Source organism: Vitis vinifera, chromosome 18 (genome assembly GCF_030704535.1).
Source record: "Vitis vinifera cultivar Pinot Noir 40024 chromosome 18, ASM3070453v1".
Classification (NCBI taxonomy): domain Eukaryota; kingdom Viridiplantae; phylum Streptophyta; class Magnoliopsida; order Vitales; family Vitaceae; genus Vitis; species Vitis vinifera.
This window is the reverse complement of record NC_081822.1, coordinates 24,267,090-24,389,777: the sequence shown is the minus strand read 5'-3', so window position 1 is coordinate 24,389,777 and position 122,688 is coordinate 24,267,090. Positions and strand designations below refer to the sequence as shown.

The window sequence follows — 122,688 nt, the reverse complement described above, 5'->3', positions numbered from 1 at the left end:
TCTTTGGAAAAGGTGGATAATTTAGGTAAAGTTTTTGTTAGCCCCTTAACTTGGACAACATGAGGTCAATGACCTCATGGGTAGGGACCTTGCTCCTATGAGGGCTCTAAAAGAATGAGGTAAGGTGGAAGTAGAGGTTTAATGCATCATATGAGCGGGCTTAGTAGTGATTGGCGGTACAGCACATGTGTTGGTAGGCAACAAGTTACGGTATGCACTAGTCTGCGACATAGTAAGGTGTTGCACTCAACATAGTGGGTTGCTGCATGGGACATAGCCACTGCTGCACGCGATACAATAGTTTGTCGCATGTGATACAGCAGGCTACCGCTTGTGCCACAGCAGCAATGCAGCGTGTGTGGCACAATCCAACTCGGCCAAAATTTAAATGTTAAATTTTAACATGTTGGTATTTTTCCTTTGAAGGGAGTCTCCAAGTAGAATTGTGATTTTTCTTTTTATTTTTGTGAATTAATGAAAAATCATTATTCCTTCTTAAGATGTCTCCTCTAAGCAGTTTAGAAATGACTTAAAATGCTCTTGCGGAGGGGAGGATTAGGGGACATGATGCGAAGTCTCAAACATGGGCAAGGCACTCGAGTAAGCCTTGCCTACACATGGGCTTAACAACATATGGTGACATGCAACTCTTGGCTACATTGACACGAAGGATTGGTGCAATCATCCCTCCTTGATGGTAGCACAAGGGCGCAATGTCTTGTGCGTGCAGATGATAGGCCAAGGGCATAATGTCATGGCTCACTAAGATAGGACTTAGACATGACATCCTTGTGCGTGCAGTTATTTTGTGCCCAAACTATTGCATGGTTGGTGTCACACCCTCGAAAATCACCCTAAATTTTTCACCTGGTGCGCGGTGCTAAGGACCCCTCCTTAGCCAACCTTCCTTCCCAGTCTTCACAACACTCACACACACAAGCAACAGCAAACCAAAAGAGGAACAAGGACACACGAGATTACAGGAATTCCTTCCCAACTTGTATTAGTTCTCAACCTACAAGATACAAAATTGCTCCTTGAGCCAGAGGATGATGCTTACAACCCAAGCATTCAGAGATCCTCTTTCTCTCCTTTCTCTCTCTATCTCTCTCAAGGCTGCAGGAGTCCTATTTAAAAGACTGGCTCTGCAGTTTTTCCCCAGGTGGTGGTGCAACTGCTCAGAACCGCTCTGAACTGCTGGTGTAACTGCCCACCACCCAGATGGTGGCCTGCTGAGAAACCACCCACTTGCATCAGCATCAGTTTTGCCTTAGCCCCCTGTCAGTCTATGCAGCTCCTTGACTTGCTCACTAGCTGTCCAAGCTGTATCAGTGTGTCTCCCTCACACTGATGAGTGAGCCTAAGCTATGTCGAGGTGCCCATGGTCTGGGCCTGTTGCTTTCCCTTCCTGTGTCAGGTTCCGCTTCAACGAGCCATGGCATTGCGCCCATGGCTGTTCCCTCTTGGTGCACAGGGCATTGCGCCCCTGTGCTATGCATAGGCATTCGGGTGCTAGTCGGCTGTTTGTCTGATGCCCCATCTGGCCATGGCATTGCGCCCATGGTCTTCTTGTCTGGTTTGCTTGCACGAGGTTTAGGCGCCCTCGTGCTGGCGCGGGGAGGGGCTAGGCCGCATCATGCCCCGTGTTGCTGCAGCCACGGGTTGCATGCCACACATGTCATGGAGCCCATGTGTGCATGCTCAATTGCCATGCCAGGATGCCTTCTTGGTGCGGTCAAGGCTCGCCCTTGGTGCTCATCTCCCTTGAGACACCCACCCCCCCCCCCTTAAAGAGCAATACGGGTCGTTTTCAAAGTTTCTGGAGGAGACATCAATATGTCTGAGGAGACATAATGAAATATTTAAATAAATACAAATTAATTTAAATTCCCAAAATATCCCTCTGCACCACTCCTTAGCCCAAGTGCCTTCAAGGTGCGTCTAGTGCCTGTCTGGCTTGTCCTTGGTGCGCGCCTGGCCCGTCCGTGGTGCGCGCGCGGTACTCGTCTGGCTCGCCCATGGTGCGCGCGTGGTGCACGTCTGGCTCGCCCGCGGTGCGCGTCTGGCTCGTCCGCGGTGCGCGCGCGGTGCACGTCTGGCTCGTCCGCGGTGCGCGTCTGGCTCGTCCGCGATGCGCGCCTGGCTCATTTGTGATTCTCACACTAAGCATCAAGGATTCGAACCACCAACCCTCTAGGCTTCCCTTGCTTTCAACCCAGGCTCTCATGGGTGCAAGGCCTACCCATGAGACCTATTTTTCCCGGTCTAGTTCAAGTGGCTAAGGGGCTGACAGTTGGCCTGTAGGGTATTTTCTGCCTTTTAGGTCTCCTTTATGTCTTTAGTAGATTGCTTGGTATTGTTGGAGACAATCACAAGTCTACATCATATGTCTTTGATTTATTTTTCCATCTACTTACCTCTTAATTTTTATTCTCTAATTGAGCTTCCTTGTGAATATATTTGTTTTATATTTAGATTAGGAGCAGTTAAACTCCTATTTACTAACTGTTTTTTAAAATAGTTCTGAAATTTAATTTTTAAGAACAATTTTTAAAAATTATTTTCTAATATTTTATAGAATAAAAGTTTGTTTAGAAACCTAAAATGTTTTTAACCTGTTTTTTTTTAAATGTGTTTTAAAAATAATTTTTATGTTTATAACTTTATTTTTAATCATTATATATGCTTATATAATTATTTTTAAAATAGCTCTTAAAAAACAATTGAAAACAACTAAAAAGATGTTCTCCGAAAATACCTTATTTTCTATTTTTGAGGATAGAAAACATAAAACAAAACAGATTCTAGTTGTCAAACATGCTTTCCAATTTTTTTGGTTCTAGAAAACAAAAAACTATTCTCAAAAAAAGTTACCAAACATCCTCTGGATCTTTTAAAAGTTTTATTCTTTAACCAAGCTTTTATACATAAATTTTTCCTATATCTTTTATCCAAGAGTAGGCAAGTCTTATTCCAATATATATCATATCAGTCTATCAATTTTAATTTTGGATAATAGAACACACTTAACAATTCAATGTTCAGAAGAAAGAGACAAGTATCTATATTTGTAGTCATAAGAAGGAACATTAAGGACCACTCAATTTTTTGTGTGACAAATAAAACAATAGAACAGGAAAAGCAACTTGATATTCTTTATCAAAAACAAGGTCAAGCTACTCAATTTTCTAGCAAAGTGGCGTATGATAAATGACTTCAAAAGGAAATAAATGATCTTGGACGAGTTCATTCTCCAAATATGTTTCAAGTAACTATTCCCAATGATATGTTCTAAGAATCTAGAATCTCAATTTCATCTGTAATGATTGTTCTGGTGTATATTACACAAATGCAACACTTTGATTTTCTCAATTTTATAAATGCTCAAGGTAATGGCAAGGATGCAAAAATTGAGATATTTTGCTGAAATATCGATTGGGGGATGGGGGTGTGCGACAGAATATCTACAATGATATCTCCAAGGGAGGGGTATATAATGTTGGTGTTGTATTAACGGGTGATGGTTTGATGATATAAGTGGGAAGCTCTATAAAAGCAGCATGAAGAATTTGCTCTGATACCTATGAGTGAGACTTGTTTGGGTAGTGTTATAAATGTTGTTCTTTTTAAAAAAATAAAAAAACTTGAATATGTATATTATTTATCATTTTATCATCTTTTAGAGTTTTTTTTCAACATTTCTATGAATTTTGATTAATTTTCAGATCACCGATATTGTGTTAAAACATCCATCAATATTTTTCGATATATCCTAATATATCCATAAAATCAAATTATTGATATATCCATCAAAACCGATATTTTTATCCTTGGGCAATGGTTCTTGTTGATTTTCTATAAAAAAAATTAAAAAAATCATTATGTTATTTAAATGTAATCTTGTGTTGTCCAAGTGATTAATGCCTAGATGCAATACCCTTTTTTTTTCTTTTTCTTTTTTAAGGGGGTGTTAAGGATCTAAGACATTTAGGTCCTCCATCCCAATTACACTCTCCTTTAAGAATGTAGAGATTTTATATTTAAATGAGAGTTGAAATAAGAGCCATTTGTGTGGTTGATGCTTTCTTCTTATGTTCAAATGTAATCTCATCAATTGGGGAAGTACTTTCAAATCAAATTGCACCTTTTACATGATGGCTATGTTTGGTTCCTAGAAAATTTGAGAGAAAATGTCCAAGAAAGAAAATAAAGAGAAAAAGTGGAAAAAAAAAAAAAAAAAAGATTCAAATCAATAAATTATTTTTATATATTTCTTTAAACTCATTTAACTTAGTTTTCCCTATTATATAAAGATTACATAATTTTAAAATGTATAAATCTCTAACTAATTTTAATCATATTTAATTTTCTTTAAAAAATTTATGGTGAAACTAAACATGAGAAAACTATTTTCCTTAACATTTTTTTTTTCTTTTCTTAGTACTTTCCAAGAATCAAACATAACCGATAAATTCATTTTTTTCTCATCAAGTTAGAATTTAAAATAATTATAATTAAACATATTCCATACAAGAGAAGTGGGATAAAAACTTCGTGTGGTAATAAAAAGATATTATTTTTTTTAAAATGGGTAATTTTGATAAATGCTCAATAGCTCATCTAGTGGAGTCTTAATCCTAACTATTTATTGTTAACACGTATATCCATTTCTATTGTATAGATTTATTTAATCTTTCTTGGTGAACATGTCATTTCCAATCACCTACATTAATTTCTTTAATAAGTAGAGTTATTGATTGAACCAAAATGGTTAAAAAGTAGGTGTCATTTTGCAAGTTGGTGTGGGGCTTGAAACAACACAATTTCACTAAACACTTTGTTGCATTCTAGCTATTTCATATTGTCAAATGTTGTTGAGGCCAACTAGCATTCTCTTCCTTAAGCCTGTCCTTACTCCTTTAGAATTTGCATTTATGTCTAGTGAGTTCACATGAAGATGTTTAGTGATTGGAATTCTTCGATTTATTTCTCTGTACTTGCTTCTCAATTTTTATTCTTAATCGAGTTTCCATGTGCACAAATTTCTTATCTCTTTTGTCTATTAGTAGTTAGGTTTTTTTTTTCTTCTAAACATGTCATATTACTTTATTGATTTTACTTTTGGACAATGATTATCCTATTTTTGTATGTTTGAGGAGAAAAAATTTAGGAGAAACTTCATCAGCTCAATGTTGAGATGAAAAATAAAAACATTTATATTAGTAGTTATAAAAAGAAATTATAATTTTTATAATCATTCATATCTCAGTTTTGTGATGGTTCTAATGGCATGGCATAGAAAGACAAGCTACAAGATGAGTAAAGGTATGATTTTGTAACTTTGTGGCTTATGAAAAAATTGATACTATAATTTTGTTTTACAATGATTTGATGCAAAGTATGCCAATATGGTCAAAGTGTGTGTGTGTGTGTGTGTGTGTGTTTGTGTGTTTAGTTCCTTAAGGGGAAAAGAAAGTGAATTCTTTGATGAAATTCATAAGCTAAACACAAAAGTTGTAAAGTAAAAAAACCTTAATCCTGCAATTTCTAATTAAAGTGATTCTTTATTTATTTGTGTTATGTTTTTTATTTGCATAACAAGGTTGTTTAGTACCAATTATTAGGATAAAACCCTTAAAGCATGACATAATATAACAAATAAGATCTCAATTTCCATTGTTTTATTTATGTTTGTATTAATATTTATATAAGCATTAATACCTACATTACTTGCATTGTACATGATTTAGGTGTATTAGAAGTTGCACGAAAGATCCAAGTTATGAGTTTATTGTAAGTTAATGAGTTGTTCACAGTTGATTCATTGACTTAGACAATCTATCTAAAGTTGTAATGTACTACTTCCTAATTAACAAGATGATTGGTCTTGGTCATCAAGATGAATTTCTCATGATAAGTGCATTAGTTTGTATGGTTACACATCATATAAGATCTAGGGTAAATTATGACATTGACTATCGGGTGGCTATGCTTTCACCAAGCCACTATGTTATATGAACACTCAACCTTGAAAAAATATTGAATTATTATTGAGGTCTTTAGTGGTTTTGATCTATAAGTGAGATCCTAAGGAGGTTATATATTCCTTGTGAATTAGGTCATTATTAACTTAGGTAGGTGTTAATAGGTATTCTCAATATAGACTCCATGATATCTTATGAGATTGAGATGTCCTCTTGGGTTATCCTAAGGATTTGTGATTATGAAATATGCGATGTTGTAGTAATTCCTTAAGTGAGATTTGATATGTCCTTAGTAGACTAGAATATGTCGATCGATCACAAAATTAGAGGATTTTAAGACTCAATGAGGTAAAGGTAATTTTAAGAGGTTGATAATTTCTACCTTATTAGATTATGAACATCAATTCATAAGAAGTTTAAGTATAATGATTAGTAAGTAATAGACTCGAAGAATTGATTAAATTCAATTTAATTGATGTCCATCTCAATGTAATATCATATGATACTATAGTGCAATTGACTTTCTTTAGTGGAGTATTAAATCATAAGGGAGCTAATATTTTCCCATAGGTCCTCATGGTATCTACTTGAACTCGTATTCTCTATTGGCACAAAGTTTTGATGATTTATTGAGAATTAATCATTTATGTGCATAAATGAATTTTGGTAAAAACGCGGGGTTGTACTAGAATTTATGATTAATTATTATGCTTTTCTGGATTGGATTAATTAATTAAGTGGAACTTATTAGAGCTAATTAATTAATTAGAACCTGATGAGCTAGGTTAAATGACTCAAATCCAAGTTAGGTCAAAGCCACTTAAGTGCATAAAAGAGTCTATATGAACCCCTTTGGTTTTTAGGGTTAAGACTTTGAACCTTTTAGACTAGTAGTCTTCCAAAATTCTAGTCTCTCTCTCCTTCTCCTCTCAAGGTGTGTATCTATTATACTTGAATGTCATGGAACTAAGAAGGAGACATCTAGTGGAAGATCACAACGTTATTAAGATCCCTATATAAACTAGATTAGGATCTAGAAACATCTAGATCCAAATAAACAATTTTTAGCACCGAAATCTAAGTTATCTTGTTTTTAATATATTTAGATCTAATAGACACAAGATTTAGAGTGCATAAACCCTTGTGATTTGGTATTTCGACATGAACATCCCTAAGTAAACCTCAATGATGATTCACTTAGATAGGGGTTTTCATTCAAAATCATAAGTGACTGTGTTGCATGACTGTTGATATGTTTGTTACCAAGGTTTTAGTGTATATGATATAAGTAGTAAAGGGAATTACACAGTGAAAAATCTTGTAAGGAAAATGGATGGATGAGGTGTAGACCCCCTTTTAGGTCATTCCTACCTTGCAGCTCAATTTTACCATGTGGAAGAGCCTTGGTCAGCCACGTGTCAACACCTGAGAAGCCATGAGAGAATCATAATAGTGGTTTGGGAAGCCAATCAAAAGGGGACACGTTGCATGGGAATCTGGAAGCCGTTAATGGAGGAGCGTCTCTGGCAGCTGGAAAAGGGAGTGCTTTTCAGAGTCCGTGAGAGATATTTTGAAAAGGAGGCAGGCTGCAGAGAAGAGAGAGGTTTTTTTGGGTGGCGATTTTCGGCAGGTCGAGAAAAAGGCAGGAGAGCAAAGGGTTTTAGAGGGGAAAGAGGGGGATTCCGGTGGTTTTTTTTTCTGGGAGATAGCTGGCAGAGAAGGGCTACAGGAGGAGTTTTGACAGAGAGGTTGAGTTGGGGGAAAGCAAGCTACACGGAGAGTTTTCTAAGAGAAAGCTTGCAAGCTGAGGAGGAGAAGGTTGCGTTGTGGAGCCATTAGTAGCATCACTTTGAATCTGGTGTGTTTTCATCTCTTAAAATCTCACTTCATTCTCTGCTAATCTGAGGAATATCTATTTGTGATTTGCTGTGGACGTTCAAGGGCCACAGGTTTGCTTCGTTTAAATGTGATTATCTGCTCCTATATGTTATGTTTTATTCTCTTCTCATGCTCTCAATCTTTTTTTTTCATTGCAATGGGGGTATTACTCTTTACCTAGATTTGAGTATGATGTTTACCAGCTCATGTTGAGGACCCCCTGTTTGTTCCACCATTTTTGAGCTCGTTCGTCTTTCATGGAACGCAGCTTTATATAAACGATTCCGGGATCTTTTGATTTTTGTTTTTTTTTTTAAAACGATTTTGTCCCCCATACCATCTTTGCTCCCTAGAACTAGTCGTGGAGAGTTTCGATTCTCGTATTACTACCTGAGGCTGGTAGTAATGGTGGATTTATGAAAATGGTGTTCCTCCGGAAAAGATGGTTAGTGGAAGTGACTATGATGGGGAAGGTGACAGCTGTGAGAATGTTAAGGATTGAGCAGTTAAATCCAAGAATGAAATTGAGGCTCTCCTTCCAGTTTCTTATTTAGACTTAATTTTTCAACTCCATCATCAGACCCTGTCAGTGAGAGGCATTTCTTCGCTGGTGGATGACTTGTTCCACCATATCCGCAGATGGCGCAGGTTGCTGGTTTTATCCCGCCTTCAAATGGAATCAGGGTAAGTGAAATAATGCCTTGTCAGTAGCAACGAAGCATAGTCTTTCTTTATGGTTTCCTATAGTGAGCTATTCTTTGGTCGCGACTGTGAGAATAATGAAAGGCACTGAGATGAGATGTTGGCAGTAACCATGTTGACAGTAAGGAATTGGCTGCAAATCTCTAGAAAATAAAAAAAACCGGGAAAAGATAACCCATTTAGTCATGCATGGTCCCACACCACCTTACCCACGTTCCTATTTTCCAAGCCCACTACCCACATCCCACTCACCCGTCCTTCATGCCCCATGCATGCATCCATCCAACCCACCTCAAGCTCACCATCACTCTTGTCATCAAGCACCCATTTTCCATGCCCAGATGTCAACCCAATGACGCTGAACCCAAAGCTTTTTTGTGTATCACCATCAACCTGACCCATATTGCTCATCAAGCACTCCCCATTTTCCACGTGGCATTGGCCATTGTTCAACATGATGTTATTGCCTATTGAGGGACTTCCAAGAAACCTTTAATTGATTGTGCTCTGGACGAAGGCACTAATCTGGACCCAAACATCATCCTTGCTGAATGCTCCTCGCGTTTCGATGGGTCTGTAAAGTCTGAGTGAAGAGGGAGTATGAAGAGTTCAAGATTCAGATAAATGCACTGGTTTCTATGACCCAGAAGCTTCCTGAGGAAAGTTGCATGGAATAGCTGATTCAGCCGAGGGATGTGGTGATGTTGGCTGAAATTCAAATTGTCTACGTCATTGACTGTCTTGGTTTCGACACGTCTGATGAGCTAGCTGTGTATATATGATGGCCATGCGCACATGTATGATGCTGAGGGAAAGTTAGGCTATCATGCAAGGATCACTGAGGTGTCGAAATGATTTAGTGGACCGAACCTCCATTTTCTATGAAGCCAGACGCACTGGGCAGCAAGCCAAATGAATATTCGGGCTATTCTCATTGATTTGGGCCTGGAACCATAGGCAAAATCAAGCGATAAGTCCGGGCCATCAGCAACCCAGGTGTAAAACAAAATCGTGAAGTTTGGAAGGCCATCAAAATTTTCTTTGCGCAATTAGGAAACTCTCGAGTGGGGAAAAGTATTGGGGTGCTGCCCATGGCTTGGTGGGGATTATGCATTTTCTAATGTACATGGAATTGAAAATTGATGAGATTGAGGATGCTAAGGATACTCTACGATACATGATTAAGAATCGGTTTCCAAGTGGAAACTACCCTGCAAGTGAAGAAGATAGAAACCGGGATGTTCTTGTGCACTGGTGTCATGGGGCTCCTGGAGTTGCCCTCACACTTGCCAAAGCAGCTGAGGTTTTCGGAGATGATGAATTTCTGGAAGCAGCTATTAATGCAGCAGAGGTAGTTTAGAATCGTGGGCTGCTCCAGCGAGTTGGGGTTTGCCATGGCATTAGTGGGAATGCTCATGTGTTTCTCTCACTGTACCGACTGTAGAGGACTTGGCTCAGAACACTTGGCAGCATTTGAAAAACAAGCCCAAGTCTTATTGATGCTGCCATGGGAAGGATTGCACAAGGAACGGAGATATTAACAGAGAGCCTGGTGATTATGGTGGGTACAATGGCAGTGACAGTGAACTTGAGGCCACGTGTTATCGCCCACTTTTTCTTCCCGTGATTTTCAATATAATCTTCCTTAATATCATTTTTATTAATAATTCCTCCAATTGTTTTTTAATAATGTCAAATTTCCAAATTCTTCATCTTTGTTTTGTTTTCTTAATTGATTTCTCACATTCATGGTTCTCAAAATAACTTTTTCTTAAATTCTCATTTTCTTAAATAATTTTCCCAATTTCCAAATCCTTTAAATAATTTTAGCTTTTTCAAAATTCTCCTCCTTAGGATTTTAGGTACCAAAATCATCTTTTCAATAAAATTTGGCCGTCATTTTCATTCCGGCAAGCCACCTTCAAATTTTCTTCTTCATAAGCAAAAATCAAATTCTGTAATTCCGAATAATGGAATTTATGGAATTAATTCATGCAAAAATAAAAGGGCTTTGGTGGGGGCCCAACATCAAATAAATTTTCTTTAAAATGAAATTGAGTGAAATGACACATGTGCTATTGATGATTTTGTATTCAGTTTAGTGACATGTATGCTATATATTGTGATCATTTGTTTTGTACTAATCTCATTTTCATGATAGCGCGTTGCTGTTTGCCGCCCAAGTGCGCATCTATTCATATTTCGCCTATTCTTTATACATGCTTTACTTCTCATATTGTGCATGATCGATTTGAGTATTCATCGTTTTCCTCATTGATTGTCACGTCAGCTTCATTCTATTAGTAGAGACCCGACTTTAGGGACTTAGATGGGTGCTACGGTCTTTACCGTACCTTCTCGATAAGTAACCTGACCCCCGAACCCAATCCGGTTTTTCACAGACCGCCTTTTCCAAAATAAGGAGTCACACTTAGGTTTTTTCTTTCTTATTTTGTTTACCCTTTAAAAATAAAACAAAAATAAGTGGCGACTCCAAGTCATTTTCTTAATCAATAAAAATCAATTTTTCAAATAAAATAAAAATCGAGCTCGCCATTCGAGTGGGAAACGCATTGAGCTAGATCGAAAATGCGGGGTCCACATGAGGTTATCTTCTCAAGTTAGTTCTTGGATATTTCTTCATTTCATGTTATTTTTCTAGTGAATCTTTTTAGTCAAATAATTTATTACTCCTAATATGAACTCTTTATTTGTTTATTATGTTGGATGTAGTTGATATTAGGATTGCTTAAGGCTTTAATCAAGACTGATTGAGTTTTTTAGTGTTATGAGTCAGCAAACAAGTCTCGAAACACCTCTTTCACTTTCCAAGGGTTTTTTTAACATAGAAAGCTCCACAACTCCAAGGAGATTGACTATTTTTAATGAGATTTTTATCTAATAAATCTTTTATTTCTTCTTTACAATACTCAAACAATTGAGCATTCATTTGAATTGGTCTTGCCTTAGTGAGAATTTGACTTTCATCAAATCCATCAACATAGGTCAAGGAGACTTTATGTTGATTTCTATTCCAAAAAGCATTGGGAATAGAAAAACATAAATTTGTTTCAATTTGATTTTTAATTTTCTCAATTCTTGTTTGAATATCCTTTTGTAAAAGATTTTCTTCTATTCTTTTGTAACGTATTTCTTTACTTATAAATTTAATATGTTGTTTCTCCTTTTTAATTAGATTTACTTCATTATTTTCAAGAATATTTCATTCTTTCATTTTTAAGAAAGTAATATCTTGGCCTTTTTTGAGTCATTTTTCATCTATTCTAAAAGGATAGAGTAGAGCAAGGAAGGGTGTTCCTAAGATTATCTCTTTATTCATGTCTTTGACAAGTAAAAGACAAGTCTTGAAACAAATATTTACATTTGAAAATTTGTAATCTATTTGTAAAGGTTGAGTGTTTGCACTAACCACACCTTGAAAAGTTTTTTCAAAGTATATAGTAAGGATTAATCCTTCCTATACACAATTTATATCAGCACCAGAATCAACTAATGCCACAAATTCTTTTGAAAAATTAGGTTCAATAAAAAGTTTTACTTTGATGTGACATTTTTGAGTTATCATTCTTGTTATAGTATTTACAAACAATTGAGAAGATTTTCCTTCTTCTAATTGTTTATATTCTGAATTTTCCGAAGTTTGAATTTTCCCCTAACACTAAGGCTTTTAGTCTTGTTTCTAAGTCTTGATTTTGAATTAACATATTATTGATTTGAAATTTTATTTGGCTTATCTCATTTTGAAGATCTTGAATTCCAATAGGCTTAGGTTGCTTAGAAAACTGATCTAACACTATTTTTAAGCTATCTTGGTTTGTATTTTCTAGGCTTCTTTCATTACTTTGTTGTTGGATTTTTAAATACTTTTTGAAGATTTTGGTCAGGAATTTTCTCAATTAGTTCTATTAGAAAATTTTGATCACTAGTTATTACATTAACTTGTTTAACATGACACAGACAGTTTTCTATACAATCACAAGATGACTGTGAAGATTCATTTGACTCATTGGAAGAGCTTTCTTCAATTAGAAGAAGTTGGTCGTCACTTGAGGATTCTCTTGAGGTTTGACTAGACAAGTCTGACTGTGATTAAGTTAATCATTTGTTTTTTTAGTCGTTTTCCTATGTCTAAATCTACAATTATTTCTTTGATTTTTCAATTTGGAGCTATATGCCCTTTTTTGCCACATTTGAAACATTTTATATCTTCTTTATTTACCTTCATTTTTGAGAGAAAATTTTGATATTTTTTATTTGAATGTTTCTTGTGTTTAGGTTTCTTATAAAATGATTCTTCTTTGAAAAATTTGAATATTTTTTATTTGATCTTTTCTTCTTAGATCTATAGAATTTTTCCTATTTGGCTGAAGAAGGGAGATGATACTGGGGACAAAATAATCTTAACTCTTTCTTTGATGTTCTAAGATCCTTTTTAAGGGTAGCATTAACTTTGATCAAGGAACAAAGATTTAATGCTTCTTGATTGACAAAATTTGCTAGTTGACCATAAGTCAAGGAATCATAAGGGATAATACCATTGTACATCGCTTTGATCCTCATTTGAACTCTTTGACTAAAAGATTTTGGTAACCCATTAAGGAATCTTTCTTTCCAATAGGGTTTATTGACATCAGTTCTTGAGTGGACTTTAGCAAAGTATACCTTTTTATACCATCTATAGTCACTCAATTTTCTACACCTGATATTTTGAAGGATTTCTGAGGTATGGGCTTGGAAAACAATTGGATCTCCAAGGAAATGTTTGGTTATAGTGAAAATTAAGGTGTGAATCAAATTTTGCTTTCCACTTTCATCTAAGCTGGTTTGAATAAAGATTTTTTCTTCTTCAATGAGAGCATTGTCCCACCATCCTTTGAGTTGGCATGTGAATCCTACTATTAGGTGTACATAGATCCTACGGTCAGAGTTTCCTCTAGATTTATAGGCTGTAGAGGTCATGATCATTTCTTGAAGAATATTCAAGACTTGATGATCACTTACTCCATCTATGTTCCATTCATAGATGTCATCTTCGTCATACTTTGATTGGACTATTTGGCTTCTTTCTTCATATTGAAGATCAAGAGGAGTTGGTCTAGGATAATAATTCCTAGTTTTGGTTTGTTGTTTGAAATTATGAGCAATCCTATTTATTTGAGGGTCATGTTCCTCAAATATAGTTTGTTTTTGATCTACATTCTCTGGAGTAATTTCTATTATAACATTAACAAACTTTGTATTTAAGGTTTCAAATTTTAAAAGAAAATTAGTATTAAAAGGATTTCAAAGTTAGGATTCTTTAAAGAACAATCTCTATGGTGAACAGTTGTTAATATCCACTTTTCATCAAGTTAGATTAAAAATATAAATTATTATCTAAGCTAATATTAGATATATATTTTTAAGTCTAGATCTAATTTTTCTCCAAATTAGGTAATTTATTCTAAATGATAAATTTGAGCCATATATTCAACTTATATTAAATTATCTTCCGATGATTCATTTAATGCAACTATTCAATTTCATTAAATCTAACTTTAAAAAAATTAATAAATCTACCTAGTTTACATTATAATAGTCATTCAAGACTATTTAAAGAGAAAAATTCTCAAAATTTAATCTATCAATAAATCAATTAGATCCAAATATCCTGCCAAATCAAGCTTCATTTCCCTAAATCATTGTAGATCTCACCTTTAAATCCTCATTTCTTGAAGAAAAATGAGATTTAGTCACTTGCGTTTGGAGATTTGATCTCATAAGATATGTTTGATTGGTGAGAAAATGAAGAAAATGGAAATCCCTATTAAAAAAGAAAGAAAATTATGAAATATGTGAGAAATTCTTCAAAAATAAAAAATTCCCAAAAGTATTTTTCCTAAGATTTCAATCCCTATTTATAGATCAAACATTTGACATCATCTCATTGGACTTTCGAATATTCCAATTTAACCTCAGCTCCCTCGTAGCTTTCACTCCTTTGCTCATTTCACATATATTTGTGAAAATCAACATCTGGTGCTAAATGCAATCTTCATAATCCTACCATCCTATGCCTCTGTTTCAATATGTATAATCATGCCAAATTTTGCATGATGATGCGAAATCGCTAAATGTTGATTTTTAAGCTCTTTTCAAAACTCCTTCATACTCTTTCCTTTCATAATCAAGTTAATAACCTCTTTCCAATCCCAAATGTAACTCTAAACCAATTTATACTAATAGAAACATGAATCAAATGCATTAAAACATCTCGCTCCATGATATCAATTTGATTTATTCATCATGGTCTCTCAATTTTTTCATGCAAAATCACCAATTGCAACGCATATTTGAATCTATTAGCTTTTCTGGGTTTTTTCAGTATATTATTTACATGGAGAGAATATAAAATAAATAAGAACATTATAGTCCTATTTTTGTCTATACAAATATCTCGGCAAAGATCATGCCATACTTGTATGACATGATTCTGTATTTATGTCTACAGTTGTATCCTTCCTAAGTTGGTTTCTAACAGCTCACGCCAACACTCCCCCTCAAGTTGATGCATACAAATCTCTGATGCACAACTAGTTGAGTGAGTTGTGGAATTCTTTGCTTGATACCGCCTTTGTGAGTATGTCTGCTAATTGGTCTTCGGACTTCACAAATGAAAATCGAATTATTTTTGCTTTTAGGTTTTCCTTGATAAAATGTCGATCCACTTCCACATGTTTTGTACGGTCATGTTGGACTAGGTCTTGAGATATTGCAATAGCAACTTTGTTGTCACAAAAAAGATCCATTTCTAAGGTAAAGGCAAAACCTAGTTCAGTAAGTAATCTCTTGATCAAGAGTAGTTCACACACCCCTTTTGCTAGTCTACAAAATTTTGTTTCAACGCTAGAAAATGCTACCACCTTTTGCTTCTTACTTCTCTATGTAACAAGATTCGCACCGACAAACATAAAATAACCTGAAGTAGATCTTCTGTCTAAGATATTTCCAGCCCAGTCTGCATCTGTACTGCCATTAATTCTTAAATGACCATTCTTTGAAAACAAAAGTCCTTTCCCAGGTGAGAACTTTAAGTATCTTAGTATCCTGATTACCGCATCCATGTGGTCTTCACTAGGGTTATGCATGAATTGGCTAACTATGCTTACAACATATGCAATGTTTGGACGAGTATGTGAGAGGTATATGAGTTTGCCAACTAACCTTTGGTATCTCCCTTTATCCGTTGGTGCTTGATCTGAGTATTCTTCGAGTCTATGGTTTTGGACAATTGGAGTATCCACCGATTTGCACACCAACATTCCTACCTCAGTTAATATATCCAACACATACTTCCTTTAGGAAAGAAATATTCCTTGTTTAGACCTGACAACTTCAATTCCTAGAAAATACTTGAGTCCTCCCAAGTTCTTCATCTCAAATTCGGTGGCTAACTCCTTCTGTAGTTTGGTTATTTATTCTTCAACATTCCCTGTGATAATCATGTCATCCACATAGACTATCAACACAATTACCTTTCCCACTTTATGCTTTATAAATAGTGTATGGTCTAAGTTGCTTTGCTTGAATCCGTATTTCCTCATTGCTAGACTAAACTGCCCAAACCACGCTCGAGGTGATTGTTTCAATCCATATAGTGCTCGTTGTAGTTTGCACACAACCTTGGTTTCAGTAGATGTCGTGTATCTCGAAGAAAGTTCCACGTACACTTCTTCTTTAAGATCTCCATGTAGAAAGACATTTTTTACATCAAATTGATGTAATGGCCAGTCAAGGTTGGTTGCAAGAGATAACAATACCCTTACAGTGCTCAATTTTGCAACTGGTGAAAAAGTTTCTTGGTAATCTACCTCGTATGTTTGTGTATAGCCTTTTGCCACCAGTCTTACTTTGTATCTTTCGACCGTACCATCTGCCTTGTGTTTGATAGAAAATACCCATTTGCATCCTACTGCTTTCTTCCCTTCAGGTAAAGGAACTATGGTTCATGTGTTGTTTTTTAGTAGTGCCTCAATTTCCTCTTTTATTGCTTAAGTCCATTTCGGGTCAGACAAGGCTTCTTGAACTCCAACTGGAATTTGACTTGAGGAAAGTACATGGACAAATGCTCTGAGGGGCTCGGATAATCTCTTAGGAGACACATAGTTGGCAATTGGATACTTTGATTTTCACTTTTCAATATCAGAAGAATATTTAGTTGGTGGCTTGCCATGATTTTCCTTGAAAGGCAATGTATATCCAGTAGAAGTATTCAAGTCACTTCTATTGGAAGACGTGTCAAGAATGCTTACCTCAAAGATATTCTCAAGAGATGGGTCTGCATGTACTAAGGAAAGAGGGGAACTTGGTTCAGTTAATGAAGGCGTATAATTTTCTGAAGTTGTATTATGCTCTGTGGGTCCATCTAGTCTTGTGGGATCAATCGAAATCAGGCTTGGTGCTTCATCCACCACAATTTCACTATTTGGCCAGTCAAAGTGCAACCATTTCTGCTCTTCATCTTGTGTCTCCCCTTGAAGAGAAGAAGTGGGGGCTGGGAAAAAAGGTTCAGACTCTAGGAATGTGACATCTATAGTTACATAAGTGCGTCGGATAAAGAGATCATAGCACCGATAACTCTTCTGGTGCACAACGTAACCTAGGAAGAGATAACGGCGAGCACACGGATCCAGTTTGGTTCTTTGATTTTTGTGAAGATGTACATAAGCTACACACCCAAATACTCTAGGAGGAAGCATTAAGGTTGTAGGTAAAGAGATGTGTGATGCCAGAACTTGGAGCGGAGTCTTAAAATTTAAGACTTTAGAGGGTAGTCTATTGAGCAGATGGACGACAGTGGACACCGTATCAAACTAGTATTGGGGTAGCACATGCATTCCATGTAGTAAAGCTCATGCAGTTTCAAGAATATGGCAATGCTTCCACTCAGTTATGTCATTTTGTTGAGGAGTCTGAGGACACGATGTCTCATGAACAAGTCCATGGTGTTCGAAATAAGTATGGAAGCGCTAGTTAACATATTCACCACCATTATCAAAGCAAAGAACTCGGAGCTTGGAAGAAAACTGAGTTTGGATCATCACATGGAATGAATGAAACACATGTAATACTTCATCTTTATGTTTCATCAAGTAAAGCCAGGTCATACAGGTACAGTCGTCAACAAAGATGACAAACCAACGAACACCATAACCAATCGAGATAGGGGAAGGACCCCACACATCAAAGTGAACTAAAGCAAATGGAAGAGTGTTTTTATTCATACTTAGTGCATAGGAAGTGCGATGGCTTTTGGCTATAATACAGACATTACATTTAAGGTCAGACAACCCCATATTAGAAAAAAGATCAGGTCGTAGATGCTTCAGATAACCAAAATTTGGATGCCCCAAACGTCGATGCCAAAGCCAAATTTGTCGTTCTCTCACATCACTTTGTATTTAGTGAATATGACCTGTGCTAACATCTTCCATGTAGTATAGACCCCCCCCCCCCCCCCTTTTAGTACCATGCCCAATTATCTCCTTGGTGAGAATATCCTGAAGAATACAAAATGTAGGATACACTAGGACAACACAATTTAGTTCTATTGTAACTTGACTAACAAATAGTAATTTATGTGAAAGCAATGGAACAAGTAACGTATTCAATAACTGGAGTGAAGGAGACAGATACACAGATCCAACCCTTGTGATAAGAGAGTCAACCCCATTAGCATTGGCAACACTGGTGTGTTGTGGTGGAGATGTCGTAGTAAAGTCGGTAGCTGCAAAAGTCATGTGGTTTGTGGCTCCGGAGTCAAGAAGCTATGCACCACGATCAACATCATAGAAGGAGGTAACTAAATGAAAACCACAGTTACCTATAGAGACGGATCCTGCATCTTGAGAAGACTCAACCTGAGGAATCAAGGAAATGTGAGGTTTGGCTGACATTATAGCCACTTTACCCTTGTTCGCATAAGCACCAACTGAGTCCTTCTTTTTCTTTGCCTGCAACTCATACCACCAATCAGGATAACCATTTTTTTTTTAAACAATTCTCACTTGTGTGGCACTGGTTGCCACAATGGGGGCATTTCATTCCATCAGGAACAGTTTGTGACTTAAAGGCTGTAGTGGATTTCCCATGGCTAGAGACTGCAATAGAGTTTGTGTTGGTTGAACTCAGTTTCAGCCCTTTGGTAATCAGAACCACGCCTGAGGTATTGTCAGGATCGCTAGTGCTCATGACTGCTTGCTGGAGAGCCTCTATGTGAACATGAGCATAAGCTTGATCAATTGAGGGAAATGGGCTCATCTGAAGCACATCGCTACGGATGTTGTCAAGGCGATCATTAAGACCATCAAGGAAGGTGTAAACATGATCTTCTTAGAGTAGGTTGTTGTAATGGCAGATGTCAATGGCGCATTCCATCGGATTTAGACGACAAAAATCAATTTCCCACCATATTCCTTGTAGTTCGGTGTAGAACTTCTCAAGGGATCCACTACCTTATCGTAGACGAGTCACACGTCGCCGGAGTTCATAGACTTGAGAAGTATTGCTGCCATCGAAATAAGTCCTAGCAATGGCATCTCAGACCAATTTTGTTGTGGGAAATCAGATGAAATTGCCAATGAGTGTTGGATCCATAGAGTTGATCAACCATCCTTTGACAATGACATTATCAATACGCCATTTTCGAAATGATGGATATGTTTGTGGCGGTGGTGGACAATTGTCGTTGATATAACCCAATTTTTCTTTGTCGGAGATGTACATCTCGACAACCTGAGACCAAAGGGCATAGTTGGAACCATTTAACTTGATACCAATTGGAGCAGTTGAGTTTTCGATGGTTGAAGTCGAGACTTGGACTTTGGATAAGACTTCAGTCATTTAGCTGGTAAGAGTGGTGATGATGGAGTCAGTATGTGATGAAGGATCACTAGAGTTGGTGATAATGTCGGTGTTGGTCATAGCTGAAGGGCACAGATCAAACAGACAAAATTAGAGTTTTTTCGGTGAAGGGAGCCAAGGATTGGATTCCTCGCTTTGACACCATATCAGCTTTTCTAGGTTTTTTTTCAGTATATTATTTACATGGAGAGAATACAAAATAAATAAGAAAATTACAGTCCTATTTTTGTCTGTACAAATATCTCGACAAAGATCATGCCATACTTGTATGGCATGATTCTATATTTATGTCTACACCTGTATCCTTCCTAAGTTGGTTTCTAACAGCTCACGCCAATAGAATCATTGTGACATTTTTGTTGGGAGAAAGTTCAACACAATATCACAATTAAAACCAACCGCGTATGCACTAGAATTTTTTAACATGGAAAACCTCTTCAATGTGAGGAGTAAAATCCAAGGGATTAGAGTCCACTAAAAAAGGCTTCACTATCAACCAAAATAAGAGTACACAATCAACCTCAATGTTAATTAGGGACCATCAACAACAACAATCACCAAGAAAAAAATTATTGTTTTCACAAACATAAACACCAAATAATAAAGAAAGTGAAAGAAAGATCACAAATTCGGTGTTCTATTTGGGTATACTAATCTATTAGGAAAACTCCAATCGACGATCCAATCGTTCAGATTTTAGTACCATGAGTGTTGAACCTCTTGTTAAAATTTCACTTTAATCAAAACCAAGGATCAAAGAGATATCATATAAATATATGATCAAATAATAATGTGAGGGTTCGGGTTTTGGACGAGTTGCCCTCATCTTTAACACATGTCAACCTCAATAATTTTGAATAGATATTTTTTTAATCTAAGATCATCCTACCATGTTGAACACTTCTATTCATTTGCAATCCTAAACACCAAACTTAGGTATAGGTTGGATTGCCCTAAGTTGCAGTCCTATTTGTAATATTATTAATTGGCTCACTTTTTCTTTTTCTTTTTTTTTAAAATTTTTTAATTTTATTTCAATGGCAAGTCAGTCATGGCAATTAATCCAAGCTGGCAGCCTTCATTTATATCACTTTGCTTTCATCTATTTATTCTTGGACCAACCCACAACCATAGCCTTATCATGATTGTGTTTAGAAGGGTAATCATGATTCATGATAAGAGAAACAAACATGAAATGTCTTTTAAGTCCTTGGGATCTAATGAATAAAATTTATCATGCATTATTTACACTATAAGGCATCCGAAAAAAAAACAAACGGTCGAAAATCACGATCGGTAAAAAATTAGCCAACATCACACATATTTTTCTCAATTGCCAATATTCTTCTTGTTTCTTTGAATTTTCGATTGAATCCTGATTTATTTATTTATTTTTTATTTTTTCATATCCACGCATCGAAATGTAAAATGACATATTTTTAAACTTTGAAAACTAATAAAAAATATTATTTTAATAAATTTAGGATATTATTACTTAAAATAAAAGATTTAGTTATATATATATATCCAATTTTAATACATGTATTATTAATTGTTTTATAATTTTTTTTTCAATATTTCTATGGGTTTTGATGAATATTCTACCTTTTATTTTATAATTGTCCTCCCGTTATTTTTTTATATTGATTGACATTTTCATGTATATTATTATTTTGAGTAAATAAATTTATGATATATATTTTTTTCAATAAATTAATTTTAATATAATTTTTACTTGTTTAATAATTTTTTGAATATTTGTGTGGTTTGCTATGAATACAAATAACTTTAAGTTTTTTTTATTCTTTAGATGTGATGAGTATTTGAAAGAATTAGTGAAATACACCTTTATTGTACCCCAATTGGTGCATTGGTATTTGCAAATAACCTTAAGTTTTTTTTTTCTTTTCAAATATGACGAGCAATTGAAATAATTAGTGAAGTACATATTTATTGTACCACAATTAGTGCATTGGTATTAATGTTTTTTATTGGTTGGTTTCATTATCACAAAGGTACTCCAAATTTGGCTTGATTCCATGACATAAAATCTATATTGAATAACCATTTAGTGGGGCCACTAGGACTTGGGTCACTTTCTTAGATGGGCATCAAGTATATGTATTTGTACCAATTAACCAATTTTTAAATGCCGTAGATCCGAACAGATTTCCCACTTTTTTCATGAATTTATGTTGAATCGAGTTTTGATGAATTTTCTTTCTATTTTTTATTTAAATTTTCATTTGATATTTTTTGATAATTGATCAATATTTTCATAAAATATAACCATCAATATTTTCATAATTTGATATTTGAGGAATTTTCAACCCAAAATTATTAGGTACAATGGTTAATTAGAAATTGGAATATAACTATAATTCAAAAAATAAAAAAAATCCTACAACGGAATCGGTCTCCTTTGTCGCTCCATCGAAGCTCCACGTGGCAGTCAAGGAAGTAGACAATTCAGAACACAAAGGTGCGAGCGATTACATCATATATCCCCTGCACCTCCTCTTCAACATCCGAGCATTGTCTCAAAACACACACAACATAATAGCCATCATCACTACTCGTCAGATCTGGAAAAAAAAAGGAAAAAAAAAAAAGGAAAAAGAAAAAGGAAAGAAAGAGGGAAAAAGGATGTCCAGCGACAGTGATGACGAAGAGGAGCTTCTACAGATGGCGCTGAAGGAGCAGGCGCAGAGGGATGTCAACTACAACAAGGCGGGGCGGGCATCGAAGCCGGTGGTCAATTATGTTCAGGCACCGCCGCACCCGTCAACGGCGGCCAAGCAGAGGAACCCTAACCCTAATCCTAATCAGAGGCCTCCGGCGACGCAGAAGGGTCGGAGGGGTGGAGTGGAGGATGAGGACGATTCGGAGGTGGAGATGCTGAGCATATCATCCGGGGACGAGGACTCGGTGAAGGATCGGGGGGTGGCGGCCCGGAGTCGGGGCGCCGGCGGGCGAGGGGAGAAGGAGGATGGGGACAAGGGGTGGGATGGTGGGGAACCCAATTGTTGGAAGACAGTTGATGAAGCCGAGGTACGTTTTGTTGAATTTTATGTGTGTTTTCCTTTTTTTTTTTTTTGTTTTTTTTGTGGGTTTGTTTGGATGGGAAAAAATGTGGGGAAAGCGAGAAAGTGTTTTGTTGTATGTTGAAAGCTGAGGAGAAAGAAACTGAAATTTGGAGTTCATGTTTCCATAGGGTGAAAATATTGGCTGCACTGAGGGAAATGGCTGAATTGGATGGGGAGACTTAATAGATATTTTTTGGGTGGGGATATTAGTGCAATTTTGGTTTTGGGGTGTTTTTTTTTTAAATGTAGGAAACTGAGGAGAGAGAAGGGAAATTTTAGAACGTGTACCTTTAGAAGGTGAAGAGATCCACTGAACTGAGACAAATGATTGAATTAGGGTTGGTTGAGTGCAGATTATAGTTTCTTGTGGTCAGTGAGCCTGAGCTATTTGGATGATGAAACTTGGCTTTATTTTCGGATTTTTTGTGGTTTTCTTTTGGGGGACAAGAAAATACATGAAATGGAGAAGTAGTAAAGGATTTGAATGCTTGGGACCTGAGAAAAGAAAAGGTGTTCTTATCTAGGCTTAATGTGATATAATGATATTTGGCTTTGTTAAGGTTTTCGTTCTTGGGTGGCCAAAACAGCATAACACTTGAGAAGTTACGATCTTCAATATTGAGAGTGACTTTGATTTCTAATGGTTTGAATTATATAATTTGAGTTATCTTTGTGTTGAGAACTTAAAAACTGACCTGAACTGAGGGGATGGTTAAATTATGGTCTTTGAGGGTGAAATGTATGGTTATCTATGGGGTATTGACTTAGACTTTTGTGGATTGTTTAGGTGGCAAGAAATTGTGGTGAAAGAAAGCAAATAAGGTTGCATGGAATCTGATTTTCAATTCCATTGTTTTGGTTGTGTTAGGTAGAATATTTGGCTCGAATCCATTGGTATTACATTAAAATTCTGTACACTGCAAATCTGTCAATACATGTTTACAGTAAAAACAAGATTTTCATATTCCCCAAGCTATAAGAATTCTAAACAAAATCCAGGTCAGAGAAACCAACTGCAGCATAGTGTTTTTGAATACACATAATGTGACTATTTGTATTATTTGTGATAAAGTTATGTTTTCCGAACTGAAACTGCATAATGTATACAATAAAATTTTTATTTGATGGCTTTTTAGTTTTTCTTCAGTGAGCAAATGGGGGACCTATTGTATTACTGTTTTCCTTTCTCATATATATATATATATTTTAAATTGAATGGATTTGGGATTGAGTAAGACTGTAAGAACATTGTTTTTCTGATTATCAGAAGATAATAAAATTATTAAATCTGATATAATAGTGTCATTTTTTATGTGCACTGAATCATTTAGTTCAAGTGGGATTTTGTTTTAATTAATTAATTTATTTTTTATTTCATGCTAGACAATATTTATTTGAACTTTTGGCAATTTGATTTCCTCCTATCTCCCAGTGAAGATAAATCCATACTTCACTGTCTCTGACAGGTGTGACTGGGTATTGTGAAAACAGTTTTCTTTTTGTATGTCATCCATCATTAGCGGTCTCTATTAGCAGATACTGTAACTAAAAAGTCGTGGCTGTTCACTGGATGAGTTTTTAAGGAATCATGAGTGTCAACCTTATAAAAACGGAACTATGCAAGTCTGAAGGCTGTTCTTCAACTTATAGAATGAGGCTAGATAATACCTGACTAAAACCAGGATAACAGAGAAGATTTAACATTAAAGTGAGGGAAAGTGAGAAGCAAGTAGCATTGTTGCAGGAAAAGGTGGCTACAAAAAATACATCATTGAATTGAATTATTTTAGAGGTTTGTTCTACCAAAATACCTCTGATGCATTAGTCTGACAACTTGATCTGAAATTTCTTCCTAGCCACAAGTTGTATTAACCTCTGTTCTTAGAAGTTGTCTTACTTCAATGCCTTTGCAAAATCTAAAGACTTCATAGTGCTTTTCTTTCTTTCTTTCTTCATTCCCCCCCCCCCCCCCCCCCCCCCCCCCGCCTTTTTTTTTTTTTTTTTTTATGTTTTTCCTTAATTTGACAAGCAAGAAAAAAAAAAAAACAGCGCTTATAAAAAAGAGTGTACCAGAGTACATAAATCAATTCAAGGTCACCAAAAGGCAAAAACAATACAAAAAGCAATAATCCTTCCCCTCCAAAGCACCAAACCAATCGACTAAATCTACCATAGACATTGTTGGTTCATTTTAAGCCCACCCTCACTAACTCTAAAAAGAAACATAATAAAGGAGAGTTCTAGCATTTGATTCGTTTGTTCCATGTCCTTAAAAGATCTATTATTTTGCTCCTTCCAAACAATCCAAAAAACATAAGGTGATAACTTTCGAGGCTTTCTCTTTTTCTTCCCCACAAAGGGTCCTCACCAACTTAGTAGAACCCCTTTAATTGAAGTTGACATCATCCACTCTAACCTTAACTAAGAGTTAAGGAGAAAAATATTGGTTTTGATGGATATATTGATAATTTGATTTTACGAATATATTGGGAAATGGTGGTGGATATTTTGATACAGGGATGAAAATTGATCAAATGTCATGGAAATATTGAAAAAAACTCTTAGAAATGATATAATAAGCGATAATAGACATTTTGAAATTGTTTTGTTGAAGAAATTGATATATATGATAAAATTTGTCATATTCGACAACAATATTGTTTGCGTCAATAAGAAAAATGAATTTTATAATTGTATATTCATATTAAGTTATATTAAATATTATTCGATAATAATATCAAAACATTTAATAATAATACGTCTAACTTGAAAACATATTTAATATTAAAATTATAATCCATTTACTTCAAATGTATTTAATGATATCAAATAAATGATGATATATGTATGATATCATGATTTGTATTTTTTTTATTCTTAACAACTAATTAAATGAAATTTAAAAATAAAATAATTATAATTAATTTATTTTATTATCTTGTTTTCCCATATATATATATATATATATATATACATATTAAAATTAATTTAATTAAAGTGAAATTCTAAAAAGAATAATATATATTTATATTTACATTCCTATCATTGGACCAAAGTGCCTAGTTGGTTAACTACTTAAGAACCTGGTAAGCAAACTAGGTTTGAATCCTATCATTTCACTTTTGTGCATTTGGTAGGCATTTTTGGGCATTTGATTGCATTTTGTAGGTGTTGACCCACGTTGATCGGTCAAAGTAGCAATAAAATCACCAAAAAATCCAGATAAATTAGGACAAAATTGATAAATCTTGAAACATTGCTGGTAATTCACAAAAAAAAAATAAAATCCGGGAATGGATATATCTTACCTTGATAATCGTGTTGGGCTCCATTGAAACACAATATTTCCATGAAATATTGCCAATATCAGCAATATTTTCGTCCGTGACCTTAACAAAGAGAAAACTAGCTGTAACAAAATTCTTGTTTTGGTGCAATGTTGCAAAAAGTGGTTTGTCTTTCTCATCTTTACACAAAAAGCAGTTATTCATCATAGTCCAACCTCTCCTTTTTGGCTGATCTATAATAAGGATCCTACTCCAACTTGCCTTCTATGCAAAGAACCCCACTTTTATTGGCACCCAAGGGTTCCAAATAACATCTTTCAAAAAGGGATTATATTTCCTCGATATTAAAAAGAAGTATAAAGATTCTCATAAAAAAAAAAAAGAAGTACAAAGATTTTACTGAAAACATTTTGCTCTTCGTTTCTAACCAGAACACCTTATCCTTATCATTCCTGCTTACAGCCTTTTTTTTTTATTTCCATTTTTTTTATCAGATCTGCTTACTGCTTTCCTTCGCACCCTTGAAGGAAATTCCTCCATTTTGTGTGCTCCTAGCCATGTAGTTGTCTTACAAAAGAGGGGCTTTAACATCCCCTTTCTTGTGACTGTTCTCACACATCTGCTATTGAAGATTCCTTTGCAGTAGCTCAACCAAAAATTGAAGGAAAAGAATCACTTAAAATTGATTCAGCACACCACCTATACTTCCAAGACTTTACCCTCCTTCCATATTTCACTGTGAAACTATATTTGCTTTTAACAACATCCCATCCTGTTTTATTGCCTTCCATAAGCCCACTTCATAACTATCCCGTACATTACATGAACTCCATCCTCCTTCTCCCTTAAATTTCCCTAGTATAATCCTTTTCTGTAGAGCTTCTCTTTCTTTTATGAACCTACAATTCCATTTGCCAAGCATGGACCTGTTGGGCACAATCAGAATTCTTGATACCAAGACCCCCTACTTTTCTCTCCTGTGTAGACAATTAAACAGTTTACGGGATGGCCTTTGTTCTTTGATGATCCCCCCACAAGAAATCTCTTTATATCTTCTTGAGCCTTGAGCTCACTCTTCTTGGAATAATGAATAAGGTTAGGCGGTAAATTGATATATAGTACTTTTGATTGGAGTGAGTCTCCCTCCTTCAAAAAGATATTGTTTTCTCTACGTCACAAGTCTTTTTTGGAATTTCTCTTTCATCGGATACCACATTGAAGTTGATTTAAAAGAGGCACCTAAAGGGAGTCCCAAATATGTGGTGGGGAGCTTCCCCACTCTACAGCCCAACACAAAAACTAGATCTTCCACAATCAATATCCCTCCTATTGATTAGCTTGTTTTTTTTTAAATTAATTTTTAGCTTAGGTACTGCCTTAAACCACATTAGAGTCTAGCCTAGATATGTTAGTTGCTCTTGGCTAGCATCATAAAAGATGAGAGTGTCGTTTGCAAACAAGATGAGATACCTACTCATCTGGGGCTTTCAAATCTTGAGATCCTTTTTCAAGGCTTTCAACTTAATCAAAATGTGACTAAAAGAGACTCTGATGTTATAACCATCCACCATCTCTTTGTAGGCTCCATAAAACTCTCCCCTTTCAACCGCATATTTTCAAATCTAAAAAAGGTTTTGCCTCTCCTCATTTTACCTCAATTCAACGAAATGGACATATAATTTGATATAGGCTTTGGCAATACACTTTGTAACAAACCGTCGAAATGATCTTCCTAACCTTCCTATACTACCTTGATGCATATTGATTATTCAATCCCTATACCATGTAATTGGACCACCAAAGTGTGTTCTCTCAATCTTTTAGCTCCTCGGTGATCTTTGGAAAATGCCTCATTGATGCCAAAAGCCTATTGGAGTTCCTCTTTCCCTTGAGAACCTTACCAAATTAAAGTCACTACTCACACAACAAAGATCATCCTAAAGTCCTCTTATGTCCCCTAATTTTGCCCACATATCCTTCCTTTCCCTCCCATGAATAAGACTATATATTCTTGTGAACATCTAGTCAAAATTATTCTCATAGCATTTGATCAACATGAAATAGAGAAACTATTCGCATCCATTTGAATTAAATCCAACACCTTGTTATCCCAAAGCATAATTGTGCCCCTTACCACCCTTTTTTGCTTCCATTGTTCTCCACTCTAAGAATCTTCCCACCTCTAGGCTCCTCACCAACTAGGTTGACATTTGATGGATCTTAGTTTCTTGTAAGAACATAATGACAACCATCTAAAGATCTAGCCAAAGACTTGATTACCTTGCACTTTTCCTGGTCATTTGCTTCTCTTACATTCCATGATAAAATTCTTGGTTTCATTGCCCTATTGATACTAACTCCCAAGCTCCACCACCATTTCCCTTCTCTTATCTTGCTCTCCCATTATAATTGATTGAACATTCCAACTGTTGTAGCTCCCTCTTAGTCTTTGTTGTTGCTATTTGTCTCCTCTTTTTCATTGACATCCTATTTCCTTTTCTAGCTCCATCCTTCTAAGAAGACATAGGTTCTCTATCTCGAACCCCTCAATTGGTAGCACTAAAGATTTGTTGAATTGTGTTAATTTACTAATTGGTTAATTGTATAGAGAGTTCCATCCTCTTGACCCTACGCCCATTGCATTGGAAAACCTTTTGACAATCCCCCTTCTATAGCTTCCTCATCTCTAGGTTCCTTTGTCTCCATACCTCTAGCCTCTTAGGGTATTTTTTAGAATCTCAACCACCATACTTCCATCTCACAAGACTATTTTCAACCTTTTCCCCTTTTCCTCACCAACTACCTTATCACCATAATTAAACACATTAACTTCCTCCTTTTTCTTCTTCCTTCCCATCTGCCCCACCTTCCCATTGGTGTGTGTGGACCCTTCCTCACTCTCCCTACCATCCAACCCCCTTTAACATCTCTTGGAGTAACATGGATTACCCATGGTGGGGTCTCCCATGACAATTGGATCGCAAAGCATGAATTGCCCACTTCTATTTGAATCGATACTAAGACTTTTCCTTCCAATTGTTTCTACTAGGACTTGTACCCACTACAAGTTATAGTGATGCAACTCATAAGTTGTGACTTAGTGTGCAAACCTAAGATGGAAGAGGGTTTGGGAAGATTTCTTTAAGGAATAGAGCACTCTTAGGGAAATGGATTTGGAGGTTTTCTTAGGAAAATTATGCTCTTTGGCATCATGGGCAAAAATGTTGCAATTTTTTGCCGATAAATCGTGTATTAGATGGTCTCGATAGAAATATGGGGCAGATATGTTGATGGAGTGATGTTTTTGATTTTTTCGCCATTTATCGGTGATATATTGATCTTTTAATGACATTTCGGCATTATCACTGCCACGTCAACCCCCTTTTCCCATTTAATGATAAATCAATTGGGCAGCAAGATGTGGATCATGGCTTAACCGCTCTGAGAAACATCTAGGCTATGCAATCCCAACCCTAATTATGGCTTGTGATATCAGCTTAAGCTTTACCTCATTAAATATAACATTTGTTTCCTTTTTTTTTTGATGGGTAGATAGCAATATATTAAAACAAGACACTCCAAAAATCACCCCAAAGTACATAGGAAATATAACATTTGTTTCCTTTGAGAATCCAATGTGGGATTGCTTCTTAAAGAGATAAGAAAACACAAAAAACTCCAAGATCAAGGTTTGAACTTGGGTCCTTGGCGCAAAACAAATGGGCCCTTACCAACCGAACCAAATGTGCTTTGTTATAAAAATCGCACATGTAATTTATGTATATAAATAATATCTTTTATATAGATATATATTATAAATTAAAAAGTTAATTAAAATAAATTTTTTATAAATAAATTAATTTTAATTATAGTATTAGTATTTTATATAGTAAACTACTATATGCTCTAAATATCTAAATCTTTCCAGAGTTGTGATGATTAGAAACTCCTCTATCTCATATGTTCTTGGAACTTTCTATTTTTTTTTCTTGGAATCTTATCTTTCATCGTAATCTCACTGATGTGGAGATAGAGGATTTGGAAAGACTAATGTCCTCTCTCTCTTTTGTGCACTTGATTCAGTCTATCCCTTACAAGAGAGCTTGGTCTTTATCTTGTTCAAGTATATTTTCAGCAAAATCTTTCCTTTTAGCCTTGTTCAATTGACTAGATCTTGTTTATTTCCCTCTAGCAAAATTTATTTGGCAATCTAAAGCCTCATCTAAGGTCAAGGCCTTTGCTCGGCTAGTAGCCAACAAGAAGGTCAATACCGGTAACTTGCTATATGTGAGAAGACCTCATAAAGCCCGTAATCTTGATTGTTGCACTATGTGTATGATGAGTGGTGAGACAATTGATCATCTTTTTTCATATTGTCTAAGTACTATGTGCTTTGCATAGATTATTCAGCATAATTAGGCTAGATTGGGTTTCTCTTGGGAGCATAAGCGACATGATGACCATTTCCTTAAGAGGTTTGGGGAGTACAGGTAGAAGCAAAACCCTTTGAAAAATTGCTTGCCTCACTTTGATTTAGATAGCATGGTGAGAGAGTAATGTAAGGATTTTTTAGGATAAGTGGAGAAGTATAGAATTAATATGAGTCATAATTTACTTTTTTTTTGATAGGCAATATGAGACATAATTTACTTCTATTCCTCTTTTTTGGGTCTCAACAACTTTAGATTTCAAGGGCACTCCTCTTAGTGTTATTTAACTCCATTGGAACTTGGTTTGTAAATAGAGGTTTTAATACAACAAATCTTGGAGCAAAGCTTTGGCTTGTAGATGCATTGATTTTTCAGGAGAACAAAACCTCTTTCTTTTGTTTGGTTGTGTATAGTGTATAGAAAACATTTTATACATCAAATCTTTTCATTAGAGTTTGTATATTTGGGAAGGATTTCTCATCCTTCTCATGTATTTCTAACTTGGTATTAATGAATTTTTGTTTTGGGTTAAAAAAAAGGGGAAAAAAAGAAGAAAAAAAAGAAATGAAAAGTCAGTTCAGCTCATAATGAGATTTCATTTTGGTAACGTGAAAGCTAAGACCAAAAACAGAAAAATCGATTGTTCAAGTATTCCAGGTTCTATGAGAAAGATGATAAAAAGGGAAGCATTATGTATGTATGTATGTATGTATTTCTTGATTTATCATTGTTGATCATAGTCTTTTGTTTACTTTTGACTTTAACAAATGCTTTTACTTTCTATTGTTTCTTGCTCTTTCTAGATTCTTCTATTTCTCCCCTCTGCATTTTGAAAATAGATTCTGATTTGGGAATACCAATCATGAAGTAGTTGTTTTAAACATGACATTTATTGATATAACATGCAATCCATTATCTTATAATTGTTAAACTTTATATTTGGCAAGTATTTTCAATTATTAATTAATGGAATGAAAATTATGCTTTTCTGACAGCTTGCTCGTAGGGTTCGTGAGATGCGGGAGACAAAAGCAGTACCAGTGGCTCAAAAGATTGAGAAAAAGGCGTCAGCGATGGGTATAAAGGTGCTCAACAATTTACAGTCCTTCCCTCGAGGCATGGAATGTATTGATCCACTGGGATTGGGGTAGGCTTCTGTTTTGTTTTCTTGGGGGTAATGCCTTCTTGGGATTTTGTGTTTATAGATATTATTTAATGCTTGTCAATGAGCAAATGACAATACTCTTTTCTGTTTTAATTTATATTCTGCACCTCAGTTGATGGGCTTTCTACTTGCCAACTTCGAATTTTTTAGTTAGTTTGATATTTCATATTGTTTACATAATTTGGATTTTTTTTAAATAGTTTTTTAACCTTTTATGTTTTGATTCTCTTTGTAAAAGAATCTAGATTGGACTATTGGAGAGGCTGATATTAATGGTCTTATATGCTGTTGTTTTTTCTTAAAATTTTCCTTCTTTATTATTCTTTCCCTTAACATGAGTTTCTGTTGTATTGACAGGATAATAGACAATAAATCATTAAAGTTAATCACTGAGGCTTCAGAAAGCTCTCCAACCAAGGTTGCTAAGGATTATCCCGATGCTGTCCTTCGTGGTATTTTTTTCCTCCATTCTGCTGATGCAGATTATGAAATCATTGTATTATTTTATTAGGTTGAGAGCAGCATTTTCTCTGTCTACGGTTCTTCCACTTTTTGTATAATGCTATCATTGCTTACAAATAAAATTTTGAGATCCTGGGTGCAAATTTGTGTTAAGTTACTGATCTGTGTATGAACCCTTTTTTATTGATGAGTAAATTTCATCAACAACCAAGGGGAAGAGCCCTATTCCTTGTAGATTTTTTTTGATAGGCGCCTTATTCCTTGTATTTTATGTGTTATACACTTGAAAAGGGAAGCAAAATTAAAACCTCAAGGAGTCTAAAAATAAACAATTGAAGTTCCAGTCCCAAAACCCTCATGAGGGCAAATAAAAAAATTTATGCATCAATTTTCAGTTTCAATGTGGGAGGCTTCCTAGAAAAATCTCATATGCTTTCTTCCTTTTTGCCCCCCCAAAAAAGCATGCATGTCATCTATCCATTTTGTTTTTTTTTCTCCTGATAGGTAAATATCCCTTGTATTAATAGCTCCTAACAAATGAGCGCACTGAAGTATACATGGTGTATGTAAGGGCACTAAAAGACCATACCAAGTGGAGGGATACACAAAAATGCTTGCCACCTATCCATACATCTCTATTATTTTTGTTTTTGACCCAAGTCACTACCTGGTAACAAATCCAACATTTCTTTATGCAACACTTACAGATCTCAAGAACAGAAAACCAGTCAGGCCACCATTCTTGGTAGGATGATAAGTAGGGTTGAAGATTTTGGTTTTCTGGAAGCCCTTGAGGTGGGTGGAGATTAAATTTCTTACCTCCGGTATCCGGAAAATGTAATCATTTTCTCCATCCTCAAGGTTGAGAAAATTTCCAACTTAAGCTTATTCTTGAGCCCTTTGGGATGATCCTTGCTCTCAAGATTAACATTGATTAGGATGCCTTCTTGGGAGTTGAGATAGACTTGAGAGACTGGAAAGTTCTCGTAGATTTGGGATTAGTAGGTTGAAGATTTAGGTGTAGTGGAAGTCTTTTGACGTAGCTATGGATTAAGTCTGGATTATTTAACTGTAGGTTGCAGAACATTTAATCATTTTCTCCACCTTCAAAGATGAGAAATTTCCAACTTCCAGCTTATTCTTGAAGACTTTGGGATGATCCTTGGTCTCTAAAATAACCTTGATAAAAGTGCCTTATCAGGGGTTAATATTTGCCAGGTTAGACTCTAGTGGCTGAAAAGTTCTATTAGTTGTGGGATTAATAGGTGGTCTTTGAATTACCCTTTTTTTTTAATAGGTAAATGAATATAATATTAATAAAGCACCAAAAAGAGCACACCAAAGTACATAGGATGTATACAAGGATTTCCAAAAGGTGTCAGAAAAGGATAAGGGAAAAAAAAAAAAAAAAACTAATCCCTCCCCGAATAAGAACCCAACCAATTAATGAAGTCAAATAAGGACATTGAGCCTTCAACTATATATCAATTCCTCGTTATCAAATAATCTTCGATTTCTCTCCTTCCAAATTGTTCAAAAGAGGCACAAAGGGGCTGCTCCCCACACTTTTTTCCATTTCCTTTCAACAAAGGAGAGGTGGTCTCTGAATTACCATGATCTTCATTTAAGAGAGCAAGGCTAGTGCTACAAGGTTACCGGCCCTGTAGTGGAAAAAGAGTTTAACCATCTTAATAGTTGGAAGAAAACCTACTTTACTTTGGGAAGAGGTAGGGGTAATATATTTCAGCCTTGCGTGGCCCACATACTTCTGATCCATATTTAGTGTAACATTTGGAATTGAGAGGATCAAGAGTGATTTTCTGTGGTTTTGGCATAAATTTAGAGCCTTCTTGTTTTGTGGGGGACTGTGTGTTGGCCAAGATCTAAGTGTGGGATAGATTTGGGAGGAATTTCTTTAAGAAATAACTTGCTCATTGATAAGTGTTTATGAATATTTAGTGGGAACAAATGCCTCTTTTGGGTATTCTGCTATTGAGAGCAAGCATGGTTTGCATGACAATGGGGAGGAATCATTCTTTTTACTACTCATTTCCCATCCTTTGTTCCTTTTTTTTCAAGATTAAAAGGAGCTCCTTTCTAAATTCTTCAATATCTAGTAATTCCCCTCCTAGAACTGTTCCCAAGATATCTCAATGGTGAGCATTCTTTTCTCTCTCTCTTTCATTTTTTTTTGGAAAGTTTTTACTACTCTACTGCAGCTTTAGGGGAGAGTTGATAGTCATTGGATGGGATTGGCTTTAAATTCTTTTTCCAACCGCCCCCCCCAAGATGAGAATTTGAAATTGTTCACAGCATCTATATTAATTAGGATCTTTAGAGGGGCCCCATCCTGAACAACCACAAATACACACAAGTCCATAAAGTATAGCTGTTGCATAGTTTGTGGGCATTCTTTTGAGCATTTATAGCTTAATTAGAATAGGTTTAGGTGGGAAATTGCATCTAGTGTATATTCTCCTCTGATTGGTTTTATTATGTTAAATTTGATGGAGGTACTTTAGGTAACCTAAATTAGCTAGGAATTGGAGGTGCAATAAAAGATCATCATAGTATAGTGTTGAAAGCCTTTTCTAAACTGGTGGAGAAAGTTTGACCTTTGAGATAAAGATTTTAGCACTTTTGGAACACTTGCTGCATGGCTTTAATCTTTTGGTTGGAAGGGGAGTCTGCTGTGGTGATTTCATGAATGTCTAAAATGAAAAGATGTCTATGGAAGTATGATGAGAGGGTTTGCCAAGTTTTAGATGTTGGTAGTACCTTTGGTTCCTCTTTCCTTTGCTACTTATTTAGCTAATCATATGTTGTAGATCAATTAGCCAAGAGGGAATTTTTTGCCTTATGGGTTGTGAATCTTTTTAGCTTTTACCTTTTGAGTGGTTCATTTGCTTTTCTTTGTTGTTGATCAGCTTTTATAAATTTTGGAAAGATTCTTAGCTTTTATAAATTTTGGAAAGATTGTCATACTTTATTTTACTTATAAATTCATATCAGTGAATTAATGTATTTTTATTACAAGAGTTGTCTTATGCTTGTCAGTAAGTTGTCTATTAGGCTCCTTTTCTTATGCTGTTCAATCTCTTGGCCTTTGGTAGAGTTTTTTCATTGTTAAGAGTCTTAGGGTAGACTTGGAAGCTGTTCGAATCACATTGATCATCTTGTTTTGGGGTCATAGTAATAAGGATGGAAGTGAAATGATTTCATAGTGTGCCTTTATGCCTTTGCAAGTGTTTGAATGGCAAGGAACACTAGGATCTATACAGACAGGTTGAATCCTATAGGAAGCTCCTTCTAATGTTGTGTTTGCAGGCAACTATCAACCCCCTAGACAGTTGTCCAACTTATATATATATATATATATATTTGATATTATAAACAAGTGCCACAGAGAAGTTGGCACTCTCGTCTCCTTGGGTCCTCGAAGCCCTAGATGTCAGCTGCTGAAAATGATGCTGCAGGATGGTGGCTTGCTGGAACTCTCAGGGAAGGCTGTGAAGGATCCCTCTGGTATGGAGGTGGTAACCAGGGACAAGGAGTTGGAACTTTCAAGGGATGTGGACTTCGGTTGTGCGTTGGAGGAGGGGGATTTTAATAGCTATCCCAATGGCTTTGTTAAGTTCACTAATTGTTTGGGGATGCCAGTTGCGGGCTTTGAGAAGAAAATTTGTGCTCTTGTTAGAAAAATGGAATCAAGAAAAGGTCGTGATGTGAGGGTGTCAAGGGGTAAGAAAAGGTCTTCTTCCCGTTTCAAGAGGGAAATTCGAAAGCTAGAGTATTCGGTTAACTATAATAGCTCTCTGTTCATTGCTAGGGGAAGGGGGAGTGGTGCTGGGGTTTGAGGGAAGAGGTTGCTTCTGGATTTAGGGTTTTTTATGTTGTTTAGCCTTTCTGTTAGCGTTGTTATTGTTTCTAACCTTTGTTGGTTAGGACCGCTTGTTGTTAGGGTGGTGGGTTTTTTTTCCTCTTTTCCTTCTATGGCTTGCTTTTGGGCCTAATTTGTATGCTCCGTGTATACTTTTTTGCGCCTTTTTGCAAGTGCCTTAATATATCCTTTTTTACCTATAAAAAAAATAAACAAGCGCCAAAGAGATGGCACATCATAGTAAACAGGAGGTATACAATAAGCACCAAAAGATGCAAGTAAAAAGAGAGAACACAATAAACATCTCTCTTAGCAAGAACCCAACCAATCTACAACATCATTTAAAGACAAAACCTATATCTATGTACACCTTCATCCACAAAAACAAATATCTAAGAAAAGAACTCTTCAAAACTTGATCTGATTGCTCCTCATTCACAAATGATCTTTGATTCCTTTCTTTTCAAATAGCCCAAAAGATTTACAACAGAGCTTCTCTGCAATCCTTCTTGCATCTTCTACCCACAAAGGATCTATTCCACCCTAAGAGAGTCACTTTATCCTTCTTTCTACTTTCTTTTTAATTTATTTTGTTTAGGAATCTTTTTCTTGATGCATGGAATCAAACCTGGAACTTCTCCATCCTCATTTCCAATCTCTTGTCACTAGAGTCATACCTTAGGGCATATATTCCTGGTCCTGTATAAATAATATTTTTAGTTTCATATTAAAAAGGTTGGATAGATAGTGGATGTACTCTTCTTTCCATAAAAGTTGAACCATGTTTTTTCACATGCTAAACTGTAATGTTTTGTTAAATGCGTTTGCAATATACTGTAAACTGAGAATCTTTAGTGAGCTCTTTCTTGTCCTCTTTCTCTGACTCAAGTGAAGGTTATAACACACTTACGTTAAACATGTTTCCCAATCCTCAGTTGGTGATTTATGTGCATAGTTCATTCATGTATAGGTTGCGACTCCCTAACCTAAAATGTTTTCTTACTCCTTTGCTATTTGTGGTCATGAATCATGTTATATTGTCTCAATGGAAGTGTTAGAAGAGAGGAGTGGGTGCATTTTGAAGATTCATCTTGGAAGTTAGTAGATAAGATTGATGATGTGACTTGTAAGAGCTTTATTTAGATGTTTTATGGATTGTAAGTTTTAAGAAACTTGTAGGAGGTTGTTAAAGTGTGGGTCTGGTGGCATGGGTGATGTAAATTATGAACACATGGTGTCTATTTGTTTACTAGTTGCTTTAGATTTTTAGTAAAATCTTATTATCAAAACAGGTGAAATACAAATCAAACGCCAGTTAAATTGAATAACAGTGAGAGAAGTGCCTTTAAATGCAGTATTACAAGAGGCCGAGGAATAAAAGTGAAGTAAATCCCACAACGTCTCTACTATCCTTCATTTTTCCTCAAAGATCCTAGCATTTCTCTCTTGCCTCATGATGAAAGGCAAAGTGAGATGAGTGATTTTCCATATGACCTTGCCTCTAACAAAACTCCCTAAACGTTTAAAAGATATGACCATCATGTCACATATGCTCTTGGGTGGAATCCAATCCATTTTGGCTAGATTGAATAACTTGTGCCACAATCCTAGAGTTATCAAACAATGTAGAAAAATATGATCAATTGATTCTCTACTCCCCATACATTAGATGCTCCAATTAGGAATAAGAGATTTGTATTGTTTTCTCAATTGTAGCATGTCATTGATGTTCACCTTCTTGTGTGCCACTAACCATGTAAAGGCCTTGAGCTTAGATGAAAATTCAGATTTCCATACAAATTTGGCTAGAAACAATGGAACTAGAATTGATAAATTGGACAAGGCCAAAAAGAAAGATTTTATCAAGAATAAACCCGAAGAAGAAAGAGACCAAGCTCTTGTGTCTTGGAGAGAAGGGGACAAGTGAACTAGGGTGAGTGAAGACATAAGTCTTTCAAGGTTCCTAATTTCCAAATCTATGAAGACATGGGTTTTTTTTGGAATCCCTATGGTCAACTCCTGAATGTTTGTAAATTTAAATTTTGCATAACGTAGGGATTAATATTTTAAGGTGGTATTTTTTGCTGTTTTTTATTTTTTACTTTTTTACAATTATCATGGTTAACCACACTTGTATGTAATTTTTGCAGAAAAGTTGTTGTATTTCTCCGAGAAATTTGATGCAAAGATGTTTTTATCCCGGATACACCAAGAAACAAGTGCTGCGGACCTAGAGGCTGGTGCTCTTGCTTTAAAAACAGATCTCAAAGGACGGACTCAACAAAAAAAACAATTGGTTAAAGAAAATTTTGATTGCTTTGTCTCATGCAAAACTACCATAGATGGTATGCCACCTTGTCATCTTGCATAGATTTCTGGCACTCTTATTGATTGCTGCCTGAAAGCTTGAGCCTTTTGGGTTGACATTTTCTTACACCATTGCTCTTTCTGTGTAAAGCTTGTCAGTCTTCTAGTTGTGGACTATAATTATGTGTTGCTTAATTATGAGGGTTCTCTTCCCCACTAAAATTTTATTTATTTGTTTGTATAGATATACAGTCAAAATTGAAAAGGATTGAAGAAGACCCTGAAGGTTCAGGAACTTCTCACTTGTTTAATTGTATTCAGGGAGTCAGCTCTCTGGCTAATCGTGCCTTTGAGCCTCTATTTGAGAGACAGGTTGGTGTGATTTACATTTTGGATTTGTTGGAAGTTCAGGCCTGTTTAATTGTTGGATTTGTTGTAATTGTATAGATATGCTATGTGGATCAATTTGTTTCATTTATTTTTTCAACAATGCTGTTGTAGGCTCAAACTGAGAAGATCAGATCTGTGCAAGGAATGCTTCAAAGATTCCGAACGCTATTCAACTTGCCTAGTTCAATTCGTGGGAGTATTAGTAAGGGTGAATATGACCTGGCGGTTAGGGAATACAGGAAAGCGAAGTCAATCGCTCTGCCTTCTCATGTACTGGAATTCATATTGAACTGCTTCTTATTTCATTCTATCTATTTTTTGTAAGATCATATGCTGTTTTATTTTGAAGCATCATGTGCACTATTTGTTGAATTAACTCTTAGATATCTTTGCAACTCAAGGTGGCTTTGCACCAATGTTCTCTTACATAGTTCTTCATCCTTGTTATGTGTCACATTTTCTCATCTTCACTTACTCCAACTCTATTTATCATTTCACAATCAGAAGGATGTAGTGCTGAAAATGTTTATGAAATATCTGTGAACATGCCTTTATTATAGTCTCTATTAACATTATTCATGCATTAAAATATCAAATTGTCATAATTCTTTTTCTTCTTAAAGAATCCATCCTGGGATCTGGATCTGATCTTATAAACAATTACATAAGGTAACAGGTTTTTTATGGTACCACTGGGTGATTGCATCTATTTGTGCATGGTTATAACTTATAAGTTGTAATTTCTTGAATCTTCACTTAGAATCAGGACACATTTACCTAGGCAGAAATTTATAACTACAAGGAGAAAAAGAAAAGTTTAATATGGTTACTTGTAATTAAGGATATGTTCTTTAATTCTAAAAAGTGGAGGTTATGTGGTTGATAGATGTTATATGAATGATTGTATTTAATTTTTATTTTTATCATAAAATGATGAAGAAAAATGTGGTTAATTAGCCATTGGGCTGAACGTGACCAATTTCAGATGTTTTCCTTTTTTTTAAATTTAATTATCTGCATTTATGTGGGTGTGTATAGTCACACTGCTATATCATATGACATCTTTATTTTCTAACTTTCCTTATTACATGTAGCTGGATAGCATCTCTTGTGGCATAGTAACTGTAACCTAGGAGTTCCTTTTTTCATTTTCTTCTTGGGTGCCTTTTGTGGATCAGAGGGTTCTTTTCCCCCAACTCAACATGGAGGCTGGCCTTACTAATGATGCTCTTCATCAATGCGCTCATGCACATGTGCATGCACACCCATCCACACGAAAACAAATGTGTGTGCATGTCTGTGGGCAGTAGGATGCTCTATCATCTGTGTATTTCTATCCATATATGTGCATGTTCTTTATGACCAAACTAACTAATGCACTCAGACAATACACACACAGCCCTCTACGTCACTTCATTGTTAGTTTGCTATTTTTTATGGTCCCATGTTTACTCTTGGTTTGGGTTTCCATGGGCATTATAGGACCTGTACATGAGCTCTTCCTGGATGGTGTGCATTAAGGCTTTGGATCCAAAGGGAAGATGCTCTGAAAGGTTTTTCCTTCTTCACTGGAGCACATGGATTGGGAAAATGCTACTTTTGAGAGTGGCATCTCTAATGTTTTGATTATTGAATCCAAAGACAAAGCTCACCTATTTTAGTGGGTCTCTGAGTAAAGTTAGTTCACAGGTTTAGTCAAAGGTTATATTGCAATTTTTGAGAGCGATTTAATTTGTTTTTAGCTGTTGTTGTTTTTCAGAGAAATTCTTTCCTTGTTGCAATGTTTTTATTTTCCACTGGAATCTAAGACTTCTTGTCCCCCACTCCCCTTTTAATCATTCACTCCTAAAGACCAAAAAGAAAAAAAAAAAAGGAAAAGAAAAAGAGAAAAAGCAAATAAATTAGGAATTTAATTTCCCCCTTCACCATGATAGTTTATTATATTTCTTTGAGTTTCATTAAATATTTTTCTAGGCTCAAAAATTGATTTGGAGAAGAGTGACCTTATCTCGGTTGGGAGGGTGGATAATTTGGAAGTGTTGGTGTTTGAGTTGGTTGTTAGATAGAGAGGCTTCCTTCTAGATAGTTGGGACTTCTATAGGTGCCAAATTTAAATAAGTAGCGGTATGGGATGTAATAGATGGGATATTTCAAAAAAGTTGACCATGTAGAAGAGATAGTGTTTGTTAGAAGGGGGAAGACTTGCTCTAATTAGAAGTACTATTTCTAGCTTGCTGATCTATTGGATGTCCTTGTTGGTGATTTTGAGAAAGGTAATCTTAAGGCTAGAAAAGATTGAAAGAGACTTCCTATAGAGGGGTGGAGCTCTAGAGAAAAATCATCATTTGGTCAAGGAGTCAATAGTGTGTAGGGCTAGAAAAGAAGTGGATCTTGGCATCAAGAATCCTTTTGGTCTCAATATTGCTCTCTTGGACAAGTAGGGTTGGAGGTTTGCCTTAGAACAAGAGTCCCCACGAATCATATTAGTATTGGGAAATTCGGGGAATGAGGAGATTAGTGTTCTGGGGTGATAAGGGAAGGTTTCAAAGTAGGGCTGTGGAAGGCCATTAGGAGAAATTGGGAGGCTTTTAAAAAGAGAATTCACTTTATTGTGGGGATGGGAGGAGAGGAAAGTTTGGTTCGATAGGTGGTATGGTGAGTCATTGCTAAGAGAATCTTTCCCCACACTATTCACCTTAGCAAGCTCCAAAGATGAATAGGTAGCATATATGTGGGAGCAGGAGGGCAGCCGGTCATTGAAGCCAATGCTTTCTTAGAGAGTTCCATGATTGAGAGTCAGCGAAGATGGAGGCCCTTTTGCAAAAACTTCAAAAGCAAGTGTTGATTTAGGACATTGAGGATAGGATGGCCTAGTTAGATTCGAAGAGTGAGAAGTTCTTAGTTACAACATTCTACTCATTTTTTGCATCAGGGGATTCAGAGTCTTTCCTAGCTAGAGGTTCTTGGAACTCTTAGTTCTTGGAACTCTTAGATCTTTGACAACAATGATTTTTTTCATGGGAAGCCATGTGCAGAGGAATATTGATTTTGGACTAGTTGAAGAGGAGAAGAGTGTCCTTAATGAACAGATGTGATATGTGTAAAAGGGATGAAGAATCCGTTGATCACATTTTTTTACATTGCATATTAGCCGGAATCTTGTGGTAGCGGATTTTTTCTTTATTTGGGATTTGATTGGGTGATTTCAATAAGACCAATGTTGTTAAGCTGGAACAGGCACTTTGTTGGGAAGAGGTGAAGAAAGTGTGGTTAGCTGCCTCTTTGTGTTTTTTTTGAACAATCTGGCAGGAGAGAATTTGGAGGGCATTTGGAAGTGTGGAAATTTCGGAAGGATCAGTCAGATCCTTTTTTATGTGCAGTTTTTTGGATTGTGTTGGACATTGCACAAGAAAGTCATCTATGTCTATGTTGGATTTTTTTGATTGATTAGGTTCAAAGTAGACTTGAGAAGGATTTGCGCTTTTATTTTTCTATTTTTTGCTTGGTACCCTTTGTACTTTGGTGTGTCCTTGTTGTAGCTCTTTGTAGCTTCTCTTTTTATACCTTATACATTATATATATATATATATGCATATATATTTTCTTTGTGCTTATCAGAAAAAAAAAAAAGAAAAAAGAATAAAATTCTTCTCTTATCCCAAAGATCCATGTCAGAAACAGCAATTGTTTCTTGAGATATTTAGGTTTGTCTGGTTTATCAGATTATTTGTAATATGCTTTGATATCATTTTGAATGTTTCTTATTGAGACTCATATGGAATGACAGTTGATCTGAAGTAGTTGAGTAGAAAAAATACCATTGACCCTTGTTTCCTATGTTCCTACTTAATTAATTATATGGTGATAATTCATTTTCAGGTGGAAATATTAAAACGTGTTCTTGAGGAGGTTGAAAAAGTAATGCATGAGTTCAAAGGCATGCTTTACAAGTCAATGGAAGATCCACAAATTGACCTAACTGATGTAAGATGATTGTTATTATTATTATTTTAAATATTGATTCATAAAGTTATTTTGTATCTTTGAACAGTATGCTATATGCTGAACAGGAAGTCATAAAAGTGTTCTTAATCTCTCTCCTCCACCTATTTAAAAAAATCCCTCTCTTCTTGAGTGATTATGGTTAAAATTTAGAAATTGAGGAATTCCTGTTTTTATTTAGGTTTATATTTTGAAAGTGGTTAAAGGATGAAAATAGTACACAATGAATAGTAGTTACCTGATATTATGCCTATATGTGAGGACAAACTAGTTTTACCCAGTACAAATTAAGGAACATGAACAACAGAATACAAGTTCATGGCCATGGTTACTTCATAGTTACTCTGCTACATTGTCATTTAGAAGGTCCTTTTCTTTTTTTCTTTGATAGGAATTTGAAGGCCCTTCTATTTTTTTGTCTTAAAATTTTGACCATGTATTCATGAATTATAAGCATGTGCCTGCACATACCATCAGCCATGCATTGCTTGGTATAGAGCACTGTCCCTATATTATTTTTAATATTGAAAGGTGGCTATCTAGCTAGTTACGGCCTCTATTTTTGTTCTATTACTAATAAATTTTATGCGTTATGTAGCTTGAAAACACTGTGAGGTTGTTGCTGGAGCTCGAACCTGAGTCAGATCCTGTATGGCATTATTTAAATATACAGGTTAGCAAAGTCTCATCTAGGTTGTGCTACTGATTTGCTTCCAGGGAACCCAATAATTAATGTGGTATTAGATTTGTTTTTATTATACTCAACATATTCATCAAGTTTTGAGGAATTCAGCAGCTTGACTGGTAATATCTGTTGGAGCTAATACCACTGATCTAGGTTCAGTTCTCTTTTTGAGATTGAATACCATCTTCACCTTCTAACTCTACTAACGACTAAATGCCTGCCATTTCTAAATGAAAGTTAAAAGTTTTTCTCAACAGACAAGGCTTAACCTCTTCTGGTGAAAATCCCCCCTTGGTATAATGATTTGAAGGTAAAGTTGTTGAGTTCATTATGTTCATCTCTTTGACAGAATCATAGAATTCGAGGTTTGCTTGAAAAATGCACCTTAGATCATGAATCAAGGATGGAAACTTTGCATGATGGGATTCGTGAAAGAGCTCTTTCTGATGCAAAGTGGAGGCAAATTCAACAAGATTCAAATCAATCTGTAAGTGCAATCATTAAGAAAGATCATCTTGTAATGATATGAGAACTAACCAAAGGCTGGTAGTGAATAATGAAATTTACCTTTGCTCTCATGTTTCTGCATCAGTCAGAGGTGGACTATTCTCTGACTCCTGGAAACACCAATCTGCTGGTAGATTCACCACAAGTAGGCTTGACAAGTGAAGAAGTTGATGCTCTTAGAGGAAAGTATATCCGCAGGCTAACTGCTGTTCTTATCCATCACATACCAGCTTTCTGGAAAGTAGCACTTTCTGTTTTCAGTGGGAAGTTTGCTAAGGTATGCTGAGATATTTATTTTCCATATAAATTCTATGAGATACAAACGACAATGAAATTATATTTTCCAGTATGAGATATGAGATAAACTATGATTAGAAGATCTGCATTTAAAAAAAGAAAACATTTATTTCTTTTGTATAAGGTCAAGTATTGCCTTCATTTTGAATGTGTTTCTTCTTCCATTTCAGTCTTCCCAAGTTTCTGCGGAATCAAATATTAATACTTCTGCAAGTAAAACTGAGGAAAAAGTTGGAGATGGGAAGTATTCTAGTCATTCTCTTGATGAAGTTGCAGGAATGATACGCAGTACTATTTCTGCATATGAAGTCAAGGTAACAATTCTCTCTAGCATTACTTGTTTTAAACTGTTATGAAATGGTAAATAATGTGTTCCTAAGCACTTGCAAAGGGGTCTTTTTGAGATTGAGTTTTTGTTTTACCTCCATTATGATAACCTTAGGCATTTTATAATACTGGGAATAAAAACAAAAGATTTATCTTGTAAGAAAAAAAATGAAGGATTACTGAAAGTTGATACTTGGAGATTCCTGGAAATGAGCATTATTGCTTTCTTCATTATTTAGTTCATTATACATGAGGGGAAAGACATTATCTATAGAACAAAGGCGTATTGGATGAAAGGGAGAAAGTCCACATTTTCTATAAAATCTAGGCATGATGGCTTCTACATTGTTGTGTTATTTTAAAATACCCTGTAAATTGAAGGAAAATTTTTTGGGATGGCTACCCGATAAGGCCATCTTTGCAGTGTGACTTAAAATGTTGGTAAATAAAGAAATATTTTCAAAATATATTTGTAGGTGAAATGTGGATGTTAAGGTGGTTGAGTGATAATACAAGTGATATATGAGAGGTGATAAAAGGTAGAATAAGAAATGGTTGCATTTGTTTGATGTGGCGCCAACTGAGGACAAGATGAAAGAAACCAGCATGGTTCCTTCATGTTTGACAATGTTTAGGAATGCACCCATAATAGGTGATTTGACTCAAGGTGAAGGTGCCATAAGCAAGTAGAAGGGGATAAGGATCATATGACCCACAATAGAGTTGAATGGTGAGAGAATATTTGTGTAGCGAAGCCCTAGTAGTTGAGGCTTAGAATGAAGAATATCTCTATTTCATCCTTCTTTGTGGTAGAAGATTGCTGGAGTGCAATAGTAACCTTATGTAGATTAAGGACATTAATAACACTTTTTTTTCTTGGAACCTTAACTTCTGTCATAACTTCACTAATGTGGAGATTGAGGACCTTGAAAGACTCATGTCCTCACTCACTTTTTGATCAGACACAAACATTTCGTTACCAAGGCATTAGCATGCATAGGGAAGGATAAAGATTCTACCTCCCTCTCTCTCTCCCTCCCTCCCTCCCTCCCTCTATATATGTACACACACAAATATAAAATAAGTTAAAACTGTATTATAAAGAGTAAGAGTAATTGCATGATTGAATGTGGTTACAAAATCAACAAAATAATGTAGGACAATCCTAGGGTGGTTGTCTATAATCAAATAGGTGGACTAGATAAGGTATTAAGAAGAAAAACTCGATAAAACTACAAAAAAGGAAATCTAACCTATATAGAAACTTAATAGAATATTTCTTTTGTAAAGATCTTAAATCTTCTAAATAATAGATTAAAGAAAATAGAAAATTTCCCTTTTAGAATTAAAAACTTAAATCTTTGTAGGAACTTCTTGTAATAAGAGTTTTTAACAAAGAAGATTTTATAGATTGTAAAAATGACTCATAGAAACATTAGTAAAATGGACCTTTTATTGAAAAAAAAAAAAAAGTTTAGAAATATCTAGACTTCTTTAAGAAGAAAGTTTTAATGAAATGAATTCCCAAATTCTAAATGAGACTCAAATAACGATTACTTACTAATTATAAATCTAAACGAACTAAAAATATGAAAGATTTCTTTTTCTTCCCTTTCTTCCTTTTCTTGAATACACCTTGAAGATTCCTTCTCATCAATTTCCCCTAATTTGGAGGAAACTCAACCTTGAGTTTCAGTAACCTTCCATTATCTACTAAAACGCAAAGCAATCCTTTCCCAACTTTCTTTTGTCAATAACCCATGCAAGTGAATGGATTATTCAGACGTGGTAACTGACATAGGGTACAACTTGCATGCAATAAAGGCACTTTTTCATTCAAGCTAGAATGATAATAGAAGCAGCCTTTTAATTGACATCCTACCCATGTCAAGAGATCTACCAAATATGTTCTTGTCCATTGAAGAGACTAGTATTTCTCATCTCAACAAATTTAGTTAACATATTAACCAGATTTTCTTGAGCTTCTATGGCAACAAGGGTTGCTTGGAGTATCCAGGATTCTAGAATAGAAACATTCTAAAACCCTTGCTATAAATCTGTTTTCTGAAAAGCTACTACCAACATGGTGTTTGAAATATTATGAAATGGATGGCTCCAAAAGACAATGACACTAATTCATGAAGTGGCTGAGATTCCACCTTGGATGTTTTGAGAAGCAACATTCAACCTTTAACCACACATCCTTTACAGGTAGCCTTTGTTGAGGGTAGACAAATTTTGGATGCAATATTAGTAGCAATGTAGGGTAGATGAGAAAAGACATGTGGGAGAAGGGGGTTTTACCTTTAAGATTGACTTTGAAAAAGTTTATAATTATGTGGATTGGGAGTTTGTAGATCATGCTTTAGAAAGAAAATGCTCTAGACAAAGATGGAGATCTTGGATTCGTGGTTGTTTATCATCTTAAGTTTTTTAATATTAATAAACGGGTGTGCTAAAGGATGGATTAAGGCTTAAAGGGATTTAAGATAGGGTGATGGGTTTTCTCTTTTTCTCTTTATTATTGTGGTGGGCGTGTTTAGTAGATTAATGCTCGGAGTGGAGTAATGTGGTATCTTTGAGGGATTTTTTGTGGGTAGAAGGAGAACGAGGGTGATTCATCTACGGTTCATTGATGACAACATTTTCTTTTCAAGAGTTTGTTCAAATGAGTTATAGTGTCTTAAGATCATTTTGTTGGTGTTTGGATACATTTTAGGATTAAAGATAAATCTAGATGAGAGTACCCTACTAGGAATTAACATTAGTGAAGACTAACTTCTTGATTTGGTTTCTATTTTAGAATGTAAAGTTTTTTCTTAACCTTTCTCTTATATAGGTCTTCCTTTGGTGGGGAATCCTTGAGCTGTCTTTTTTCGGGATCCAATTATGGATGGAATATCTTAGTAGTTGGATGGTTGAAAGAAGGATTACTTGTCTCTAAGTGGTAGAATAACCCTAGTGTAGTTGTGCTTGTCCTACATTCCCTCATATTTTTTTGTTTGTTTTTAAGCCTCCAACCGAAGTGGCTAATAGAATTGAGAAATTGCAAAGGGACTTTTTGTGGTTTAGCATTAGGGAAGGGAGGGATGATTATCTTATGGATTGATATCAAGTGTGCAAGCTAAAGAGTGAAGGGGGTTTGGGTATAGGTCAGATAGCCTTGAGGAATAGGGCCCTCTTAGGTTAAGTGGCTATGGAGGTTCCCTAGGGAGAGCAACCCTTTATGGCACATGATTATTATAAGTATCTATGGACCAAGTTTTAATGAATGGGATGTCAATATGATTGTTTTTTTTTATAAGTAAAGAAAAATTGTATTAAAAAACCACCAAAGCAGTGGCTTAAAGATTACAAGGAAGAAAACACCCCCCACACCCTTGCTGGAAGCCAAGGACAGAGGAGCAGCCCGACCCACACCCTCAACGGGTTCCCACCCAATCAATAAAATCAACTAAAGTCGAAGGACCATCTTTTATAAACAGTTTCGTCTCCGACCAAAGGAAATATATAAAAGAATTCTTAAGTCTTTGGATAGACAACTCTTCTTCCTCAAAGGCAATTTTGTTCCTTGCCTTCCAAACTGTCCAAAAAAGACACAAAGGGCTTGCTCTCCAAACACCCTTCCTTTTTTTTCCCACAAAAGACCCGTCCCAACCCAGAAGCGTTGCCTTAATAGTGGCTGGCAGCACCCACTGCACCCTGAAAAGAGAGCAAAGCAACGTCCAAAGAGTCTTTGCCTTGTCACAGTGGAGGAGAATGTGATCTATTGATTTTTTGTGCCTTTGACAAAGGTAACATCTGTTCGCTAAAGACCATCCTCTCTTTTGAAGTTGATCCAAGGTAAGAGCCTTTCTCCATGTTGCTTCCCACCCAAAAAAACTCACTCTAGGCTGCATGTAAACTTTCCAAATGGCCGACGAAGGGGGCTGGAGGGCCTGAAACTAATGATTTGTAGAGAGACTTAATAGAAAACTTCCCACATTTAGTCTCTCTCCAAATCACCCTATCTTCCACTGCTTGCTGGACTCTCTTCCCATTAAGGCCCAAAAAGAATCTGCATACCTCATCCATCTCCCAATCATTAAACGGTCCGGAGAAAAGCGGGCTCCAACTCCCCCCACCCTCATTGGAACACCGCACATCTTTGACTCAAGCATCCTTGACGACAGCCAAAGAAAATAAAGAGGGAAAAGAAACACAAAGAGGTTCATCCCCTCACCATTTATCTTTCTAGAATTTCGCCCTTTTCCCATTTCCCACTACAAAAAAGAGGCTACTGCTTACAACACTCCATTCCTTCCTAAGAGTTTTCTACAACCCCACACCATACCCACTCCTCACTTCCTTAAAACACCAACCCCCTTACTCCTCCCCATATTTTCCCCTAATCACTTGATTCCAAAAAGCCTCTCTCAATTGCAAATCTCCAGCTCCATGTACACAAAAGTGCCTTATTGAGGGTAGGAAGACACTTTACCCCCAAACCCCCTTTGCTCTTATCTAGGCAAACCAAACCCCACCGAACAAGATGAGGTTTCTGCTCAAGGGCCCTGCCTCCCCACAAAAAATCCCTCTGAATCTGCTCTAACCTTAATCTGACCTTTCTAGGCATAGAGAGCATAGACATGTAGTAAATAGGCATACTCGCCAAAGTACTCCGAATCAAAGTGATCCTTCCTCCTTTGGAGATGTATTGGCTCTTCCATCTAGCCAATTTCTTCCGCATTCTCTCCTTCACTCCATCCCAGACAGCCACCGATCTAAGAGGCGCACCTAATGGCAAACCCAAATAAGTGGATGTAAGACTTCCAACCTTACACCCAAGATCTGCAGCCAAAGCCTTCGCGTTTTCCACACTACCCACTAGAGTTAGCTCACTTTTGTCCAAATTAATTCTCAACCCCGACATGGCCTCAAACCACATTAAAATCCAACTTAAATACAACAATTGATCCTTGGAAGCCCCATAGAAAACCAAAGTATCATCAGTGAAAAGTAAGTGAGACACCTTGAGATGACGTCATTGATGTCCTTGGAAGTCCATCACTCAAGTCTTCCTTGTCTTCTCTCACTTCATTCACTATTCAGTGGGTGATGGCACTAAAATTCGATTGTGGGAAGATATTTGGTGGGGTGACCACCCTTTTTGTGTAATTTCCAAGCCTTTATAAAGTGCCAAGGTCGAGAGATTCTTGTATTAATTTGGTTTTCATATCATTTTTTTTCTCTCTTTATGGGTAAAAGATGTAAGAAGGTTTAGAGAGCAACTCCATTGTGCATCTTTTGGACTATATGGAAAGAAAGGAATCGAAAGTCTTTCAACAATGAGGAGCAATCAGATCAAGCCTTGAAAAGTTATTTTCTTAGAAATTTGTTTGGGTAAGGATGTACCAAAGTGCACCTTATGTTTGCCTTATATTCAAAAGGCGAATGCTTTTGGGAGTTATGCTTTTTTCACAATGCCTTGGCGCATTTGGGACCTACCTTGCTTCAAGGCACGCCCTGAGGCATATTTCGAAAATGCCTTTGAAAACACTGGCACTGACGTTATGGATTAAGTTGTTTAGACTTGTAGGGATCGATTAGATTCCACTAGAAAGTGTGGTGGAGATGTTGACTATGGCTTGCCGGGGTTTTGGAGGTCTTCCTAAAGGGAAGTCACTATGGGGTATTGCTATTCTCATGGTACTTTAAACCATATGATGGGGGAGGAATGCGAGAATTTTTTTAGGACAAATGGAATGCTTAGGAGGTTATGTGGGATGTAATCTATTTATCCTCCTCTCTTTGGGCTTCTGCTAGTGCTTCATTTGTGGGTGCCCATTTGAGCATTATACTGCTTGATTGGAATATGGTAAGCAGATCTACTAGGTTGGTTGAGGGGATATTCCTTATATGGATGCCTCCTCCGATGAGTTCATGCTCTTTAGATAACGTAGGACAATTGGGAATTGGAGCAACACTTATGGATCATAATTGAAGATTAGTGAAAGCATTCTCTAAGATTGTTTAGCGAGTGTAGCCTTTGAGATGGAGATTTTAGCATTAATGGAAGGACTAAAAAGTTTCAACTTTCTAGTAGAAGGGGATTCTACAATAGTGCTATATTGGGTAAATAAGGGGAGGTGGAGGTTTGATGGATGGCTACGCCAAATTGTTGACGTACAATATCTAGAGTAGATGGTTTTTCCTACTTTTTGACTTGAGTTATGTAGTCATTGTGCTTGGGGCAAGGGGATTTCTCATCTTTCTTTGTACCTAATCATGATAATAACATGTTTGTTTCTGATTTGAAAAAAAAAAAAAAAACAAAAATACCTTTGACCATGGCTCATCTTTGAAAGAAGCTTCATAATATTTTCTAATTGCTTCTCAAGTTTATTATTTTTGATATACGAAAAGCCCACTTGTTTATCCTCTTGTTTAACCCTATGGAGCTTTGTTGTTGCTAGTTTTTTACACCATCCACATTATTATTTTTGATGCCTCCTCCAATGAGTTGAGTGAAGTTGAATTTTGATGGATGCTCTTTGGATAATCTAGGACAATTGGGAATTGGAACAACACTTATGGATCATAATTGAAGATTAGTATGTAGGAATTGTATTGTATGCTGATATGGTATGTAAGCTGAGAAAGACTGGGCCAGAGATGGGAGAGAGAGAGAGAGCGAAAGAAGGTGAGAGAGAGTGCGCAGGAGTGTGCAATGGTGAGGAGGGGGATGAAGGATCGGCGCCGCGACGCAGAAGGAAGGAATGCAAATTCAGCGTGGAATCAAAGGAGTTTGAGATTATTGGGGACGAGAGGAAAGGAAAACTCCAAGTCCTCATTGTGGAGAAGAAGGGAGGGGTTGCGTCATGGGTTCGTTTGGGTTCGGACAGTCTAGGATTGTTCTTGGAAGGTCTGAACCTCTGTATTATGGATGAGAAAGAAACAGGATGGGGAAGGGAGTGGAAGGAACAGGGCCGAACATTCTCTATGTCACGAGGGATAAACAACGCGGGGGAGTATATCCGGCTAGGGGTCTACGATCTTGGGAGGAAACACTTCTGCATCTTCGTCCCGAGAGGCAGAAAGGAAAAGCGGGGGTGGATGACCATGGCGGACAAGATTAAAGAGGTGATAGGTGCTTTTGTTAGTAAATCAAAAACCCAGGAAGGAAAGGCTATGGGGAAAATTGCTGGGGGGAGTTCATACGCAACAATAGCAAAACGTGCTTTGTTGGGCAATCCAAACACGATCGCAGTGAAGGTCAAAAGAGAGGAATCGATGGGATTGTTGAAGAAGTTGGAACACTGCGTTGTGGCGAGCAGGAGGGGTAACGTAGGGGAAGAGGATGATCTTGAGAAGCTGGGACAGCGTTGGGCAAAATCGTGGGAGCTTAAAGGTAGCTTAGGGTTGGCTAAAATGGAAAAGGGAAGGGTTCTACTGGACTTTGAAGACTTGGAAGAGGCGCGTCGTGTTGTTTCTTCTGGGAATCGCACGATGGAAGGAGTCCAGGTAGGGCTGGATTTTTGGAGTCCGAGGAGTGGGTGCTGGACAGAGGAGGAGAAGGCAAAGGAGATTTGGGTGAGATTATTTGGACTTCCAGTCTCGTTTTGGAGCCCAGAGATTTTGAAGAAGGTGGGGGACGAATGCGGTGGCTTTATCACAGCCGACGAACAAACAAAGTTGTTGGGCGAGCTACAGTGGGCCAGAATCTTAGTGAGGGGAAGAGGTGATGCTCGTCCGAGTGTTTTGGAAGTCGAAGTGGAAGAGGAGGTCTATGAGATAGCATTATGGTGGGAATGCCGTCCGGTGATAAGGAGGTCTTCCAGACAAGCAGACGGCCGTTGTAGAAGCGAGGTTAGGGGTGAGGAGTCCTCACGCGCGGAGAAGCGAGTGACAAAGGGGTGGGTGAGCGTGAGGCTCGAGGACCTGCATCCGTCAGGTGATGGGACGGGTGGGCAGAGGGCTGTTGGGGGTCGGGTTGTATCCAATGAAGGCCGAGGCCCAATATTCCCGTCTTGGACTCAATTTGGTGCAGTCCACCCTTTAAGCCCAAATGTCAGCCCAAAGGTGTTAAAAGGGGACGTTGGGCTTGGGCTGAAGAGTGGGATAATGGGATTAAAGATGAAAGGGGTGGCTTTAAGTCCAGATGCAGGCCCGTCGTGTAGGCCCGATGAGGTGGGCTGTTCCACTATAGGCCCAGTCTCGACATCAAGCAAAGGCCTAAGTTCAAAGGGATATGGTCCACAGTCCGTTAGAAGTGTAAATACAAGGGAGGGCCCATCTTCTTCATCAGCAGGCCAAGACTATAATATCTCTCAGAAGAAGGACTTAATGTTGACGGGGCCTGATCCAGGTAAGACTCATGCGCCAGAGCCTTTTGTTGCGTGGGAGACTGAGGACTTGAGGAAGTTAAATGGCTTGGTTAGGATATCAGAGACGGATAAGGCACTTGAAGAGGAATCAATGAGGTATGGAAATGGGTTGTGGTCTTGGGGGAAAAGGGTTCTGGGGATTTCTCATCTCAACTCTTTTAATTTTGATCGGACTCCGGGAGTGGAGTCTTTCGGTCATTCTGGGGATTGGAATGAGGGAGTTCGGGTTGACAATTCAATGTGGCTAACGACATATGAGGGCTGTGTTGAGAGGAGCAATGGATGCAGGGAGGTGGGAGCAAAGGAAAGTAGCAGTGATACGGGAAGGGGGACTCTTGAGGTCGGTGCCATATACGATACCCAAACAGAGAGAGGAATGCAGGAGGATAAATGGGAGGAGAGTGATCTGGCAAAATTTAGTCAATTCCTGGGATTCCCCACGGAGGGATTGGAGAAGGAAATACTGAAGTTTCTGTTTCAAATCAGAAAGAGAAGGGAGAAAATCCATAGTAAAGAGCTATTGGAAAAATCTAAGTTTGAAAGGGAATTAAAAAGACTGGAATGCTCCATTAATTATGAGGGGGGGATTAAACAGAAAGGCTTGGTACAGGGCAAAGGGCGCCAGATTGTGATTGTCCAATGAAGATGAAAATTCTGAGTTGGAATGTGAGGGGAGCAAATGAAAGCTCTAAAAGAAAAGTAATTAAGACGTTTTTAAGGAATCAGAGGGTGGACGTAATCTGTATTCAGGAGACTAAAATTCAAGCGATGTCGGATAACATTGCGAGAAGCATAGGCTCCGGCAGATTCCTAGAGTGGAAGGCTGTGAATGCGGAAGGAGCTTCAGGAGGAATTCTGATGTGCTGGGATAAAAGGTCCCTGGAGGTTCTAGATTGGGAAGAGGGCCAGTTTACCTTATCTTGTAGATTCCGGAATATAGAAAATGGGGCGATTTGGATTTTTACGGGAGTGTACGGTTTGTTCTCCAAGATGGAAAGGGAGGCTTTATGGGATGAGTTGGGGGCGATTAGAGGGCTGTGGGAAGACCCTTGGTGTATAGGGGGGGACTTTAATATAACCTTGTTTCCGAGGGAAAGGAGCAGCCAGAGGAGAATGAATTCAGCAATGAGGAAATTTGCGGAAATAGTGGATGATCTGGGGCTGATGGATCTCCCACTTCAAGGGGGAGAATTTACTTGGAATGGGGGACAAAACAATCAGGTCTGGGCAAGATTGGACAGGTTCCTTGTTTCCCCTAGTTGGACTGACCAATACAATGGGATTAGTCAATGTAGGCTGCCCCATCCGGTTTCCGATCATTTCCCAATTATGCTAGGGGGGGGGGGGGTGGTGAGGGATAAGACGAGGCCCAACTCCATTCAGATTTGAAAATATGTGGCTTAAGGTTGAGGGCTTCAAAGAGTTAGTGTGCAGCTGGTGGCAAGGAATTGAGGTTAGGGGCAGTGGTAGTTACAAGTTGGCTACTAAGATGAAGGAAGTCAAATAGAAATTGAAAGTTTGGAATAGAGAAGTCTTTGGGAAACTGGAGACCAATAAATCCTTAGCCTTGCAGCAGGTGGAGTTTTGGGATAGGGAGGAAAGTGGGAGAATTCTGACTGTGGAGGAAACAGAGCTTAAGAAAGAAGCAAAGGATAATTATAGGAAATGGGTGATTATGGAAGAGACTCATTGGAGACAGCTCTCTAGGGAAATATGGTTGAAGGAGGGGGATAGAAACATGGGCTTTTTTCATCGTATGGCAAGCGCTCACCGTAGAAATAATCAGTTGGAGAGAATAAAGATCAATGGGGAGTGGCTGTTAGAGGAGCAGGAAATCAGGGAAGGAATTGCTAGTACGTTCCAAAGCTTGCTTTCAGAAGATATGGGGTGGAAGGCGGACATAGGGGGCCTTCGGTTAGACCAGATCAACAACAAGAGGCTGAGACCTTGGAGAGGCCCTTTACAGAGGAGGAAATCTATGTGGCACTGATGGAGATGAATGGGGATAAAGCCCCTGGTCCGGACGGCTTTACAATGGCATTTTGGCAAAGTTGCTGGGAGTTCATTAAAGAGGAGATTTTGGAAATGTTCAAAGACTTCTATGACCACAGTTTTTTCCTCAAGAGTCTCAACAATACCTTCTTGGTGCTGATTCCCAAGAAAAGTGGGGCTGAGGACCTTAGAGACTTCAGACCGATTAGTCTCTTGGGGGGGCTTTACAAGTTATTGGCTAAAGTGCTAGCTAACAGATTGAAGAAAGTAGTTGGTAAGGTGGTATCCACTTCTCAGAATGCCTTTGTGAAGGGAAGACAAATCCTTGATGCGTCTTTAATTGCAAATGAAGTGATGGACACGTGGCAGAAACAAAAGGAAAAGGGCATTATATGCAACTTGGATATAGAGAAAGCCTATGACAGCATCAATTGGAAGTTCTTGGTGAAGGTGTTACAAAAGATGGGATTCGGGTCTAAATGGGTGGGGTGGATGTGGAGTTGCCTATCGTCAGCTAAATTTTCAGTGTTGGTTAATGGAGTGCCTGCAGGTTTCTTCCCTAGCACTAAAGGCCTTAGACAAGGGGATCCGTTGTCTCCTTACCTCTTCATCATGGGGATGGAAGTGCTTGATGTGCTTATCAGGAGAGCTGTGGAGGGGGGGTTCTTATCAGGATGCAACATAAGGGGTGGAAGTGGTCCCTCTTTGAACATCTCTCACTTGTTTTTTGCTGATGACACAATTATCTTCTGTGAGGCCAGAAAGGATCATCTAACTTACTTGGGGTGGATTTTATTCTGGTTTGAAGCGGCTTCAGGCTTAAGGATTAACTTAGCCAAGAGTGAAGTCATTCCAGTTGGTGAGGTGGTGGAGGTGGAGGAGTTGGCTGTTGAGCTTGGCTGTAGGGTGGGGACTTTACCTTCTCAGTATTTGGGTCTTCCTTTAGGGGCCCCAAATAGAGCGCCTTATATATGGGATGGGGTGGAGGAAAAAGTGAGGAGGAGACTAGCTCTTTGGAAACGGCAATACATTTCTAAAGGAGGAAGAGTCACCTTAATAAAAAGTACATTGGCTAGCATGCCAATCTACCAAATGTCCATTTTCAGAATGCCAAAGGTGGTTGTTAGAAGGATTGAGAAAGTGCAAAGGGATTTTCTGTGGGGAGGGGGAAACATGGAGAGAAAAGTGCATTTGGTTAAATGGGAGGTGGTTTGTACAGACAAAGATAAAGGTGGGCTAGGCCTTAGAAAGCTAGCTTTGTTGAACAAAGCTTTACTTGGCAAATGGATATGGAGGTATGCATGTGAAAAAAATATTTTGTGGAGACAAGTGATTAAGGTGAAGTATGGGCAGGAGGGTCTTGATTGGAGGCCTAAAAAGGGAAATGGGGCGGTTGGTGTAGGGGTTTGGAAGGAGATTTGGAAAGAATCAGATTGGTGTTGGGATAACATGACATTCCGCGTAGGAAAGGGCAACATGATATGCTTTTGGACAGATGTGTGGTGCTCAGACTCTTCATTGGCTCAATGTTTCCCTCATCTCTTTGGTATGGCTGCGCATCAGAGTTTGACGGTTGAGGAAATGTGGGATCAAAATTCGGGTCAAGGAAACTAGAACCTACACTTTTTGAGGGACTTCAATGATTGGGAGATTGAGTTGGTTGGGGAGTTCCTCCACATTTTGAGGGGTTTTAAACCTTCTTTGGAGGAAGATTCAGTTATATGGAGAAAAGGAAGAAGTGGTCAGTTTAGGGTTAAGGAAGCTTACAGTTTGTTGACGAATTATGATGTTATGGGATTTCCTCATAAAAGCATTTGGGTGGCAAGAGTGCTAACTAAAGTTGCTTTTTTTGCGTGGGAGGCGTCATGGGGGAAGGTGTTAACTTTGGATAGTCTTCAAAGAAGAGGATTTCAACTTCCAAATCGGTGTTTCTTGTGCGAATGTGAAGAAGAAAGTGTAAATCATATCCTTATATATTGTACAGTGGTTAGAGCCTTATGAGATATTGTCTTTGGTTTAGTTGATGTAAAATGGGTTTTTCCAGGAACTGTAAAGGAGGTCTTAGCTAGTTGGAGGGGCTCGTTTGTGGGAAAGAAAAGGAAAAAGATATGGGATGCCATTCCGTTGTGTATTTTTTGGACGGTATGGAAGGAGAGGAATAGATTAGCTTTTAGGGGGGGGGGGGGGGTTTGAATGTTCAAAAGTTAAAGAATTCTTTTGTTTGTAACTTGTGGAGTTGGGCCAAATTGTATGAAGGTGAGGAGGCGTTCTCCCTTATAGGCTTTTTAGAGTGGATAGCCTCTACTTAAAGGGAGGTGATTCTCTGTTTTGTTTTCTGAGGCCCATGCTGTTTTGTATACTTCCTGTATGCTGTGCGGCGTTCAGCCTTTCTTAATGCATATCTTTTACTTATCAAAAAAAAAAAAAAAATAATTGAAGATTAGTGAAAGCATTCTCTAAGAATGTTTAGTGAGTGTAGCCTTTGAATTAGAGTGGCAGTTGTATGCTTCTTTCATGGGCGCTCTTAATACAATTTATGTTGTGCCTATCAAAAAAAGTATGCTAGTATGTTTCTTTCTTAATAGTTATTCACACATACTTTTGTATTAAAAAAGCAGCTAGTTGCTTTCATTTTGTTGCATAAATATTTTAAGCAAGATGTAATTTGCAAATGCTTGGAGTGTAATGGCAGCTGTTCGAGACAAAATATCAGTGCACATAATGATTGCTCAAAATCAACCTTAAATAAGCTTTGCTGCCCTATCCATGATCTTCATCCAACTAGAATCTAGAAGAACTGTAATATTAGCATGAAGAAACATTTTTGTCCTTTCAAATTTGGGAATTCTCAAGCTTTTAATCATGCAAGATTTTCCCTATTGTAGTCCTTTTATCAAAGGTTCCAATCATGCTTTCCTATTCCAATTCCTGCAAAGTAAGCACCATTTTTAATTGTTTTTTCTCTGGTTTCTTAATTAGTGGAATTTTCTTCATTGGATGGAGGATCTTCTTACTCCCATTCTATTCAAGTGTATTGGTATTGGTTTAGCCATCATGTAGGACTCTTTGGGCAAAAGGTTATGATCTTCTATGAATAACGGGCAACTTTCAGCCGCAAAACATTACGACATATCACAAGCTCAAAATTATATTAAAATTAAATGTTACTAGACAACGAGAACTCACTGAAATAGAGGTGCCTTCTATGCATTCTATTTGATAGGGATTTGGATACTTTTTTTTTTTGATAGGCAAAAAGAGGACATGTATTAAAGGCACCTTAAAACAGGTGAAATAAGTACACATGAAACATACAAACAAAATCTAGTAAAGACGAAAAGGTAAGGAAACCTTCTCCTTACTAGGAACCCAATCAATCTACAAAATCTAACATAGAAAGAGTGTGGTCCTCGATATACATCCTAGCCCAATTCACAAAAGTATACAAAAGTGTAGATTTAATTGCTTGATTAGATTGCTCCACATCATTGAAATCCCTTCTATTCCTTTCCTTCCAAATAGTCCACCACAAGTACAAGGGAGCAGCCTTCTACGCTTTCTTCCGTTTGTTACCCACGGAAGAGCCATGCCAATCCAACAAATTCCTTTTAATTGAGGAATGCAAAACCCACTCCACACCAAAAAGGGTGAAAATCAAACTCCACAACATTCTTGCTTTGGAACAAAAAAGAAGCAAGTGATCCATCTCCCATTCCCAACTGAAAGTGAGATCTACTCCTTATACCCTCCCATTAATTTTTGATGGCCTTCCACTCCCCAACTCCATAACTTTCCCTCACTTCTCTCGAACACCACTCCTCTTCCTCTGCTCTGTGCTTCCCTATTATGATTTGTTTCCATAAGGACTCTCTTTTTGTGGCAAATCTCCAACACCACTTCCCAAGCAAAGCTTTGTTGAGAATTACAAGGTTACGAATACCTAGGTCCCCCTCCTTCTTGCCTAATCGAACTAGATTCCAATTCACTAGATGAGGTTTTTCCTTTAGAGCACCACCTCCATATAGGAAATCTCTTTGGATCTTTTCAAGCCTTGAGCTAACCTTTCTTGGGATGATGAATAAAGACATGAAATAAATCGAAAGACTTGATAAAGTGCTTTTGATCAAAGTAAGTCTCCCCCCTAGGAAAGGTATTGTCTCTTCCACATAGCTAATTTTTTTTTTTTAATCTCTCTTCCACTGCATACCAAACCCTAGAAGATCTAAACGAGGCTCTGAAAGGAAGATCCAAATAGGAAGTGGGCAACTTCCCTATTTTGCAACCCAACACCGAAGCTAAATTCTCCACATTAAAAACCTTCCCCACAGGAATAACCTCACTCTTATCAAAATTAATTTTTAGTCTAAAGATTGCCTCGTACCACATAAACACCTGACTCAAATATCTTAATTGATCATTGTTAGCCTCGCAACAAATCAAGGTGTCATCGACAAACAAGAGGTGAGACACAATCATCCCCTCTCCACCCCTTCTTCCCACCTTAAAACTAGAAATGAAACCACCATGCTTAGCTTTGCTCAATAGCTGACTAAGAGCTTCCATAGCGAGATAAAGGGTCATCTTGTTTCAAACCCCTAGAGCTTTGAAAGAAGCCCAAAGGAGTTCCATTAATAAGAATAGAATCAGTGTTAGAATTGCTACCTCTATTAATTTTTTTTTTTTTTTTGATAGGCAAAAATAGAATTTATTAAATGTTCATTGCCTCACTTAGAGCTCAACTAATCAATAAAGTCTAACATGAACAAAGTGCTATAACCTATGTATACTCAAATAGACACCCAAAACAAAACGTAAACATGAAGGAATGTTTGATAACTTAGTCCCCTTTTTCATTGTTTTCAAAAGCTTTCCTATTTCTTTCTTTTTAGATGATCCAAAATAAGCACAAGGGAGCAGCTTTTCAGCTTTTTTCCTTTTCTTCCCTACAAAAGATGCATGCTAGCTTAAAAGGGCTGCTCTTAGTGTGGAGTCCATCACCTATTCGATCCCAAATAGAGCAAAAACAAGTTGCCACAGCATGACTACTCTCAAGCAGTGAAGGAGGATTTTTATTTATTTATTTATTTTATGATGATAGATAAAGTGAAAAATATATTAAGAAGGGCTGCTAGAATAGCAGCCCAAGGTATGCAAAAAGTATACAGCTACCACCAACCACCACCACAATAAACCAAAGTTACAAAAGAAAAGGAACAAAACCAACCCACCCTCACCAAGGGCCCAACCAATCTAGAAAGCTAAAAAGAGTTAGAGGAACATCATCTAAACACCCCCTTGCTTCCAACCAAAGACAAGAAACAAAATAACTTTTTAGCCTTTGGATATAGAACACTTCTCCCTCAAAGGCAATTCTATTTCTTGCTTTCCACACTGTCCAAAACAAACATAATGGTCTAGCTTTCCACACCTTCCAACACTCCTTGGCCACAAACGACCCATCTCACCCTAAAAGAATTTCTTTAACCAACGACACCTTAAAAAGGGCAAACAACAACTCCCACAAGACTCTTGTTGTTGCATAATGGACAAGGAGATGATCTATGGATTCTTCCTTAACATGACAAAAAAAATCTATCTGCCAAAGTCCACCCCCTTTTCAGGACCTGATCCAAAGTTAAGACTTTTCCCCAAGTCGCCTCCCAAGTAAAGAAACTAACTCTAGGATGCACCCATGCCTTCCATATGTTGCTCCAAGGAAAAGAAATTGAAGTCCTTGACTCCAAAGCCATACAGAACGATTTCATGGTATACCTGCCATTCTTATTCTATATCCAAAGTACCCTATCTTCCTCGTTCCTGTACACCCTCATCCCCTCCAAGCATGAAAGAAACCTCTTTGCACATCCCACTTCCCAATCACTGAGGGGTCTAGAGAAAGACGGGCTCCAACCCCTCTCCCCAAGGATAGAAGAATTCCACACATCCTCCACCCACGCATTCTTCGAACTTGCTAAGGAAAATAATGACGGAAAAGAGTTACACAACAGACCATTCCCACACCACTTGTCCTTCCAAAATTTGACCCTTTGTCCATTATCCACCGTGTAGGAGATTCTACTACTCACAAGCCCCCACTCCTTCCTTATAGCTTTCCACATACCAACACCAAACCCCTCCCTCACCTCCCTAGTACACCACCCCCTTTCTTTTTCCCCATACTTCCCACTAATAACACACTTCTAAGGGCTCCTTTTCCAATAGCATAGTGCCAATGCCACTTGCTCAGAAGAGCCTTATTAAAGAGTGGAAATACTCTTCACTCCCAAGCCCCCTTTCCTCTTGTCAAGGCAAACTGTATCCCACCACACTAGATGTGTTTTCTGCTCAAGAGCCTCACCACCTTGAAGAAAGTTCCTCTGAATCTGCTCCAATCTCAATTGAATAGGCCTTGGAATGCACAACAAGGACATAAAATAAATGGGAAAACTAGACAAGGTACTTCGAATTAGAGTAATCCTCCCTCCTCCTTTGGAGATGTATTGTCTCTTCCACATGACCAATTTTCTTTGAAACCTCTCTTCTACACTATCCCAAACCACTACAGACTAAAAAGGGGTACCCAATGGTAGACCTAGATAAGAGGAAGAAAGCCCACCCACCTTACAACCCAGCTCAAGAGCCAACTCCTCAATATCATTCACCTCTCCTATTGGAATTAACTCACTCTTATCCAAATTTATTTTCAGCCCTGATATGGCCTCAAACCACATTAGCAGCCAGCTTAAATACATCATCTGCTCCTTAGAGGCTTCACAAAAGACTAAGGAGGATATGATCAGCTGTTTCTTGATCTCCTTTTCACAAATAGCATCTATCTGAGCTTTTCCATCAGTTGCTTTTACAGTTTACTTTCATTTGATGGATAGTTCACTGTCCTTCCCCTTTTACTCAGCTAATTTTTATTCCTTATATCTGCTTGGGTTTTTTTTTCACAATTTTGAGTCCTCAGTTTTATATGTGCCATTATTTATTGCAACTGCATTAAACTGTGGGCAGTGTTCTTGTATACTCTGTTTAGAGCCAATTTATTTTGTAGATGGAATCTGGTTGGAATCAGTTTACTGTTCCTGGTGCAGGTCCATAACACATTTCGTGATCTTGAAGAATCAAATATTCTTCAACCTTACATGATGGACGCTATAAAAGAAATTGCTAAAGCATGTCAAGCTTTTGAAGTGAAAGAATCAGCTCCCCCAATTGCTGGTATTTAAACTGTTTTTCACACTGCTGTTTGTTGTCTTTTCCATTGCTTCATAGTGTTTGTTGTGTGTCCTACAGTTATGGCACTGCGATCACTTCATTCAGAGGTTGCAAAAATTTATATACTAAGGCTTTGCACATGGATGCGGACAACAACAGAAGAGATATCAAAAGATGAAACGTGGGTTTCAGTATCTATTCTTGAAAGGAATAAATCTCCATACTCGATATCATACTTGCCTCTAGCATTCCGTTCGATTATGACATCAGCAATGGATCAAATCAATTTGTAAGTCTCTGGAGCTCACTACCATTTAAAAAAAGAAAAGAAAAAGACCTATGATCATTTGTAGAAAGATCAATCATGGATCCCAATATCTATTCTTAGGAAAGCAATGTCTTTTCTAACCCATGGAAAGCAATTTATAGTTAAAACTTTTCTTAAATTATCTGAGTTTGGAAATTGCTTTTATGGTTGACAACTTTGTCATTTTCCGCTTGTTTTGACTTAGAATTTTCTCCTACTTTTGTCTTGTTAACAGTAGGCAAGAACATGCAACATCAGACCTCTCTTTTTGGTATTAGAGTTTGTCAAACCAAAAGAATAAGAATAAGCAGAGCAATCCGAGCTACAAAAAATCTGAGGAATGGGGTAGATATGTTGTTCCCCAACATCCAGCCCATCTGGCAAAATGGTTGGGTCTAACCACTAAAGGACATGGAATTATATTCTATATTAATAATTAAGGAACCACAGGCAGATTTGGGAAGTAAAGATGAAGTGATCGATAATGTGCAAACAAATTAAGGGAATTAGTGTGAGACAAAAAGATTGAATTAGTGTATTCTTGACCCAGCAGGAACAAAATGAAAAAATAAAAGATAAAAAAACTATCATATTAAAAATTTTAAATTAAAATAAATCATGTCAGTGGTCAGAAGATCAGATTTTGTGAGTGGGGAAGGGGTGAGCTGGGGTTGAAATGGTGAACCATTTTCCAGCTTGAGAGATTCGGTTGTGTGGGTGCAAACAGCAGATTGAGGCAGAATTCTGCCCTTGGATCATCTTAAGGTGAGAGGTTGGGACATGGTTAACCAGTGTGCCTGTGCAAATGGAAGGAGGAATGAAGGCACTGCCTTCTGACTCATTTGCCAGTTTCTTGGGAGCTTTGGACCTTGATGTTTTGTGCTATTTCAGATTGATTAGGTCCTCCTAGATATTGGAAAGGTGTAGATGACTGTCCTTTGTTTGTACTTCATTTAGAAGAAATGGAATGAGAGGACTTCTTACAGAATGGCATCCACAATCCACAAATTGAAGAATAACTGCCATTGTCACAATCTTAGGATAAGGGTGATTTTGGTGTTAAGGAGATGGTCACTTGTGGATTTCATTAGTAGCCTGGTAGCACCAGCGAATAAGGAAATCACTCTCTCTATTTCATTCCTTGTGTTGTTGCATTAAGTACAGTCTGAGCATGCTTCTTGTACACGTATGTTACTTACTTTTTTTGGTGCTTCTTTAATCTAATTTTATTATCTATCAAAAAATTGAGTTTCTCCTTCCATTATGCTCCTGATGTAAAAGAAAAATAGGGAGAAAATGTGAATAGGGAATTTAAAAAGAGGTAAAGCAGTGCCTGATGAACTTCCAAATGAAACCAAGTGAAGGGAACCCTAGATATTCTAGCGGTACTCACTTTGTTATTCCAGTAAAGCTCAGCTTGTTCCTGTTGATATGTAATTTTCCTTTGATTCTTTCCTATATGGAGAAACAGGTGAAAGAGTTGAATTGGTCCAATTTGGGTTTCTTTCAGATATGAGCTTCCCCAATTCAAGCTCTTGAATTGACTGATGTGGTTACTGAAAACAATAGATTAACAGAAACCCAGAAACTAGAAATGTGAGAAACCTTATTGTATTCTGGTTGAATAATTTGTTCACACTTTGCACAACAAAGCAATAAACTGTCATTTTTCTATTTATACCTGAGGTGAAACTATCTCTCAACCCAAGAATTTCAAGAAAAGAACCTTTGGCAATTCTGAGAAGCCTATTTGTGTAATATTATGGTACAAATTTGGGGGAATAAAGCCAAATCTGAGAGAATATATGAACCTTTATCAGATTCTACATGGAATTTATCTCTTAACACTTGTCAGTAACTTCCAGATTTGAAGAAAACTGATTGAAGATGGGCTAAACCTAAGAAAACCCATTATTTTTATTGAAAAATTTTCAGTATTGTGATTGAACTAGTGAAATTACTTGTCATCACATCTTTGGTCCTAGGTTAAAATAACGTTTAAAGCTGAAAAATGGGAAATCGAACTTCATATGTGGTTGCGACAGTGGGATGGAGTTCTCTTGATTTTTTTGTTTGTTTGTTTTTCTCTCTCTTTTTTTTTTTTTCTTTTTTGGATGAGGAAGGTGGAAAAAAAGCGGAGTGGTGGGGATTGGGGCAGGTGGCGTGTCTCCCACTTTCACATACTCAGATTTTAGAATTGAGAACAAAATTCCCCACACTATTTTTGAAAACCTAAGATCTGATTATTTCAGGATCCTATCAGAATTTTAAAATCAGACAAAAAATTCCCTAAACTAGGTGACTTAAGGAAAAGAATTTCCCAATCTCATGTATTCCATTGCCCTTGAGTCCCTCATCCAGTGGAACCCAAAGTTCATTGAGTTATCTGCCTATCCTAGCCCTGTTCATTTTCTGGGCAGAGAATAGTACAATATTCTGCTATATATCTCTCCAAACCCTCAAAGAAATGCTACCCTCTTTTTTTTCAGTTCCCTGCCTATACCATGTTCTCACTCATTCCCGGGCAGAGGATTATGATAGTAGCTAGCTCATTGTGTCATGATAGTGGTATGTTGCTGTAAAATTTGGCTTGATTTGAAACATGAACTTTACTAACTGTTATTATAAATACTATCCTCTGCTCACTGAATATTGACTAGGAGAAATTGGGTGCATATGCATGTTGGTTTAAAAAAACAAGGGGATGATACAAGATAATCAAATTGAGCTATGTTGCTTCGGAGGACAAAGGAAATAATACAAGATATTCAAATTGAACAAAGCTGCCTATGAGAATGGAGGAAATAATACATGATAATCAAATTCAATAGTTATAACTTAACTCAAGTCTCTATCTAGTGTGGATGTCTGAATTATTGACTTGTTGATGTGGTTTCTGATTATGATTGGTGCATTTGTTTCTTGTTGTCTTCCTTTAGACAAATGTCTTGTAGAATTTGAATGTAAGGATTACATTACTCTATTTGTCAACAGTCCTCTAATAGTTGATCTTCTTACAATTTTTATTTAGTGGATGCAAGCAGATTTGTTGGCTTTTCTAGGCGAAAATTTTCCTTGAAGGAATAATTATTTTCTTTTTATTACTGTCTTATTCTTTGTTCTTTCCCAGGATGATTCAGTCTTTAAGGAGTGAGGCTCTGAAGTCAGAGGATATGTTCATGCATCTTCAAGAGATTCAAGAATCTATTAGGCTGGCATTTCTGAATTGTTTCCTACATTTTTCTGGTATTATGATGAGTCACTATATCAGTTTTACGTCTGGCTGACTAATAAAAATATTTCTTGCTACACTAAATTATGTTGTTATCCTTTGTGCACTAATAAGGTCACCTGGAGAATATTGGAGGTGAGCTTGCTCAAACCAGATCAAACAAAGAAAATTTTCTGCAGAATGGGTATTCTCATGAACCAACAGAGAAAACATCTGAGCTTCTTCCAGGAAGTGTTGTTGATCCACATCAACAGCTATTGATAGTTTTGAGCAATATTGGATATTGCAAAGATGAACTTTGTACTGAGTTGTACAACAAGTACAGACATGTCTGGCTGCAATCTAGGTATATTTTAGCTCTTCAGGAGTTCTTCCTTTTGATAGGATAGAATTTTTTAATTTTCATGTGAGGATCTTGACCACTACTAATTATATGAGTGAACTGGTCCAAATGTGAAACAACATCATAGGCATGTCGTGCATGAAATCGTTAAGTGCAGGCCTTCCTAACCAAAAGAGTCAATTTAGGCTAGGCTCAAGCCTGACCTAACTGAACCCAGGCCTAACTGGCCCATCCCAATTTTTTTTATCAATTCCTCCTGTTCAATATTCTGTTGTTGGATTGGCTGTTAACATTATTTGCCCCTAGGACTGTTGGTACAAGTAATTTGAGAAGAAGTGATTTTGAGTTTCGTAAAATTATCCTCATCATACTAAGATGATATAAATGATTCTCTCCCCCCCACCCCCCAAATTTTTTGTTTTTCTGATCTTTTTTATTTTGGTAGAGAGGTTAGACTTGGTGAGCATTGCATTAATCTGCAAATGCTTTCTCTTGCTAGGATGATCTGAAGATGATTTAGCGGTGTCATATTTCTCATTTTGGCAACCTCAAGCTTGCAGAGTGGATTTTACTGTATTATTTATGCTTGAAAACTCTATGATTAATGCTACCCTATCTTGGTGCAGGGAAAGAGATGAAGGAGACAGTGACATACGAGATTTAGTAGTGTGTTTCTCTGGGCTTGAAGAGAAGGTCCTTGCACAGTATACTTTCGCAAAGGTACAACTGAATGTGCTTCCTCAATTTAGTTAAAATGTTGCTACTCAACACACATGCAATTGGAAACACCTTGGGTATTCTGGTCGGAGGATTATGTTTTAGGTTATCTAGTTCTTTATCTGGAGAGATTCACACTTGCAGAGGGAAACTTAGGCAGGTCTTAGAAAATTCTGCTCATTTGTTGATCTGAGCCTACTAATAGGTCCTTTTGCAAGGGAATTCATTTGCAATGAAGGATTAGTTGTCCTTCCCAAAGATCTGACAGTTCTTTGTCATCATCATCACGCTATCAAATTAGTTATCCTTCCCAAAAATCTGACCATTTTTTATCATCATCAACACACAGTTCGTTGAATTGAATTGCAATGAAGGATGAGTTATCCTTCTCAAATAACAAAATCTGACCAAAAAGAAAGATCTGTTCTTCTTCACAAACAATTCATTGAATTGGGTCGTTCCCAACAATCTGACAATACTTTGGTTTGACTATTAGCTTTTTTTCCTTTTTCTGGATAGTCAAACTATTAGCCAACTGCATGGCTAAATGTAAGTTTCTTCTTCTTCGTCTTTTTCTGGATAGTCAAATTATTATCTAAATGCATGACTAAGTGTAAGTACTATTAGCTGAATGCATGGCTAAATGTAAGTTTCACTTTCACAAACAAGTTATTGAGTTGAGTTGCAGTGAAGGGTGAGTTCTCTTTCCCAGAAAACTCTTCTTCTTCTTCTTACAATTTCTTGAGTTGAGTTGCAGTGAAGGATGAGTTTCTTCACCTTCACAAACAATTCATTGAGTTGAGTTGCAGTGAAGGGTGAGTTCTCTTCCCCAAAAAACTCTTCTTCTTCTTCTGGTAGTCAAATTATTAGCTAATTGCATGGCTAAATGTAAGTTTCTTCTTATTCTTCACCTTCACTAACAATTTATTGAGTTGAGGTGCAAAGAAGGATGAGTTATCTTCTTCTTCTTCACCTTCTTCTTCTTCTTCCCAGGCAATTCATTGAATTGAATTGCAATAAAGGATGAACTATCATTCCCAAAAAATCAAAACCTGACCAAAAAGAAAGGCACGTAGTTCTTCTTCACAATCAATTCATTGAAATGGATGGTGGGGAGAAAACCCTGTTTGTTATTTTTATTTTTATTATTTTTTCTTTTTGATAGATAACTCCCCCTCCCTGAAATTAAACTTGGAACCTTCCATGTCCCTACCTCAACCCCTTGCAACTTCAGCCAAGCCCCCACAGCAGGAAGACCCGTACTTCTTCACAAACAATTCATTGAATTGAATTGCAACAAAAGATGAATTATCATTTCCAAAAATCTAACCACTCCTGAAAGAATCCTAGAAACAGAATTTGACCTAAAAGAAAGACCTGTAGAAACAACTTCCTTGTCTAATAGAAAATAACTCTAAAACAAACATGAATTCATGTGCTCATCTGGGTAAAAGTTCTCTAAAAAAGATGCTCCTGCATTGCCAAATGATATGTTACTTGATTTTCTGAGGGCAAGGTATCCACACAAAAAAATGCTCCAAAACTCTAGCAATGCCAATGACTTGACAATAGCAAAATTGCCCTCCACTTTAAGATGGTCTCAAATCATCCAATCCATGCATGGATCTCTTTTGGTGGAATCTTGATCTTTCATTTGCATACACCTCTTCAGCATTAAAGTACTAATAGAGATCTGAGTGCTGGTACAATATTTTATTTGTGTATTTGTTGTGATTTGTAATAGTGTCTAGGTAAATTAACCAGCTTGCTTCAGTGATGTCCCCAAATTATTAGACTGTATGTGTGTGTTTCTGGCCTACCTGCTTCAAGAATTGATTTTCAGCCATCCCAAATTATTTATTATTTTTATGATAGGTATATCCCCAAACAGAGAACCCCCTAATATAAAGTCCAAAGTTTCTTTTTCTTCAATTCTATGCCCATGTAATTCCATCTCTATGAACCGGAATTCTGATGCCTCTTCTCTCTCTCTCTCTCTCTATGTGTGTGTGTGTGTGTTTTACGTGTGTACCTGCTTTGAGGGTGGATTTTCACCTAAAGTTATTTATTACTTTTACCAAAAAAAAAAAGTTATTTATTACTTTTCTGATAAGCACATCCCCAAACAAAAAACCCCCTAATAGTAATTTCAGCCATTCTCTCTACAATTTTGAGAAGAGAAGAGGGAGAGGCAGTGGTAATGCCTCTCATTCAAGACTTGGAGAAAGGGTGATGGTCTAGAGATGGATGGTTTTGGATTTCCTTAGATGAGAATGATGGATATGCTCGTGTGTGCATGTGTGTGTGTGTGTGTGTGTATACTTGCTTCAATATGCCAGTGTCGATGGTTTTGGTTTACCTTATATGATAATGATGGATATGCCAGTGTGTGTGGTTTTCCCATGGGTGCCCTCTTTAAATCTATGGCGGCTTGGGATGGGGGGGAAGAGAGGTTGTGTAAAAGGCTGGCCATATGGAAAAAGACTATATCTGAAAAGGAGGGAAAATTACTTTGATTCGAAACACCCTTTCTAGTATGCCTATATACTTTGTCTTTGTTTTGCATGCCAATGTCGGTCAGATTAAGGTTAAAGCAAATTCAGAGAGGTTTTCTTTAAGGCAGTAGGGCCCTCCATCGAAAGTCACATTTAGTAAAGTGGGCAATTGTTTGTTTAGAACAAGGAAGGGGGGGCTTGGGCATTAGGTGTTTCTCAATGCTCAACAAGGCACTTCTCTGCAAATGGAATTGGCGTTTCATTGATGAAAGAGGGCCCTTTTGAAGCAAGTTACCAGTGAGAAGTATAGAGAAGAAAAAAGAGGGTGACACTCTCGTAAAGTGAGGGAGGGGTATGGTGTTGGGTTATGGAAAGCCATAAGGAAGAATTGAGATGTTTTGAGTAAAAAAAATTTCTTTGTGGGTAAGGGACAAGGGGTGAGGTTTTGAAAGGACAAGTGGTGTGGAGAAAAACCATTGTGTATTATCTTTCCTTCTTTATTTCTCTTAGCCATCTCAAGAGAGGAGTGGGTGGCGGATGTGTGAAATTCTTCAATTGTAGGGGGTGGTTAACCCCTTGTTTCTCTAGGGCCTTCAATGATTGAGAGGTGGAAAGTGTGTAGTGGTTTCTTTTGAGACTTCAAGAGAAGAGGGTGTATAGGGATGAGAAAGATAGCGTGCTTTGGACAAAAACAAAGAGTGGAAAGTTTTCAATCAAAACCCTTTATTCCGCTTTGGAGCTGAGAAGTTCAGTCTCTTTTCTAATGACCATCATTTGGAACTCCTAGTGCCACCTAAGGTGGGCTTCTTTGCTTACGAGGCGACATAAGGTAAGGCCTTATCCTTGCATTAAGTTCAGAGAAGGGGTTAGTCTTTAGCAAATAGATGTTTCTTATTCCATAACGAAGAAGAATCTATGAACCACATCCTTTTTCATTGTGTAAAGATAAAGGTTTTATTTCAGTTGCACTTTGCTCTTTTTAGCATTTCTCAGGTGCTCTCCTCTTTGATTAGAGAGACCCTTGAAGGCTGACATGTTTCTTTCATGGGAAAAAGTGTAAGAGGACTTGGAGGGTAGCTCCCTCATGCATGTTTTGGACAGTTTAGAAGGAAATGAGCAAAATTGCTTTGAAAATGAGGGGCTTTCAAACTAAAGGCTAAAAAACTCTTTTGTTTGTAATTTGTGGTCGTGGACTAAGTTGTTTATAGATAATGATTCTTTGTCTTTAATTAGCCTCATTGATTCGTTGGGTTCTCATTGAGGTCAGGTAATGTTTTTTGTAGCCCTTCTCATGTTTTGTAATCCTTCCATTTTCTTGGTTATGCCTTTTGGCGGTTAGTGTATACTTCTTGTATACTTGGGGATGCTCGTTTGGTGCCTCCTTTTTTATATGCACTTTCTTTACCTATCAAAAAAAAAAAAAAAACACCTGCTTCAAGGTAGATTTGCACCTCCCTAAATTATTTATTACTTTTCTGATAGGCTCATCACCAAAGACAACCCCTGATAATAATTCCAGCAATTTTCTTTTTTTGCAATATGGTGCCCCTGTGATCCCATCTTTATGAACTAGATTTCCAATGCTCTGTTCTCTCACTGAACTCTCTGTGTGTTATGTGTTGTATAAATCTGAGAGAGTGATAGTGCTTTTCATTGGAGAGTATAGAAAGGGTGAAAATATGGAGATGGGTGGTTTTGGTTTTTCTTAGATGCCAGCGTGTGTATACCTGCTTCTAGAGTAGATTTGCACCTCCCCAAATTATTTATTACTTTATCGATAGGTACATCCCCAAATGGAGGCTACCCTAATAGTAATTTCACTACTTTTTTTTTCTTTAATTCAGTGCCCCTGTGATCCCATATCTATGAAACGGACTTTCAGCCACAGTTGAGTTTCAATGGTACAGTATATGCATTGAAGGTGGTTGACTGGAGCTGAGGATGGCAATGGCAGTGGTAATGTTTCTCACTGGAGAGTAGAGAAAGGATGGTAGTGTAGAAATGGGTGGCTTTAGTTTCCAGTGAGAAATGATTGTGGTTTGGGCTGCTGGCTTTATGACTGTGGCTTTGATGGTTGGCTGTGATTATATGTTTTTATTTTTATTTTTTCTTCCTCTCCTCTTTCCTTCTGTTTTTTCCCCCTAATGGTAGAGATGCCAACTGATAGCAAGGCCTCAACCTATATAACTAATGGTTGTTTCTGGTTGAACAGAAATAAAAGTTGTAGCAACTAAATGCATGCTAGTACAACATCCCTCATGTTTTGTGCCTTTACCTCAGCTTCCTTCTTTCTTGCCTTCAGGCCAATTTGATCAGATCAGCTGCTGTGAACTATTTGTTGGATGCTGGAATTCAGTGGGGGGCCGCACCTGCCGTCAAAGTGAGGAATTACTGAATTTAGTTTTTTTTTTTTTTTTCATCTTCTCTCAAAAACTTCTCAATTTAAAATTGTTTTCCTCTGGAACAGATCAATAAATTATTGTTACATTGCAGGGTGTACGAGATGCAGCTGTGGAGTTATTGCACACTCTAGTAGCTGTGCATGCAGAGGTATTTGTTGCATCTGTTCTGGGGTTCATCTTAAAGTTCTCTTGCTCTCCTTGCATGTAGTTCTGTGCTGTTCTTGTCTTTTTCTTCATTTTTTATTCTTTGTTTTTGGATCCTAGTATATTGAAATTATAGAATTTTCCTAACATATCTGATTCAGAAGTGTTAATGGGAGAAACAAAGAATCTGTCCAGATTCATAGAATCTGATTTAATCACTGTTTTGTGTAAATTGGTAGAGTAGATCATGGAATAATTCTGGGATTGATTAAGAGTAGATTATGGAGTAATTCCGGGGATTGATTAGTTGTATATTTGATTTTTTATATTCACTAGCTATACAAATCATGGATTTATACCCTGTAAAACTTTTCTCATCTAATTAAGTGAGAAATCATTTTTCTTCTCTTCCTTTCTTCTGCTCTCATCTAATGTTCTAATCCTTTCCTGGCTAGCCTTCATTGCTACCATTCCTTTCATTACCTTTATTTTGATCTCCCCTTTCTATCTATTTGTTTTTCCAATGATGGGAATTTAAAAAAAAACTCCTACTGAAACAACCTAGTAGCCTAGATCCGTCAACAATATTTCAACCTTCCAAATTACTCCTGAAAAGCTAAACAGTAAGAATTTTCTTAGGTGGCACAAGCTGTGCAAGTTTTCCTTTAGAGTCGATGAAAGATGGGGTTTTTACCATTAGGGAACCAAAAATCTCTGATCCTTTTTGTGAAGTATGGGAAGATGAAAATTCTCAGATCATCTCATGGTTGATCAACTCTATGCAAGGTAAGATCAATAAACTTTTACTATTCCTTTGTATTGCTAAAGAAGTTTGGGCTGCAGTATCTTGAACATATTCCAAGAAAGGAAATGCTACTTGTTTATTTGGGTTGAAGACAACAATTCACAATACAAAGCAGAGGGATCGCTCTATGACTGCCTACTGCAACACTATGGTAGTTTTATGACATGAATTGGATTGAATCATCATTTACAAATGAAAGCACCATAGGATGTAGTGATGCTAGCAGGGATGTTAGAATGAGATTAAGTCTTTGAATTTTTAGCCAGGCTCCATCTTGAGTTTGATGAGGTTAGAAGTCAAATGCTTGGTAAGGAACCTTTTCCATCTTTTGAGGAAACTCTCCCTTATGTGAGCAGTGAGGATGATCACAGGGCTGTAGTGATGAAACCCATTTCACAAGAAAGCTCAGTACTTAAAACAGTTCAAGAGAGTGTTAACTCTGCTGCTATTGTTCAGACCAAACCAGGGACCAAAAAAAAAAAAAAAAACTGGAGAAAACATACTAGGTGGTGTGCCTATTGCAACAAACCGAGACATACAAGAGAAATGTGCTGGAAACCACATGAAAAACTTTCTTCTCATGGTAACAAAGGAGGCAGGCAGCCCTGTAAAGAACGTGTGACCATCGAGGATTTGAACCTATAGATGGCATGTCAGGCAGTGCAGCTCAACACTTGGATAATGCCCCTTCGACCAAGAATCAATTTTAGGCTTAATACAAAATTTTGGACAGACTACAAACTTAAACTCTAGTAATTTTGCCAATTGGGTAATACCCATACAGCTTTGAGTGTCTTTGATAATGTCTCATCTAATCCTTTGGTCATTGATTCTAGAGGAATCGATTATATGACTAGTGATTCACTTGCATTTTTAAGCTATATCCCATGTTCAGGAAAAGATAAAAGTCAAGGTTGCCAATGGTTTTTTTATTCCCATTCATGGGAAGGGTTCAATTTCTTTATCTTCTTTGACACTACCATGTGCTTTTCATGTCCCAAATGTTGCTTGTAATTTGTTGTCCATTACTAATTTGTTCTGTAAGTTTCTTTCCTACTAAAGTATTTTTTAGGACCTTGTTATGGGGATATGTCTTGAAGTGCACAAAAGGGCTCAAGTTCATGTCACTAGGGCACTCAAGAATAAAGAGAAGGAGATTTGGTTGTTGCACTATCCACTAGGACATTCAAACTCTGTTTCCCTTAAAAACTTTTATATCTCAAAATTTTTTCTGCTCTAAACCCTTCTAAATTTTAGTGTGAAATTTGTGAGTTGTCTAAGAGTCATTGTTATAGTTTTCATTTTCGGTGCAAAATTAAGCTTCATTGATGATTGTATTCGCATAATTTGGATTTACCTTCTCAAAGAGAAATCGAAAGCTACCATAGTTTTCAAATCATTCTACACAATGATTCAAAACCAGTTTCATACAAAGATTAAAGTTTTTTGGACAAACAATGGGAAGAATTATTTCAAAACCAAATCCATCATTGAGCTCACCAACTGCAGCAATCAAAGCCCCTTTCCAACCCAAAGAGAGAAAAAGAAGCCCATCCACCCAAGTAGAAGAAAGAATTAGTAGAATTAGCGGGTACCTAGATGCCTCCTCTAAAAGGGCTTCGTCGATGAGACATAAACGTCAAGTCGCCAACGACCAATCACCTCACTTCGTCGATGAGACATAAAAACTAGGCCGGTTCACTGACACTGGGTCCTTAACGACCCTGCTAAGTTGGCCCACTCTGTCCTATAACCCTAACCCACTAACCCTTTTCCACCATCAAAGCTTAGTCCAAACCAAGCCCCCAACTAGGCTTTGGGCCTAAAACCCGTCCTCCCAAGACTTTTAGACACTTGGGCTCCAAAGCCTAAAAAAACTCCCACCCCCAAAGCCACCTCCACTACAAGGTGGCCCATGCCATTAGGCTCGTTCCTAATCCCACTCATAGCCCCACTTCCACCTCCAACTAAACCACCCACCCCCGCCTCCCCTCCTTTTTCTGAACCACCAACAGATCTGTTACCAATGTTGTCAATAACAACCTCCTCTCTGCCCTGATCTTTGCCACCTAAACATGACAAACGTGCCACTACAGTCTGCAAGGTTGGTGTTGACTGGCTCACGCTACACCTTGTGCGTGATCCACTCCTTCCATCATCTCTAACCTCCACAGCCTCGCCCCCGCTATTCCTGTTCTTTGGAACCACCACTGACACCCATGGCAGAACTTCCCTCCGCAAATGGACTGCAAAACAAGAAGAACCAACTATTCCCTTTAAAGAACCAGACGAGTCTTTTCCTTTTGACTTCACCAAAACCCTTAGCCCATTCCAACTGTGAAAAAACAAGTGGTGTCCTCATCCACAGCAATGAACACTCCACAACAATCCCCAATTTGCCTGAACACCTCCGACTCGAAACATGTAGGTGAAGACCCACCACCCTCACCCAAACCTCCTTAGCACGTTTGCTTTTTTGGAAACACCCCACCTCTCGAAAAGCAGAGTCTTCTTAAAACATCGAAAACCTCTGTTTGACACATTATTAACCCCTGCTTTGTCCTCAAACTCAAACAGAAGAAGCGCTCCTCCCAACTTAGCAATCTTCAGTCCCCCTTTCGGATGCCAATAGTATATTCACCAATTCCTCTATGTAGACAGCTATGGGACTGAGTTTGAAGCCTCTTCTCATCGACCAACCAAACACTGACCCCAACTACTGCTTCTTACTCAGGAGTTTCCTACCCCCAAGCTGGACCCAGATTGCCTCTCCTAACCTTCCAACCTACGCTTTAGCAACATCAACAAAGAATATTGCTTTCTCCAAAGGAACTCCAAACCTCTTCTCCACCCTAGCCACAATAGTGCCAGAGGAGCGCTTGCTTTCAACAGAGGTAACAACCCTTAGAGAACGCAGCTTCTCAGCCAAGGTGACCCACCCCTACAATCCCTTTGTCCTCGGGGAAGGTCAAACAAAATCTCTTTGCTTCTAGATCAAGAATAAAATAAAGAATGAACCTAGCTGCTTCATTTGATCATCGTTCCGGCTGAAACTTCCTTCCCCCATCCTCCCTATCTATAACAAAACTCTTAAGAGAATCCTCCCTGCACAAGCTTCCACTCCTTACAGGAAGTAACACAAACTCAAGCCCCCAAACCTAATCCAAGATGAGAACCCTCTACTTCTCTCCACAATAATCCCCCTCTAAGTTTCTCTCCGACTACTTCCACCAAAATTTTGAAAGACTTTGCCTCCACGGCAAACTAACACTCAACAATATTTTAGGATTTTATCTTCTTGAAAATGGGATTACTCCTCATGTTTTGATACACCCCAACAAAATGGAGTGGTGGAGATTAAAAACAAGCATTTACTAGAAGGTTCTAGAGCCTTATGGTTTACCCACAATGAACCCTAAAATTTATTGGAGTTATGTTGTCTTAACCATTGCCTATTTAATAAATCACATGCCCCTCAAGACTCTAAACTCTAAAATTTCGGTTTAGTTTTTTAAAACACTCTGTCCTAGTGTTAGTCTCTTTGGGTCCCTTCCCATTAAGGTTTTCAAGTGTGCAACATTTGTTCATCTTCCAAGTAGGGTATGATCTAAATTTAGATCCTAGGGCCATTAAGTATATGTATTTGGGTTATTCACCTACATAAAAGGGATATAAGTGTTTTCACCCTCCTACCATGAAAAATTTCGTCACTAGGATGTAAGATTCTTTGAAGACTTGTCATATTTTTCCGAGATTGACATTTTGTGGGAGAAAATTGGTTTAAAAGATCCATTATATCGTCTATTCTATCCATCATACCCTTCAAATCAACCTATGGTAGTGGATCCTACCCGGTTCCATACACCTCTTTGATGAATCCTATACTTGTCTATGACCAGCTGAGCAACCAAATTAATACCAGGCAGCAAGGGAACATTAGGGGAATTGAACTGGAAAATGGACCAGGAAATGTTGAAGCTACTGAGGACGATCCAGATATGGAGCAGGTTGAAAACGTATCAAATCCTTTAAGTCCATTTGTTTATTCAAAAAGAAAGCGGGACAAGGTCATGGATCCTATCTCTCTCATGACCAATCTTCAAAACCAAAGGCAGGTAGTTCAGATACTCTTTCACCACCTAAAGCCATGTTTGATACTGATCTTGATGTTCCTATTGCTAAGGGTTACACTCAAACCTATGACATTGACTATCAAGTAATATTTGCTCTAGTTGCAAAAATGAATTCTACTAGGGTCCTATTATCTTTGGCAATTAATTTTGATTGGTTATTACATCAATTTGATATGAAAAATGTTTTTCTAGATGGAAAGCTAGAGGAGGTGTATGTGGATCTTCCATCTAGTTTTTGAGGACTGTTTGCATAATAGAAAAGTATGCAAATAGATGAAATCTTTGTATGAGCTTAAGCAGTCCCTAAGAACATGGTTTAAAAGGCTCACTTAATTTCTACGTGTTGATGCTTACTCTCAAAGTCACAGGGATCATACTCTATTCTTTAAACACTCGTTACTTACGAAAATCATTGTGCTCATTGTCTATGGAGATGATATCATTGTTATAGAAGACGAAACCAAAGGTTTGAAAAGTCGACTAGAAAATGAGTTCAAGACAAAAGACTTTGGAAACCTAAGAAACTTTCTTGGAATTGAAGTGGGAAGATCCAACAATGGTATAGTTGTGTTGGACTTACTAGAAGAAACTGGAATGATTGGGTATAAACCAGCAAAGACACCCATTGATCCCAACCACAAATTGAGATTCACTACAGAATGAAATTTTGTTGAAAAAGGAAGATACCAAAGACTGGTGGAAAAACTTACTTATATAAGGCTGGACATAACCTATGCTGTAGTGTGGTAAGCCACTTTATGCACACACTATTGGAATGTCACATGGAAGCAGTTCAAAGAATCTTAAAGTATTTAGGCTACTCATGGAAAGGGACTCTTGTTCTCTGAAAATGGTCACCTCCCAAATCAAAGCCTATATAAATACAGATTGGGTTGGCTTTCTTGTAGATAGAAGATCAATGACGGGATATTGCTCCTTTGTGGGAGGCAATCTTATCATATGGAGAAGCAAGAAACAAGCCGTTATGGCAAGATCGAATGCTGAAGTTGAATTTTGGGTTATGGCTCAACAAATATGTGAAGTCTTAGGGATTGAAGGACTCCTCTAAGAGTTTAAATTAGAGCTTAAAGAACCAATGAAAATTTAATATGGTAATAAAGTTGCAATCAATATTGCACATAATCCAATTTAACATGATTGTACCAAACATGTTGAGGTGGACAGACATTTCATATAGAGTGGACAGATTTCCACATTTTTGGTAACAACTAAGCAATAGCTTGCAGATATCTTCACAAAAGGAATCACATTGGAATCTACGGTTGGCAAGTTGGGAATGCACGACTTCTATGCGCCAACTTGAAGGGGATTGTTAGCAGGAGCAACAAAGAATCTATCCAGATTTTGAATGTGGCTTAATCGATGTTTTATTTATATTTTTGTTGGGAATAGATCATGGAGTAATTCAGGGAATTGACTGAGGAGTTAATCATGGAGAAATTCCGGGGATTGATTAGGAGTAAATCATGTTATAATTCTAGGGATTGGTTAGTTGTATATTTGGAATTTTTTTTTTTTTTTTTTGTTAACTGTACAAATCATTGTTCTCCTCTCGTCCTCACAAGAAGTTATATTGACATTAGTTTACTATAATAACAAGGCCATACTTCCATAATTCACAAGCAGACTGCATAACTGCCTGCCTAATATAGCATATGCTTTTTTTTCTTTATTCTTTTCATCCAACTCCAACTATCAGGTGCACAATAACATTTCTCAAGTTCTGGTCAAATAACTTTTTTCACTTTATTCTCTCAATCAAACTTGCTCTCAAAAGGATGTAATTTCTTGCAGGTCTTTGCTGGTGCTAAGCCCCTGCTGGACAAGACACTTGGTATTCTTGTGGAAGGACTCATCGATACTTTTCTCAGCCTTTTCCATGAAAACAAAACTAAAGATCTTAGGTCATTGGATGCAAATGGTTTTTGTCAGCTCATGCTTGAGGTGAATTCTGGTGTACCACTTAATTGCAAAGCCTTGAATCCAACTACTGAAATTCCATTTCTTTCCCTTTTTAGCTGTTCTTTCAGACAAGTATGCCATAAGAATGATTGTTGCTTGAATTCTCCCTCGAGCAGTTCGGTTCCTAAAAGAGGGAGAAAAATTTCTTTGGGTTTGGCTAAAGAACATTGTTTTAAGAACTGATGATTTCCATCTTATTTCAAACCTCATGATGTTGACAGGATTTTGATATTCTATGCACTGGGGAAAAAAACCTGAAAAATTAAGAAGCAATGGTGCATAGAAATAAACTGGTTTGAGATTTCATGGCAACGTCTGTGATTGAAGTTATTGAGAATTAGCATTGTACTGCATGAAGATCTACCTTTCATTTTCTTCACCTGTAGTAGTTTAATATATGCTGTGACATGCCTGACATGGTTGCTTGCTAAGACTGTTAATTTGCTTGGTATGAATCTTTGGCAGCTTGAATATTTTGAGACCATATTGCATCCATATTTAACACAAGATGCAAGCGAGTCTCTGAAGTCTTTACAAGGTGTCCTATTGGAGAAAGCTACTGAGAGTGTGACCGAATCTGTTGAGAATCTGGGGCATCACCGCCGGTCAACTCGTGGGAGTGAAGATGCACTTGCTGATGATAGACAGCAAGTAATGTCTGTGTCGCCAGATGACCTGATTGTAAGAACCTCCGCCTTTTGTGTTCCCTTTGTTGTATTCCTGAATGTTAATGAATATCTACAAGTTAAGCTGCATTTTGTTTTTTTTAGAACATCGTTTGTTAGATTTGGCAAAAACAAGGGCTAAGAAATATTTTCAATAAGTTGAGGTTTGTTTGCTGAAAAATGATTTCATTGGATATAGAATGTTGTAATTGTGTGACTACCAACTCCTTATAGAGAAGGTTGAATATGGAAGGAACAATGTAATACCTGCCTCTTAGGATCCTTTTAATTAAAAGTGTTGCCACCTACCCTCTCCAGCTTATCATTTCCTAATCTAATCTACCTCAGTGGCAAAAGCAGTTACAAATAGCTCTTATAGGACATATATTTGTTGTTTATGCTTTAAGTTGTGGTTTTCTAATTTGCTATTTCGCTGTACATGTTTGCAAGGCTCTTGCACAGCAATTCAGTTCTGAGCTACTTCAGGCAGAGCTTGAAAGGACTCGGATCAACACAGCATGCTTTGTGGAGTCAATTCCATTAGACATGGTTCCAGAACCAGCAAAAGCTGCTTATGCTTCCTTCAGGGGATCAATAGATTCTCCCAGCAGGAGTTTCAGAGGTACACAAGCTGTTGGATCCCCAAGTTTCTCCAGGCAAAGGCGTAGATGAGCTAGTTGGTATCTCATATTGTTTATTCAATTTTCCCCACTTTCTGTGTAATTGTTGTAATCTAGTACTCGTGCATTTGATTGAAAGACATTTGCATTTTCATTATAATTATTCTGCAGTTTGTGCTTACTATGTGGCATACACTAAGAGTTTGGGACCTGGGACCTTTGATTTTTGCTTTGGACCGGCGTCACTTGATGAGTTCTGAATTCTAGTTCATCTTTGTTCCTTTTATCCTCTCGTGCTTTAATCTTTTAAACTGAGATGCCCTTTTCCAAAGCAAGTACTATTGGGTGTTACCTTTATATTAATTCTTATTTTCTGGTAATAGTGTCCATCGCATTCTGGTTGCAACTCAAATATAGGTTGGGATTGATACTATGGGCGCTTGTTATATTGTTACGGCATACAAACTATTCAAAGCGCTCCAGCATTATTTCTCCTCACCGAAGGAATGAAAGGCAACTGATTGTCGAATCTTCTTCAGACGGAAAGGTATCCAAAGGACAACACTAAAAGAAAAACCATTCAGCAGATTGTAAATGTTTGGAAACCATCAAATTTCTAATAATCAGATCTCCTAAGCCATGGATTATCAGACAAAGAATTCGGGATTTCCAGACCTCCACGAACATGTTTATTCTAACATATATGACCAATGGTACAAAAGGCCCAGCTGGGTATAACCCCATTCGTTTACCACTTGCTGCATAAAGCCCGGATACGGCAGCCTCTTAATTTAAGTCATCCCATTCAAAGCAGAAACAAGAAATCAAGAAGCATGTTAAACTAGTAAACTAAATCCGTGAAATTTCATGCATCCATCCATTCCCAAGTTCATTGATGCCCCATCCAGCCAACCATGCTAATCCACTAAATGGTGCATAAGATTTTTGTCTAAACATGATGAGAGTGTACTTCATAGACACTGCCAGCAGTTTTTGCCTATCCTGTTTTTTACCAAACAAGCGCATAAACTTAGAACAGCTGATAGCTCATACAAATTCATCATTGAAATCTATCACATAATGATCCAACAATGTGATATGCTCTCCCTTCATTCCCTCCCAAAATCAAATCAGTTTGACATACACTTAGGCTATTACATACGACAACAGGATATTTCAACCATAAAATGCAACCTAAATTCCATCATCCAAATCAAGCTGTCCTCAGTGGAGGAGAAACCAAAATAACACCATCTCCTCGAACAAAAAGAAATGGAACTGTCCGCCTTGTCGTCTGAAACAGGAGATGAAAAATAAAGCCAAATAAGTTCGTCATCCCAAAATTTAATAGGAAGGATAAACCAGGATATAACTTTTGATGCCCTAACGTGTTTTGAACTTAGATGAACTTCCCTCAAAAAGAGTTTGGGTCTGTTTGGAAACTCTTCTAGAAAAATTGCTTCCAAGATTCACTCTCAAAAGCTATCTTTTGAAAACTATATTGGAAAACACTGCCAAACAGACCCTTTATTTCTTCTTTTTCTGTTCTTTTAGGGGCAGCCCCCCTTTTACATTAAAGCATCTTCTTTAGGCATCAATTATGAATTAGCACTTCGTCTTGCCACAAAATTTAAAGCAAACTATTCATCTGCTTGCTATAAATTTCAAAGGTGCTGGATAAATCCAGGATAATTCAAGGGTTGCTGTTTTGTTTTTTAGTCATGATAGCAAATCATTAAGGGTGGCCACTAGTTCATGATAAGATGCAATCCCCTAATTATATGTCATGCATTGAAATGTAGGACACAATTCTTAATGGCATTTGTTATTTTTTTTAATTGAATTTCACAACCCACAAGATTCACGACTCCATTGGCATTCACTCACCACTTATTCAATGGCCTAAGGTTAATTTTTTAATCACATTTTATAAGTCACAACTTTGTTGACATTCATTGGGTGCTCCATAAGTTTTTTTAAACCTAAAAATATAGAATAAAAATAAAATAAATAAAAAACCTCAGTGTCTAGAAGAATTTTCTAGTCAGTTGCTATTCTTTTTCAGAAGACTCAAGTTTGCTAAGCATTGCATTTTTCAGGAACAGGTAATTGGCCACTCAAAAGTTAAATAGAAAATAGGATTTTGAAAAGACCTATAGATTTATGCGGAAAGACATCTGGAATCAAAGGTATCTCAAGAATCCAATGTGATGGGTGATGTTTCAATCAGCAGTCCTAATACAAGAGTCTCCTAAGCCAAAATCAACACACAGGGGCTTTAAGGGCAAAACTTTAACGGATGAACAAAACAAGAATAATTTAAACAGAAACCAAAGTCTCAGGACCAATAGCAACAAGAGATACCATGAAACCAAGGCATTATCTCCCAACAGCATAGTGGCTAAGCATTTAATGACTCAAAATGACATTCTTGATGTCATTGCTTTGGGTTCCAAAAAAATGGGTTGGCAGGAGTTGAATAAAACTGTGAATTATGCCTGCAACATTCCAGAAACATTCAATGATGATGTGCTTTCGATCCAAAGACTCAAAATACATTTTTGTTTTGTCCCTTTGGTCAGAGGCAAAGTTGTTTATAGCTGATTACCCTCTAACTTTAGTTAGTTTTATTGATTGCTTGGGCTCTAGTTAAGGTTGTTTTTTGACCCAACTGGGGCGCTTGTTTACTTGTACTTATTAGCCGGTTTGGCAGTGGGTGTATTGGTATTGTATACCTTGAGTCGCTCTTTTGGTGCCACTTTTCAATAGATCTTTTCTTTACCTATCAAAAAAAAAAAAATTCCAGAAACATTCTTGTTATGCTTATTTATTTAATTCCTCTCAGCAGGGTGGGGGATTGGGGCTTGTGGTGGTGCAGTTATGTTTATGCCAGTGGATCTTCTGGATTGTTTCAGTTCTACCAAACCAGATAATTTAAGAAAGAAGTAAAAGGAAGCCAGTTGAGAGCATACTCGAACAATTTCTTCATAAGTTTCATCGTCGATTTCTACTGTAGTAACAATTTCTTCAACATCACCAAGAATCATGTTCAAATGCTGATCATAGGCCTGAAAAACCAGATTGCCAAACCACACAAAGAAGAAACATATGTTAATGAGGATTGCAAACTTCTTTGTTATGTAATAAATAAGTCCAAACTTTTTGGTTTTTTTTTAATAACCGATTAATGAACAAGTCTAAATGTTGATATTATTATTATTTTTTTCATTCTTACTGCACAAAGCTTCAAACGTAACAATACCCACAGGAGGTGATAGGTAGCCATTCACAAAGTGTCTCTTTAGTCAACCTCGTGGCTCTACAAACTAGGTTGCAATCTAGCAAAATGAGGCTCAAGGGGACACTTGCAAAAGCTTCATCAGTGAAAGCTCAAATTGAAGAGAAGTAAAGCAAGTCCCGAACTGCTTCTAAAGTCCACCTATCCTAAAAAATCTTTGCTTTCCCACCAAATAGTCCAAATCAAAGGCAGACAATGCGACACAGAGTCCTGCTTCAAGGAAGTTCCCCAAAACCTTTAAATGGCATAATCAACATCTCCTCCACCCTTTTGGATGGAACCCAATCAATCCTTACAAGCCAAAATAGTCTACACCTAATGTTAATGCTACAAAGCAATGTAAAAAAGCATGCACATGACACACCATCCTGAACTGCTTTGTAAGGTCTTCTCCATTGAAGCTAGTCAATTAGTATTGACCTTATTTACCACAAGCCCTACAAAGGCCTTCACTTTTAGTAGAGCTCTGGATTTCCAAATGAAATTTGTAGGAATAAAGGGAACTAAAATGGTCGAAATAGAGAAACCATTAAATGACAACAATCCTACGAATGTCAAGGATTAAACTCTCATGTGACAAATAAATATGGGCTAAAGCAATCACTAGATGAGCTAGTTCCTCAATTTCTTGCTCTAAGAAGTTATGATGAAAGCACTAAGATATAGACAGGTAGGAGAAAAACTAACATCGAGGAAAAACAAGGTTTCTTAACCCTCCTAACTCTATAAATGTTTGGGAACTACTCACTAAGAAATTTATCACCCAATCAAAGATTTTTTCAAAAGCGAATTTTTGTATCATCACCCACAAAGTAATGAGTGAAATGAAAAAGTCTAAGGAGGCTTGTGTAAATGTCTACCAAGGGCATTTATGTCACCACCTAACAACATAGTTGGCATTCCATCCACTAGGGTTTGACCCCTAAATACTGAAGATGGCCTTATGCCATAAAGCATCATTCTCCATAAGGAACCTCCACAACCACTTACCTAGAAGGATTCTATTCCTCAAGATATCCTTCCAATGCCTAAAGCCCATTCCCTCTTAGGCTTACACACCTCATTCAAACCTACAAGGTAATCTCTGTTCCCTTCCTCATGACTAAATAGAATCTTTGTAATCTCTCAATCATGGAGGCTACTATAATAGAAGCTTTGAACAAATATAGAAAATATAAGGGGGATACAGGATAAATATGACCATACAAGAGTGATTCTACCACCTAAGGACACATAGGCTTTCTTCCAACCATATAAACCACATCAAATCCTTTCTACAATTGGGTCTGGAAAAGATACTGCTCTAGGATTCTTTCCTAAAGCAAGACCCAAGTAAAAGGGGGATAATCTGACATCCAACAATCTAAAATAGTATCTAACTCAAGGACTTGAGTCTAACTAATATTGATGCCAATAAGATACATTCAAATTTACTTTAAGCCTAGAAATCTGTCTAAAAACCATAAGATTAACTTAAGGTTGTACATTCCTCGTCTTTGGCTGTTGAGAAGAATATTGTGTCCCTAAGGAATTGTAAATGTGTCACCTTTGTCCTCTTTCTACCTACCCAAAAGACCTCTAAATTCTACTCTCCTCTATCCTTAACATCAATCTACTCAACACATCTACAACAATGGTAAAAGGAAAAGGGAAGAGGGGATCACCTTGCCTTAAGTCCTGAGATGCCTCAACCCATCCTTTAGCGCAACCATTTATTAGTACTACAAACCTAACAAATGAAATACACACGTGAATCCACAATCTCCATTTTCACTCAAAACCTTTCTTTTCTAATGCATGATCCAAAAAAACCTATTTCATATTATCATAAGCTTTTTCAAAATCAATCTTAAAGACAACTTCTGGTTTATAATGTCTTTTATCATCCACCACTTCATTCGTCACCAAAATTGCATCCAAAATTTGTCTCTCAATGAAGGCTCCCTGAAAAATATGAACAGTCTTACAAAAAACCCACTGTAGTCATTGAGGCAACACCTTAGCAATAATTTTGTAGAGACTAGTCACCAAGTTAAACAGTTTAAAGCCAGATATACTATTGATTTGTCTCCAATTAGGCACTAGGGCAATAATTAGCTTAAATTTTGGATCACATTTGGTAATATATGAACATGTCTAATTTCTAGTATTTTATAAAATTGACATGCACCCTAGGTTTTTTTTATATGTAAATAAGAAAATATATTAAAGCACCTAAGAGGACACTCACCAGAGTATACACAATGTATACAAAAGTTGCCTAGGCTAAATAAGGAAAGGGTAAAAACAAAAAACAAAATCCCTCCCCTTACTTGAAGCTCAACCAATCTACAAATTCTATCATAGATATTGAATGGTCTTCTATATACACTCTAACCCAATCCAAAAAATTAGACTTAAAGTACGATTTGACTGTTTGATCCAACTGGTCAACGTCATTAAACAACTTCCTATTTCTTTACTGCCTTAAGAGTCCAAAACAAACACAAGGGAGCAACCTGACTTTTTTCTGCTTCTTCCCCATGAATTAGCCTTGTAAACTCAATAGGTTTCGTATAACTGAAGAGTGCATCACCCAAACCACTCTAAAATTAAAAAAAAAAAAAAATTAGTTACCACAACATTTCTTGCTTTGGAGCAATGAAGAAGCAAATGATCCACCGATTCTTCCTTGCCTTTGCATAAGAAACATCTATTCGGTAAAATCCATCCCTCTCCTTTTGAGTTGACCTACCATCAGAATTCTGCCCAATGTCACTTCCCATGCAAAGAAGCCTCCCTTCATTGGAACCCAAGTACTCCACACTATGCTTGTAAGGAAACGCTCCCTACCTCCCCTGGTTAAGGAGGCATAGAGGGATCTAACCGAGGAATTGCTGCACTTGGTTTCCTTCCAAGTCAACTTGTCCTCATCTTCCACTATAATTGGAAAAATGTGCAATTTCCTTAAGAATCTCTCCACATTCTCGAGTTCTCAATCACCAAACTGTCCTAAAAAGCAGGGGCTCCATCCTAAATGCCTTCCCAGCTTGCTCCAATGCCTCTGCTACCCAACCTTCTTTGTTAGATGCCATAGAAAATAACATCAGGAAGGCTTCTTCCAAGGACAAGCAGGGACTTCGTAGGTTGCACATCATTTTGCTCAAGAAAGCCTCTTAGGTTGTGCCTTTCATTTAGGCACATAAGATCTTTGCACCTTAAATAAGCCTTAAGCCTTTTAGAACTAAGGAAACAATATTTTTCTTTACAAAGGGCCAATGACCAAGTTTTGACAAATAACTTAAGGGCTTTATAATAAAGGTTAAGTGGACATAATTGATTAAAATTTTAACTAAAACCCGCTAGCAGTCAATGTTAGCAAAAAACAATATGATTTGGCCTAAGCTGATACCCAATTGACCTATGCCAATTTTATGCAAATATTTCATTTTATCAATGATCTCACCTCACTCATAAAAGGAGTAAAACTTCAATATAAAGAATGCACACCGCTAAGCATACAAAGAATACATATTAGTGTAATATTATATGGAAAATACAGTACAAACATAGTAATGCAAAGAATTCCTAGCAGGTTATAAACTACCATATTATCCCCACCAAGAGGAGGCCTAGAAGACTACCATTTATTGCCTACAAGAGTTGAAATATGCAATTAAGTCTTTTGCATCCAAAAAACCTTGAAAATCATGAGTAGTTATCCAAACATGGAATAACAACAGGATTAAATGTCCAATATATCAAATCAAATTTGATAATTTCATTGCTTCCACTTTATTTTCAATTAGTCTTAACCATATGATTTCTATACTTTTTTGTCCTATAAAGTTTCAAAGCTTTTTAACCATTCAAATAATTCAAGTTAAAACTTAACAGTTGACATCATCCAGTCATCTTATTCTTCTGCATACCTATCAATTATGGTCCATATATGGTCGACATTGGAAAAATACATCTGAAACAAGTATGCCAAGTGGTCAAAAGGGTTGGTAATTTATGACCAGAGACTTGGTAATAAGAGTAATGTCACATCCCAAATCTATCCATCATAATGGACAAAACCACCAATGGATGATCTTTCCATAAACTCCTATTCGTTAAATTTACATGCATGTACAAATTCCAAAGATAAATGTGCAATAAACCATACTATAGTGTTCTTATTGTCTTCCACAATTTTCATCCATTGGATTTAAAGAAGAGAAAAAAATGAACTATAATAAAAATAAAAATAGCTTTTACAAGTGGAAGAAGAATAAAATTTGAAGACATATAAAAGGGATTAGAGTATTTAAGAATAGTATTTCTGTAAATGGTTCTAGCATCCTGCCTTTTTTCCAAAACAAAAATCAATCAGATTTTTTGTAGACATAACTCTTATATAAGCATCAGGAATTATATCGGTGCCTCTTCAATACATATAGCTAATCAGGAAAAACCATATGGGGTATCTGCCAAAAGATTCTCTAACAAAGCATCAATGAAATCTATCAATGTACAGTTTTCTATCTCCTCCGGGACTCTAGACCATTCCCAAAGGGATTTAATGAAAATATATGACATTCCCAAAGCTAAAACAAAATGCAAATCATGATTTGCCTATGTATAAAATTCCAGAACCAAAAGACCAACAGGAGCATAATAAAGGATAAACAAAACCATCAGCTATGATTTTTCTATGTATAAAATTCAATAAAATAAATAAATAAAAAATCAAACTAAATGAACCACAGAGCAAATTCTCACAATGTTAAGAACCCTAATTTCAATAATCGATGAGTTGCCACACCCTAATCACATTGCAATACACTAAAACATTATAATTCCCACATGGGTTTCCCCAAATACCAAAAAAAAAAAAAAAAAAATCTCACAAAACCAAAGAAAAACCCCTGGCAAAACCCTAGACGTTGAAAACATGATGGCAACCACACACAAAACCCATAAGGACAAACTCAACAAAACCCACGTCCTAAAAGCGGAGATCAAGGAAACCATCACTACAAACAAGAGCATTGAGGGTCTGCTTTGGCTGCCGGAAAATAACAGGAAAAGAAATTTAAAGGAAAAAAAAAACGTTGAAAAGGTTAAACGCATATGTAGAAGGAAAAAAAAAAAAAGAGAGAGAAAGGAGAAAAATACATGAAGTTTGCCTCGGAGTTCACGGTCGGAGCGGAGCTTGACGTAGATACGCTCGTCGAGGCTAAGTCTTATGAGATCCAACGGCTCCTTCACTGCGCTCTCTTCTTCGCTCGCCATTTTTCTTTTTCTCTGCAGTCGACCGCCTCTCTTCCTCAAAACCCCCTTATTTCTTCTAAGCCGTAACTTTTCGATCTCAAAATAACCCCATATTTGTAAAAATAATCAACCGGTCAAAAAGCAGAAAAATTAACCTGGTTGAGACCAATCAACCAAATAACCCAATACCAAATACATCCATTCTAAAGTTATAAGTTTTTTTTAATAATTCTTTATCTCAATGAATTTAAAAATTTTATCATCTAATTCCATATTTGTATGGTCACATTCGTAAATTAATATCCAACAACCGTCAATTAAGATCTTAATTGAGTGTTTTTATTATAAATAAACAGAAGTCATCGAAAGACTTTACAAAGCTTGTTCAAAGCACTGAAAGATAGAGAGACTCTACAAACAACGATATCTAATAAAGACAAGAATGAACTTATGAAGAAAGTGCAGAATGTTATTGTGTTGTGTTTGTGTAATAAGGTACCTTGTAAAGTTGTAAAAGATGATACAACTATCAAGTTATAATTGAAATTGGAAAGTTTGTATATGAAAAAGTCTCTTATAAATCACTTGTGAAGAAGCGGTAGTTCACTCTCTAGATGAAAGAAGGCACGTCCATTAAAAACCACCTTAATATGACTTTAATAAAATTATCATGGATTTGAGGAATATTGATATTAGAATTGATGATGAAGATCAAGTCATAATTTAGATGTATTCCTTATTTATGAGTGCTTCATGAATACTATGATGTATGGTAGAGATACTCTCTCCATAGAGGACGTTAGAGCAACCTTAAACTCAAAGGAGTTGAAAAAGAGGGTGTTTGAAAAGTAGAGAAGAAAGCTCAAGTAAAGGTTTGGTGACCAGAAGGAGATATTGAAAGAAAAATAATGACAAAAAAGGTTGATCTAGATCTAAATCAAAGTTCATAGGAACAACAAGTGTTTCATTTACAACAAAGAAAGACACTCTAAGAGAAATTATTTAAACCATAAAGGAAATGAAAAAAAAAAAAACTTTTAATTATGTTGATGTAGCAACTGTAGAAGAAAATTCAAATATTGCAATTGTCCTTCCAATTGTTGTTAATAACTTAGGTGATAAGAGGATTCTTGATTCAAGGTGCTCTTATCATATGTCTCTCAATAAGGATTGGTTTAATACCTACTAATTTATAAATGGTGAGAGGTTCTCATGGAAAACAATATAGTCTATAAGGTTGTTGGGATAGACACAATTCGAATTAAGATATATGATGACATTATAAGGACGTTACCTTATGTAAGTAATATTCTAGAGTTGAAGAAAATTTTGATTTATTTGGGGATAGTTAGGCTCTATTGGATGCACATAAAAGGTTGGAGGTAGAGTTTTAGGGATTTTAAAGGATGCTCTTGTTGTGATGAAATGAAAGAAATTAATGATCTTTATACATCGCAGGGTAGCACTATTATAGGTGCAGCTGCAATTTAACCTCATAATAAATTGTAGAGACTACCAAATTGTGGCATATGCAACTTAGTCATATGAATGAGAGAGGTTTGACAAGCTTGAGCAAACGAGGTTTACTTTGTGGACAAAAAATAGGAGAACTAGATTTTTGTGAGCATTGTGTGTTCAAGAAACAATACAAGGTTAAATCAATGTAGTTCACAAAAATAAAGGTACTTTAAATTATATCCATTTAGATCTTTAGAGACCTTCTCATGTTTTATCACATGGTGATGAAGGATACATGTTGACCTTCATTAATGATTATTCTACAAAATTTGAGGTATATATCTTGAAACATAAGAAAAATATCTTTGGGAAGTTCAAGTAATGAAAAGTTATGATCAAGTAGATAGGGAAATAAATCAAGTGCTTGAAAACTAATAATGGTATGGAATTCTATAGGAGTTCAATGAGTTGCAAGAATAAAGGTATTATGAGACACCATATCTCCACAACAAAATGGTGTTGTAAAAGGGATGAATAAAACTCTTTTAGAGAGAGTATGGCACATGCTTTCAAATCCAGAGTTGTAAAAAGTATCCTGAGTTGAAGTGGTGAATTCTTGGCTAAAGTGGTTAATTCAACTTGGTATCTAGTGAATTGATTTCCTTCAATTCTTATTAATTATAGAACTCTTGAAAGGGTATGGTCTAGTTCTTCTTCTAATCATACTAATTTAAGAATTTTTTGTTGTGCTACTTATGCTCATGTGAATAAAGTTAAGTAGGAATCAAGGACAAGGAAGTACATGTTTTTAAGATATGCAGATGGATTGAAAGGTTACAATTCATGGCACCCGGATTCAAAATTCTCTAAATTTCTTATTGATAAGGATGTGACTTTTAATTAGTTTACAATGTTGAGTCCTAGGAAGAAGTAATTTAACATAGAAAACAAACCCGATGTGAGAGAAAAAATGGAGTTTGTGCCTGATGCTTCAAGAACCATAGAAAGAATGATTTTTAATAAAGTCAAAAGAGAAAGAGGTGTAATATCTTGATAATAAAGAAAATGCACTGTAAAAGCAATAATATAGTTTGACCATAAATAGAACGAGGAGGCAAATTAAACCACCTCAAAAGTATGTTTATGCAAATTTGGTTGCTTATTAATTAGTGTGATAAAAGCATTGAAACCTTATACTTATCATGAAGCTATTACTAGTAGAGAGTCTACATAATGGATTGTTGTGAATGGGGAGATTGAATATCTTCAAAAGAACTACACTACCAACTAATTGAGAAGCTTAAAGATTAAAAGATTGTTGGTTGCAAATGAGTCTTCAAAAGAAAAGAAGGAATTCCAAGAGTGAAGGATGTTGGATCTAAAGTACGTTTGGTGGCAAAGGACTACACACAAAAGAAGAGTGTGAACTTCAATGAAGTGTTTTCTTAAGTTGTGAAGCATAGCTCAATCAAGTTGTTACTTATTATGATTGCTTTATTTGATTTAGAGTTAGAGCAACTTGATGTCAAGATTACTTTTCTACCCGGTGAGTTGGAAAAACATATTTATATGCATCAACTTGAGGGATTCATTATTTCAGGAAATAAAGACCATGTTTGTTTATTGAAAAAAATCTTTTTATGGTTTGAAGTAATCTCCTAGATAATGGTATAAAATGTTTAGTACTTTTATGATTGGTAATGACTACTATAAGAGTGAATATGATAATTATGTTTTTCACAAGAAATTGCTTGATGGTTCATTAATTTATTTATTGTTATATGTTGATGACATATTAATTGTCTACAAAAAAATGTTTAAGATCAACAAGTTGAAAACTTAACTCAAGGTAGAGTTTGAAATGAAAAACCTTAAAGTTATGAAGAAAATATTAGGAATGGAGTTTCATAGAGAACAAGAAGTAGAAAAATTGTACTTACCACAGAAAAAGTACATTTAGAAAGTGTTGGAACACTTTGAAATACAAAGGTCAAAATGAGTGAGTACTATATTAACAATTCACTTTAAACTTTCAAGTGTTTTATCACCACCAAGGATGAAAATATCGATAATCATGGATATATCGATACTTAGATTTTACGGATATATCAGTGAATGAAAATTAATAAAAAAAAAATCATAAAAATATTAGGAAAAACTCAAAATAATAATAATAATAATACATATATTGAAATTATTTTAATAAAAAAAAATTGATGTATATATATATATATATATATCAATTTTTTTTATTTAAAAATGTTAACAATTTTATTTATAAATTTATATTTTTCTTGTATTTAATTTCTATAATTAAATTTAACTTATTTACAATAATTTTATTTTAATTATAAATTTTATTTTATAAACTAATATACATGATGCATTTTATGAAACCAAGATCAACATAGCTTTATTAGCAAGTGACTTTAGTTCCATACAAAATACCAAGGTTCAAGCCTCACCCTTGAGGCAAGGATTGTAGAAAGAATGCATGCCTTTTAAAGGCTTGGACGGATTGGGCTGTAGCAAGTTGGGCCAAATGCTTTTAAAAATGTTTCAATTTCAACATTTAAATGGAACGAAAGCTTATGTGGCAGATGACGTGGCACTAATTTAACGATAATATCGTCGAAATATCGATAAATCGGTAAATTGTCAAAATATCGGCGATAAATGGAGAAAAAAAAATGAAAAATCAATTGGTTGATATATCCATCCCATATTTGTGTCTCGCCTAGTCAATACGCGGTATATCGATGATATTTCAGTAATATAAAGTGACATTTTCATCCCTAATCACCATAAACCAAGGAAGAGAAGGAGCACATGTCATATGTTCCTTATGCTAGTGTGGTTACAAGCATTCACATGGTATAATTTGCATTAGGCCAGACATTTTACATGCAGGTAGTGTGGTGAGTAGATATATATATCACCTAAGAAAAACCCATTGGCAAACAATGAAATGGATATTTCAATACTTGAAAGGAACATTACATGTTAGCTTAGTATCTAATAAAAGTAATCACGTCGACGTCTTTAATGCAACTGTTGATTAGGACTATGTTGGAGATTTGAATAGAAGAAGGTCTCTAATGAGGTATGTATTCACTTTATGTGGTAGCAGTATTTCAAAAAGCAATCTTGCAATTTACTGTTCCTTTGTCAACAATTGAAGCAAAATACATGACAACCATAGAAGCAAACAAAAGCAATGAAAGAAACTATTTTGCTTAAAAGGTTTGGTTAGATATTTAAGCTTATAATAAGAGTTGACTATTGTATATTGTGATAACCAAAGAGTCATGCAATTGATTAAAAATTAGGTATTTTATGAGAAGACCAAACATATTAATATCAAAATGCATTTTATTAGGGATATGAGTCCACAAGGTGCTATTGCAGCAAAAAAATCCTTACAATGGACAATCCTAACATTGCTTTGGTAATATTTGAAGGCCCTTTAGCAGTGTGTGAGTGAAGTAGCAAAGAATATTTTTAGTTTGTTTGAATTTTGAGAATTTGAACCAAGGTGGAAATTATTGGAAATATCACATTGTAAGATCTGCATAAATAAGTATCTTTAATAATTATACAATTAATTTTCTATTTAAAATCTTCCTACGTAATTAGGAAAATATATAGGAAGAGATTTTAACTTAGAGAGAGTCTCTTATTGAGTGTAATTGGAACTTTGAAATTGAGAGCTCTAATGTTGTAATCTCCTTTAACAACAATAAAAATTCTTTTTCATTCTCACCCATGCATATAGGCATTAGGCCAAACATGAAAATTATTGTATGTTTTATATGTTTTTTGTTTTCATCTTCTTATTCTTTTCTCTCTATCATTATTCTTTGTCCTAATTTTTTACAACATTATTAATAATTTTACATGTTAATTTTTAAAAATTAGTAATAAAATATCTTTTCTCTCATAAAAAATAACTATGATGTTTATTCTTACTTCATATAATAAAGATACAATATTTAAAATCCAATAATTTCACAAAAAAAAAACTAATTTAACATATTTTCGAATATTTCAAAATATCAAAACAATAATAAATATTTAAAATTAGAGAGAATTGTATTTTGAGCCCAGCTTGGCCCAAAAATTAACATTTGGTCCATATAAGTTCCATAATTGATGGAAAGGATATAAGATGTTAAAAGATCAATATATCATTCAAATTTCTATATAAAATAGTGATGGACTAAAATACCAAATGACCTTTTACATGAACTTTTTTTGTCTTTATTGTACTACTATTCATGCAACCATAATAATTCTATTTTAACAATTTGGATTTTTCATTGTTTTTATTATTATTTTTTATAAATAATTGAAAATCAACATTATTTTCTATTTTAAATTATAAATACAGAAAAATTATGTTCAAAAACTATTTTAAAAAATACTTTCTAAAAAAATGGTAATATGATTTATATTTTTTATATTTTCTTTTTGAAAAAACATTTAATTAAAAAATGAAAACTATTTTTAAAAATAAAAATTGGCAACCTTGTTTAGTACTATTTTTTATATGAAAATAATAAAAAGAATTAAATTTCATTCATTGATTATCCATTTTTATTTTTATTTTCATTAGTTATTTTAATAATAAAATTTTAAAAAAAATATAGTATGTTTACAATTAAACAAAGAAATTGATCAATTATGTGTTTTTTGTGGGACTATCTTTTACATGAAAAATAATTAAATAACTAAATTATATATATTTATTACTCTTTTTAATTTTATTTTCTTTATTTATTTTTTGTCTAATAGAAAATTTTAATATATACATAATTAACAAAGTAATAAATCAATTGTGCATATTTTAATCTATTAAAAAAAATTACTTTCTAATTTAAATAAATAAAATGAAATAAGTAAATAAATTTGGTGTTATTTCTATTTTTTAACATATCTTATATCAATATTTTTTATGGTTAAATAAATTTTTTATTCTTTTCTTTAATTCCAAAAATAAAATGAAATAAATAAATAAATTTGGTATTTTCTAACTGATCTTATATTCATATTTCTTATGGTTAAATAAATTTTTTATTCTTTTTTCTTTATTTCCAAAAATAAAAGGAAATAAATAAATAAATAAACTTGACTTAAATAATAGTTTTTAAGTAATTTCTTTGTCTTATTTTTAATTACATTTTGCATTGAAAATAAAATAAAATAAATTTTTATTCGTTTTAATTATTTTAAATGTCAAACTAATGGGAACATAGTTTACACACTCATGTGGATATAATTTATACATATATATGAAATTTATACCATTATACAAGGTTATTACCCTAATTGTACAAAGGATGTACAAAACTATACATTTTGAACAACTTTTTTTTTTCTCTTATCATCTAAGGATTATACATTCTCTTAACACAAATTTTTTTATTTCATATACTTTATTTAACTCACATATAACAATTCAAATGCTTACCTTAATACTGATGTTTAGAAAAAAATTTGTTTTTACGTTTTATATCATTTTTTAAATCAAACCATTGGAAACATGGTTCACATATCATATGTGGCACATAATGTATGCATATGGATGAAATTTGCACCATTGTACAAGGATGTTATACTAACTGTACAAGGTAAATGTTCAATTAGACAAGACAAATGTTCTAACTGTACAAGACAAATATTCTAACTATACAAGGGGTATATAAGCTATCATTTGTGAAAGATTTTAATCAATTTTGGACAACTTTTTTTTTTTTTTTTGTCTTGTCATCTAAGGATTGCACAATCTTAAGGTACACATTCCTCTATTACACACTCATCTTATGCACTTTATTTAACTCGCACATGATAATTCGAATACTTATCCCACTAATGATGTTTGAGAGAAAATTTTGTTTTTCCATCTTCCACTATTTTTTAAAACAAACCAATGAAAACATGGTTAACCTACCTATGGCTACACATTGAGTAGGGGGTATATGGAATTTGAGTCACTATACAAGGTATTTACTCTAAGTGTACATGACAAATATACTAACTGTACAAGGGTGTACAAGACTATTATTTGTGAATGATTTTAAGTGATTTTGAAAAATTTGTTTGTTTATTTCCCCTAACCGAGGATAAATGACATTCCTTACACACATTGGTTAAACATACATTCATCTCAAGCACTTTATCTAACTTGTATATGGTCATTTGAATAGGTACCTCACTTATGATGATTATAAAACTAAATTATACAACAATTTTTCTTCTTTTTTAAAACCAAATCAATGCAAACATGGTTAACCAACATATTGTCAGATATTCATGAGATAATGTATGAAATTTGAGTTATTGTACAAGGGTATTACACTAATTGTATATATATATCAAATGAATCTATATTTAAAATTATAATCATATTTATCAAATTTTTTACTAAGATTATCTTTAATATATATATATATATATATTGTGAAATTTTATCCAAATGAATCTATATTTAAAATTATAATCATATTTATCAAATTTTTTACTAAGATTATCTTTAATTCTTTTAATATATTTATACTTTAACTAAAAAATTGTATTGACAATTTTCTTGTTGTGAGTCAAAATACTTTGCATTAGTCTATCTAGATAAGAAAAATTATTAATATAATATTAGAACTTCATATCTTAGTTACTTTTTTCAATAAATTTATCTTTTTAAAAATTTTAAAATAAAAACATTAAAAATTAAAAAGCTAAAAGAATATATATATATATATATATATATAATAAAGTGAAGTGATAGTCAATTTTTAAATTTTTTAAAATATGGTTAATGAAGAAAATATAAAAAATAATTAAAAATAAGAGAAAAATATAAATGAAAGGGTAACATAAATTTAAAATAAAAAATAAAAATTAAATTAAAAGATAAATACAAAAAGATAAAAAAATATTTGGATGAAAAATCCCAAAATTTTATCATTACTTATAATAAGAGCAAAAAGATTCAATATCTTTAAAAATGAAAAACAAAAAAACATTATTGCTTTTTATTTGACATAAAATAGAAATATAGATTGGAAGGAAAAAAAAAAGTTAAAAATGAGTAATACTTAATAGGGAATAGAAAAGGGGAAAAAAATACAAAAAAAATTGAAATTCACACTCACTTGTGCCTATGTAAGGGTTAAGGGTATTTTAGGGATTAATAAAAGACAACATCTTTCATCTTAATTTTCATACTTTGTTTGGGTCTTGGGCTTAAATATGCATGATAAATGGACCAAATGTTAATTTTTGAGCCCAGTTGGACCCAAAACACAATTCTTTCTTAAAATTAGTCATTTTGAATTGTTGTTGTAGAATAAAAAAAAATTGACCTTTAATTTATGTAAAAAAAAAAAAGCAAGAGAACATAAATGTAGTTTTATTGTGTATATTTTCATAATATAATATGTATAATGTATAATATCATGAAAAAAGTGAGTTTTGATTCACTAATTTGAAAAAATATAGGAAAATGAACATCAACTTTTATAAATCAATTTTATTTTCATCCATTTAAAAATATTTTAAAATATATGTACTTTTCATAAGTCAAATATTTGTTTCCTAAAATGACCTTTTATTTGTCAGGTTAATAATACCATTTTTTTATTTTTTTTATTTTTGTGGTGAGAATGGATTAAAATAAAAAGTTTAAAATACAATTAAAACTAAAAAAATCTTTAAATCTAAAAATATAAAAACAAAATATTAATTTTCACTTTGCTAAATGATACTAGTAGAAAATATAGATATAAAAAAAAAAGTTGGAAATACAATGAAAGTCGATTTTTTTTTTTAAATTTTTAAGCTTTTTCGTTTTAATTGTATTTAATTTTAATTTTTTAGTTTTAATTGTATTTAAGTTTTAAGTATTTTGGTTTTAATTTTTAAAATTTCTTATTTTGTCGTTGATGTCAACTAACAAATTTTTTATTTAATTTTATTAAAGAAAATAAGAAGATGAATGAATTTATACAATACTATATATAAAATCATTATTAATTAGGAAATTAGAAAGATTTTATTTATATATTGGAGAATTTTTCCAAAATGATTTGTATCTCATATTATATAATAAAAAAATTATAATATATTTATTTGTAAGATATTTTTATTAAATTAAAATGATAAATTTAAATAAATAAATACGGTTTTTTTCTCTCTTAGAGAATTGGTTTCATTGAAAGACACAAGAGAGAGAAATATGTTTTTTTTTTTTTCTTCTCTTCTTAAATACAAAAGAAACATACATTCTTTTTTCTAAAGAAAAAAAAAAGTCTTTTTTTTTTCATGAAAATGAAGTTCAAGACTCTTATACTATGAGAAAATAATACTTATCATATTCATAGTTTCATTCACGACTTGAGACGAGAAAATTAGTTAGTAAAACAATCAATTGAGATTTTTGGGTATTTTCGAAGGTAGCCGGAAAGTCTTATTTTTCATCACATATTATATAAAAAAATTTAATTATATTTGTTAGTTAGTGAAAACTCAAAATCAAATAAGATTTTATAAATTTTAATTCATAAACATAATTTTCACTTTTACTAATAAAGACATTTTCAAGAAAATAAAAATAAAAATTATTTATACAAAATGGAATTAGAAGATAAAAACAAGAGACCTAAATTAATTCTCAAAAAAGGTAACATCAGTCTAGCTCATTCTCTAATAATAATACCAATAAATAAAAAATTATTTAATTTTTAATTGCCACTATGTCATCCAACATTTTATAATTAAAATATTTTGGTAAGACAGACCTTTAAGGCACGGCTAATTCCAAGGGACCCCACATTTGAAAGTGGCTTATAATAAAATATGCATGTCCATTGCATATTAAAAACATGTCACATTTATTAATGATAGAATTAATAAGATTTCAAATGTAGAAAAACTGAAAAAAAAATAATTAAAATATTTTTATTAAAATTTTACAAGTGGAGATGAGAGAGAGAGAGAGAGAGAGAGAGATACAAAATAGATAAATAAATCTAAGCTAATGTGTTGGACCATTGGAGCTAGGTTTAAGCCAATCCTAAGCAGGTTAGGAGTCACTTGCCTAGCTCACCTTGTTTTATGAAGGGGTCATCAACTTGCCAATAATTGAAGAATAATCTATTAAGAGATTATTTGATAATGATTTTAAAGAATGTTTTTAACCTAAAAAATGTTTTTGAAAAATATTTGGCAATTATTTTCAAGGACAATTTTTTATTTTTCAAAAAAAAAAAAAAGCAAGAAAACATTTTTGACAATCATAAACTATTTTTTATTTTCTGTTTTTTTATTTTAAGAACAAAAAATATAGTGTTTTCAAATAACATATTTGAGTTGTTTTTTTTTTTTTTTTTGTTTTCACTTATTGTCTTAAGGTTGTATTAGAAAATAATTATACAAACATGTACAATGATTAAAAATAAAGCATTGGATATAAGAATTATTTTTAAAACATATTTAAAAATATTAAAAACAAGTTAAAAATAATTTAGTTTCTCAAACAAACTTTTGTTTTACAAAACATCATAGAAAAAGTATTCTCAAAAATATTTTTTTAGAACTGTTTTCGAAAATAGTTATCAAACAGGGCCTAGGTGTTTGACAAAATTTAGAAAACGCTTTTAAAAATCTAAAAAATCACTTGAGTGTTTTCTATCAAAACATTTGATCAATGATTATTCTAAAAACATTTCTAAAAAAAATTCCGTTAAAAATACTTGGAGTAAAAATACTACCAAATGCACTCTAAGTGTTTCTCTAGAAAATATTAGAAGTGATTTTTTAATACTACAAGTGATTTTTCAAAATTTTCAAAATGTTTCCTAAATTTTAATAAACACTTAATGCTTTTTAAAAACACTTTTAAGGGTAAAAACACTTCCTAAAATCATTATCAAATAAACTATAATTTTTATCAAATTCAATTACCTTATGTTATATAAGTAGATGATTCAAAATGTAATAAAAATAATAAAAGTACACAAGTTTTTCATTTTGTCTCTATAATATTTTAATCATTGACATTTTAAGTATTTTTTTATGTTAATGGTTTCTTTTAAGTATTTAATTTTCTTTTTATATTACATTAAAAAGTTAATAACTTTGGGATCAAAGAAAATATATTAATTAAGTGAATATTAATTTATCGAGGTGATCCTTATTTTTTAAAATATTGTATTTAATATCATTTTATTATAATTAAGTGAATTATTATATTTCATTTTATTAACCAATTCACATTAAAAAAACACTCAAAGTGATGATCCCATCAAATAATTTCTTATTATAATGAGAAAATGTCATATCAAAACTTATTTCCATATTATGAAAAGTTAAAGATAAAATCCAAGTCTATATCAATTTTATTTTATGAGTCTCCTAGATGAATCATATGGATTCAATTACATATTAAAAATTATTAATTTATGTGGTAAGTGAGTTGTGGACCTGCATTTTTCATGTGCATTCCCACTCGATGGTGAAACTCGTTTTTTTTTTTTTTTTTTTATGAAATTTTGATTTTTTTTTTTTTAAAAAAAGACTTAGAGTCACCACTTATTTTATTTTATTTTTTGAAGGAAAAAACAAAATAAGAAATAAAAACCCTAAATGTGACCTAAAAGAGAAATAGGTTTGCGAAAAATTGAGTCTGGGTCCGAAGGTTAGGTTACTTATTGAAAAGGTACGGTGGTGAGCCGTAGCACCCCTCTAAACTCGTATACGTACGACTTCTACTAAACAAATTAAGGGAATTGTGGCAATTAATTAGTTAATTAATTATGAATACCAAAAAAATAATCATGCAAATGAGTATGTACAAGTCATGGTGAAAATCAATTTACATAAAAATAATGATGAAATCTAATTACAAGAATACACAAAATAAATGACAAGAGAATTATGCAAAATGATTTATTGAATTAAAAAAAAATATTTCAAAAGAATCAGTTTTCAAGAAATTTCAAAGAATTTTGTTAAAAACAATTTTCGATTAATGATTTCAATTTATTTATTTACAAAAAAGAGTCAAATTATTTTCTCAACTTCATTTGTATTCAATTTTTAAAAAAGTTATTTACACTTATTGTATCAAAAGAATTTATTATAAAATTTCAATTTCACAACAAAATTTATTTTACTTCCTTTTACAAAAAATGAATGAATTTTTACAATTTTATTTACAAAAATATTTCAATTGATTTTCATTTAAGAAAAGTGATTTATACAAATTATTTAAAAAGACATGACTTTATTTGCAAAAGAAATTTTAATTAAAAAGAAAAAAAAGATTTAAATCATCTATTTCTAAAAAAATACTTTTAATCCTATTTTAATTAAGGAAAAATAATTCATTTAAAAAAACATTTTTTGGACAATTCTATTAAAAATTAATTTTTGGGACACCTTATTTACAAAATAATTTTTAAACATTTTTTATTAAACAAAGAAATTTTTAGACAATTTTATTAAAAACAACTTTTCAAATTCTATTAAAAACAATTCTTTTGAATTTTTCTAAATGCATTTTTTTGAATTTTTATTAATAAAAAAAACTTTCTTTAAAAAAAAATATCTTAAAATTATTATTTTATTAAAACATATTTACTGAATTCTTCTTCTTATTTAAACAAAATTTCTAATTTGTTCGATGTTCAATTTTGTACACACTCAATAAATATGTACAAACGAATATTTACAAGAACTAATAAAAATATAACCAAATAAAAGTGGAAAATAAAATATGAACCCAAATAAACTTACAATAAACTCAATGTTTTCCTATGACTTTTTTATTCTCACTTTCTTCCATGAAATTTCGTGTTCCATGTGTCATAAATTCGTACTCAGCCAATAAGATTGCAAAATGAGCCCATGCAAAAACAAAATAGCCCAAATGTAAGCTCAATTAATCAAACCCAAAACATGATAAATTAAAATAAATCTTATTAGGCCTAAATTTAATATTCCATAATCCAAACCCAATTTAATATACAAACATAAATCCAGGACCAAAATCAACCCAATTTAATATGCAAACCCACATCCAAAATATACCAAAATATTATATCATATCCAAATTAAATAATTAAAATGAGCACAATCATATAAATTATCAATCAATCTAACCCAAATTAGTCAATTCTAAATTAATTCATCAACAATAAATTATCACAAATTTCATATTAATTTACCAACAACAAATTAACCTAAATTCCATACTAATTAACAAAATCCAAACATAAGGCCCACAAAATAATAATAATAATAATAATAACAACAACAACAACAACAACAACAACAACAACAACAACAACAATAATAATAATGAAAAATGAGTGTGATGGGAAAGTGAGAAAATGAGAGAAAATGGGAGGAGGTAATTGGGGGCATAAGCTATAGGGAGAAGGAAAAAAAATGCAAGAGAAAATGGAGGTCGGCCCTGTGTGTGAGTTGGGGGTGGAGTCTATGAGAAGAGAGAACCAATAGAGAATAAACAAAAAAAAAAATAGAGAAAAATGGGCGCGTGTGGGGGGTGTTGTGGTCGTGCTGCTGGAAGGGAGGTGTGGTGGAGTGTATGGGAGGAAGAAGAGGAAGAATGGAAAAAAAAAAATGGGAGAAATAAAAGAAAATAAAATATAAAAAAAATGTGTCGACGTGTATGGGAGTTTGGAATGGGAAGAAGAAGAAAAAAGAAAAATGGAAGAAAAGAGGTGGGGAGATGGGGAGCTGCTACTGTCGTGTCTTGTTGGGGGAGAAAAGAGGAAGAATGGAAAAGAAAGGAAATAAGGGTGGCCGACCAACCCAGGAATGGGGTAGAGAAAAACTAAAAAAGAGAAAAAATTAGAAGAAAGAGAAAAAGAGAGAGAGGGGAGGTGACGTGGGAGGTATGAGAGGAGATAGAGAAAGTGGGTGGGGTAGGTGGGGAATGTAAGAAGAGAGAGGAGAGAGAAAAAAAAGAAAAAAAATACATAAAAATATAATATAATATAATAATAAAAATAAAAATAATAATAATAATAATAATAATAAAATTCAAAATAATAAAAACTAGTAATTAAATAGTGAGTAGGCCAAAAACATCATATGTAATTGGGATTTAAAATTTAAGCACAAATTAAACTCAAAATCAATGTAAAAATAAAATTGTGACAAATTTTGGGGTCTACAAATATGTCCCTATTCAGTAGAGTCCACGAGTAAAGTGAGTGTATATATAAACAAAATGAAGTGGGCTCTACCGAAGAAAAAGAAAGACCACCAAATTGGCTTAACATGACACGAGCTCTCTTAAACCAAAACAAAAAGAGACTCTAAAACCCTACAAAAATGAAAAAAGGGAAAATCCTAAGGTGCCTCTAAAGTTACACTATGCATCCAAACTACCCTTGAAAAGTATCCAAAAGTGACTCGAAAATCGATATCGAAGTCGAGTAGCAATCGAACCACCAAAAAACATATAAATGAGTACAAATGGAAAAATCATACGCGTACCATACGAGGACACAATGTGTAGAGTATCTAACAATACAATCAAGACACATGCTACGAACTCATAGAGCTATATCCTGCATAAAAGATGAGAAGAAACTCTAAAATATCATAATGAAGTGAAAAATACATATGTAACAAAGAGAGAAGTAAGATGAAATGTGAAACTATGATAACAAAGCATGTAATGCTAGTGATCATAAATATTATGAACTATGCCTCTAAATGACAAGACTTACTCTAAATGCTAAATTGAGAAAAGAATGACTCCGGAAGCCAAACAAAAAAAACTAACTCTAAACACTAAACTAGAAGGCCCATAGGTGAAGACCTATGGTGGTAATACAACATAAATGGCCATAGATGTCAATCTATGGTGGTGAATCAGAAATGCCTATAGATGTCCAATCTATGGTGGTGAGATAACTGAAACAAATGCTCATAGATGAAAATCTATGATGGTGAGATAACTGTGACAAATGCTCATAGATACACAATCTATGGTGGTGAATCTGATCAAGGCCCATAGATGAAAATCTATGGTGGTGAATCTGAAATGTCTATAGATATATGATCTATGGTGGTGAATCTAAAATGCTCATAAATGTCTGATCGATGGTGATGAAAACTAAATGAGGTCCATAGATGAAAAATCTATCGTGGTGAAACTGAAATGCCCATAGATGTCTGATCTATGGTGATGAAAACTGAAATACCCATAAATGTCTGATCTATAGTGGTGAGAATCACTGAAATGCCCATAGATGTCTGATCTATGGTGGTGAATCTGAAACGCCCATAGATGTTTGATCCATGGTGGTGAAAATTGATCGAGACCCATAGATGAAAATCTATGGTGGTGAATCTAAAATGTCCATCCATAGATGAAAATCTATGGTGGTGAAACTGAAATGCCCATAGATGTCTAATCTATGTTGGTAAATCTGAAACGCCCATAGATGTCTGATCCATGGTGGTGAAAACTAATCGAGGCCCATGGATGAAAATCTATGGTGGTGAATCTAAAATGTCCATAGATGTTTGATCTATGGTGGTGAAATTGAAATACCCGTAGATGTTTGATCTATGGTGGTGAAAACTGATCAAGACCCATAGATGAAAACCTATGGTGGTGAATCTGAAATGCTCATAGATGTCTGATATATGATGGTGAAAATTGAAATGTCCATAGATGTCTGATCTATGGTGGTGAGAATCACTGAAATGCCCATAGATATTTGATCTATGGTGGTGAATCTGAAACTCCCATATATGTCTGATCCATGGTGGTGAAAACTGATCATGAAAATCTATGGTGGCGAATTTGAAATGCCCATAGATGTCTGATCTATGGTGGAGAATCTGAAATGCCCAGACATCATATATGGTGGTGAAAATTGAAATACCCATAGATGTCTGATCTATGGTGGTGAGAATCACTGAAATGCCCATAGATGTCTGATCTATGGTGGTGAATCTGAAACACCCATAGATGTCTGATCCATGGTGGTGAAAACTGATCAAGGCCCATAGATGAAAATCTATGGTGGCGAATCTGAAATGCCCATGGATGTCTGATCTATGGTGGTAAATCTAAAATGCTCATAGATGTCTGATCCATGGTGGTGAAAACTAATCAAGGCCCATAAATGAAAATCTATGGTGGTGAATCTGAAATGCCTATAGATGTCTGATCTATGGTGGTGAAACTGAAAGACCCATAGATGTTTGATCTATAGTGGTGAAAACTGAAATGCTTATAGATATCTAATCTATGGTTGTGAAAACTAAAATAATGGGGATGCCCTAAACAAAGTGAAGAAAAGAGGGATGCCCTAAACAACCTAGAAGAAAGGGAGGTGCCCTAAAAGAACCGACTGTAGGGAATGCCCCTAAACAAACTAAAGGAAAAGGGGATACCCTAAACAAACTGATGAAAGGGGGATGCCCTAAACAAACTGCTAAAAGAGGGATGTCCTGAACAAGATGACAATAAGGGGGTGCCCCAGACAAACTGACAGGAAGGGGATGCCCTAAACAAAATGCCAGGAAAAGGGGATGCCCTAAACAAACTGGCAGAAAGGGGATGCCCCTAAACAAGCTAAAGGAAATGGGGATGCCCTAAACAAAGTGACAATAGGAGGATGCCCCTAAACAAGCTAAAGGAAATAGGAATGCCCTAAACAAGCCGAAAGAAGAGAGATGCCCTAAACAAGCTGACGGTAGGAGAATGCCCTAGGTGATAACTCGTAAAGATTGACAAATGGGTTTAATAACCATGAAATCAACATGAGATGTGATAAACCCAAAGAGGGTGGTATGCCCTAGTAGAAGAGCGTTGAAGGAGGTATGCCCCAGTATGACAACTAGCAAAGATCAAGAAATAGATCGAGTAGTGAGAAAATACGCAAAAGATCTAATGAACTCAATGATGGGGGTATGCACCAGTGTAAGATAGTAACTAACATAAGACACAGAATGTCACCATATAAGACACTCTAGGATATGCTCAATGATGATGCAATGAAAAAGTCTAACATTAATGAATAAATGTTTAAACGAGACCAATGCAACACTAAAACTATGTTGATAAAGCAAAACTAAAATAAGGGACCAAACAAAAGCTGACCAAGACTCTAAGTCTAAAATGTAAGCAAATCAAGACACAACATGTCAACTATCAACATGAAAACATCATCACAAATATATCAACAATCTAACAGGCCCTACCATCATGAAATATGTTGAATCTAATGTCCAAAGGCATGTGAAAACTCAACCAGAAAGCTCAAGACTAGTTTGTATCCTCCTCTGATAAAGAGAAGAGGATAAGGTCATGTAAGATGATGAAATATGTGGGCTCAAAAGATGTGAGGCTCTAACAAGATGGATGCAGGTATAATGGTGTCAAATGTAGAATGTATGGGTGTGTAACAAAGGAAAGCGGGTATCCAAGTCGAACCAAGTATGTTGAGAAGACTGAACCCAAGGTGTCAATAACTCTATGATCCATCGAAAGCAACAATCATAAACAGGAGGTGGAGTCTCAATGTCAAAATCAGGAAGGTGGCTATGCCCCAGTATGAATGCATTCTTTTAAAATGGGTAAACCCTCAGTACAAGATAATCTCTGGAAAGTATGTGTCTGGCATAAACTATCATCTCATAAAATCTATCGCCAATGAGTGGGTTATGCCCCAGTGTAAGCATCTCCAAAGCAAACATCAATGAAAGGAGTACAACCAATCATACAACATCTAATCAAAATGAATCTCCGCTCCTCAAAGCCATCGTGGTAATATGAAGAGAGTATCTGACCTCCTCTAAAGAAATAGCATGTCCCAATGTGAATAAGATCAAACAAAGTGGTATGCCTTAACAAAAATGCACTCTAACATGATCATGCCTAAATGTAAGCTAGTATCTCTAAGATCAATCACCAATTAAAGAATTATGCCCCAATATAGGGCAATCTCTGAAATGACTAAACTCCACTACATGCTCTCACAAGTGTCTGTGTCCTGATCCAGTCATCTCAAAAATTTGTCAACAATGATGAGAAGGCTATGCTCCTATAATCACATCAAAGAAATCACTCAGTCATATCTCGTACTCCAATGTGAAAGGAATCTAATCACCTCCAAGGAACAGTTATGCCTCAAAAACCATCATCGACTGAGAGGGGTATGCCCCTATGTAAGGTACACTAGATGAAATATGTCGATCATGTCTCATGCTCCAATGTGAAAAATGACATTTGATCTCATCCGAAGGATGGCCATGACTTAAAAATCCATCATCAACTAAGAAGAGTATGCCTCAGCATAATGGTCATCTAAAAAAAAAATCAACCCTCGACCAAGAAAGGTGTGTCCCTGTGATGTATCAAGCAAAATTGATGTATATCTGAGAAAAAAAACTCTTTGAGGTGGTTATGCCCTAGTGTAGGGTCATACCATAACTCCTGGTCCATCACAATTAGAATGTTCTCGAACCAATCGTAAGTATCACCCACATAAGAGCTATCAAACACAATGTGTGATATCATAGCCTCAGGGTGGTCTTAAGACTCAGGATGTAACGTAGGCTAAGGTGATAGGATGAAAAAAAAAATGAAACTAGGCTCAAATACCCAATGATAAAACCTCATACCCTCGTGTATAAAATGCAATATGTGCAAAGAGTCTCCAAAACCATGGATCTAAGGACGTCCAATATGAATTTATCGATGATGAAGAAAGAATCCAAGATGAATACATCAATGATGAAAGAGAATAAAGGAATAATATCAAACTGCTGATGAGATGTATAAGAATAATGTGTGGAAAATATCGAACACGGAATGTAAATTGATATGAACAAAGAACAATGTAGGCAAAGCGAATGAAATACCATGAGAGGAACAAATAGATCGAAGGAAAATGAATGAGCGTTAATCCACTCAAATCAAGTCATGAAGAACAGTTAAATCACCAATGTATGTAATGATGGAGAAGACAATGATCTTGAGTCCCTAGGAAAGGTCACTTGTCTCTCACACGTAAAATACATAACGAAATAGACACAAGAAGATGAGAGCCTCCTGAAAGTTCACGTACGAACTCTCGTAAGCAACTAACTAAAAAAAGACAGCTCTCAATGGCCAATATACACACTCAATGGAGAAGGACATTGTATACATACATAAATACATGTGCTTATTACCTTTTTTTTTTCTTTTTTTTCATTCAATTTTTTTTTTTTTTTTTTTTTTGCACATACTCTGAATATCAATAAATGAACTCCTCTGAGAATACATAATGAAATGGATATACTCTCAAACAATGATGTACATGAACTCTCTCTAACAAGATGACCTTCTCAACTAAGGATCTCTGAACCAATGTCCATGAAATAGGAGTGGAAGGGAACATGACCGTCTTCCATGCACTGAAATGTGAAAGATCATCACTCATGGCATAAAAAGAAACACGATGACAAAGACAAATGATAGAACAAAGGATATAAACAAAGAGGTATAATGAAAAATAATGGTAGGACAACAAAAAAAATAATGGAAAAAGTGAGTTAATAAGTCCATGGCTCATGAGATTCCTGAATAAAACATATATACATAAAAGGGCCCTTATCCCAGTGTAAAAGGTGAGCAAGGCTATAAGAAAGAAAATGTTATGATGTTCATGTGAGGCTCAAAGGGCTAGCAATGGTCCAGATGTCAATAAAGGTAATAGAGTGTGAGCTAATCAAAATGAAGGTCGCCCATCCTGCAACCACAGTCTCAAACATTGTGCTCTCAAACCCTCAAATGATCAATACTGAAGATCGATGTCTATCTGATATAACCACGTCAACCCTCTAGAATCGTGTGCCAAAGCCTACTCTAAATGCTCCATAATAATCTCAAAGATAATCCTCTCAAAGCAAAGTAAACGACGATCTCATGAGGCACAACTACTCATCACAAGCCAAATCTCATCATACAAGATCAATCTCTATACTCATGGTAAAATAAGTGACAGTCCCATCAGGCAATCGACCAATCCTCACATCGTAAGTCACCCAAAGATCATAAGGCATCCATCGCCATGCAAAATCAACCCTAGGCTCAAACTCCTCACACTCTACTTGGTCGGATAAAAAATGAGATGTCCAAAGATAGAACAACTGGTGATGGAAAGGTCATGTAATGGTGTCAAGGGTGATGTTGTGTAAAGCTCACAATGGATGGATGTAGGTTGAAGCAAAGTCCAGGTGTGAGAGTGAGTAAGGTACTGCTCTAATCATAAGAAGATGAGTCATAGTCTCGAACTCCCTAGGTCAAATCTCTGATCCTAAGCTAATAAGCTCAATATCCTCCATGATAGGTCAAGCCTCAAAACCACAATATGCAAGTGAATAGATGCCTCAAGTCAAAAGTACAACACATCATATGATATATGGTCCTATAATAGCAATCTAAAATTGGATAAACGATAGAAACTCTAAGGTCATAAAGGTTTCCATGTGAGATGGCTACAAATGTGACTAAAGAATTTTTATCAATAATCCATAAAATGAATGAGGTGTGAAAAACAACACTGTCATGCGATCGATACTTCATTTATAACAAAATATCCTTAATTCGCTTTCAACCCAAGCTCCATAAAGAAAAATGATAAGGTGATAAAGACGAACCTCTCAAAAATGGTGTGAATGTGAAAACATGCATTTCACCTTCTTGTAATAAAAATATCGGGTTGAAAATAGAAATAGGCAAATCGACCAAAGAATGAAGTACCAAACCCATAACAGGTGAAAAATGTAAAAAAGTGAGCATGATCAATGAGCATGTCCTAAAACGTCAAGTAAAAAGTGACAACAAACCGAAAGAATGTGTCGACTCAAGAAAAGAAAACTATCTGAAGCCCTATGGAGAAAGCGTGCTAGACTCAATAAGCGACAAGAAGAAACCAAAACCACACAGCAAATGGTGGTTCAACTAATACTCAAACTTGCACTGATGTCTAAGTCATCTCAACTAAAGACCAAAAAATGGAGTATTGGATCTGAACTGTAACTAAAGAGGTTCTGAAGGCCCTTAAATGCACCCACATGTAGGAAAGAAGTCCTAGTCGAAGGATTTAAGGCTCAATCTACAAGGTCAATGTGGCTCTAAAAAGAAAAATTGTGGACTTTAAAGGATCCCTAGCAAAAGCGATCATACCTTCTGAAAGTACGCAACCCTCTGCACTCCTCTGAAGAGATGAGACACTTCTATGCAAGGTGGTCATCACCTTCACACATGCACTACCTCAACATCCCAAGGGGTTTCCTATGATGAAAACTCTCAAAAATCTCAACACTCAATGGTAATCTAAGGTGCATAATGAATGGTGTGGGTGCATCCGAAAATCCTATAAAGCTAAAGCAGAAAATGAAACACACCGGTCACACAAATATCTTGAAATCTAGCTCTGGACTATATAGGTCTTCAAAGGTCGGACTCCAATCATCATCAATGTGTCGGCCTCCTCTAGAATGCTCCTAAACATAGATATAGCCCATCACTAAAAACCCTATTCCAAATCACTAGCTCGGTCGAAGAGCAAACAAAGTAACAAGTCTCATATCAAATACGAAATCAATGGAAACAAGGTCGACCGAGACTAAAGAGTTGGAGCTAAGGGGATAGATGTGTGTCCCACACAAACAAGTAATACATGCATCACATAGAAGAATAGCAATCATGCACCAAGTAGTCATGCAAATAACAGGTATATCACTCATATTTACACACAAGCCAGGCAAGAATATGATAAGCAAGATAGGTATATAACAAGAATAAACAATATGTTGAGATAAATAAGATAATATACAATAAAGAGAATCAATCACACCAATATGAACGAGATATACAAAAATGAGAATATACATGTCAAGGAAAGTAAGATAATCAAACAACAAGAAAAGTCAATATGCAAAAGTAGGTAAGAAAATCAATCGATGTAATCAACATGCCAATATAACCAATGAACAATAATAACCAAATATGCATCATAAAGAAAAAGGGTAATCATGCAGCATGCAGTCATACAAAACATATACATACAAATATAAGCAAATATATACAAGCGCACATGATAACAAGAATCAATATATAATAAGGCACATGCAATATATATACCAAATAATCAACATGTCAATACTCATATGCCTTAAAACATGCAAATATACCATAAAGGCACAATGAGGGGGTATCCACTAATCGATTAATCAAACACCACATTTCTCTCAACTCGAGTTCAAGTTTGACCCTCTAAAGACTCCCCAGCGGAATCGCCATTTTGTGGACCCGCGTTTTTCACGTACATTCCCACTCGACGACGTAACTCACTTTTTTTATTTATTTGTTGAAAATTTGATTTTTAGAAAAAATATTTGGAGTTGCCACTTATTTTATTTTTTGTTAAAGAGAAAAACAAAATAAGAAAGAAAAACCCTAAGTGTGACTCCTGAAGGAAAAACGGGTTTGTGAAAAACCAAGTCTAAATCCAGGGGTCAGGTTACCTATTGGGAAGGTACGATGGTGAGTCGTAACACCCCTCTAAGCCCGTATACATACAGTTTCTACTAAACGAATTGAAGGAATTGTGGCAATTAACTAATTAATCATAGATACCAAAATTAATAACATAAATCAATATACACAAAAATGATAACATAATAAAATTACAAGATTGTACAAAATTAATGACAATAGAATTATGCAAATTGATTTATTGAACTAATAAAAAAATTGAAAAAATTAGTTTTTTGAAAATTTCAAAGGATTTTATTAAAAACAATTTTGAATGAGTGATTTCAATTTATTTATTTATATAATATTTTCTTCAAGTGATTTGATTCAATTTCTTTTATATTTAATTTTCAAAAAAAAAAGTTATTTACACTTATTGTATCAAAAGAATTTATTACAAAATTTCAATTAGGCAATAAAAATTATTTTACTTGTTTTTACAAAAAATGAATAAATTTTTACAATTTTATTTACAAAATTATTTGAATTTGTTTTCATTTAAGAAAAGTGATTTATACAAATTATTAAAAAATTATATAACTTTATTTGCAAAAGAATTTTTAATTAAAAAATTAATTTTTGGGACAATTTTTGGACACCTTTTATTAAACAAAGAAATTTTGGGACAATTATTATTAAAAACAATTTTTCAAATTCTATTAAAAACAATTTTTTTTTTTTGGATTTTTATAAATGCATTTTTCTGAATTTTTATTAATAAAAAAAACTTTCTTTTATTAAGAATAATATTTTGAAATTATTATTTTATTAAAACATATTTACTGAATTCTTCCTCTTATTTAAACAAAATTTCTAGTTTGTTCGATGTTCAATTCTATACACACACAATAAATATATACAAATGAATATTTACAAGAACTAATAAAAATAAAAACCAAATAAAAGTGGAAAATAAAATATGTACCTAAATAAACTTACAACAAGCCCAATATTTTCTTACAGCTTTTTCAATCACTTTCTTCCACGAAATTTCATACTCCACGTGTCATAAATTCGTACTCAGCCAACAGAATTGTAGAATAGACCCATGCAAAAACAAAAATAGCACAAATATAAATATCCAAAGATGTATAAAATTCCAAACAAATATTCAAACTCAAATTCAAATTTCAAATTAGTCTCATAAATTTCACCAATTAAAAATGAGCTCAAATTAGCAAATATGACCCAACAAAATATCTCACAAGTCATAGGCCCTAATATAAAATTTCCAAATTAATAGCCAAAATACAAGCTCAATTGATCAAACCCAAAACATGACAAATTAAAAATAAATCTCATTGGGCCTAAATTTAATATCTCATAATCCAAACCCAATTTAATATACAAACCTAGATCCATAACCAAAATCAACCCAATTTATGCTAACTCAATTCACAATCAAAACCAAACTCAATATAATAAATAAATAACTAAATAAATTCAACCTAAAATCACAAACCATCACTACACAAATCAATAATAATAATAATAATAATAATAATAATGAAAAATGTTTATGATGGGAAAGTGAGGAAAGAAGAAAATGAGAGAAAAGAGAAATGGTCACCGCCGGTAGTGGCTCGTCGACGGCAACTGACCAGTGGTCCTACCGACGGGCTGTTCGTTAGAGACAATGGAGCCAAGGCCAGAGATTTCATTTTCGTGCTTTGAGCTGGCACTAGAACGACTGTTGGTGGAGATGCGAGAGGAGCCAATGGAGGAGTTGCGGGATGAGGAGTTGTAGGTTGCAAAGTGGTCGGCTCCCCCATTTTTTTCCACATTTTCCTCTCCATTCTTCCTTTTTTTTTTCCCGAATTCTCTCTCTTTACTCCCACACGGCTGGCCCCCATTTCTTGGGCATTTTTTCTTTTCTTCCCCAATTTTTCTCTATTTTCTGTTTCTTCCCAAGACACACTCCAGCTACCCTAAACACAAATGCAGGCCAAAAATTTTCCCCATTCTTTCCTTTTTTTTCTCCCATATTTTTTTATCCACCCACTGACAACTAGTTGCACCACCAGCCACTCTGCCACTTGCAATTCCTCCTCCCACAACTCCTTTATCGGGTCCTCTCGCATCTCCACCAACAGTCGTTCCAGTGCCAGCTCAAAACACGAAAGTGAAATCTCCGGTCTTGGCTCCATCACCTCTAACGAACAACCCGTCGACATGACCACCGGCTAGTCGCTGCCGTCAGCGAACCTTTCTCTTTTCTCTTATTTTCTCATTTCCTCACTTTCCCATCATAAACACATTTTTCATTATTATTATTATTGATTTGTTCAATGATGGTTTAGGTTTTATTTATTTGTTTGTTTGTTTATTTATTAAATTGAGTTTGGTTTTGATTGTGAATTGAGTTAGCATAAATTGGGTTGATTTTGGCTGTGGATTTAGGTTTATATATTAAATTGGGCTTGGATTATGAGATATTAAATTCAGTCCCAATGAGGTTTATTTTAATTTATCATGTTTTAGGTTTGATCAATTGAGCTTATATTTTGGTTATTAATTTGGGAATTTTATATTAGGGCCTATGACATGTGAGATATTTTTGTTGAGTCATATTTGCTAATTTGAACTCATTTTTAATTGTTGAAATTTATGAGACTAATTTGAAATTTGAATTTGAGTTTGAATATTTGTTTGAGATTTTGTACATCTCTAGATATTTACATTTGTGCTATTTTTGTTTTTGCATGGACCTATTCTGCAATTTTGTTGGCTGGGTATGAATTTATGACACGTGGAGCATGGAATTTTGTGGAAGAAAGTGATTGAAAAAGTTGTAAGAAAATATTGGGCTTATTGTAAGTTTATTTGGGTACATATTTTATTTCCCACTTTTGCTTGATTTTTATTTTTATTAGTTCTTGTAAATATTCGTTTATATATGTTTATTGTGTGTGTACAAAATTGAACATCGAACAAACTAAAGATTTTGTTTAAATAAGAGGAAGAATTCAGTAAATATGTTTTAATAAAATAATAATTTCAAAATATTCTTCTTAATAAAAGAAAGATTTTTTTTATTAATAAAAATTCAGAAAAATGCTTTTAGAAAAATCCAAAAAAAAATGTTTTTAATAGAATTTTTAAAAAAAATTAATAATAATTGTCCAAAAATTGTTTTGTAAATAAAATTGTCCCAAAAATTAATTTTTTAATTGAAATTTCTTTTGCAAATAAAGTTATATATTTTTTTAATAATTGTATAAATCACTTTTCTTAAATGAAAACAAATTCAAATACTTTTGTAAATAAAATTGTAAAAATTCATTTATTTTTTTGTAAAAACAAGTAAAATAATTTTAATTGCCAAATTGAAATTTTGTAACAAATTCTTTTGATACAATTAGCATAAATAACCTTTTTTTTAAAAAAAATTAAATACAAATGAAATTGAATCAAATCACTTGAATAAAATATTTTGTAAATAAATAAATTGAAATCACTCATTCAAAATTGTTTTTAATAAAATCCTTTGAAATTTTTGGAAAACTAATTTTTTCAAATATTTTTTTATTAGTTCAATAAATCAATTTGCATAATTTTATTGTCATTTATTTTGTACAATCTTATAATTTTATTTTGTTATAACTTTTGTGTATATTGATTTATATTATTAATTTTGGTATCCATGATTAATTAGTTAATTGTTATAATTCCTTCAATTCGTTTAGTAGAGATAGTATGTATACAGGCTTATAGGGATGCTACGGCTCACCACCATACCTTCACAATAGGTAACTTGACCCCCGGATCCAGACTTGGTTTTTCACAAACTTGTTTTTCCTTCATGAGTCACACTTAGGGTTTTTCTTTCTTATTTTGTTTTTCCCTTAAAAAAAATTAAAATAAGTGGTGACTCCAAATCTTTTTTCTAAAAATCAAATTTTCAACAAATAAAAAAAAAAAAGTGAGTTACGCCGTCAAGTGGGAACGCACGTGATAAACACGGGTCCACATGAGTCTATACAAAACTACACAAATTTTTCTATAATATATTATCTTATAAATTTATCGAATTCTTAATTTAACGCACCAACCCCAATTTGGGATTGACAAAATACATTATTTAATTAAGATTATCAATTTATCAAGTAGTAATTTATCAGGGTTATCCGATAATTACAATTATACATTTTAAGAAAGAAAAAAAAAAGATAAATAAATAATTTGCATTTCATATGCCTTCATATTTTCTATGAACAATTGAATTTAAAAAAAAACGTTTAAAACCTGAAAGCAAATTGCATTCACCGTTAATTTAAAAAAATATTAAACTATTGCAATAAAGTAAAATGATTGACTTACTGCAATTGTTTTGTTCTTTTACTGAAGTGTCAATCAAAAGGAAGAAATCAAGAAGAAAAAAAATCCAAGATGGATTAAAAGTAGTCTGAAAAGCATCCCAGGGAGAAGGAAAAGTGAATTCCCTTTGAAATTTAGTGAAGTGAAACCAAGTCTCATCTTATGCAAATAACAATAAAGAATGCCATAAACTTACTTTTATAAATGTTTTTGTGCCAAGAGATATGAAATGACAAACAAGGTGGCACTGCCTCAAGATGCTTCTACATTTTTAAAAGGTGAAAGTGCCAAATCCACCACCCCAAAGATTAGCACCCAACCCCAACCCTACATATATATTTTACAATTTTTGAAGGTGATGGTTCACATAACCATGCATGTATCACATCTTTTGTGTTGAGGAAGCCCAAGATGGGTGTAAAAATTCCACTTTATTGAATAATGACTTTGATAATTGGTATAGACTAGGATGTGAAGTCCAATGCTATATCCAATTCAAAGTGGTTCAAACACGTTTTCAAAGATAGTGAAGGGTCTCTTTGGTAATTATTTTTTATTGACAAACAAAAAACTATTTTCTATTTTTTTGTTTAACATCAAATATAAAAATTATTTTTAAAATATATTTACAAATATTAAAAATATGTTTCAAACATTTTAAATTTCAAATAAAATTTTATTCTATAAAATATTAGAGAACAAATTTTAAAAATTGGTCTGAAAAACTATTTTTTAAAACAATTATCAAATATGGTTTTATTTGGTTTTTTTTTTTTTTAGGATTAAAATCCTTTTGGGAATTTGGAATATTTTCAACTTTTTTTTTAATATATATTTTTAATTTTTAGAAAAAAAAAATTGTTTATAATACTTCATTTTCAATTATTTTATGTATTTATAGAATTACTCTTTAAAACTATTTAAAAAAAATAAGTAAAATTGTTTTTGAACCATTTGATAACCAAACATGTTTTCATGTTTGATTTCCCTATCCAATGATTTGGTTGTCATCACCACTTTTTCTCCACCATCCGCCAAACTTTTACTCATCTCATTCAACCATAAAAAAACCCACTTTGAAAATCCTACACATAGGTTGAAATCAACTTAAATTATCAGAAGAAAGGGAGTTAGAAAAAAAAATATAGAAACCCTAGACAGTACATGGGTGAGGCTGAATTCTGTGTAGCAGGTGGTCCTCAAAATTGGCTTCAAGTCATGAATCGTGTGCTGAACACACTGCCAATAGACCCATTTTCCATGTACTCTTGCTCTACACCCAAGGCAACCTTTGACCTCAACCTCTGGTAAGAATATAAAAAAAAAAAAAACCATTAAACAGAGTCTGCTGTCAATAATGAGTACAATAACTTCAGAGGGAACCGTCAACAGATACAGAAATTGAGGCCATGCCTTGAATGCATGGATTGAATATAGGGTTCACAGTGACATTCAATGGGCCCATTTACACCTTCCTTGACCTGGAATGCATCTCTCAGTTAAGATTTTAATTAATTAAATATCATGATTATCATAAATTCTTTGGGACTCAGCAAATGGTGAATTCGAAAGATGATGTTGAATACTCAAATCATTGGTTTGGTCTAAAATTTGTTGTCATGTTGGTTTACAATTTGAGCTCTTCTTCTGACTAGTGGAATCTGGGAACAAGAGAGCTCATGGGTCTTCCACATGGGCCATTTTCTCAAATAATCAAGTCACATGCCTTGATGTATGTAAAATGTACTGAATCAAAACACTAGGGTTAAGGGGGGACAGGTGATCCAAAGCCATACTATAGCACATTTTGTCTTATATCAGACAACAATATTGAGCTAGGGAAGCTAGCACCAAGGGCCTAGTCTGAAAACAAGTTGAGGGGGGTACATATGGATCTTACTTTAAAGGGGGTAAAATAATAACAAAGCATTTGTATAATCTAGTGGGAGGCAGCTAAGTCCTTCAGGCATTACCTAGATCTATCTGACTAGTACAAGTACTTTTTTTTTTTCAATAATTTAAAAAAATTAAAATTAAACCATGATTTATTTGAATTAGGATTAAAATAATTTGGAAAATACTGGATCTTATGAGCACACAAAACCAATAGGGCCAAGGGAGCAAGGACTCAGAACCCTCCGAATCAATTTCCAAGTTGTCCCACATTGGATAAAGAAACAATGGAAATAACATAGGGAGTGGATGTCATCCCAAATTGTTTCGGTTATGTTTGGTTCTCGAAAAATAATAATAAAATAAAATAAATATAAAGAAAAATGATATTTTTATGTTTGATTGTTTTATGAAAAACATCAAAGAAAATTAAAAACTTATATATTTTAAAATTATTTAATTTTTATATTGATGAGTTAAAATAAATAAAATGAGTTTGAAATAAATAATAATAATAATTTATCGATTTTTAATCTATTTTTTAGTTTTCTTTTTTTCTACTATTTTTTTATATATTTTTTTCAAATTTTCTTGAACCAAACATAGCCTTAGGGTTTCAAGTGACTTATTTACATGACAGTGAACGGACCTTAATTTTGTTTCCATTTGCCAGTACCATTTTATGCCTTTGTTATTGTTAGGAGAGTGACATCAAAATATGCTAGATTGGACCCACCAGATCTCCCTCATACATTGAATCTGCATACATATATTATCATGAATGGTATATATTTTAACCCTTGGTTGTAGCTCTATATACATAAAACAATCATCTCCATTTGTTCAGCCTCAAAAGCTTATGATATGTCATAAATTTATATATAATGGGATGTGATATTGGTGATCTTCGTGATCTTCAACGTGGATTCTTGGCCTTTTTCAGATAAGTTTCTATGTATCTCCTGTGTTGAAGAGCAATGAGGTTGGGTGATTTTCTTTTGGATTGGATTTGATTTGATTTGATTTTTCTTGTATTTTTCCTTAAATTTTGGGTGATTCTGGAGTTGTATGTCTCTGCACTTGGGGTTTCTCTCTCTTTCCTTTTCTTTTCCCAAATTGTGAATCTTCTTGAGTAAATTTTTTGGCTGGGAGTTGGGTTTCTTGGTGGGTATTTCGGGGGTGTGATATATGGGTATGAAATGGTGTTGCTTTCCTGAGGATCTGTGTCCAATTTGGGAGGGAAAAGGGGACATGGGTATGGTTGATTCTGAACTCAAGACTCCATGAAAGCTTAGAGAAAGTGGCTTCTACTTAGCAAGAAATACTGTGAACTAGGGTTTCAAGGGAAATGGGTGTATGGGTTTGACCTGAATTGTTGTATTGATCAAGCAATGGAAGGGAATTTGAATATGATACCTGGTGGTGCCCCTTATGGAGGTCTTGATCTGCAAGGAGCGACACGAATTCACCATCATCAACATCCTCATAACTTACACCAACAACACCATTCTCACTCTCGCCAAGGGACGATGAACCATTCGTCCATCCACCATGAAGTTTTCCCACTCACAATGGGCTCAATGCAAGATTGTGACCAGTCCATTTCGATGGCTGATTACAATAAGGGGGAGAAGGGGAAGGCCCTGACAAGTGATGAGGATGAACCAAGCTTTAATGAAGATGCAATTGATGGGCACAATGATCCCAATAGAGGAAAAAAAGGGTCACCATGGCAGCGGGTGAAGTGGACTGATAAGATGGTGAGGCTTTTGATAACGGCTGTTTCTTATATTGGTGAGGATGCTGCCTCTGAATGTGGTGTTGGTGGGAGAAGGAAGTATGCAATTTTACAGAAAAAGGGCAAGTGGAAATCGGTGTCAAAGGTTATGGCTGAAAGGGGTCATTATGTTTCACCACAGCAGTGTGAGGATAAGTTCAATGATCTTAACAAAAGGTATAAGAGACTTAATGATGTGCTAGGGAGGGGCACCTCCTGTCAGGTTGTTGAGAATCCCGCACTTTTGGATATGATGGATCACTTAACGGAGAAAACGAAGGAGGATGTTAGGAAAATTTTGAGCTCAAAGCATTTGTTCTATGAAGAGATGTGTTCATACCATAATGGAAATCGATTGCATTTGCCTCCTGACCCAGCATTGCAGCGTTCTTTGCAGTTGGCTCTGAGAAGTAGAGATGAGCATGATAATAGTGATATGAGGAGGCACCCACATGATGATCTTGATGAAGATGATCACGATGCTGAAGTGGATGACCATGATGAATTTGAGGAGAGTCATGCTTTACATGGTGATAACAGAGGAGTATATGGGATGCCTGTGAAGAGGATGAAACAAGGACAGAACCAGGAAGATTTTAGTTTTGGGAATCCCTCAAATTCCCAGGACTGCAATAGAAGTCCTCATCCTCAAAGTGCTCATGTTGATATGAATCAAGTGTACCCTGTAGGCTCAGCAGAAGATTTGTTACAGAAGCAGTGGATGAGATCCCGCTCACTTCAATTAGAAGAACAGAAGCTACAAATTCAAGAACAGATGTTGGAATTGGAAAAACAGCGGTTCAAGTGGCAAAGATTTTGCAGGAAAAAAGACAGGGACTTGGATAAGCTGAGAATGGAAAATGAGAGGATGAAGCTTGAAAATGAGCGCATGGCTTTGGAATTGAAGCGGAAGGAGATGGGTGCCAGCTATAACTAAATGGCTGTTGTTGAACTTGATTTGTCAATGTATCAGGACTTGCATGCAACAAACTTTCTTTTGTTGTTGGTAAGCTGCTATTGATCTTAATTGGAGTGTTGCATGATTGATGGAAGAACTTTGTTGGAATCATATCCATCTCTACCTGCATATACTGTGTGATATTAGGATAGTGTAAACCACCTGTGGGTTTCTTGCTGTTTTGCCTACAACCCAATGGTATTGCCTGAGAGTGAAGAATTTATGGCCAGAAACTTTTGTTTTTGTATTGGGTTTGTGTTTTCACTGTAACCTTGATAGTTTAATATCAGACTTTTTTTGGATGTTCCTTTTGATGAAATTCATATGTATTGTTTTCTTTTTCCCAATCTTTATTGTTAGAACTATTGTGATTTTCAGTGGCCGACTGAACGTTATTGTTCAGTTGGTTGTCTTTTCTGTTCGGCTCCTAGACTTTGAATTTCAAATGCTGTGAATTCCATTCCCCAACCTTACTTCTCTAATAATTTTCAAGCATGTTCTCAATACAAAATAAGTAACCAGTTGTCTGTTTTCATATTAATTACAATTAAAATAGGGCCTATAAAGCATACATATTCTGATTCAGATACACAGAAGCATTCCAATTTCTTTCACTTCTACATTACTATGATGCTAAACCACTGAATGCTGGATTTTTAAGGTGTTGCAAAATTTGTGCTACCTTTTATGATTGCTTAGGAATGTCTATGGTTTTTCTTTGGTCTTGGCCAGGTTGGCCTGTGAAGTACTCAGACATGATCGCAAATAATAGGTCTACACACACATATATGAAATGTACTTCCTTTCTTTCTGTATTTACCTAGATTTCTTGCCAGAACTTCACGGTTTGATTGTCTGTTCACTAGGCGGATCCTGTTTTTGTGAGAATTGTACTTCCTGCCTTTCTTTCTGTGATTATCCAGTTTGTAGATGAAGATTTTCACAGTTAGATTCTTCTAGTCTGTCTGCATGGCAGATGCAAATCCCATCAGCATCCTATGCTTCCGATGGATCAAAGGTGAATTTGCTTTCAGTGCTGACTAGGCATGTAATGCGATTTTGTTCTCTGGTGGGATTCTTGGTGTTACCGTATTTATGGTTATAGAAAATAGCATTATTAAACTGGTGGCTGTCTTAGAGACTGTTAACTTCTTGAGGTTGCTTATAGAAGAAAAGATTGTTCTAGAGCAACTAAAGTGAATATTGTGTTTGCCAGACAATTGTTTATTGGATTATCTCTGTTAGAACCTTGCAGGATATTGTGAGTATTTTTTTCTACTTATAGTTGATGCCTTTGTTAGTGTTGAAAGCTAGCTGGCTAGCTGCTTCCTTTCTTGAATTCAATACTAGCATATGGATTTTTTTCCCCAGTCAAACATACTGGAGATTTACTTATCACCATCCTGCTAGATGTGCTTCTAATATTAACATCCGAACAGTATACTTTTTTGTGGTTTTTGAAGACCCTCTACAATGATCTTTTTTCCCCTGTTTTTTTGTTTTTTTGTTTTCATATTTTTAATGATATTAATATGGAATATAACCTATAACATCCTCCATTCCTACCACAACCCTTATAAATTAATAACTTGTTTTTAGAATAGGCTTAACTACTCTGTGCGCTTTGATGCAGGTCACCACCCCTCTAAATTTTGTCTGGGTACAAATGGGTGGGGGGTTAGGTTTCTTGATATTAACATCCAAACAGTATACTTTTTTATGGTTTTTGAAGACCCTCTGCAATGATCTTTTTTCCCCTTTTTTTTTTTGTTTTTTTGTTTTCAATTTTTTTAATGATATTAATATGAAATATAATAACATCCTCCATTCCTACCACAACCCTTATAAATTAATAACTTGTTTTTAGAATAGGCTTAACTACTCTGTGCGCTTTGATACAGGTTACCACCCCTCTAAATTTTGTCTGGGTACAAATGGGTGGGGTTAGGTTTTTTGATATTAACATCCGAACAGTATACTTTTTTGTGGTTTTTGAAGACCCTCTGCAATGATCTTTTTTCCCCTTTTTTTTTGTTTTTTTGTTTTCATTTTTTTAATGATATTTATATGGAATATAACCTATAACATCCTCCATTCCTACCACAACCCGTATAAATTAATAACTTGTTTTTATAATAGGCTTAACTACTCTGTGCGCTTTGATGCAGGTCACCACCCCTCTAAATTTTGCCTGGGTACAAATGGGTGGGGTTAGGTTTCTTGCTTCTTTGATTCAAAACAGACCTTAATAGGTTTTTGTACTTTTTCTTTTATGGAAATGAAGTTCATTTAAATTTTAAATATATCTTGTTATATTGTGAAACATTGCTATGTTTTAGGTATGGCAGTTTCAGGCCCAATCTGAATTCTGCACTGCACACAACCATTATTCAGTCTAACAGCAAGACTGTAGGAGGTTTATTTCATTTCGCAAACAA

At 35.2% G+C, this 122,688-nt stretch overlaps 3 protein-coding genes across 3 annotated transcripts; 2 read left to right on the top strand and 1 right to left on the bottom strand.

Moving 5' to 3' along the window:
* The first annotated feature begins 22,017 nt into the window (after nucleotides 1-22,017).
* Nucleotides 22,018-80,023, top strand: LOC100241808 (exocyst complex component SEC5A). Its single transcript, XM_002268989.5, is given in 22 exon segments — nucleotides 22,018-22,538; nucleotides 31,286-31,437; nucleotides 31,813-31,907; nucleotides 37,948-38,142; nucleotides 38,349-38,476; nucleotides 38,606-38,764; nucleotides 42,374-42,478; nucleotides 43,095-43,169; nucleotides 43,531-43,668; nucleotides 43,774-43,965; nucleotides 44,156-44,299; nucleotides 61,768-61,894; nucleotides 61,970-62,180; nucleotides 65,329-65,444; nucleotides 65,545-65,776; nucleotides 66,400-66,493; nucleotides 71,288-71,365; nucleotides 71,479-71,535; nucleotides 78,285-78,434; nucleotides 78,918-79,133; nucleotides 79,568-79,712; nucleotides 79,715-80,023. Coding segments are annotated over 22 exon segments (3,285 nt in total). The 5' UTR covers nucleotides 22,018-22,133; the 3' UTR covers nucleotides 79,786-80,023.
* A 739-nt stretch (nucleotides 80,024-80,762) lies between these two features.
* On the bottom strand, nucleotides 80,763-88,522 carry LOC100253870 (sm-like protein LSM3B). The gene is made up of 3 exons (XM_002266284.5): nucleotides 88,178-88,522; nucleotides 82,710-82,805; nucleotides 80,763-81,031 (listed from the first exon to the last, which is right to left on the bottom strand). The coding sequence occupies exons 1-3, from the start codon at nucleotides 88,292-88,294 to the stop codon at nucleotides 80,951-80,953; spliced, it is 294 nt and encodes a 97-aa protein (XP_002266320.2). The 5' UTR covers nucleotides 88,295-88,522; the 3' UTR covers nucleotides 80,763-80,950.
* Nucleotides 88,523-118,178: 29,656 nt separating this feature from the next.
* LOC100259010 (uncharacterized) lies at nucleotides 118,179-120,569 on the top strand. The gene has a single exon (XM_002266236.4). The coding sequence runs from the start codon at nucleotides 118,907-118,909 to the stop codon at nucleotides 120,227-120,229; it is 1,323 nt and encodes a 440-aa protein (XP_002266272.1). The 5' UTR covers nucleotides 118,179-118,906; the 3' UTR covers nucleotides 120,230-120,569.
* The last annotated feature ends 2,119 nt before the right edge of the window (nucleotides 120,570-122,688 follow it).

Bases quoted from the DNA above. Each gene is read 5' to 3' on its own strand.
- LOC100253870 (XM_002266284.5), bottom strand. From the start codon at position 88,294: ATGGCGAGCGAAGAAGAGAGCGCAGTGAAGGAGCCGTTGGATCTCATA. The intron at 82,806-88,177 runs GTATTTTTCTCC...CTGGTTTTTCAG, and splicing joins AACTCCGAGGCAAACTTCAT to GCCTATGATCAGCATTTGAA. The intron at 81,032-82,709 runs GTATGCTCTCAA...CTCCTGTTTCAG, and splicing joins CTTATGAAGAAATTGTTCGA to ACGACAAGGCGGACAGTTCC.
- LOC100259010 (XM_002266236.4), top strand. From the start codon at position 118,907: ATGGAAGGGAATTTGAATATGATACCTGGTGGTGCCCCTTATGGAGGT.